At 40.8% G+C, this 141,984-nt stretch overlaps 16 protein-coding genes and 1 long non-coding RNA gene across 32 annotated transcripts in view; 8 read left to right on the top strand and 9 right to left on the bottom strand.

Annotated features, from left to right (window-relative positions):
* LOC112238212 (1-phosphatidylinositol 3-phosphate 5-kinase) overlaps positions 1-9,612 on the bottom strand; it is a 33,857-nt gene extending 24,245 nt beyond the window's left edge. For 5 of the 12 annotated variants that reach the window (XM_024406796.1, XM_024406821.1, XM_024406816.1 and 2 more), the window contains exons 1-8: positions 9,247-9,612; positions 7,535-7,719; positions 4,927-5,088; positions 4,419-4,445; positions 3,662-3,771; positions 3,153-3,324; positions 2,393-2,603; positions 1,922-2,068 (exon numbers count right to left, since the gene is read on the bottom strand). In XM_024406796.1, coding sequence (XP_024262564.1) covers positions 1,922-2,068; positions 2,393-2,603; positions 3,153-3,324; positions 3,662-3,771; positions 4,419-4,445; positions 4,927-5,088; positions 7,535-7,709 — 1,004 coding nt within the window. In that variant the 5' untranslated portion in view covers positions 7,710-7,719; positions 9,247-9,612. Of the gene's footprint in view, positions 1-1,921; positions 2,069-2,392; positions 2,604-3,152; positions 3,325-3,661; positions 3,772-4,418; positions 4,446-4,926; positions 5,089-7,534; positions 7,720-8,625; positions 8,649-9,246 lie in introns of those variants that run through there. The other 7 variants (XM_024406837.1, XM_024406831.1, XM_024406826.1 and 4 more) reach the window with 4 other exon arrangements.
* Positions 9,613-18,551: 8,939 nt separating this feature from the next.
* LOC112238298 lies at positions 18,552-21,934 on the bottom strand. The gene is made up of 2 exons (XR_002951598.2): positions 20,000-21,934; positions 18,552-19,776 (listed from the first exon to the last, which is right to left on the bottom strand). It is a non-coding gene; the product is annotated as an uncharacterized LOC112238298 (long non-coding RNA).
* A 7,753-nt stretch (positions 21,935-29,687) lies between these two features.
* On the top strand, positions 29,688-40,604 carry sgo2 (shugoshin 2). 3 transcript variants are annotated; one of them, XM_042319191.1, is made up of 11 exons: positions 29,688-30,100; positions 30,413-30,484; positions 30,635-30,732; positions 34,856-34,989; positions 35,145-35,320; positions 35,596-35,673; positions 36,501-36,574; positions 36,683-36,849; positions 36,969-39,296; positions 39,380-39,494; positions 40,358-40,604. In XM_042319191.1, exons 4-11 carry the CDS (start codon positions 34,863-34,865, stop codon positions 40,494-40,496), a joined length of 3,204 nt encoding a protein of 1,067 aa, XP_042175125.1. In that variant the 5' UTR covers positions 29,688-30,100; positions 30,413-30,484; positions 30,635-30,732; positions 34,856-34,862; the 3' UTR covers positions 40,497-40,604. The 3 variants fall into 3 exon arrangements, with proteins under 3 accessions (XP_042175125.1, XP_024262663.1, XP_024262648.1); XM_024406895.2 differs by lacking the exons at positions 30,413-30,484; positions 30,635-30,732; XM_024406880.2 differs by lacking the exons at positions 29,688-30,100; positions 30,413-30,484; positions 30,635-30,732 and adding an exon at positions 34,249-34,526.
* A 138-nt stretch (positions 40,605-40,742) lies between these two features.
* On the top strand, positions 40,743-46,454 carry LOC112238323 (uncharacterized protein C2orf80). Of its 2 annotated transcripts, XM_024406911.2 has the most exons (8): positions 40,743-42,075; positions 42,200-42,281; positions 42,429-42,511; positions 42,728-42,818; positions 43,404-43,481; positions 43,819-43,906; positions 44,123-44,232; positions 45,823-46,453. In XM_024406911.2, the coding sequence occupies exons 1-8, from the start codon at positions 42,035-42,037 to the stop codon at positions 45,874-45,876; spliced, it is 627 nt and encodes a 208-aa protein (XP_024262679.1). In that variant the 5' UTR covers positions 40,743-42,034; the 3' UTR covers positions 45,877-46,453. The 2 variants fall into 2 exon arrangements, with proteins under 2 accessions (XP_024262679.1, XP_024262673.1); XM_024406905.2 differs by having other exon boundaries at positions 40,743-42,281; positions 45,823-46,454.
* Positions 46,455-50,194: 3,740 nt separating this feature from the next.
* LOC112238342 (gamma-crystallin M2-like) lies at positions 50,195-52,643 on the top strand. Its single transcript, XM_024406921.2, has 3 exons — positions 50,195-50,301; positions 51,537-51,779; positions 52,176-52,643. Exons 1-3 carry the CDS (start codon positions 50,293-50,295, stop codon positions 52,449-52,451), a joined length of 528 nt encoding a protein of 175 aa, XP_024262689.1. The 5' UTR covers positions 50,195-50,292; the 3' UTR covers positions 52,452-52,643.
* A 1,189-nt stretch (positions 52,644-53,832) lies between these two features.
* LOC112238348 (gamma-crystallin S-1-like) lies at positions 53,833-55,081 on the top strand. The gene is made up of 3 exons (XM_024406934.2): positions 53,833-53,943; positions 54,160-54,402; positions 54,739-55,081. Exons 1-3 carry the CDS (start codon positions 53,932-53,934, stop codon positions 55,009-55,011), a joined length of 528 nt encoding a protein of 175 aa, XP_024262702.1. The 5' UTR covers positions 53,833-53,931; the 3' UTR covers positions 55,012-55,081.
* A 2,768-nt stretch (positions 55,082-57,849) lies between these two features.
* On the top strand, positions 57,850-59,782 carry LOC112238367 (gamma-crystallin M2-like). Its single transcript, XM_024406955.1, has 3 exons — positions 57,850-57,912; positions 58,167-58,409; positions 58,942-59,782. The coding sequence occupies exons 1-3, from the start codon at positions 57,904-57,906 to the stop codon at positions 59,212-59,214; spliced, it is 525 nt and encodes a 174-aa protein (XP_024262723.1). The 5' UTR covers positions 57,850-57,903; the 3' UTR covers positions 59,215-59,782.
* A 764-nt stretch (positions 59,783-60,546) lies between these two features.
* On the top strand, positions 60,547-62,024 carry LOC112238358 (gamma-crystallin M2-like). The gene is made up of 3 exons (XM_024406944.1): positions 60,547-60,656; positions 60,880-61,122; positions 61,680-62,024. Exons 1-3 carry the CDS (start codon positions 60,642-60,644, stop codon positions 61,953-61,955), a joined length of 534 nt encoding a protein of 177 aa, XP_024262712.1. The 5' UTR covers positions 60,547-60,641; the 3' UTR covers positions 61,956-62,024.
* A 2,189-nt stretch (positions 62,025-64,213) lies between these two features.
* LOC112245692 (gamma-crystallin M2-like) lies at positions 64,214-65,952 on the top strand. 2 transcript variants are annotated; one of them, XM_024413838.1, is made up of 4 exons: positions 64,224-64,319; positions 64,934-64,992; positions 65,135-65,377; positions 65,618-65,952. In XM_024413838.1, the coding sequence occupies exons 2-4, from the start codon at positions 64,984-64,986 to the stop codon at positions 65,888-65,890; spliced, it is 525 nt and encodes a 174-aa protein (XP_024269606.1). In that variant the 5' UTR covers positions 64,224-64,319; positions 64,934-64,983; the 3' UTR covers positions 65,891-65,952. The 2 variants fall into 2 exon arrangements, with proteins under 2 accessions (XP_024269608.1, XP_024269606.1); XM_024413840.1 differs by lacking the exon at positions 64,934-64,992 and having other exon boundaries at positions 64,214-64,319.
* A 7,979-nt stretch (positions 65,953-73,931) lies between these two features.
* On the top strand, positions 73,932-74,989 carry LOC112245708 (gamma-crystallin M1-like). The gene is made up of 3 exons (XM_024413850.1): positions 73,932-74,026; positions 74,273-74,524; positions 74,642-74,989. The coding sequence occupies exons 1-3, from the start codon at positions 74,018-74,020 to the stop codon at positions 74,939-74,941; spliced, it is 561 nt and encodes a 186-aa protein (XP_024269618.1). The 5' UTR covers positions 73,932-74,017; the 3' UTR covers positions 74,942-74,989.
* A 2,265-nt stretch (positions 74,990-77,254) lies between these two features.
* Positions 77,255-78,282, bottom strand: LOC112245719 (gamma-crystallin S-1-like). The gene is made up of 3 exons (XM_024413860.1): positions 78,179-78,282; positions 77,748-77,990; positions 77,255-77,602 (listed from the first exon to the last, which is right to left on the bottom strand). The coding sequence occupies exons 1-3, from the start codon at positions 78,185-78,187 to the stop codon at positions 77,324-77,326; spliced, it is 531 nt and encodes a 176-aa protein (XP_024269628.1). The 5' UTR covers positions 78,188-78,282; the 3' UTR covers positions 77,255-77,323.
* A 2,208-nt stretch (positions 78,283-80,490) lies between these two features.
* On the bottom strand, positions 80,491-81,431 carry LOC112245728 (gamma-crystallin M3-like). Its single transcript, XM_024413871.1, has 3 exons — positions 81,323-81,431; positions 80,953-81,192; positions 80,491-80,832 (listed from the first exon to the last, which is right to left on the bottom strand). The coding sequence occupies exons 1-3, from the start codon at positions 81,335-81,337 to the stop codon at positions 80,542-80,544; spliced, it is 546 nt and encodes a 181-aa protein (XP_024269639.1). The 5' UTR covers positions 81,338-81,431; the 3' UTR covers positions 80,491-80,541.
* Positions 81,432-89,900: 8,469 nt separating this feature from the next.
* LOC112245737 (gamma-crystallin M3-like) lies at positions 89,901-90,844 on the bottom strand. Its single transcript, XM_024413884.2, has 3 exons — positions 90,789-90,844; positions 90,325-90,567; positions 89,901-90,245 (listed from the first exon to the last, which is right to left on the bottom strand). The coding sequence occupies exons 1-3, from the start codon at positions 90,798-90,800 to the stop codon at positions 89,967-89,969; spliced, it is 534 nt and encodes a 177-aa protein (XP_024269652.1). The 5' UTR covers positions 90,801-90,844; the 3' UTR covers positions 89,901-89,966.
* Positions 90,845-96,080: 5,236 nt separating this feature from the next.
* Positions 96,081-97,011, bottom strand: LOC112245743 (gamma-crystallin M3-like). The gene is made up of 3 exons (XM_024413898.1): positions 96,947-97,011; positions 96,566-96,808; positions 96,081-96,415 (listed from the first exon to the last, which is right to left on the bottom strand). The coding sequence occupies exons 1-3, from the start codon at positions 96,974-96,976 to the stop codon at positions 96,122-96,124; spliced, it is 567 nt and encodes a 188-aa protein (XP_024269666.1). The 5' UTR covers positions 96,977-97,011; the 3' UTR covers positions 96,081-96,121.
* An 8,381-nt stretch (positions 97,012-105,392) lies between these two features.
* On the bottom strand, positions 105,393-106,395 carry LOC112245750 (gamma-crystallin M3-like). The gene is made up of 3 exons (XM_024413911.2): positions 106,334-106,395; positions 105,870-106,112; positions 105,393-105,747 (listed from the first exon to the last, which is right to left on the bottom strand). Exons 1-3 carry the CDS (start codon positions 106,361-106,363, stop codon positions 105,448-105,450), a joined length of 573 nt encoding a protein of 190 aa, XP_024269679.1. The 5' UTR covers positions 106,364-106,395; the 3' UTR covers positions 105,393-105,447.
* Positions 106,396-124,521: 18,126 nt separating this feature from the next.
* Positions 124,522-125,431, bottom strand: LOC112245758 (gamma-crystallin M3-like). The gene is made up of 3 exons (XM_024413924.1): positions 125,378-125,431; positions 124,998-125,240; positions 124,522-124,874 (listed from the first exon to the last, which is right to left on the bottom strand). Exons 1-3 carry the CDS (start codon positions 125,387-125,389, stop codon positions 124,575-124,577), a joined length of 555 nt encoding a protein of 184 aa, XP_024269692.1. The 5' UTR covers positions 125,390-125,431; the 3' UTR covers positions 124,522-124,574.
* Positions 125,432-131,301: 5,870 nt separating this feature from the next.
* Positions 131,302-132,629, bottom strand: LOC112238379 (gamma-crystallin M3-like). The gene is made up of 3 exons (XM_024406963.1): positions 132,524-132,629; positions 131,825-132,067; positions 131,302-131,697 (listed from the first exon to the last, which is right to left on the bottom strand). The coding sequence occupies exons 1-3, from the start codon at positions 132,533-132,535 to the stop codon at positions 131,395-131,397; spliced, it is 558 nt and encodes a 185-aa protein (XP_024262731.1). The 5' UTR covers positions 132,536-132,629; the 3' UTR covers positions 131,302-131,394.
* Positions 132,630-141,984: the final 9,355 nt, after the last annotated feature.

Consider the following 141,984-nt stretch of genomic DNA (forward strand, 5'->3'; position numbering starts at 1 on the left):
AGTATTCGGCCCCCTTGAACTTTGCGACCTTTTGCCACATTTCAGGCTTCAAACATAAAGATATAAAACTGTATTTTTTTGTGAAGAATCAACAACAAGTGGGACACAATCATGAAGTGGAACAACATTTATTGGATATTTCAAACTTTTTTAACAAATCAAAAACTGAAAAATTGGGCGTGCAAAATTATTCAGCCCCTTTACTTTCAGTGCAGCAAACTCTCTCCAGAAGTTCAGTGAGGATCTCTGAATGATCCAATGTTGACCTAAATGACTAATGATGATAAATACAATCCACCTGTGTGTAATCAAGTCTCCGTATAAATGCACCTGCACTGTGATAGTCTCAGAGGTCCGTTAAAAGCGCAGAGAGCATCATGAAGAACAAGGAACACACCAGGCAGGTCCGAGATACTGGTGTGAAGAAGTTTAAAGCCGGATTTGGATACAAAAAGATTTCCCAAGCTTTAAACATCCCAAGGAGCACTGTGCAAGCGATAATATTGAAATGGAAGGAGTATCAGACCACTGCAAATCTACCAAGACCTGGCCGTCCCTCTAAACTTTCAGCTCATACAAGGAGAAGACTGATCAGAGATGCAGCCAAGAGGCCCATGATCACTCTGGATGAACTGCAGAGATCTACAGCTGAGGTGGGAGACTCTGTCCATAGGACAACAATCAGTCGTATATTGCACAAATCTGGCCTTTATGGAAGAGTGGCAAGAAGAAAGCCATTTCTTAAAGATATCCATAAAAAGTGTTGTTTAAAGTTTGCCACAAGCCACCTGGGAGACACACCAAACATGTGGAAGAAGGTGCTCTGGTCAGATGAAACCAAAATTGAACTTTTTGGCAACAATGCAAAACCTTATGTTTGGCGTAAAAGCAACACAGGTTATCACCCTGAACACACCATCCCCACTGTCAAACATGGTGGTGGCAGCATCATGGTTTGGGCCTGCTTTTCTTCAGCAGGGACAGGGAAGATGGTTCAAATTGATGGGAAGATGGATGGAGCCAAATACAGGACCATTCTGGAAGAAAACCTGATGGAGTCTGCAAAAGACCTGAGACTGGGACGGAGATTTGTCTTCCAACAAGACAATGATCCAAAACATAAATCAAAATCTACAATGGAATGGTTCAAAAATAAACATATCCAGGTGTTAGAATGGCCAAGTCAAAGTCCAGACCTGAATCCAATCGAGAATCTGTGGAAAGAACTGAAAACTGCTGTTCACAAATGCTCTCCATCCAACCTCACTGAGCTCGAGCTGTTTTGCAAGGAGGAATGGGAAAAAATGTCAGTCTCTCGATGTGCAAAACTGATAGAGACATACCCCAAGCGACTTACAGCTGTAATCGCAGCAAAAGGTGGCGCTACAAAGTATTAACTTAAGGGGGCTGAATAATTTTGCACGCCCAATTTTTCAGTTTTTGATTTGTTAAAAAAGTTTGAAATATCCAATAAATGTCGTTCCACTTCATGATTGTGTCCCACTTGTTGTTGATTCTTCACCAAAAAATACAGTTTTATATCTTTATGTTTGAAGCCTGAAATGTGGAAAAAGGTCAAAGTTCAAGGGGGCCGAATACTTTCGCAAGGCACTGTAGTTCAAAGGGATGGCATTTTATTAGAGCTAAACAAAATATAAAAGCATGCTTCCCTGTCAAAATCAAACAAAGGGATGTATTTGAAAACTAATAGGAAAAGTATGTTCAATCGAATAATAATACCTCTTGGTATTCTTTGTTTTTAAAGTCAAACATTTATTTGAAATCCCTTTTGCTGAGAAATGTATGTTTTTCAAAGGCACCCCTCTCAAAGGTAATATGATTGATTGATTGGTTAAGAGGAAGTAGAGCGCCAATAAAACCATGCACGTGAACGTGGACCAAGCAGGGATAAGGAACCCACCCAGTATACAGGGGAAGAAAAGGAGGGTAGACAGAGGAGACAGGAGAAGGATGGAGTGGACAGGGAGGGAGAGGAGAGGACATGGAGGGGAGAGGATATAGGGGATGAAGAGTGCTGAATGTTTCTCTCTCCTCTGTCTCTTCAACTCTGCATTTGAAGGAAAAAAACAAAGATATGAGAGTAGGGATACACAGACAATCATGCAGGATATACACAGACAGAAATAAATACACTGTGGACAAGAGAGGTGAAGAGAAGACAACAAAAGACTAGAGGTCAATGAGAAGGAGAAGTGCATGCATTGTTCGTAGGACAGTTAGGGGACAAAATTACTAGAGTAAGGATGCAAAAGATTGGAGAGTGCATGCATGGTTCCTCCCACAGACTTAAACCTATGATTTATCTCTATGGTTCCTCCTCTCGGTCTGTGTTCTTAGGGTGGGGGCCATTTGGGATGCAGCCTTATTTTACCTCTGCCAGGCCAGGTCCTCCTCTAGGAAGATGTTGCGGCTGGCCTTCCGTCCACCGACCGGGGTGCGAGGCTCGCTGGGCTCCAGGACGCAGGTGGAGCAGGGGGAGGAGTCAGACAGAGCAGACAGGTCCTCCCCTATGGAGCCAGAGTCTGCAGAGTGGGAGTAGCTCAGAGCAATCTTACGGCAGTAGGTGCAGGCCCGCAGGTCTCCTAGACAGACAGACAGACAGACAGACAGACAATGGCGGGAGGGAGGGAGACAGCGAGACGGGTAGGAGTCAGTGAGAGGAAGAGCAGGTCCTGCTATGATCTATGATGGAGGCAGTATCATGGTTACTGTGGTGTTGTCACTGCATGGCATGGTTAGGTCACAGCACATCATCATCAAAGGACAAACATGCTATTGAATAGATCTCTTGGTCTCAGATTCTCACATCACAGCAATGTTAGCTCAAAGGTCACTGGTCAACTTACCCAAGTCCAACTTTAGTAACACACACAACCACAGCAGAAAAAACACCATGCTGAGCACCCATAGACCTCTGTACATACACATGATCTCAGCAGTGGCTCAACTAGATCTCTTCCATTGGACCTCTCTAACATATTGTGACCCTGCTTTGGGATCATTCTTTAGGGGCTGTCTTCCCTCTCCTCAGGTGGTCACTAGGGATAATGATGATGATGATGCAGGCAAGGGGTAGGCATGGTCTTGAGGTCATGCCCCCACCCCCTCCTGTGAGTCCCCAATGCACTCACCCGTGTAGCCCATGAACTTGCCAGGGATTTCCTGGTTGCAGCAGCGGCTACAGAAGATCTGGCCACAGAGCCGGCAGTGGTGGCGGCGGCGGAAGGTGGTGAACTTCTCATTGCAGTCGTAGCACTCCTTACATTGGCTGTCTGGCATCCAGTACTGCTTCAGGTCACTGTCCTGCAATATGCCTTCTTTATTTAGTGGACCAATTAACACTGAGGTATAAAGTAATGCTGAAGCAATCTTTTCAAAGTATATGAAAACTATATTTCACTGAAATCAAATGGCTAGATGAAACAATAACAGCCTACTTTAAAATAAATAAGAGGTGTCTTCACATGTTGTCCCATATTTGGAACAGTTGCCTGTGTGTGATTGTGATAGTTAGCGAAGTTATATTACTCCAAGTAAAAACAAGCAGCACTAGAGTAACAGTGTGTAAAACAACAGCAGTGTAATGTGAAGTACAATAAACAACAGCAGCAGTGTGATTGTGAACTGGTATGGTAGATACCTGGCTCTTTCCCTCCATGATCTCCTTGAGTCTCTTCAGAGCAGTGCGGAGCTGAACAGCCGTACGAGGATCGTGAGTGCCCAGGGGGGTTTCCGATTTCCTACGGCCCTCTAGGAGCGCACACACACAAAAAGAAACACACATGGTGCAGCCATTCAACACACACTTCATAGCAGATTTCGTCTAACCATTCACGTCATGCAAATGCTCCCTTTTCATGCAAATAAAATGCAGAAAGGTAAAGGAGGGAGACTGGGAGAGACATTTTTTTTTATACCTCTCTTAGGTAGGTTATAGCCCAAAACGGGCATGGAAATTGACAATCTCTACAAGGATTTGCTTTGATAATGGCAGGTTAAGTTAAAAAAGGATTACACAACAGAAGCTTACCAGTATATCAGTAGCCATAAACTAGGCTCTAGTGAACAATTATGGTTATGAATAAAATTATACAGATAATGCAAATTGGACAAATGCCATTGAGTGAGAAACAAAAAAAAAAGGTAGTATGATGTTAGTTCTTATATCATTATGCAAACACATACAACTGATCAAATATCAGTGTTGGCAACGAAATAACATCAGAAGGCACTTTATCCATACATGCCAAAAGTAGCTAGATCAACCACACTCACACCAAAACCACTCAGGTGCTTGGGTTAGCCGCCCACTCTATGAAACCAGGTTGTTAAAAGAAATCAAGCGCAAAAAAACATTTCAGAATTCTTAGCAAACACACAGTATAGAAGGCCCTCACCCTCACCAGGCCATAATGGCCAGTCCACTGCAAAAAGAAAAGACATACATCAGCTTTTTTGAATAGACGTCATGTTACTCACACTGTGCATCCATTCTCATCTGCACGTCGCTAACTTAAAACTATAAAATGTCAAAATGGATAGCCCTCACAAAAAGAGCAGCAGTTCAATACGTATTCTAGCCCATGGTAGAAACACAGCAGCTCTCCTTTAAGCTTGCCTAGCGGATATAACGCCTCCAGTGACTCGGATCTCTGACAGATGACTAATCCTATCAGCATGAAACGTTCATCACCATTATCAGGTCAAGCCAGAGAGACAGTTAATGCAATCACTCCAAATATAAATGAACGCACAAAGAATCACTCAAGTTCTTTTTGTCACATGCATAAGTACAGTGAAATGCTTAACTTGCAAGCCCTACCGAACAGTGCAGTATTCAACCCCCCACTGTATAAGTATACTGTACATCTGATGTATTAGAATAAATGTGTGTGTGTGTGGTACCTGAAGCAGTAGAAGTCCTGCGTAAAAGATCGTGGTGTTGTTTCCTATGCGCCCCAGAGCCGTGGATGGAGTGTGCTGGTATGGTCCAGTTCCTACGCTCCCCAGTGGGTGACGGCACAACCACATCCGGTTTCTCTGTCACTGAGGGTGGCCGCCCCTCCTCTGTACACATAGATCAATTAGAACAGGTCATTTAAAGTGGCACTCCAGTCTCTTTTTTACCTAATTTAACACCAGATTTACTTAACAAAAGTAACATCTTTAGATGGAAAAGGTATCCTCATGACATGGGGGGGTTATGTAATTTAAAAAAGCACATAAAGGCTACATAATTCAGAAAGGTCATGTTAACTGACTGATATCTCATAGAACAAAATGTTCTGAGCCTGTGTCAACCTCAGACCTTATTTTCGGTGTTTATCCCAAAACCCTATTCTTTCCCCATTAATTTTCCCCGTATGAATAGCTGAACAAACCAGAGGCAACTAATTTCTGTTTTTTAGGACAACACGCTCTATTGTTCCCACAAGCAGACAAGGAAGTCGATACCATCAAAGGGCACCATCAGACCAACTCCTTGAATGTCCTACTCCTTGAAGTTTGCCTTTGTGTCTAAAAAACCCACTACTTTATCCTTAAAGGTGCACTATGCAGAAATTCTAATATACACTACCGTTGAAAAGTTTAGACATTAACAATGTCTACACTGTATTTAAGATCAATTTGATGTTATTTTAATGGACAAAAACATGAGGTTTGCTTTAAAAAACAAGGACACTTCTAAGTGTCCACAAACTTTTACTTGGTAGTGGTATGCATGTATGTTATATATATATATTATTTTTTTTAATATATATATTTTTTTTTTTTTTAAGGGGTGACATAACAAGCAAGTATAATCCTTGTGCCATCTGAACCGCTGTGAATATCTTTTCCACACCCCAAAATATTGTATTTTCAGCTAGTGTACAAAACTGAAACTTAAGAACAGGAAGCATAGAAATAGTGCACAAAGTTAAGCTATACTGCAGATTTACAAATCAGATTTCTATGTGAATTTGGTTGGGTCGCCCAAAAAGTTACATATTGCAGCTTTAAGTGTGTGTACATTAATGTACTTATAAGTGTATGCATTGCTGGTGTCCATAAATGTTCCCTTGCTCTCTCTAGATCTAATCTTATCAGCGTAAAGTGATTCACCATCCCTCAAATAATTCCATTAAATAAAAAAATAAAAAAAGTAATAATAATAATTTAAAAAATGTGAAATAGAATGTTAACGCTCCATGCTACAGTATATGAGCAGAGTCCTGCTGCCTTGGTGAGGGGCCTGCCAGTAAGGACGGGGCCTGGAGAGAGGGAGACATGATGGACCATGTGGTTGGCCGGCCCCTTCCTTGCACCTAGCCAACAGGCAGTGTCACATCACATGACCTCACGGGACATGGGCTCTGCTCTGAGTTGCATTCTACTTCCTGTTAATCTTAAACTGACTGTAAACTCAGCTGGTGGTCAAGGTTACATTACCTTTCCCTGCATCCTAGGGTACAGTACAGTAGCTTAGACTGTACAGCACTGCATAGTATAGACTGCTATAGGGCAATGGACGAATCTGGGTTTGGTGAATGCCAGGACAACACTACTTGCCCGAATGCATAGTGCCAACTGTAAAGTTTGGTGGAGGAGGTATAATGGTCTGGGGCTGTTTTTTATGGTTCTTAATGCTATTGAATATAATGACATTCAAGACGATTCTGTGCTTTGTGGCAACAGTTTAGGGAAGGCCCTTTCCTGTTTCAGCATGACAATGCCCCCGTGCACAAAGCGAGGTGCATACAGAAATCGTTTGTTGAGATCGGTGTGGAAGAACTTGACTGGCCTGCACAGAGCCTCAACCCCATCGAACACCTTTGGGATGAAATGGAACGCCGACTGCGAGCCAGGCTTAATCGCCCAACATCACTAATGCTCTTGTGGCTGAATGGAAGCAAGTCCCCGCAGCAATGTTCCAATGGACAGCCTTGCCATAAGAGTGGAGGCTGTTATATCAGCAAATGGGGGACAAACTCCATATTAATGTTGACGATGATTTTGGAATGAGCTGTTCGACAAGCAGTTGTCCACATACTTTTGGTCATGTAGTATAGTTGCCACAAAGTTGGAAGCACAGAATCGTCTAGAATGTCATTGTATACTGCAGCGTTAATATTTCCCTTCAATGGAACTAAGGGACCTAGCCTGAACCATGAAAAACGGCCCCAGACCATTAAACTAACTGACTGTAAACCCGGCTGGTGGTCAAGGCTACAGTACCTTTCCCTGCATCCTAGGGTACAGTACAGTAGCCTAGACTGTACAGTACTGCATAGTATTGACTGCTATAGGGCACTCCACAGAATAAGAAATAACAGTGTGACAAAACAACGACTCAATTATTCCGCTTTTTTGTCTTGTCTCCTCATCTTAATGCACAGGTCTACTAGATGACTGTCAACCATCTCAAAACAATTACATAGTGTAATTTAAGTAAGTTTGTGTGAATGTCTGCAATCCCTGAAATCTTGTCTGCTTTCATCATGCGTATCATGTGTGTTATCTTAGTAATGACCTTTGTTAAAGCGGAACAGGTTGACAAAGGAGCTGTATGCTGATCGGAGCGGGGGCTCGTCCTGCTCTGGAGTCAGGGGTTTGAAGTGTGTCAGGTGAGATGGGCTGCCAGGGGAAATAGGAGGCGCCACACTCCAATCCAGTGTAGAGGAGGAGGATTTGTCGTCAGCAGCCATGTTACTGCTCCTGTTGGAAAGACAAACGATCACATGAGACCGGAACATTGTGGTGACATGGTGATTCTCTGCTTAACCGTGTGTAAACAGGCAGCCCTAAACAGAGGCATTGCCTCTAACATTTCAATGATCATGGTAAACAAGTTACACTTTCATTGCTATTCAAACTATTACTTTGGAACAGTTTACCTGTGATTTGTTCCTCTAGTCTGAAATAAGCAATTTCAATGATTCCTCAGTAGTCTGTCTAACTGAGCTGCAAGTGAGACATTTTAGCCTCTGACCTGAGTTTTTCTACTTCTCATTTCAGCCACTCACCTTTCCACAATACCCATTTAGTCGTTTATTGAGAACAAACACCAAAATAACCATTAGTACTGTTATTTCTACTAAAACTGAAAATATTTTTGGTGGCAGGTTTTTAAAAGTACACAAAATTGTGTGATTTTATTTGACAATGGAAACCAGCAATTCTGGTTTGATAAAATTGAGCCCATAGCTTAGGTAGGTCATAATTCTAAGAAACTCAATGACTGCAGAACAGCCCAGAGCTACTGCCGGTTGCAAACCATGCTTTACAGGCTTACCCTCAATGAAGACACAAGACTCACTCTCAGTGTATTTTATAATAGAGCAAAGAGGAACTCAGAGGTGTAAAGAAAACAGTGTCACTGTGAAACACATATCTGAAAAAAATAACAAGAAAGAAAATCCTGTCCCTTTTAAAGAGAATGTAGCCAATCTTGTTTTCCACCAACTACAGAGAGAGAGAAAGATGGAGAATTAGAAAGCGAGAGAGAGAATGAGAGAATACACTGCCACTGTACTAAGGAACGTTTAATGATGGAGCTAAGTTTATAAAATGTCAATAAGGCAAAACTTATGCTACTGTTTGATAAAAACAAATGGGACTGACTTTTGCTGTTTTTCTTCAAACGGAGATAAAACGTTGCTCTTGACAGCAGTAGATGCCACCGGTGAGGGATGGACCAGAGGAAAATGAAAACCTCACCAGCAATAATTTCCACCCCGTCATGTGACCATAGGCCTGATGATAGCAGCTGAGTTAACCAGCATCAACAGCCTTGAATGCCCACGGCCTCACATTCAGCTAAAGAGGCAACTAGGTGAATGTGTGTAAACTACATAGCCATACTGTTGGTGTATAATAATACAAACTGACTAATGTTAGCTTGCATCAAAGCAGCAGTAACACATATAGGGTTAATTATAACAAATATTTGGTAACACAGCTAACGTTCCCTTGCTATCACCGCCAAGCCGTGCAAGAATACAAACATAAATTAACCCAACTAACCACTGCAAAGCATTATCGTGCAGATAAAAATCATTGATCTGAATAGCTGTCACATACGAACTACAGTTGCAGACTCTGTGTCCGCTACTGTGCCCGGCGAGTCAGTGAGCTAACGTTAGCTAGCAGTTAACGTTAGCAGGCCCACTGTAGTTAGCTAAATGAAGGAAGAGTGAAGTGAACACTCATATAATCGAATTTCCACTAAATAACACAAATTACCTGTGTGTTGGTCTCCTTGGACATCCCTGTATGAATAAATTACATTAGGTAAATTCCTGTGAAGTCGAGTAGCCGCCCTATCTTGAGATATGTATTTCAAGCAGTCAGACTAGTCCTGAGCAAGACAGGACAAGTCGTGACCACAACAGTTCGATCAACTGTTGTGATCGCATTAGTGGAAACCAAGAGTGTTCTCAGGGCAGACCTGGTTGTAGCTAGATACAGTATGTTGTGTGTTTTTGCATTTTATCTAAACGTAACCATTTTCCTAAACTTGATCGAATTATCATAACCTGCCACGAAAAGTAACTTCTGATAGTCAAAACCGGCAGACCCGCCCCGAGAACAGTCTTGGTTTCCACTACAGCGTTGTGATTACGAAACAAGGCAGCGCCCATCTATTACCTATTTAATCGATTGACATGACACGTTCACTACACACACCATAGCATGTTTTACTTAGTTTCTTGTGAACAGACACTTTCAGAGAACAACAATTGCCATGTAATTTAGCTATAAGTGAAAACTTTAGTATACCTGAGTTGTGTTACTTGTGGACGTTTTTGTCCCCATTTATTGTAAAGATAAAAAATATAATTAATATATCTGTCCTTAGTGCCCTGTGCTCTAATATGTATCAATAAAGGACTGCTTATCTCCACAATTACTTTATTCAGAGTATTGCTTGAGGTATGCCAAATATAACCTACCTGAACCTGGTTATTCTGCTGTTTTGGGCCAGTAGCTATGAGCGCACAGAATCCATCCCTGCTTTACTTTGAAGAGATCATGAACTGTGAACAACCTATTTTCTGGTCAACCCATCTACTATTTCATCAGTCATTGCAGTTTTGCTTATGTGACTGTCATGTGATATCAGTTTATAGTTATCCATGAATGCCTCTAAAGGAAATCAGTTATTTAACCTTTAAAATGGTTCAAACTGCTTTCAGCTACTGACTGTTGCGTGGTTTGAACTTGTTTGTATTAAATCACATTTTATTTGTCACATGCTTCGTAAACAACAGGTGTAGACTGACAGTGAAATGCTTATTTACGGGTCCTTTTCCAACAATGCAGAGTTTAAGATAAAAAAATAAAATAAAACAGAAATAGTGACACAAGGAATAAATACACAGTGAAAAAACAAACAATAAAGGTAAAAATAACATGCCTATATACAGGGAGTAGCCATGGCCATAACTACATATGAGGACACCTGTAATTTTTTATAATTTGGTGAAGAAAAACCCCCCAAAACACTATATATATGAAAGTATGTGGACACCCCTTCAAATTAGTTGATTTGGCTATTTCAGCCACACCCGTTGCTGACAGGTGTATAAGATCGAACACAGCAATGCAATCTCCATAGACAAAGATTGGCAGTAGAATGGCCTTACTGAAGAGCTCAGTGACCTTCAACGTAGCACCATCATAGGATGCCACCATTCCAACAAGTCAGTTCGTCAAATTTCTGCCCTGCTAGAGCTGACCCAGTCAACTGTAAGCACTGTTATTGTGAAGTGGGATCTCCTAGGATCAACAACGGCTCAGCCACACATCAACAACGGAACAGCCGAGTGCTGAAGCGCATTACGCATAAAAAACGTCTGTCCTCAGTTGCAACACTCACTCCCAAGTTTCCTCTGGAAGCAACGTCAGCACAATAACTGTTCGTCGGGAGCTTAATGAAATGGGTTTCCATGGCCGAGCAGCTGCACACAAGCCTAAGATCACCATGCGCAATGCCAAGATTTGGTTCATTATTCCTCCTCCACCAGACTTTACAGTTGGCACTATGCATTCAAATCAAATCAAATGTATTTATATAGCCCTTCGTACATCAGCTGATATCTCAAAGTGCTGTACAGAAACCCAGCCTAAAACCCCAAACAGCAAGCAATGCAGGTGTAGAAGCACTGCAGGAGGTAGAGTTCTCCTGGCATCTGCCAAACCCAGATTCGTCCGTCGGACTGAGATGGTGAAGCGTGATTCATCACTCCAGAGAATGCGTTTCCACTGCTCCAGAGTCCAATAGTGGGGTGCTTTACACCACTCCAGCCAACACTTGGCATTGTGCATGGTGAACTTAGGCTTGTGTGCAGCTGCTCGGCCATGGAAACCCATTTCATGGAGTTCCCGACAAACAGTTCTTGTACTGACGTTGCTTCCAGAGGCCATTTGGAACTTGGTTGTGAGTGTTGCAACCGAAGACAGACAACTTTTATGTGCTGTGTGCTTCATCACTAGGCAGTCCTGTTCTATAAGCTTGTGTGGCCTACCACTTCACAGCTGAGCTGTTGTTTCTCCTAAATGTTCCCACTTCACAATAACAGCACTGACAGTTGAACATGCAGCTCTAGCAGGGAAGAAATTTGACAAACTGACTTGTTGGAAATGTGGCATCCTATCAAGGTGCTACGTTGAAAGTCACTGAGCACTTCAGTAAGGCAATTCTACTGGCAATGTTTGTCTATGGAGATAGCATGGCGGTTTGCTCGATTTTATAGACCTATCAGCAAAAGGGTGTGGCTGAAATAGCCAAATCCACCAATTTGAAGGGGTGTCCATATACATTTCTATATATAGTGTATATGTAGTACACAATAAAGACAATCAATTACGGGTCAATATCTGAATATTGCTCCCAGCATTGATCAAAGCTCAGAACGTTTATATGATTGACCTGACTGAGTTCTAATCGCGCCTGCCTCTTCGCGTTCGAGTGGAATTATGAACAGTGGTTTGTTCACTCTCAAACTGCTAACTCCGCCCTCTCACCACACAGGCAGAGGGCCTGAGACATGAAACCAGCTAGCAGTCGGCTCTAGTTGGCAACTAGAGATGCTGCTGACAGTGTGATTGCTCATCAACTTGTACCTCCACCAGTCTGTGAAGTTAATCATATTGGTTTCTAACAGGGTTTCCATCCAACCTTTTTATGCGAGTCAAGTACATGTTGGATAACAAATGTAATTACAGGCCTGATGGAAACAACACATTTGTTGATAAAACAAGTTTTGCTAGACAAGGTGTGATCGTTTTGTTATTGATAACATCAAGTATGGCATAAATGAAGGTGGAAACGCTTCAATGCGCAAATATTTATATAATAACCATCATATTGAAATAAACGTGGAGTTAAGCGACTACGTTATCCTCGCACTACTACGACTTTTCGAGAAATCGTGCAGTTTATTAGGCTAGAGATTAAACTATGATGAACTTCACAGGGTGGTGAAAGTGCAAGGTGATGAGCTTGATGTTCTTTTCCAATAAATATCGAGGGTCTTATTCTGGTTGATCGAGGCTAGGCTGCCATTTGACAAGCAAGGAATAATCAAAGAGGGGCTATGCTTTAAATAACTATGTGGAAGGTGTGCTCCACACCGCGCTAGCGGAGTTGATCTGATTTTCCACAGAGTTGCATTATATTCCAGAAAACACATAGAGCCCCTAGTTGATTATCCTTTTTATACCAAGGCTACAATTGAACACATTTGCCACTAGAAATGTGTTCATTTGCTGGAAGAAAAACACGTTTACCAGATCGCTACAGTAGTTGTCGTGTTAACCAAACAAACATACATGCTATATTTTTAGCTAACCAAACTTTAATTTTTTAAATTTATTTTTAACCAAACCATCCGAACTAGCTTGCTATTATGAGCATCGAATTCAACAATACCGATTCTGTTTCTGGTTAGCGAAACATATCTATCGCCTTGTGTAGCCCCGCCCACTTGACACAGTTCCATTCGAACGTGATTGTGTTTGTTTCCGTTTTACAATTTCCGTCAACGTTAGCGAATTACCTCAGAGCGGTGGCTAACACATCTTAACAAATAAACAAAAACAAAACATGGTTCACATTTGGGAAAACACAAATGGCTTCACCAGGAGGAGGGAAAGGGATTAGTATTTTTGAAGGCAGATGTTCAGCCCAGCCAATCAAGCATCAATCCATTTACCACTCTACTTGGGTACTTGTATCCTACAACGGATCAGTAGAGACGGCTGAGGGATTTTACAGGCATGCTGGGAAAATGAGCGAAGACAGAACTAGAGGTTTGGGTGGGTAATACCCAGGCGAAGGTGATGAGAATGTATGGAAGGGAGATTAGCCCAACGGTAGCTATTCCTGTAAATCCACCATGGCTACTCCCACCTCCAGTAGTAGATCTAGAAGTATTGGAGAGACTACAGAAAGATAGATAGGGAGGGTGTTGATCCATCTGATTTGTTTAAGAGAAGTCTTGATGCTGTGTATCAAGACGTTGTGGCCATATACACAGATGGTTCAACAGATCCAAGGACAGGACATACTGGGTCAGCATATGTAGTGCAGGAATGTGGGGTGAAAGTCAGATCGTATATACGGCAGAGATGGTGGCCATACTGTTGGCCTTGCTGTGGGTGGAGGAAGTTAAGCCAGAAAGAGTAGTTCTTTGCTCTGATTCATGTGCAGTGTTAAGGAGTCTCCAGTCCTTTTATATCATGGCAGGAGTACCCATGGCAGGAGTAAACAAATGGATATACAGCTAATATTTACATGGGTCCCAGCTTATGTGGGAGTGCAGTTGATATACTGGCTAAACAAGCACTAAGTAGTGGGGATGTTGATGTGGTAGTTTCAATGAGCAAGGCAGAAGCAAAAAGTGATGGTGGAGAAATGGCAAGAGCAGTGGAATAGAGATACTAAGGGCAGGCATTTATTTAAAGTACAGAGGAAAGTTGGGGAGGGGAGAACGGCAGGAAGAGACAGAAGAGAGGCTATATTTACAAGATTAATAGTGGGCCACAGCCAGTTGAATAAGACTTTACATGTGATAGGAAAGCATCCAACAGGAAAATGTGAGTATTGCCAGGAAACAGACAGTGGAGCATGTATTGCTACAGTGTGGACATTGGAGGGAAAGAGGGAGGATGAGATCTAGAAGGGGGGGATACAGGAATTAGTTAAAATAGTATATTGAGTAGAAAGTCATTAGATATAGTCTCAAATATTGTTATTTTTTTTAAGAGCAACGGGGCTGGCAGGTAGAATTGAGTTTCTCCCTGTCTCTGGCCCACACTCCAGTACAGTAGGTGTCGGTAATGCACCATAACGTTGGATGCCAACCGTCGATAAACCCCACCCTAGAAGAAGTAGAGCTGGTGGGATGATTTTCGTAAGCAAAGTCACTTGCATTTCTATGTCTAACATTACTTAACATAAGTTTACAAGCCGCCTACATGTGTTGTGGTGACAGGTACTACAATCCATAGGCTAACTTTATGATAGAGTTCTTAGATGATATGATCAATCTTCGCATTACTTGGTCATGTAATTGATGTTTATAGTCTATTTTCTTTGTTCCTTTAACAGATGAAAGTTTGCAATACTGCCATATATAGACAGACACAGAATGATAAAACAGTCAGGCTTAACATTTTTATTATTTATTTAACCTTTTTTTAACTAGGCAAGTCAGTTATTAAGAACACATTCTTATTTACAATGACGGCCTACCCCGGACAAACCCGGACAACGCTGTGCCAATTGTGCTCCGCTCTATGGGACTCCCAATCATGGCCGGATGTGATACAGCCTAGAATCGAACCAGGGACTGTAGTGACGCCCCTTGCACTGAGATGCACTGCCTTAGGCCACTGCGCCAGTGCCCAGTGACCAATATGCAGAAAAGTGTACCCTGCTTCCCACTCCTACATTCCACTCATAGGAGGAATTGAATAGGAGCCTGAGACACCTGAATCTGCCTGTGGGAAGTCTGCTCTATAAGTGTGTTAATGCTGAACCAACAGTAACATCACAGCCAGTAGCATCCCAGATAAAATTGGACTGAAAGGAATATTTATTTGTGACTGTACCATTTTAATGTATTTGAAGATAATGAGCTGATGGCCTCCCAGTGGCTGGAAGACTGTGGATACTCTGTGGACCACAGAGTTACTTTTGTAACTCGTGCGTGGGACCCTTACGTCACCTCACAACTTTGCTGTCACTTTGAGAAACATGTCGTCAGACGGCCTCTTCGACATGTTTCTCAAAGTGACAGCAAAGTTGTGAGGTGACGTAAGGGTCCCACGCACGACGACCCCCCTCCTCGCTCAAAACATCCCAATCGAAAACGGAATTATTTTCCTAGGCATAATCGTCTGTAATTTTATAATTATGAAATCATTTAGGTTACTACAACAATTAAGCCTACTTTTGATTTTTTTTAAATCAATTTCAGCCAATTTATGGAAAATTCTGCAATATTCCACATTTTACAGTTGATTCCATTTTTATTACCAAATTCTGCGATTCTGTTCGTTTTCCACATCGCGGAAATCATAGGGCCCTAGAAGCCTTCCCCATGACAGGACACTTGATCTCCAACAGCTCCTTGGAGTTCAGCACTCTGTCAGGACTTGCTGATAGCCATGGCTCTTTAACACTGACAAAAGTAACTCTGTTACATATTGGTCACATTCCTGCACTACAAATATGTCTCTTAAGTTGGATCACTTGTAAAAAAAATATCGACCCTAACCCCTAAATTCAGAGCAGAGCAATACCCATTGTACTATTGAGTCAGGCGATAAGCTGTTTTGCAAATTCTGTCAACATACTATTGATTGGACCCGTAAAAATACATGTGATGAGAACTTAAAGTCAAAGTCCATGTGAAGAACAAGGAAAAGCACAGTCTTAGTCAGAGCAGGCCTCTTGAAACGAACATTACTAGTGCAAACACATCAGCAGATTCAAGACTTGTGGCTGTGTGCACGGTGTCTGACATCCCCTTAGAAAAGATAAGAAAGCTACAGCTGTTTCTAGTGAAGCATTGCAGACAGGGAGGAGCGTTGCCAGAAAATGAGTGCAGCCTCTGTCAAACTCAACTGCCGGATGTGTTCGACCAACATATGACTGCCGTTCTACAGAAGATCCATGGGAAGAAGTTTGCGGTGGTTGTTGACGAGACAACAGATCCAAGGGATTGCAGCATTCTAAACATCGCATTGGTGAGTTAACTTAACAGCCTATTAATATACCGTTGCAATAGGGTTCATTTACATCCTGCAATGTGAATTGTCCGCATGCAAATTGTGATATTCCAAACGACAAGCTATCGTGGTGAAATATAGCAATGTATAATGTCAGCAGCTGTCTGCCTCTCCATCTAACAAACTATAGCTGTATCTACATTGTGTTTACACTTAATTTAAATAACACTTATTTTGGTTAAAACATAATTCAAGTTATTCCTTATCTTTCATTGCAGGTGTTGAAAACCAATACTTTCTGGTGGATGTCATTTTCATGGACAGATGCAACTACTGCACGTTTTCCCAAGCTATACTAGCCTCCCTCCACAGCAACGATCTGAACCTGAATGATGCCTGAGCAGTGGTCACAGATAATGCCTCCTACTGCCTGAAGGCATACAAGGAGGTTCTGAAAGGAGTGATGCCCAACAGTGTACATGTAACCTGTCTCTGCCATGTCATCAATCTGGTGAGAGAGACCTGGCAGCACTACAAATATGTCTCTTAAGTTGGATCACTTGTGACATGGATGACATCTGTCTTCCTCAAGAAGCCTGCCAGAAAGAGAAGATGGGTGATGACAGCTCTGTCACTCCTGGAAAGAACCCACCATCCCACAGAAGTGTCTGCATACAATGTCATGGAGGATCTGGGCTCTTACCTAGTGAATGGAACAGCAAAAACATGTGGGTATGGTGCCAAGACAGATGAGCTATTGAGAAAGATGGGGATTGGAGAGAGGTGTTTGACCGTCTCCATGATGCATTCCACTTGGCCTTCAAAGTTGTCAAAGCACTGGGACACACATCCAGCCAGGGAGGTCTACAGGCTGGCTAGGGTGTTCGTTCCTAGGCAGGCTCCAGCCATGGAAAAGTAGATTGAAAGCTTGTCACGAGAATTTTCAATCCCAATGATAATAACAATCAATAGCTTTGACCAATCCCCAAGGTTTGTAAGACCATGGGTTTAATAATAATTTGTCAAAGACTCAGTTTATGCAAAAGGTCAGTACAGTTTATTCACGAGAACGTTCTAAAGTCCACTATACAAAGACATACATATTATAGCGACGCACCTACATACACACGAACAGTAGGTATCCTACGCACATACTTTATCAATACCCAGCTGACAAAGATTAGGGACCGTGAGAAGTACTCCCTGTCCTCCCTCAAATCTCTGAGGCCCCTAGCAAGGTCGGCACTGAATTTTGCTCAGACAGTCTGTGTTTAAGATACTAAAGAGACATATTGTACATATATTGATTTACCCTAATTCTGACTAAAACTACACACATTTATTATAATTTTACTGACTAAGAATAGACACATCATTAATAATAATTGATGATTCTAATCAATTTCATTCAATTATATGGTTTCAGGGTGGAATATTCTAATCATTCATGTAAACATATAAATTACATTCACAAGGTTACACACACAACTGATGTGTGTAGCAAGCCCATCATCAGAGCTCATCATGGCAAGCCCATCATCAGAGCTCAGTGAAAAATGGGTCCAGGGAGCCCTCACCTGCTTTGGAGCTTGCTGATTACTGGAGGGGCCTGAGTGCGAGATTCCCAAGAGTTGCAGAAGTGGCAGTGCCCTACATTTACTTCCCACTCAGCTCAGTCGACTGTGAGAGGAGTTTCAGCAAATACAAGACTCTACGTTTTATTCATTCATATTCATATTATTAGACACGCTTTCTGATAAAATTTGCATAAATCGTAAAACACAGAATTCAGACAAATTTTTACGGAAAAAATGTAATTTCGGAAAATAAATAATGTAATTTTGAAAAAAATCTAGCGGATTTCATAGTGCCCTAGGAAGGGCTGTGATTCTCTGGATGATGTCTTCAATGGGAAAGCCTGTGATGTGAAGGTGGTGGAGGGCACACCCTAACTGCAACCACATAGGCCACGTGGCTACTACATGCAGGTGCAAATTGGTATGTTTTGCACAAGACTGAGAGAAAGTATGGTGCTCATCTGGACTCTGTCCCGGCAAGTTGTTATCCCTGTTCCCTTTGATGCACAGGTCTGTGCAGAGGCTGTCCTGAGGTTGAAGGCATTCTACTCAATACATGCTGCCATTTATTGTTAAGCATCAGGCAGCAGATTGTCACTGAGTGACAAATATATGCAGCTCTATAGACATATGTAGTCAGATGTCTCTCCTGTTTGCAGTTACTATTAACACATTGTTTTTCAAATAAAAAGCCTGACTTAATGCATCAACAGTCACAGTATTGTGGAAATTGTTTTTATGGGTTTGTTTTTTATTAATATTAATGAGTATATAAAACAAATAACTAAGTAAAGTTGTTATAGAATGAATTGAAATGTATTTAATGTAACTATTGACAACTTTAATTCATATTGGGAAATCAACCCTGTGAATGGCATTTGACTGATCAGTTCATTCAGCATCTTCATGAATGATATCACCACACAGGTCAGCGCAGGTTACACAGGTCAGCACAGATTCAAAGTATTTTGTCAGATGAGAGGTTGATTGGCACTGTTTGTGAGATGATTCTAAACGACTTGAGCCTTTGAATTACGCGTTCCACATGAACCCTCACGTTAGCTATTCGTCTTGTACAAGTTGGTGTCCTCTGACAGCTGTGTGCCTCTTTTTGTGAAGGCTGGAATTGTAAATTCGACCTTCCTCTATTGTAGCAGATCAGATTGTGAAGCTCCGGTCAGCCATGACCTCATCACCTGGACAGAAGTACTCCAGAAACCCAGAATCCTATGTTATATATTTGTCACTACATCTACCTCCATATGCTGAGGAGATGAACATCACTAGACCACAATGTGCAATGACCATCAGGTACTTGATAGTGTTCTGGGCATAGTCATGGCTGAATGACTCCCCCCTTGAATCCAGACTCTTGCACTTCTGTAAAGCAGTTTCTGAGCAGTCAATAATGCAGGTTGTTCCTGGGCAGTGGTCCTTAAAACATTGTCACATTGTAGCATGGATGGGGTCTCCCTTGGCAACCATGGAATGTACTACTTCCGATTCTCTTCCATCATGTCAATCCAATAACTAATCACTTGACTGACAATACTCTGGGAAACACCAAACCTTTCTGCTAGGTACTGCTGCAGCAAGTTGAGCTTCAGCTTCATCAATGTCATCAGGAGTTAGTCTGTCAGGTCTAACTGAAAGCTTCCTTTGTAGGAGGGATAGAAGATGTTCTGCCAGGGTAGAAAAGGCAGCAAGAAACAAGCCTGTATGCAATCAACAGAGTGCTTAGTTTCTCAGCAGGGTTTTGTAGAGAGGTGCTGCTGGGCACTGTGTCCCTGCCTCACAGGTAGTGGGCTTTACATGATCACCTGAGCTGTAGTTGTGATCACTTAGAGATGGGTCTTCCCATTGGGTTTGGGCATCCTTCTCTGAAGGCATATCCGTTCCTTCTGTGCTGGCCAATCCCCATTTTCAATTTGGTAAACACTTGAGTCTGTTGTGTCACCTGTTAAGAAATCAGTATGGCTTGTTAAACAAGTCAATTGACAAAAGCGTACAATAAAACACCATACTGCATGAATGCTCCTAATAATATTAAGTATATATAACATGGGAATTTTTAATTGAGCTGTAGAGGAAATAAATTGTGCGATTATGAGACTGAGGATAGATAAGAGCAAGAGGGAGACACATGGAGAGCAGGCAAACAGCTCAAGCGTTTGGCTTACCTGTCACTGCCGACTACCTGACCAACGCCCGACGCTTCTTCACGAGTGGAGCATTGTAGCCAAGCCATTTTTCTGGGTAAGGACGCTTCACTGTAGGCTTCTTGTCAAAGAAGTGGTAGGAGCACACAAATGGATGTTTTGGTGGTTTCTTTAGGTTCAACGCTTTGAGCAAGCGCCACAAAGACTTGTATTGGTCACTGAGGTAAAGACAGTTTCAAGTTGGATATTTGACAGATATTCGCGCTTTCAAACCACTTGAGCCACAGACTCCAAATAAGTGTCATTATGTTGGAAAAATTGCGCTTATTTTCACGTTTTGGACATTAATTCGCTTTCCAAAGCTAATAAATATGTGGAAATGTGAGCAGCATTTTTTTATTCCTAGTTGAATTAGTTAGGGAGTGTAAACAAACTTTTTTACATTTCAATAGCTCATTGGTCATGTGACCTACTTGACTCAAACAAGGTCCAGAATGTTCACTGACTACCCTTCTATATTGCACACACTTTAGTTTTTCCATTTTCATCTCACATGATTTTTACATGAATTCATCAAAATGTAAAATTTCAATAGCTTCTTGGTCATGTGACTTCAAACAAGGTTCAGAATGTCCACTCAGTAGGCCTACACATTGCACACCCTTTAGTTTGTCCATTTTCATCTCACAAGATTTTACATGAATTTATCAAAATTTAAAATGCTCCTTGGTCATGTGACTACTGACCTCAAACCAGGTTCAGAATGTCCACTGACTATACCTTCATATCGCTCACTCTGATGTTTGTCTACTTTCAAATCATGCTATTAGACTTAAATCTGTAAGCTTTGCAGGCCTTCGTTTCACATGGGTGTTAAAAAATGTTTTTTTGAAGTTAACAAATATTCCAGCCGCGCAATAACTACATTTTACATGGACACTGAAAAGATCCGCAAATGGCTGTATGTGGAATGGATCAAGGACAGGAGAGGTGTTCAAACAGAGGTGCTTAAAGGAAGGTGCACAGGTAGGCCTCGTGAAAAACAATGTTTCATATGCTCTTTTTAATCAGAGTGAAAGGCAGTGATTTGTCAGTCAGAGTGAGCTTGATAAGGTGTAAGAATAATTTTCATATACTGGACATTAAGACACATCCTTCTATGTTGAGTATTAGAACACAGTTTCCATAACCTGATAATGACTTGATATTTGAGTGCATTCACAACAAGCCACCTGCAGACAAATTACAAAATGCAATAGAGCATTTGAGAGTTGTTTTTTTCTGATGAAAATAATTATTTGATGCATGGCCTACTATTTCTAACTGGGAAAATAAATTCCTACGTCTTTTGTGTGTAAAATCTTTTTTCCAAAATTGATTTAGGTACATTTTTGTGAAGAGGTATGAGGGTTGTGATATAGGTCATTTAATAGTAAAATAATTTAAGGGATCAATGCATTTCTATATTTCTTCCCCAGTATTTGCATGAACCATCAGGCCAAGTGTTTTTGCTTGACCCTGCTGGACAGAAAGAATAGGAGGAATCGGAACACGGTGCATTCAAATTCAGGTCTTGGTTATTCCATTCCACTGGATCTAATACATATTAGCATTTTACATTCATAAGTGTAATAATTTTATATGACATACTGTGAAAAACTCTGGGTCTGTCACTTTCAGACATGCGCAGAGCTGACTGAAAGAGGAAGGGTAGCTCTTGACTTGGCCCACAGGGGTTCTAGTAGATTGTTGTAAGCGTGTATTACATCCTGTGCTGGCCCCATTGTCATATCCATTCTGGATTCTGAGTGCTAAAATCATAACTGAAAAATGCCTTTATGTATGTGTATACATTTTCCCCCCAAGACAGAACTGCCAAAGAGGATGGAGTTGCAATCTACTGCAGAGTTCTGTCATGCTATCCAGGTCTGTGCCCAAACAGAGCTTTTACTTTTAAAAATCCAACTTTCCAGAAATAAGTCTCTCACTGTTGCCACTTGTTACAGATCCCCCTCAGCCCCCAGCTGCGCCCTGGACACCATATGTGAATTAATTGCCCCCCATTTATCTTCAGAGTTTGTACTGTTAAGTGACCTAAACTGGGATATGCTTAACATCCCGGCTGTCCTACAATCTAAGCTAGATGCCCTCAATCTCACCAAAATTATCATGGAACCTACCAGGTACAACCCCAAATCCGTAAACTCGGGCACCCTCATAGAAATCATCCTGACCAACCTGTCCTCTAAATACACCTCTGCTGTCTTCAACTAAGATCTCAGCGATCACTGCCTCATTGCCTGCATCCGTAATGGGTCTGCGGTCAAACGACAACCCCTCATCATAGTCAAACGCTGCCTAAAACACTTCAGTGAGCAGGCCTTTCTAATCGGCCTGGCCCGGGTATCCTGGAAAGATATTGACCTCATTCCGTCAGTAGAGGATGCCTGGTTATTCTTTAAAAGTGCTTTCCTCACCATCTTAAATAAGCATGCCCCATTCAAAAAATGTGGAACCAGGAACAGATATAGCCCTTGGTTCACTTGTCGTGGAAATTCAGTACTGAGAGAGACTTGGTCTTGGTAATTTCTTCAAACAATCATCTTTATTTAATATTGATAAATTATTGCAATAATGAGACCGTCAGCCCACCACTCTTAACTGACTGCTAGGCTGAGAGTCTAGCCTTTACAGACGATGCACAGTTTTTATATAGCTGAAACCAATATTGCTTAGTCAGTCACTTCTAACCTTCCCATAAGTCACCTTGGTTATCTAAACAGGATGGTATTTCACTTAGTTTCACAGATGCCAGGAAGATGAGACAATGAGGCATTGTTATTAACTCTTCCAGGCTCTCTCTATCTCAAGTCACACACACCACATCTTCTCTATAGAATGCTAGCTTTTAGGTTTTTATCACCAACACAAGTCAATTGTCAGCTTCAAGCTACAGTGGGGCAAAAAAGTATTTAGTCAGCCACCAATTGTGAAAGTTCTCCCACTTAAAAAGATGAGAGGCCTGTAATTTTCATCATAGGTACACTTCAACTATGACAGACAAAATTAGAAAAAAAAATCCAGAAAATCACACTGTAGAATTTTTTATTAATTAATTTGCAAATTATGGTGGAAAATAAGTATTTGGTCACCTACAAACAAGCAAGATTTCTGGCTCTCACAGACCTGTAACTTCTTCTTTAAGAGGCTCCTCCACTCGTTACCTGTATTAATGGCACCTGTTTGAACTTGTTATCAGTATAAAAGACACCTGTCCACAACCTCAAACAGTCACACTCCAAACTCCACTATGGCCAAGACCAAAGAGCTGTCAAATGACACCAGAAACAAAATTGTAGACCTGCACCAGGCTGGGAAGACTGAATCTGCAATAGGTAAGCAGCTTGGTTTGAAGAAATCAACTGTGGGAGCAATTATTAGGAAATGGAAGACATACAAGACCACTGATAATCTCCCTCGATCTGGGGCTCCACGCAAGATCTCACCCCGTGGGGTCAAAATGATCACAAGAACATTGAGCAAAAATCCCAGAACCACACGGGGGGACCTAGTGAATGACCTGCAGAGAGCTGGGACCAAAGTAACAAAGCCTACCATCAGTAATACACTTCGCCGCCAGGGACTCAAATCCTGCAGTGCCAGACGTGTCCCCCTGCTTAAGCCAGTACATGTCCAGACCCATCTGAAGTTTGCTAGAGAGCATTTGGATGACCCAGAAGAAGATTGGGAGAATGTCATATGGTCAGATGAAACCAAAATATAACTTTTTGGTAAAAACTCAACTCGTCGTGTTTGGAGGACAAAAGAATGCTGAGTTGCATCCAAAGAACACCATACCTACTGTGAAGCATGGGGGTGGAAACATCATGCTTTGGGGCTGTTTTTATGCAAAGGGACCAGGAAGACTGATCCGTGTAAAGGAAAGAATAAATGGGGCCATGTATCGTGAGATTTTGAGTGAAAACCTCCTTCCATCAGCAAGGGCATTGAAGATGAAACGTGGCTGGGTCTTTCAGCATGACAATGATCCCAAACACACCGCCCGGGCAATGAAGGAGTGGCTTCGTAAGAAGCATTTCAAGGTCCTGGAGTGGCCTAGCCAGTCTCCAGATCTCAACCCCATAGAAAATCTTTGGAGGGAGTTGAAAGTCCGTGTTGCCCAGCAACAGCCCCAAAACATCACTGCTCTAGAGGAGATCTGCATGGAGGAATGGGCCAAAATTCCAGCAACAGTGTGTGAAAACTTTGTGAAGACTTACAGAAAACGTTTGACCTCTGTCATTACCAACAAAGGGTATATAACAAAGTATTGAGATAAACTTTTGTTATTGACCAAATACTTATTTTCCACCATAATTTGCAAATAAATTAATTTAAAAAATGACAGGCCTCTCATCTTTTTAAGTGGGAGAACTTGCACAATTGGTGGCTGACTAAATACTTTTTTGCCCCACTGTATCTCTAGTAGAACCCATGTCCTCAACACCCAGACAGGTATATTTCACTGGTCACCCCCAAAGCCAATTCCTCCTTTGGCTGCCTTTCCTTCCAGTTCTCTGCTGCCAATGACTGGATCAAATTGCAAAAATCACTGAAGCTGGAGACTCATATCTCCCTCACTATCTTTACGCATCAGCTATCAGAGCAGCTTACAGATCATTGCACCTGTACATAGCCCATCTGTAAATAGCCCATCCAACTACCTCATCCCCATATTATTTATTTTATTTGTATTGCTCCTTTGCACCCCAGTATCTCTACTTGCACATTCATCTTCTGCACATGTATCACTCCAGTGTTTATTTGCGAAATTGTAATTATTTCTCCACTACGGCCTATTTATTGCCTAACCTCCTTAATCTTACTTCATTTGCACACACTGTATATAGACTTTTCTATTGTGTTATTGACTGTACATTTGTTTATTCCATGTGTAACTCTGTGTTGTTGTTTGTGTCACACTGCTTTGCTTTATCTTGGCCAGGTCGCAGTTGTAAATGAGAACTTGTTCTCAACTGGCTTACCTGGTTGAATAAAGGTGAAATCCAAAAAATCACACAAAAAAAAAAATCAAATACTGTATGTGGGAATGTCTTATGTCCGTCCTACATGTAGTGTTGGTACATGTTATATTCCTCAACTGCATATATCATAAATTGCTATTGTAAATAGAAGTACTATGTTCAACAACTGACATTTTCAGATATTATTTTGACTAACACACTTTGGTGCTTACAATTCATTCTCTATTGTCATAGATTTGGTGGGCACTGTCATCTGTGAGCTTTGTGATATGACTTTCTTTAAGCACGTACTGATGAAACTGTTACATACTATTTTTTTCTTAAAGTCTATAAACGCTCTACATTTATTCACTCTGAGATAGGGTTGGGTCCTATATGCTACTTTTATTGTCCTGTAAATGGTTCAGTGCCTATAATTAGGCTGTGTGTGTAGAACGGGGCATAAAGGAAATTACCTCTACTACTAAATTACTACTACATTATAGTGATAAGGAAAACATCATACAAATTTGGCTTGTGTATTAATTTGCCTATAACTAATCAGAATTCCATTATGTTTACATAAAAAAGAGAATATTTCAAAATGAGAAGATCCTGCCATGACTGCAAAGGACATGTTTATTTATTTATTTTACTAGGCAAGTCAGTTAAGAACAAATTCTTATTTTCAATGACGGCCTAGGAACAGTGGGTTAACTGCCTGTTCAGGGGCAGAACAACAGATTTGTACCTTGTCAGCTCGTGGGTTTGAACTTGCAACTTTCTGGTTACTAGTCCAACACTCTAACCACTAGGCTACTCTGCCACCCCATAAAGTGGAAAGGAGGGGAAATAACTCACACCATGCAGCAGGACACCTTCAGCTGTGGGGTCTTTGTAATGCAGGTTTGATAGTTATATTTTCAATAATGAATGGTTAGCTGTAATGTGACAATTAGGTCAAAAACTCTATTTTATTTTTTGGTGTAGATGGCCAAGGAAGTTGCACAGAACTTCCCCAACATCCCCTCCCAAATTCATATGGAACCTTCAAAAACATATGGAGCAACTGCGAAAAGAAATGGCTGAGGATATTCAAAAAATGTCTGGTATGTAATGACTTTAAATTCAAAATAAATGTAAATTCTTTATTTTTATGTAGTTGTGTCGGACAGCCATATGTTCAGTTCATGCGTATGATTTCAGAGTTCAACAAAGCCAACAACTGCTTGATGTGTGCCACATGATAAAGAACCTGGATATGGCCCAAAGACTGACTGGGTTAATCTTTTGACAACAGTGACGGCATGTAAGACAATTTATGATATAACACAATGGATGGCTAATTCATCATTCGTCATACTACATTGATATTTGATATTATTTATAACGTGTTACGCTTTGTTTTGTTTTAGATTGAATGTTTGCATGCCAACGGTGGTTCCACGTGCTGTAACTAGGAATGAAGACAAAACAGTTCAACAGAGTAAAGAACACAAACTGGAAGTGCAGTCTTTGTTGTTGAAAATGTATGCTATACCCCATCCACACTGAAGAGGCTCTGAAATGTACGTCAACCAGGGTTAATGTATGCTACACCCCATCCACACTGAAGAGGCTCTGACATGTACATCAACCAGGGTTAATGTATGCTATACCCCATCCACACTGAAGAGGCTCTGAAATGTACATCAACCAGGGTTAATGTATGCTATACCCCATCCACACTGAAGAGGCTCTGACATGTATATCAACCAGGGTTAATGTATGCTATACCCCATCCACACTGAGGAGGCTCTGAAATGTACATCAACCAGGGTTAATGTATGCTATACCCCATCCACACTGAAGAGGCTCTGAAATGTACGTCAACCAGGGTTAATGTATGCTATACCCCATCCACACTGAAGAGGCTCTGACATGTACATCAACCAGGGTTAATGTATGCTATACCCCATCCACACTGAAGAGGCTCTGAAATGTACGTCAACCAGGGTTAATGTATGCTATACCCCATCCACACTGAAGAGGCTCTGACATGTACATCAACCAGGGTTAATGTATGCTATACCCCATCCACACTGAAGAGGCTCTGAAATGTACATCAACCAGGGATAAAGAGAAAGTTAACACTGACATGTACATCAACCAGGGATAAAGAGAAAGTTAACACTGTGAAATGTTTCATACTTATTTGAAGTTAAGTGTCTGTTGACTTGTTGGAAAGATTAAAGGTCTACAATTTCTGTTTAATTTGTCAATATTCAATTTGTATTCATTGTTTTACTGGCCACCATTACTGTGGTTACATGTTCAGTATATGTATTGACCAGCCTACCTCACTAGCTCACTCTCCATCCCTGCTTTGGACAATTAATAGCATGACTCTCGTACTTTGCTCTTTTCCTTTATAGTTGATATTAATGATGAAAGGAGATATTATCTGTCTCTCTCCTATTGTTGTTAGCTGTTAAATACTGTGGGGGAAAAAAAAACGGGGAAAATAAGTACTTAACTACCAATTTGTATAGATAAATATTAAAGAAAAGGGTAAACAACACTGGACTGAGCTCCCTAATTATCAAACTAATATTAATGTACAACAATATAGAAGAGACATATGAGGTTATGCAATATGGGTGTATATCCACTGCAAGCTTCTTAGGTGTGAAATTGACATGACCAAGGAGCTATTGATATTTAAAACTGAAAAATGTACATTAAACCGCATTATTGTACAGTACACAAACAAGTGTGCAATACAGAAGGGTACATTCTGCACCATGTTTGAAGTCAGTAGGTCACATGACCAAGGAGCTATTTAAATTTGGAAAAATTCATGTAAAATCTTGAGATGAAAATGGACTAAATGAAGGGTGTGCAATATAGAAGGGTCGTCAGTGGACATACTGAACCTTGTTTGAAGTCATTAGGTCACATGACCAAGGAGCTATTGAAATTTTACATTTTGAAAAATTAATTTAGAAACGTGTGAGATGAAAATCGATAAACAAAATATCAAATCAAATCAAATCAAATCTAGAATCTAGAATATAGAAGGTTAGTCAGTGGACATTCTGGACCTTGTTTGAGTCCAGTAGGTCATGACCAATGAGCTATTGAAATTCAAAAATGTAAACAAATAATTGAAAATAGTGCGAGATGCAGATCGACAAAAAATAAATGTGTGCAAATGTGTGTCTATGCAATTGGGTTAGCTAGAACTAATTTAATGGTAATGGTTAAATAGCTATTGAAATTGCGAAATTTTGATTTGTCACTATGTTGACGGTTCCTAACTGCTGTTGGTGAACGTAAGGAAAACTACAGGCGAATATCCAACCTGAAACTTTACCTCGGTGTATTGGGCTCCACAGGTACATTGGGATCGACGTAGTGGTGGTTGGTGTTCAAAACAATGTAAAAACTGCCTCTTCATCCAATTATTGTGACAGCCTCGTACTGAACATATAATGCTTGTCAGGTTGATCGATTTTAGGATTTTGTGCGGTTCTGTCAGTGGAAAACTATCAAGCTCTCAACGAAAGTTCCACTCTTGCGTGCGCTAGCGTCACGCGAATGTTGCCGGAAATAAAAACACATTCAAAAAAAAAAAACCACAATTGCAACGAACTCGCTTCGACCACTGACGTTCCAGAATAAGGCAAACAGCGAGTCTGTTTGTTTGGTTACCACGGTAACTACTGTAGCTACCTAGCACACTTGCTAGCTACTTCAGTGAATGTTGAACACATTTCTACCGGCAAATGAACACATTTCTAGTGGAAAACGTGTTCATTTATAGCCATGGTATAAAAGGGATACTCAACTTGGGGCTCTATGCGTTCTCTGGAAAATGCAACTCGGTGGAAGGTCAAACACCTACCAAGTCATTCATTATTTTCCGTAGAATTTACAGCCCTTGGACCAAGGCTTGGTTGAGTATCCCTTACATAGGTTGTGTTCGTAAATTCACTCTGGCTATCTACTCCGATTTCAGAGCACTCTTGTTTGAGTGTGCCAGAATAATTTAATAACTGATGAATTAACGAATGCGCAATACTCAGTTGAATATGACCGAAGTTGTTTGTAAACGTAGGCAAAACACACGTAATTCAATTGTTGCAAGACGCAGTTAGTCACCAACCAACGCTATAGATAAGATGAAAACAACCTCATCCGCTCTGCTATGGCGCTCTGAATTTGCGAACATCAAGAGCGCACTCTGGCACTCCAAAGTGAATTCATGAACGCACCAACTCATGAAGCCTGTAGGCAACTACCTGTAGGCTACTCTAGCCATCTACTACCAGGTGATGGCTAGAGAGCACATGTCAATACCAGAGGGTATGTTCGATATATAATGCAACAAAAATGTGACAAAAACATCAAGAGTTTAAAATGCGATAGTAATTTAACCACAACAATTATTTGTATTTGCACTAGGTCATCATCACACGTACCAACACACGGGTGGATCCGTTCTGAACGCTTATTTAGAACCTCCAGTTTCGGTATGACGCAACAATCAGTATTTGAGCTGGGCACACTTTTTTCAGAAACATTTTGCACAAACACAGTCCTTACAAAGTCCAGAATGTGAGCAGTTTATTTTTTTGGATGCAATGTTCAGACATTCACAGAAGTAGCTACAGCATAATACAATCATCCAAACCGGAAAAATGTAGGCTACATTTGTCCTAGCACTAACAAGAGGAAAGATTGACATAACACAAGCGTCATATTTTTTTAACTCTCGGCTGACAGAAACTACAGTATGAATTTGCTAATAGCAATTACTATCTATAATTAATCACATCACGGGAAAGCTCATCATTGATCGAAATAACTGACACTCTCTAGAAATCGAAAGTAATCCGACGATGGATAGTTTCCGGGCGCCGCCATGCTTGTTATTGTCGCATGAACCAAAGATAATAAGAGGAGACTCCACTCAGTAAACAATGGACCTGATCGGACAGCTCAGAGCTTCTGCTCGTTAAGAAACAAATGGATTGGTGGAAGAGGCAGTGCAGGCCAGGAGCAAGGAAGGAGGGTGTGGTCAAGCAAGGCATCCCCCGAGGCTAGATGCCCTAAGGTTTTTATCAGAACAGGCATAGATTAGTTTCACATTTTTCTTTTCCCGAGTTTGTGGAATTTAAAATAAAAAAATCAATTCAAATTATAGCTCACAACTGTGCGGGGGGAGAGGGGTGGGGGCGCTAAGGATTGCCGTCACATATATCTACACACTTTCATACACACACATTTTTTTGTATTTTTGTATTTATTTTGTATTTGTATTTTTTATTAATTTAATTATTTATTTTCTTCTATTCCCCCCCCACACACACACACACACACTTTTCTTTCCTTTTCCCCCTTTTTCCTTTCCTCTCTTCTACATCAGTTTCAGCATTATGGACATGGGTGTATCTGTGGTGCATTTGGCCTGTCCCAGGGCTTCCGTCAGTGATGGGTTGTGAGTGGCTCTGTTGGTGAACTTCTGGCCAATGATTGACTGTCTATTGTTGATTGATGTCAGTCCAGATATGCTGTTAACGTAGTGATTGCTGATGTATCTTGGTAGTCTGTAAGCCATTTTTATTGCCATGTTTTGGACTATCTGTAGCTGATTCATCTGCTGTGGTGAAGCTGTTATCCAGGCTGGCAGGGCATATTCAAAGAGGGATCGGATGTAGCTGATGTAGACTTTCAGCACTGTCTGAGGTGAGGCTCCATATTTTCTTCCGCACAGCGTTTTTAGGTGGTTTATCTTTTTCGTCCCTCTCTCTCTCTATGTTCGCTATATGGATTGTCCAGTGCGTGTTCTTCTGGAAGGTGACTCCAAGGAATTTTGCTTCTTTTTCTACTTTTATTGTTTCACCATAGAGTTTGAGATCTATGGGTTTCCTTTTTTTTTTTTTTTGCTGGTGCATCTTGTGAAGAGGACACATTGGGTCTTTTGTGGGTTCAATTTTACTCGCCACCTGTTAGACCATGTCTTGATCCTTTCAATAGACTTCTGGAGTTTTTTTGCAGCAAGTTGAGGACATTTGGAGCTGGACCAGTAGCAAACTGTGAGACTTAACCTATGGTGGGTGGAGGGTAGTAAATATCTGATATGTAGAGTAGAAAAAGTAGTGGGCTTAGAACTGCCCCCTGTGGGACAACTGCTTCAGGGGTGAAAGGTGAGGATATTGCTGTAAGACGAGACAGGATGAGTTTTGCCTATTTATAATATACATATTGAAGTGGGTGTGTCGTCCACGATCATCCACTTCCCTTCATTCACTTCCGGAAGTTTACCCGAAAGATGAGTGAACCATTCCTTCACCTCATTATAACATCTTTGGTCTGACAGATTGCGTGACACCCAGAATGCATTGTATAATGTCAACAAACATGGCGCCACACATACAGTGGGGCAAAAAAGTATTTAGTCAGCCACCAATTGTGCAAGTTCTCCCACTTTGCCCCACTGTACATACATACAGTGGGGAGAACAAGTATTTGATACACTGCCGATTTTGCAGGTTTTCCTACTTACAAAGCATGTAGAGGTCTGTCATTTTTATCATAGGTACACTTCAACTGTGAGAGAAAATCCAGAAAATCACATTGTATGATTTTTAAGTAATTTTATTTTAAGAATGTGTAATGTCAGAATAATAGTAGAGAGAATTATTTATTTCAGCTTTTATCACATTCCCAGTGGGCCAGAAGTTTACATACACTCAATTAGTATTTGGTAGCATTGCCTTTAAATTGTTTAACTTGGGTCAAGCGTTTTGGGTTGCCTTCCACAATAAGTTGGATGAATTTTTGCCTATTCCTCCTGACAGAGCTGGTGTAACTGAGTCAGGTTTGTAGGCCTCCTTGCTCACCCACGCTTTTTCAGCTCTTCAGGTTTCAGGTCCTTTGCTGATGTACTGGGATCGATTTGCACTTTTCGCACCAAAGTACGTCCATCTCTAGGAGTCAGAGCGCGTCTCCTTCCTGAGCGGTATGACGGCTGCGTGGTCCCTTGGTGTTTATACTTGCGTACTATTGTTTTGTACAGGTGAACGTGGAACCTCCAGGCATTTGGAAATTGCCTGAGGCACTGTGTTTGAAGGTAGGCCTTGAAATACATCCACAGGTACACCTCAATTGGACTCAAATGATGTCAATTAGCCTATTAGAAGCTTCTAAAGCCATGACATAATTTTCTGGAATTTTCCAAGCTGTTTAAAGGCACTAAACTTCTGGTCCACTGGAATTGTGATACAGTGAATTATAAGTGAAATAATTTGTCTGTCAACAATTGTTGGAAAAATTACTTGATTCATGGACAAAGTAGATGTCCTAACTGACTTGCCAAAACTAAGTTTGTTAATAAGAAATTTGTGGAGTGATTGAAAAACGAGTTTTAATGACTCCAACCTAAGTGTATGTAAACTTCCGACTTCAATTGTAGCTAGTTAATGTTATATGTTGTTGCTATACTGTATCCAAAAGATTAGCCAGCTGGCTAGGCTATGGTTAGTTCTGGAGCTGGATTTGACATAAGTATTTAGGGGAAACTTTGCCACAGATGGATAGGGAAAACCAATATCCTTGCCATATATTGTTACGTCCAAAGTTTTGGCACGTTTCATAAATTGCTGCCGCGAATCCGCCATAGAAATATTAAATAACCTCTGGTTATATGGATAGCCTAACTATTTAACGGTTCAGACTAGATTTGACTTTGTAATGGACACGGTGCAACGGTTGGCAGGCTTCTAACAGGCTGCGCTACAGCAATGCCAAGTCAGCCTGTGCTCATGCCATGGCTAGGGAAAGTGAAATGATAGGCTACAATGACTTTGCTCATGATGCTGGCGCAAATGATACTGTATGGAACAACACCCTGAGCGCATAGGACACGAAACGAAACACTAACACAAATGTAACAACAGCACAACATAGATAAAGAAGTCTGTGGAATTTTCTTTCGCGGGTGGCTTTTCATTACTCGCGAAAAGGAAGAACTTTGCAGGTGTTTCTGAATAATAAACAATGCCATGCGGGTGGGTGATAACATTCAGATAAAAGCCCTGCCCTGAAACGAAACATAGATTACAAAGTATTAGCACGTCATATCACAGGGGAAACAGATGGAATTGGCATGGAAAATATCCAAAGTTACCACTTCGTATTTCCCCTTTCAACCCCAAATATGTCTTACTTCGACTAATTATTTCCTTCTCATTATATTTCCTTTGTTTGCTGAAGCGCGAAGGCGTACCTGAACGATTACGTATTGACTTAAATTGTTTCGCAACATCATGGATAAGATATAGGCATTGTCTTTAAGTTTTTGTGGGTGTTTAAAACTGCGAAAATATTTTTCCACACCATTGCAAAATTGGTAGAATTGCAGGAAATAAGCTTCAAAACTTTTCTCTCTGCCCCATGGAAAAATGAGTAGTTTTGCATTACATTTGTTAGAAAATCGCTAAATGTTTCTCTCGCCCCTACCTAAATCCGCTATTGATTTAATAAATCTCTTTGCCAAAATTCGTCCTCTCTCCCATGTCTTACTCGACTAGTATTTTTGAAAGTGTAAGGATTATTATTATTTTTTTCCCCCCACCTTTATTTAACTGGATAAACTAGTTGAGAACAAGTTCTCATTTACAACTGCAACCTGGCCAAGATAAAGCAAAGCAGTGCGACACAAACAACAACACAGAGTTACACATGGAATTAACAAGCATAGTCTATAACACAATAGCAAAAATAAAGTCTATATACAGTGTGTGCAAATGGCGTGAGGAGGTAGAAAATAAATAAACCATAGTAGCGAAATCATTACAATTTAGCAGATTAACACTGGAGTGATAAATGAGCAGATGATGATGTGCAAGTAGAGATACTGGTGTGCAAAAGAGCAGAAAAGTAAATAAGAACAATATGGGGATGAGGTAGGTAGATTGGGTGGGCTATTTACAGATGGACTATGTACAGCTGCAGCGATTTGTATGTTTAGCTCACATAATATAATTTAAATGTGTGCATTAGAGTGTCTGTAATATAATAAACGTGTAAAAACGAATGTAGACATGAATAATTGCATTTCTATAGCTTCCAAAACATTTTTACTTGAGGAGATGGCTGCCCTGTGGCTTCAATACAGCGCCCTCTTAGTCATCCAGGGTTTATAGACATGATTGGTCTGTTTACCCAGGGTTTATAGACATGATTGGTCTGTTTATCCAGATCTTATAGACATGATTGGTCTATACCCAGACAGGTCTAGAATTTAGAATGAGCGATCTGAGCTGTGATTAGCTCGTTGCAGTCCAAAGAGCACGCCTATTTTTTACTTGAAACAGCGGCGCCGGTTGGTTGCTAGAATGTTTATGTTTAAGCTGAGCCACCAGTAATCTAGCTAGCATGTAAATACAATTTGGTAACCTTTTCACCGGCTATATTAACGTTTCAATTACATAGCTATAGCAAATTCGTCCACTTTAAATAAGAAGACATAACGCCCGGTAAGTAACGTTAGCAAGTTAACGTAATCTAGCTATGCTAACTGTCTAACGTTAACTTCTTCATTTTGGCTAGCAAGTTAGCTAGCTAACGTAAACTAGGTATATTGTAGTTAACGATTATGATAACAGATGAAATGTCAATAAGTATCATTGCTATAGCTATCTAGATTACGTTAGTTCTGACAGCAGGCTATAGCTATTTTTAGTAGCGAAACTGCAGTTGTGATTTTGCATATTCATTTTGGTAGTTTGGAGGCGCATGCACATTCTTTACTGGTAGATTGATTGTCGACTAAAGGCTGATCAACTGTCCTTTTTTATGCTTCCAGGATCAGGATGAACATGTCAGCTGAGGGAAGGACCCTCCTCTCAACTATGTTACCAGGGAAGAAACCTATGCCCTCGAAGGCTGCTAAAAATAACTCCCTAACAGTGGCATCGAAGATAAAGACCAAGATTCTCAGTAAGTATCATACAGCTGCCATCACTAAATTGATGTAAGAGGTGGATTACCTTTTAATTTGTAATAGCCTATTGTTGGTTAATGACAGGTAACTTGGTAAATCATACTGCATTATCATATGTTTATTTAGAATTTCTGTTTCATGTATTTTCCAGACACATCCTCGTTCTTCAAGGTCTCCCTGAAGACTAACAACAAGGCTCTGGCTCTGGCCTTGGTGGCTCAGAGGGAGAGAAGCAGACAGCTTGAAGTGGAAACTGTGCACCTACGGAAACAAGTGGAGTCTCTGAATTTTGACCTGGCTATTCACAGATTCAAGCACAACCAACTGGTGGGTTAGAGAGGGACTCTGAGTCCATCTCTTTGAATAAGACATAGTGGGATCTAAATTTGGCTCCTTACCAGGTCACTTATTTAGAGGTGCTCTTCATAACAATATTGATCTATTTTCTCACAGACTTCAGTGTTAGTTTGACATAAAAGCATGGTAGTTGTTGACAGGTAATAATGAGAAAAATTGTTTATTCAACTTCTATAGCGCTATTCATTACATAAAGAAATCTCATGCTGTAAAGCAACAACTAAAAACAACATATCCTTTTACAGATTATAATCTTGAAAGACCTTCAACGCAACACTTTGGATAACTTGGAAAGGGCTGTGGACCTCTTCTCTGATGAAAATGTAAGTCCTCTTCCAGTATGTCCTCTATGCTAAACAGGGCTCTATACATTGCAACCATTTTACTCGCATATGCACCTAAAAGTAGATGTGTGCGAACTGAAAAAGTAGAGTATGAGCACATGTGCAAGTTGTGATTTATAGCTAAATAAATTGCTACCGTAGCTATTTTCAAAACTATTTATGCCATTTTGTTTCATAACTGGTAGCTAATCACACAGGACTCTACATAGTTATTTATCTCACCTTGTGCAACAGTATCTGCTCATACAGTAATATCTACCTCGGTGGTCTGGGGAGCAGCAACAGTGCCTGGGACCCTGTGCGCACTGAGTGTAGTGCTGAAGGATTCATTTTTAGAAGTGCACAGGCATAAAGTTGGTTGAGTTTACCCAAAAGTCTATTAAAGTGTGACTTTCTTCTTGTGTTTCTTTGCTATTTACATCGTTTTGTTCACATACTAGCTTGAACTTTCTCGACTGTTAGGGAAGGGACGTTGGAGAATCTCATTTTGAATGGGAGTCCCACCATTACCACGGTAACGGCTCCCGTCCCTTAAAGGGGCAGCTGAAGGTTTTTGTCTCACAAGTGAGTCAAATATTTGAGGGTGCATTGTACTTGATTGAGCATGGAACGCCCCCGAAACCTTTTATTCGTGAACTTTTAGTTATTTCTTATGAGTACACATTTCTTATTATTCAAATACATTCACCGTGCTCCTAATTAAAATAAAAAAAAATATATATTTTTTTTTTTACTTAAGAGCACATGCTCCTTGTAAAAAAATGTCAGTGTAGAGCCCTGCTAAATTGTTTTTCTTTCTGTCAAAGGATTCCCCTGAAATATCTGAAGACCGCAGTAAGCCACCCCCTGATAAAAAAGAGGAAAATGGTCAGATGGAGAGGTAATAATGAGACTCCTATTCATGTTTGCTGTTACAGCAATACAGTTACTGTCTTATTGTTAATTATTTCTGTTCACACATTTCCCCCCATATTTATTTTCATTCTAGGGTAGCGGTTCAGATACCTCTTATCATAGCAGAGCAGTCCAGGGATTTGGTGTCCCCTTCAAAACAGACCAGCATGAGCCAAGAGGTTGTAGTAAATGACAGAGGAAACACGTCCACAAATCCTTTTGGGACCCAAAGTAGGTCATCAGAGTCCAATGCCAGTAAAGGTAAGGGGGCTGGAGCATGGAGAATTCAGAACTACCCCACATTTTGAAATGCATGACCTTTCAGCATTAGGTTGGTTATTGAAGGTTTTCAGTAACTCACATGTATTCTTAACCTACAGAGAGCATTAATAAGATGGAGCAACAAGTGGACAATACTTTGAAATCGACCCAAAAGAGAACATCCCGACAATCCAGTAGCCTAAAAGATGAGGTGGAAAAGTGGTCAAAGATTTATTCTGACACTGGTCTTGACCCTATCCCAGCAGTCTTGCCTTCTGTTGTCTCCACAACTAATATTCTACAGCCCTCTGGTACTGATAAAGTTGTGCACCATCCAAACAGCTTAAAGATGGAGACCACATTGGCACTTGCAATAAAGACCACTGTCGGGGAAGCAGAGAAGACCACCATCAATGATACAGAGATGGAGATAACTATTGGGGACAGCGCTGCTGAAATCGTTACAGTGGAGACCAAGCCCAAGAAAGCTGGTGGACCGAAGAAACTGAAGGTGCCAAAGACAAAAATCCCTTGTCTATTAGTGAAGGTTGGAAATAAGAACTGTGGGCCAATACATGTTGTTGAGAATCTAGAGGTGAAGAGCTCTGCTGTAAACGTGGAGCTGCCGACAGCGATACAAAAGGTGTTTTCCCCAACACCACTACATACAGACAACCCTACAGCGGAGAGTGTGGATGTAGAACACCGAGAAGAGGACTTCATAGAGAACTCAGCCAGTGAGATAGAATCCCTTGTTGCCCGCAGAAAGACTTATGTCACCTCTCGCATCACCAAACACAAAAAACCTACCCGAGAATCCCATAAAACAACACAAGATTTTCCAAAAATGTTTGACCCAAGAAAAACTTTTGAAGTGCCTCTCCAATCCAAATCCCATCGAGGTGTCTCACCTGACCCGTTTGAAGATGACTTTTTCGATGACCCTGAAGCTCAGAAGTCTGTATTTAAACTAGCCGGGGCAAACCCATTGGTCATAGATGCCACGGAGAACAAAGTCACTAAAACTAAAGGTCACAAGACTTTTGTGATTTCTAATGAGCCTACATCTAGAAAGGGCCAGAAGAAATCCAAAGAACGCAGGAAGACTAAAGCACAGCCTGTCATGGTGGACCATGAATTACACATTGAAACAGAAAAGGATCCATTCCTTCTGCCTCAATCTCTCATTCAAGAGGAGTCTCATTCTCCTGAAGGGTGCCCAGCCTATGTAGACATGGATACCACCCTGCACAAATACAGGGAATCACACAGTGCTTCCAGACCTGGGTCCACTACACGGAGCAGTAAGAGACCCACCAGAGTGAAAGGCAGAGGGACGTTTGTGGTCTCTGTGAACAGGGACAGCTCCTCGGTGAACAGTACATTATTAGATGATGCTTGGGCTGAAAAGCTGGCTTGCACTCCGACTACAGGGTATGACTCTGTTGCAGAAGAAGGGAAAGAAACAGTCAGGGAAGAAAGCATAGATGAGCATCTGACTGGACCTCACCCAGATCACTGTCTAGCTGCTGGGCGCAAGACTACAGACTCTGGGGTTGAAGAAACTCCTGCCTCCTCTAAACGTCCATGGCTTGCTACCCAGGAACCTGCAAGGAATTCAGAGGGCCAAGAAAGCTTATGTGTTGAGGAAGAAATGCCCCCATGGGAGATCGGTGACTCCATTTCAGTTGCTGCAGAGCAAAAGCCCAAGAAAGCCAGGAGAGTGGAGACGGCAAAATCAAGGATGAAGACTGATTCACAGAAGGGTTACTGTCTTGCCCCTGTGAAAGAAAGGAAAAAAAAGACTAAAAGTAGCATCACTAAAGGATTGGCGCCTGGGGGTGCAGGTAATATTCTGTCTAGTAAGACTCTGGATAGCCAGAGTAGTATAGGTGTACGCACTGCAGCACAAAATGCAGAAGTACAGCCTGTGGCGGATCCCAAAGTTTTGCACGTCTTCACACACTCTGCCACCACTGAGGAGAGCTGTGAAACTCATGACCGTTTGTCTTCACTTGAGGTCCTGAGTCCAGACTTCAAAGTCAGCAGCTTCAAGCCCCGGTCCAACCATGGCCCTAAACCAAGATGTAGAGACACTTTTGTCATACACAATAGTTTTAGCGATTCCACCAGAAACAGGAAGAACCACATTGTTCCTGACTCCTTGTCCCAGGATGATGGTGACACAAACAGCAGGACATCTAATGTGTCATTATCAACTGTTGAGACCAACACAGAATTGCCTGACAGTGGTGAGGGAGTACGTCAGAGCCTGAGGGAGCTGCTCATGGACGATAGGCCTCTGTGGGAGTCCTCTGTGGATGTCAGCTGTTCAAATGAGACTGGATTTGACACTCCAGCCTCAAGCCCTAAAAGGGTTGCTTCTTCTGCTCACAAGGTTGCTGTATATAAAGAGTCGGCTGAGGTTATGGTTGAAAGATCTCCAGGTACGAAGGATTTTACTGTTGACTGTATTTTTATTTGTGTGAGATGTAGGTATTCTAATGGTTGTTTTATGTTTTACCAACAGTAGCAGAAAGAGCCCTAAAGCCACTAACCAACACCAACTGGACAGATGATGAAGACACAGGACGGGCCAGGCGACGGGGAGCTGCCATTAGCTACAAGTTGCCACCCATTAACTGGTGAGGAATGCTCTGGAAATGAAACTAAAGCTTAGCTTTAGTAGTATGTTATCAGTAGCTTGCACAGTGATCAGGTTGGTTTTGCTAGTGATCAGGTTGGTTTTGCTAGTGGTCAGGTTGGTTTTTGCTAGTGATCAGGTTGGTTTTTGCTAGTGATCAGGTTGGTTTTTGCTAGTGATCAGGTTGGTTTTTGCTAGTGATCAGGTTGGTTTTTGCTAGTGATCAGGTTGGTTTTGCTAATGATCAGGTTGGTTTTGCTAGTGGTCAGGTTGGTTTTGCTAGTGGTCAGGTTGGTTTTGCAGATTGGTTTTGCTAGTGGTCAGGTTGGTTTTGCTAGTGGTCAGGTTGGTTTTGGTCAGGTTGGTTATGCTGTGGTCAGGTTGGTTTTGCTAGTGGTCAGGTTGGTTTTGCTAGTGGTCAGATTGGTTTTGCTAGTGGTCAGGTTGGTTATGCTAGTGGTCAGGTTGGTTTGCTAGTGGTCAGGTTGGTTATGCTAGTGGTCAGATTGGTTTTGCTAGTGGTCAGGTTGGTTTTGCTAGTGGTCAGGTTGGTTATGCTAGTGGTCAGGTTGGTTATGCTAGTGGTCAGGTTGGTTATGCTAGTGGTCAGGTTGGTTATGCTAGTGGTCAGGTTGGTTATGCTAGTGGTCAGGTTGGTTATGCTAGTGGTCAGGTTGGTTATGCTAGTGGTCAGGTTGGTTATGCTAGTGGTCAGGTTGGTTATGCTAGTGGTCAGGTTGGTTATGCTAGTGGTCAGATTGGTTTTGCTAGTGGTCAGGTTGGTTTTGCTAGTGGTCAGGTTGGTTCTATCAGGCTATGATACCAGCCTTTGATTATTCAACTGTTGTTTCTTTCTTTTAACAGCAAAATGAGACGTGGAGATAAGTTCTCAGACACCAAGTACCTGAGTTCCCCCATTTTTAAAGTGAAGAAGAAGAAAAGACGACAACAGAAGGACACATATAAACCTGGCAGTTTGGAGAACATGCATTCAGTTAATTGACTTTATTCTGTGACATCTAATTGAATTCTTACACGTATTGCCAATGCTTTTATTGTTTTTCCCTTTTGTTTTAATATAAGTTTACAAATAAAATGTCAATACATTTTAGGTTGAAAATCTTTTTGTTAATATAGCACCCACTTTATTAGTCATGAAGGAATAAATAATTGAATAAGCCTGTAAGAAATACCACATTTTTTGTTTTGTGACAGTAACAGATATGTGATACAGCCATACATTATCTGGATGGTCCAGTCAGTCACCTAAGGGTAAGTCGAACACTCTTATGCAATAGCTAGTTGCCTCTAATGGTATATTTAAAGTTGTTGCAATATGATTCGACGGAGCATGTTACAAAACAACTTTAATTATACCCTTTGGGGCAGCTAGCTATTGCTTAAGGTTGTTCAACTCATCCTTAGGTGACTGACTGCACCATCTAGCTAATCTATGGCTGGATCATATCATGGTTAAGTGCCGACCAACGAACCTCCTTATGTTTCTAAAATAATCTGGACCTGTATTGTGTGAGTGATTGACTGGAGGCCCTGTGTGAATTATTCAGAGTAGGCTGTTCACTTAGGAGGCTGTGGTTGTCTTTCTGCTCCCCTCGGTCTCTACTGTACACAGCCTTTCCACAAGCAGGTGTCCCCTGAAGCGGCTACCGTTTGCAGTGTGTATTTTGGTTGGTTTATTTACATGAAACACATTTGTGATTTTGTGCTACTCTGACATTTGGAGTAGTACTGCAGTTTTTGGGTGTAACCATTGCTGATAATTCTGCATTGTGTGGTAAGTACAGATTGCTTTACAACATGAATGTGTGTCTGTATTAAAAATATGACCAACTGTAATGTTATATGGATTTAGATTGCCAATTTGATCATGTAACTCAGATTTGAATAAGCACCCATTTTACCATGCACATGCTACATAAAATGTTATGTAAATCAACAGTGACCTATTTAGGTCAACATCTCATTTTGGAGACTAGTTGTGGGAAAAGGTTGTGAGGCCAAATCTTTGTCAGGCAAAGTCTAGACCTACTTCTATTCACCTTGCTTTTGCCTTGCTTAAGCACTTCAGGCTGCACAATAATCGTCAGTGATTAAAGGTTTAGTAAAAACATATTTGTGTTCTGCTGGATGTGAGTTTAATGGCTTGTATCACATTTCCTGGACCCTGTGTAGGGCCAGAGAGGTGCCAGGTTCAAGACTACCCTGCAGTCTGCACTATGTCTTATGTCTCATATACTATGTCTTGTATATGAGCCCCAGCTGAGGTCAGTGTGGAAAACAGACATGCAGTATCATACTATATCATCACCTGTTGATTTCTTTCCATCTCCATCCTTTATCTACAATGTAACTTCCCTTCCTCCAATTTCTTACCCTGTTCCAAGATCGGTTTGTGCTGCCATGCCAACTCCTAGGGTCATTGTCAAGTACTTTGACGTTATATTTGCAAACCTAGTTTTGTGTAGGCTACAGGACCCCCAAGGAGTTATCCCTCTGCATGAGTAGCGCTATCTCAGAGAAATGGAGACAAAGCGACTGAGAAGAGACATTGAAGCCCTTCTGTGAGTTGCTTTCTGTGGATGATAAAATGATAGATTTAGAGGAATGGTGTGTGGGAAGAGGAAATTTAGATGAATTGCCATTCTATTTCTTCAGGCGCTTGAAAGAGTTTTGTATTTTGAACAGGGGAGATTACATTGGTCAGAAACTGAGGGAGAATGGCTTTGACCCCAAGGGGAAAGGATCCACTAGCATGCTGGATGACCTGGTAGGAATCTCAACACATGTTCTGGAGTGCACCATCCTCCACCAGGGGTTAATGTGGGATGTTATATACAGTTAAACCGTTGACTTTTTATGATTATTTCAACATTTATTCAAACCCTGTACTTAATGTGTCTGTACTTCCATCCAGGCCCATTATGACTTGGCCATAAGTGTTGCCCTTTGGTGGCTAGAGAAAGAGGAGCGACATGATGTGATGGACAGAGACATTGTGTAAGTACATTGAAACATTGACTTCCAAACACAATACCACTTGATTGTGGCGTCCTGAGTAACCTTATCTGAGACATGAAGACTTCTGCTAACTTCCTTATCAACTGCATTGGCTTTAGCTCTAAGCCAGGTTACTGTAAATCCCTTTATGACAACTGATTATATGAAAATTATTTTTCTAAATCAAATTGCATTGATTGACTTTGTTCCCTGTAGTGGAGTGGGCAGCCCAGGTTATAATGACCAGTACCCCAACCACCTGGAGAGAGAAGCCATGATCCTTTCTTCCTTCGCTGGGATGATCCTGGTGAGTAGACTGAGTACTTGGGCATACAGTTTGCCAGGGGTTGTGAGTCTAGCACGGCTCAGTCTGCAGTCTTACTGACCCTTAGTAACCCTTGTAATCTAGAAGCGTTTGGCAGAGTTGGGAGTCTACTACCACGGCTCAGTCCAAAGTGTCAATGACCCTTAAGCTAACCTCCCTTGTTACTACACAATGAATCACCAGTCTCCAAAGCCATGCTCCTCTGTTGCTAAACTTTGACTGAAGATACGTTATAAAGGTTTTGTATAATTTCCACCAGTCGTTTTGAAAGTAGTGCTCACCAGCCAAAACGGGTCTCAAGTACACAATTGTGTACTACGTCATCTATTTCGTATGATCCAGTATGTTACGCTTGCAATTCGTACAATGTTACAAATTTGTTGAGCTTAAGTTCCCATTTAATCTCTAAATCAGCTGCAACAGTATATTTCAAACTGGGCAGCATTGCCTAGTTCATGATCTTTCCCTGGGTTGACCATGTGGTCCTTTTATGATTATTGCGAATTGTGTTACTAACTATATTTCCCCTCTGCTCTAACCTCCGTTCTGTTGTCCTCTCTGCTCCAGAATAGCTTGCCTGTAAAAGACATTCTTGCCCTCTACACCACCAAACCGTCTGCCGCTTATCCCCACCAGCACTCCAAGGTAGACTGAGTTTTTGAATACTGCACATTTCTATATCCCCAATGTTAGTATAGCCTAATCCTACAGCCTAGACTTGTCTGTGTGGGAAGAAGGTATTATGGGGTATCATATATAACACACTAAGTGTATAAAACATTAAAAACACCTCAGTGTATAGTAAGTAAGTAGGCCTTCAGCCTCAGTGTAGTGTTATCTGGTCTATAATGATCATTTGCTGTGGTATAATGCTGTGTTGCTCTGTATACATATTCAGTAGGCCTAAATGTACCACAACATTATAAGACATTAATTAGAAGGTCTTAAAATAGAAAAATGTATCTGATGACTGTCTCTACAGAGCGCCATTGTTCATCCCTTCACCTTGTCCTATCACCCGTTTGCCATGCTGGGCTCATTCAAGGCCGTGGACCACTCCAGAAAGCACAGTATGTCAGTGTGTGTGTATGAGAGATGTGTGCATGTGTGTTCATCCTACACTACCATTTGTTAAATGCATCAACTATGCCAGTCTCCCTCTACCTTGCTCACATGTGACTTGCCTTTCCTCACTTGTGTTTACGGTGGTTTCTAGAACTTATGTAAGTTATGTAAGCACCCTGACCAGTATTGACTCGACCTTCTCTCGGATTATTTTCCTTCAGCCCAGAATTTGAAGCGATGGCTGTCTGTGCAGGGTAAACGAGGTGCTGCCCCTGATGGACGGAGGGCCTTGGTGCAGTCCTCCTCATCCACATCTAACTCCTTTCTCTGTGTGAGTGGCAATCATAGACATACACTCCCCTATGTATTTGGACAGTGAAGCTACATTTTTTTTATTTGGTTCTTCATACATATCTGTTTTACTGTTTAGAAATGAATGCACTTTATGTATCTAGTCCCCACATTTGAAGGTGTCATAAGTATTTGGACAAATTAACTTATAGTGTATTACATTCAGGAAAAAGTTTCATTTTTTGGTCCCATATTCTGAGCAGGGTCGTTCCACGAGAGTACCTTTTATCCCCCTTTGATATTTTAAGTAGAAATTGTGCACCAATATTGAATTTGAAAAGCCTGTTATATTAAATGCAGTGGCCTTTAATATAGACTACATGGAAAATCCAATAAATCTTGCTAACCTCTCACCATTACCAATCACAGGGACGTTTGTTCTTGGGGTATGATATTTATGCATCTGTAATTTTCTCACTCATCATTATTCATGATTAATTCATGATTATTCGTAATCATGGTAGCATCCACGTTAATGTAGAAGTGTCCAGAAACATATTATATTGTTATTTATAAACTGAGTGGTTTGAGACCTAAATGCTCATTGGCTGACAGCCCTGGTATATTTAAGCAATAAGGCACGAGGGGGTGTGGTATATGGCCAATACACTACGGCTAAGGGCTGTACTTAGGCATGACGCATCGCAGAGTGCCTGGACACAGCCCGTAGCCATGGTATATTGGCCATATACCAAAACCCCCCGAGGTGCCTTATTGCTATTATAAACTGGTTACCAATGTAATTAGAGCAGTAAAAATAAATGTTTTGTCATACCCATGGTATACGGTCTGATATACCACGTCTGTCAGCCAATCAGCATTCAGGGCTCTAACCACCCAGTTTTAACGGACCAAATACCACGGATATGACAAAAGCTTCATTTTTACTCCTCTAATTACATTGGTAACCAGTTTATAATAGCAATAAGGCACCCCGGGGGTTTGTTGCATTGTGCCTAAGAACAGCCCTTAGACGCAGTATATTGGCCATATACTACACCCCCTCGTGCCTTATTGCTTAATTATAATAAAAGTGACTCCAAAATGACACAATACATCATTTACCATTAGTTTCTATTGAGCACAACAAAATCCGAAACACAACCAAAACAAACTGCAAATGCATCCAACAAGTTTGTAGTCACAAGCTTGATGTAGTCATTGGAATATGGGACCAAATACTAAACTTTTGACTAAATGTAATACACTATAAGTGAATTTGTCCAAATAATTATGACACCTTCAAATGTGGGGACTAGATACATAAAGTGCTTTCATTTCTAAACAGTAAAACAGTATGAATCTACTGTCGCTTCATATGAAATATTTGATCTCAAATCCAAAATGCTGGAGTATAGAGCCAAATTAAAAGTTTTAGCTTCACTTTCCAAATAAGTATGTAGGGGAGTGTAGACTTGACATTTAAAGCAGTTGTGAATTTGATCATTATTTCAACAAACATCCCAACCTTGTTATAAAGTTGAAAAATACTGCTGGAATGGACTCTACTGCTTTCTTGTTTTGAACTAGAACTCCTCTTTACTGTCCATGTTTTCTGTCCCTTACACAGGACAGTGGTGAGTCCTTGAAAGAACAAGCAGAGCATTATGAAGGACCACACTAATCACTACGGGATTAAAGAAAGTCCTTTCCTCTTCTGTGTTACTACACCATTATTATATTGTTATTACAGGGTTATTCCTGTGTTATTACACTGGGTGAAATTTGTGATGTCCATGTTATGAGCCTGCTACTACTGGGCCTTCACATTCAAGGAACCCTGGCCAATAGTAAGTATCAATCCTCCAGTGTGTTATCATGTCACTAGGGGTTTCGTCTATATTTGGTTGTAGCTCAGACCATGTCCATCTATAAGCAATACAAATGTTTGACTACATCATAGACATTACTGTACACACTTTACTGTACAATAAACCATTCACTGTTTGTAACAAAGTTGCCTAGTTAAATAAAGGTTCAATTAAAAAATACATATGTATATATCAGTTATGTGACAATCAGGCATGTAGTGTTTAAGTGCTAATTATGGGGGAATTCTGACCTGAGTTAAGTGCTCCTAAATGCAACGTAATTTTTAATGCATTTTTTTTCTCTATGCATATTCTGACCTTGAGAATAACATGCCAATCACCCGCTATTCATTTGGGGTAGAGATCAAAGAGAGGAAGTTGTGTCAACATACAGTGGGGCAAAAAAGTATTTAGTCAGCCACCAATTGTGCAAGTTCTCCCACTTAAAAAGATGAGAGAGGCCTGTAATTTTCATCATAGGTACACTTCAACTATGACAGACAAAATTAGATTTTTTTTCTCTCCAGAAAATCACATTGTAGGATTTTTAATGAATTTATTTGCAAATGATGGCGGAAAATAAGTATTTGGTCAATAACAAAAGTTTATCTCAATACTTTGTCATTGCCAACAAAGGGTATATAACAGAGGTCAAACATTTTCTGTAAGTCTTCACAAGGTTTTCACACACTGTTGCTGGTATTTTGGCCCATTCCTCCATGCAGATCTTCTCTAGAGCAGTGATGTTTTGGGGCTGTTGCTGGGCAACACAGACTTTCAACTCCCTCCAAAGATTTTCTATGGGGTTGAGATCTGGAGACTGGCTAGGCCACTCCAGAACCTTGAAATGCTTCTTATGAAGCCACTCCTTCGTTGCCCGGGCGGTGTGTTTGGGATCATTGTCATGCTAAAAGACCCAGCCACGTTTCATCTTCAATGTCCTTGCTGATGGAAGGATGTTTTCACTCAAAATCTCACGATACATGGCCACATTCATTCTTTCCTTTACACAGATCAGTCGTCCTGGTCCCTTTGCAGAAAAACAGCCCCAAAGCATGATGTTTCCACCCCCATGCTTCACAGTAGGTATGGTATTCTTTGGATGCAACTCAGCATTCTTTGTCCTCCAAACATGACGAGTTGAATTTTTACCAAAAAGTTATATTTTGGTTTCATCTGACCATATGACATTCTCCCAATCTTCTTCTGGTTCATCCAAATGCTCTCTAGCAAACTTCAGACGGGCCTGGACATGTACTGGTTTAAGCAGGGGGACATGTCTGGCACTGCAGGATTTGAGTCCCTGGCGGCGTAGTGTGTTACTGATGGTAGGCTTTGTTACTTTGGTCCCAGCTCTCTGCAGGTCATTCACTCGGTCCCCCCGTGTGGTTCTGGGATTTTTGCTCATCGTTCTTGTGATCATTTTGACCCCACGGGGTGAGATCTTGCGTGGAGCCCCAGATCGAGGGAGATTATCAGTGGTCTTGTATGTCTTCCATTTCCTAATAATTGCTCCCACAGTTGATTTCTTCAAACCAAGCTGCTTACCTATTGCAGATTCAGTCTTCCCAGCCTGGTGCAGGTCTACAATTGTGTTTCTGGTGTCCTTTGACAGCTCCTTGGTCTTGGCCATAGTGGAGTTTGGAGTGTGACTGTTTGAGGTTGTGGACAGGGGTCTTTTATACTGATAACAAGTTCAAACAGGTGCCATTAATACAGGTAACGAGTGGAGGACAGAAAGAAGAAGTTACAGGTCTGTGAGAGCCAGAAATCTTGCTTGTTTGTAGGTGATCAAATACTTATTTTCCACCATAATTTGCAAATAAATTCATTAAAAATCCTACAATGTGATTTTCTGGATTTTTTTGTCTCATTTTGTCTATCATAGTTGAAGTGTACCTATGATGAAATTACAGGCCTCTCTCATCTTTTTAAGTGGGAGAACTTGCACAATTGGTGGCTGACTAAATACTTTTTTGCCCCACTGTATACACTGTATTCTGCCTTTGACTTAATTCCCTCCTAATTCCAATTCCTTTACACGTGAGCAATCTGTCGGTTCCAAGTGGAAAAAAATCAGCTTTTTTCTGATAACATAATTATCCATGCACGGTAATTTACACTTTGATGAGAGCTAAAAAAGCTAGGTAAATTAGTAAACCGTTTGGGTAAGAGGATTGTAAATGTAAATAACAATTGTTTTAGATCTACTATATTTTACTTTGTGATCGCTGGAGACATGTGAAACCAGTCATATGGCCTTATAGTTTGCAGGGAGGACATTTGGAGACCCAATCAAATGACAGTATAGCGGAAAATTTCCCGAGTTGATTTATGATTTGTAGAATGTTTTAATTATATGCCCGGACTTTACACGGTATTTCTTTTACAATTTATATCGTGTAAAATATTAGCCACTATCTGGTAGCCACCGTCAGTAATACCCACATACATTTATAACTGTCACCTTAGTGTTGTTTTCCTTACATTTTGCATCATTCCATTACATCCTTGGTTTACCTTTCCTTCTTCTGTCATGTTTATGTGGTTGTTCCTGTGGATTGCTAGGAATAGTGGATCATATTAGGCTAACGTATTACAAGTTGTGCAATAATTCGGGACATGTAGCCTTATGGAACGCAGATCATAAGTAGCAGTTTAAACCTTGTGCCTGGAGCACGGTTCACGACGACTGGACCGTTGTCATCACAGTTCCATGTTTAGTGAGGATCATTAGGGTAGATTTTTAGACCACGATACAGACTACTGTTCAACACCTATTGTACACTTTTCTCACATTTCAATATTTAATGGCTTGAACAATTGAATATGGTAACTTTCAGGATGAATCAAACCACTATACATTTAGTGCGTGAAGGCTCTCCAAACCAAACCAGTTTTTATTATTATTCATAAATACTTTCCTACCCTAAATACTATGCAAGATCAGAATATTTTTTAATCTACCGGTTGGTGATGAAAAGGAGACTAATATTTACATGGCTTTCTTTAATTGATCCCTAATATTCAGATATTCTAGTGAGTCTGTCGAGAGAATTCTAATTAAAGGTACACCAAATAACATTTAAATGGATGACTTTAGATAAATCTACTGAAAACCCTATTGAATGAAATCGCCACGAGAACAATCTGTTGGCCAGCAGGTGGGATGGTTTTCAGCAGTTTAATAAAATTAATGCTGCATTCACATCATGTCGGAAACTGAAATTTCTGACTTGCTAACCTAGGTGGAAGAGTTGGATCTCGAGTTTCCCACTTGGGAGGTACCAGAATCAACCAATTGGAAGCTCTACGCAAATAACTATTGTTCATTTTAACTGTGATGTCCCGAGTTTCTGACATGACGTGAACAAGGCATTCAGTGCGTGCTTGTGAATCACGCCATTTAAGCACCTGCATAAGGTAAGTCTGAATACCATCTACTAAGAAGTGCCTAGGAAAGGCGTACATTTTCCTAATTCTGAATCGGGCCCTATTTGAATATGGAAGTATGGGATGGTGGAACAGGAGCCGGGATGTGGACATTAAATTAGGGTTAGGATTGCAATTATGGCTAGGGTTAGAGTTAAACTGAGGTGTGGTCATTATGCTTGTGTTAGGCATTATGCTAGTGTTAGGATTGAGTTTATGGCATTGGCTAGAATTAAGGTTGAGATGTGGTGTGGCCTTGAAGCTAGGGTAAGGGATGAGGTTAGGATTGAGCCGGTGTGTGGAAATGAAGTTAGGCTTGAGCCGGAGGGTTAGGTTGAGAACCCCGCTCCCCAAATAGGGCTCCCCCACTTTATCTCCTGACTACATGAACCCATATCTCACCCTCTCTCTCACCAGATGGTTAGACAGACACTTGGTTGCTTTGCCTTTGTGATGACTTCGAACATTCTGTGTGGTAAACATTAATCCTGTTTTGGCGGATCAGTGGATAAAATGTGTACAGTCTGATTGGACATAGAAAAAAGTGAGGGTCAGATCTGGTCTGTAAAATGCCCGCTAGGACTTTTAGCACTGATGAATCAGGGCTTTTAACTCTACTGTATGCCCAGGATCAAGACTTTTGGCAGCGCAGCCAGGCCACCAAATCCCTGTTCATTAAAATAACAAATAAAGTGGGATCAGCCTATCTGTCGATTGAGGTTTATATAGTGGTCCCTGGGCCTGGTGAGCCAGATCATCACTCCTGTAGAGGACGGGCTCCAGGGAGATTTACCAGGATGAGTAAGGTAAGACCTTGGGAGGAGGGGACACTTTCACTATCTGTCTCTATATTGCACTGTAAGATAGTGGGCCGAACCAGTGTAGACTTCCTCCCAGCCCTCTGCTAACCCATTGCAACTTAACTCACAGCCTAAACATGCATCATAGCAGAACTATATTAGGTCAAAGTAAGGCGTCATGCCCATAGGGGTCACGTGCACCCTCAGATTTGTCCTAAAAGAATTAGGGCTGCACTTTTATTTTTTTGTTCGTTTTTTCTCTGTAATAGGTTACTATTAGCCACATAGCAATTATATGAAGTTGGCTTAAGCTTGCCCAGATAGGTTCCCAAACTCACAACCTCATAACTAGCTACCCCTGAAATCATTTCAGGCTGTCAATCAAGTTAGAGTAGGTAGGTTGTTTAATGCAGACAGCTTAAGAGGTATGCTTAGATATGCATAAAAATAGACGTGTGAGTGTATGTATGTATGTATGTATGTATGTATATATATATATATATATATATATATATATATATATATATACACACACACACATACACACATATTAATATAATGTATCGTTATAATCAAAATTCTCAGGATTTACGGCATGGCGCCCCTGGGTCTAACTGTCTCTGAACAGTACAGTAAGGCCACACATTTATTGTCCTTACCTAGACTTTGACACATTGGCATTGTGTTGAAATTGGTGATGTTGATTAGACTGAGGAAATGACTCAAATCATATGCATGCATTTAACAACATATGACGGTTGAGTCCATTGTGGGTTTCAGGACCATGAAGTATATAAACCCTGTATTGCTGATTCTATATATTGGCCAATGAGAGGGTTTGAAGCCACCTGTTGGCCATATTGGCACTCACCAGGAGAGCAGTCCTCCATAGGAATTAATGGAATTCCACAGTATTTCAATTAAATGTTTCAAGGACAAAATTACATGTATTTAAGTATTTTTTGTTGTTGTTGTGTGGACAGTAAACATTAGTAATCTAAAAAATATATACTTTTATTTTTATGTTTGGCTCGCATAATATAATTTCAAAGTATGCATTAAGGTGTCTGTAATGGAATAAATGTGGAAAAAAACAAATGTAGAGTGGAGTGCCAAAATGGAGGCACTGTGGCTTCAACCAGCGCCCCCTATCAGTGATCTAGTGAATATATAAACAATTGGTGCAGGTGTATACTACGGTCTTAAGTTGTGTGCTCTCCTACCTCCCATTTCGACTACAGATAACTTTCTACGAGGACAGCAACTTCCAGGGGCGCTCTTATGAGTGCGATGCAGACTGCGCTGACATGCACCCCCATTTCAGCCGCTGTAACTCCATCAAGGTAGATAGTGGCTGCTGGGTGCTGTACGAGCGTCCCAACTACACAGGCTATCAGTACGTGCTGACCAGAGGGGAGTACCCAGAGTACCAGCACTGGATGGGATACAATGACAGCATCCGCTCCTGCCGTACCTTCTCCTATGTGAGCAACCTAATTGTCTTTGAGGTGTTGCCGTGTTACCCTGCCAGGCTGATACTCCATTCAGTAATACTTCAGACATCAATCAAACGATGACAAAGTTTTGAATGTAGAATATTTTACCTATGGAGTGAATGGGGTTACCTTCTGATTGATGTGTGGTTATGAATGTTCAAATCCATTCTGAGGGCAGGTTGATAATGCAAGACATTTGGGTTTCTTCTTTACAAAAAAACAGCAAATTCCTAGGTTCTGTGATGAGAACCTGATTGAGTGGGTGAATCTCCTTGGTAGGACATGACGGTTATTATATTGAATGACATGGAGCAACACAATATCACAATACAGCAAGAATCTAGAATGTCCTGAACACCCTGATTCCTATCTCCCTTCCTGCAGACTAGCGGAGGCCCATACCGCATGCGCATCTATGAACGCCCCAACTTCCAGGGCCAGACGATGGAGTTCGCCGAGGACTGTGAGTCTGTCCAGGAACGCTTCCGCAGCCGTGACGTCTACTCCTGTAACGTTCTGGAGGGCTACTGGACCCTCTACGAACACCCCAACTACCGCGGCCGCCAGTACTTCATGAGGCCTGGAGAGTACAGGAAGTTTAGTGACTGGGGCGCCACATGTGCCACCACTGGCTCCTTCCGTAGGATCACTGAGTTTTAGATAAGAACACCTTCTCTGCCTCCCTAAACGCAGCTCGTCTCTAGTTGGCACTGGCTTGTCAATAGAAGAGTATGCCTATTCTAACACACAGGACTGTGTCAATATATTTTATGAATTTGAAATAGATATTTGGTCATTATTAAGTTACAAAGGTAACTCTGAATGAGTCTGAATAAATTAATCTATTGTGAATGTTTCTTGTGATATTTTTTTTAATAGGCTAGCTAAACAGTTTGAGTGAAGTTGAAACCAATTCACTGCAACACATACTGTAAATGCAGTTTGGTGATAGGCCAGTAGTAAGGGAACCAGTTTGATATGGACCCAGTTCATATTCAAATCGTGTACTTACAGCGTTGGGGGAGTGCCAAGATGGAGGCACTGTGGTTTCAACACAGCGCCCCTATTTGTGATCTAGTGTATATTTAAATCATTGGTTTTGGAGTATAATATAGCCTGAAGTTGTGTGCTCTCTCTCAGATCAAAGTAAGAGGAAAACAATTGATTTGCTAATGGCATATATGCAAATCTGACATGGACAATAGAATACAGCCCATTCTGATATCAAGTCTGCATGGTCCTCTGAAGACAGTGACACAGCACTCTTCCGCACAGCTTTAGAGAGAAGGGTGGATGGATGGATGGTGGGCGGGGTCTGGCTGCTATTGGCTGCCTCTCCTATAGATGTGTTCACCCAGGGTTCTATGCCATAAATAGTGCAACACAGGATTACACTGTTGAAAACATACCATGTTGGCAAAGCTCCCAATCGGAAAAACGGGCCACACACAAAAGCATGGAATTTCATGTGTGAGTTTTTATTGTTTTGAAAGGATCCCCCAATGAATATGTAACACATATCATAGCAACACGTGTTTGGTATCTTCCTGTAAAGAGAACTGTATACTCATCATATACAGTAAATGGCTATCAGATCTATCAATCAACATACCACCCAGCTAAACATGCACAATCACAGATCAAATTGTTTTGTAAGATCATTATGAAGTATTTTGACTATACCAAAAAAGTATAGCTATAATACATGTCAACACTTAGTCCATCAACCTCAAGTGATTGAAATGCATACATTTGTGATGATTTGAGTACACAATATCAAATTAAATATGCCGGCAAATTACTTAATTTGATTAAATTGCTTGTTAACCTGGGTCTGGTTTAGCAATTGTGATACTTTCTCTGACTGGCATCAGCTCATTGATCTTTCCAGTGCCTGCCTGTCAATGATGGGTGCGGCTTTTTCTGGACGCTAGGATGTGAACACAACCATCACCATGGTTGGACAAGAGTAGCAAAACTCCTGTATGTTGTGTTTGTGCTGACATGCTGGCATGACTGATTTGAATAACAACACATGCAATGGTACCTTTCCCCCTAGGGGAATGTATATAAAGATAAGCCACCTCATTGGCCACCAGCACAGCAAGCAGAACGAACAGCTCACCAACCAAACGCAAATATGATGGGAAAGGTTTGTATTTTAGGCCATTTTACATTTACCTAAACTAAATATGCAAGCACACATACAAACACATTGTATATTTAATCAAACACATATGTTGTTATTTAGACTAATTTCATCATACAGTATATCTGTAGGCTGCCTATATCACATCTTTACTTTGTTGTTTTTCCATTGATTTCCTTATTAATGCTACTTCAAACATAATCCTTGTTCTTCCATCAGATCATCTTCTACGAGGATAAGAACTTCGGTGGCCGTCACCATGAGTGCATGAGTGACTGCGCTGATCTTCACTCCATGTTCAACCGCTGCCAATCCATCAGGGTGGTGAGCGGTATGTTCATGATCTACGAGCGCCCCAACTTCATGGGACACCAGCATTTCCTGAGGAAGGGAGAGTACTCCGACTACATGCGCATGATGGGAATGAACGAGTGTGTCAAGTCCTGCCGCATGATCCCCATGGTAAGGGAACTGTCCCATACCATTATTTCTTAAACACATATGATCTACTTACTGTATCACTGTGTATTTGAGAGTACTTACACATAATCTAGGTTTTTGATCATAGTATATCACCAAACCATCTATGGGGGGTGTATCATGTTATCTTTAGTGGTTAATCATCAAACATTTACATAATCAATCTTCAATTCCTTAAATCAGTTAGATTGCTAGCCTTTCTGTGAGCATCTAAATAGTCATTTTGTATTGACGTGTTAATTAACAATAAAGAAAAGTTATATTTAGAACACAGATGATCATGGAATATAACCCTGTTTTCTTTTCTGTCCCCTCCAGCACCGTGGTAACTTCAAGATGAGGTTGTATGACCGCTCTGACATGGGAGGCCAGATGATGGAGCTGGATGACGACTGCCCCAACTGTATGGACCGTTTCCGTATGTCCGACTTCAACTCCTGCAACGTGATGGATGGCCACTGGCTGATGTACGATCAGGCCAACTATAGAGGACGCCACTACTACCTGAGGCCCGGCCAGTACCGTAGATACAACGACTGGGGAGGCATGAGCTCCAAGATCGGCTCAATCAGGCGCATTATGGACCTCTAAAGAAGGAAGGGTCCTTGTAAAATGTCTACTTTATGCCTTGTTTCACACACTGAATAAAATGGTGTCAGTGCTCAAGTGTTTTCAGTTTTGTTCTTGCTCTCTGAGCATTGCAGGCCTGCTCTCCAGTGTGGATGTTAGCAGCAGGGGTGGCACCACGACACCCGACATCCTCGCTCTGCTTAGAGGGATCAATAAAGCTATTGCAGTATTGATCAGACAGGAGTCAAAGTGTGATCTCTATTATACTGTACTGGATCATTCATGCTCTACCCTCATTACTGTTCAGTGTTAACCAAACAAACCAGTTTCAGTGCTCAAAGCGGTCTAAAGGCCAGTGATTTATGAGAAAATTATACTCTGAGATGTCTTAAAAACACAAAGGTCATTCAACTGAAAAGTGTATCCTCCTTAATGGAGTTAACATACTATACTCGATATTGTGCATTTGTGGCTGCTGTGCAGAGTTACACATCCACAGATAAATGCATTCATGTGGCTATCTCTACTAGGCCTCATAGACGTCAGGACCTCCCTGCTTCCACTGGAGGCCAAGGGTGCAGATATGTGAAGCCTATAGAGCTAAATATTTGAAGGGCCAGAACTATCTTGTCTATGCATAAACTATCATAGTTAGTCAATTTTGTATGCTCATATGTCTGATTACATACTACCTAGTAGAGAGTTGTGTTGTCATGCTATTGGAGAACATATTATGTTGGAGAATAGTACATATAAGAACAATTTCTTACAAATAACTGAATCGAACAAAGAAATCAGAGGTATGTATAGATAGTAAGGATAGGATGAAGGATTTGATTGGACACATACTATCCTATATAACTGAAACAATAAATCAAATACTTTTCAAATAACATACGAATGTGACTCACACCAAGTTTATATTTTGAGACATGCATTTGTAAACATACATCACTTGTATTTCAATTTCAACATCAATCTTTAGTCTTCATATTTAATATTTAATGTATAAAATATTTCATAATTACATTTAATTTAAGAAAATACAACATTAAATAATATATTTTAAGTGCCAAGCTACATATACAGACAATTTGGGATTTTTGTAACTGCATTTAAAATAGGATCTCCCACTGTAGTCCTATTTCTATACTGAGGGTGGCAAAATAATACCAAGTACAGATAATAACATACATACAAATACATTTGTTTTATAGATTACCTATACTGAAAAAACCTTTACTGTCATATACTATATACTGAAAAAACCTATACGGTCATATACTATATACTGAAAAAACCTATACTGTCATATACTATATACTGAAAAAAACCTATACTGTCATATACTATATACTGAAAAAACCTATACTGTCATATACTATATACTGAACAAAATCTATACTATCATATACTATATACTGGAAAAACCTATACTGTCATATACTATATACTGAAAAAATTCTATACTGTCATATACTATATACTTGTCACGCCCTGGCCTTAGTTATCTTTGTTTTCTTTATTCTTTTGGTTAGGTCAGGGTGTGACATGGGGGATTTATGTGCCTGGTCTTGTCTAGGGGTTTTTGCATGTTTATGGGGCTGTTTCCTTTCTAGGTAGTTTTGTATGTTTATGGAGCTGTCACCTTTCTAGGTAGTTTTGTATGTTTATGGAGCTGTCACCTTTCTAGGTAGTTTTGTATGTTTATGGAGCTGTCACCTGTCTAGGTAAATTGTGTGTCTATGGTTGCCTAGATTGGTTCTCAATTAGAGACAGCTGTCTATCGTTGTCTCTGATTGGGAACCATATTTAGGCAGCCATATTCTTTGGGTATTTTGTGGGTGATTGTTTCCTGTCTTTGTGTTTACTGCACCAGATAGGGCTGTTTTGGTTTTCACGGTTTTGTAGTTGTGTTCATGTTTGAGTTTTCCTATTAAAACCATGGACACTTACCACGCCGCATATTGGTCCTCCGATCCTTCTCGCCTCTCTTCTTCGGACGAAGAGGAGGAAAACTGTGACAATACTGAAAAAAATCGATACTGTCAAATACTATATACTGAAAGAAATATACTCATATACTATATCCTGAAAAAAACCTATACTGTCATGTACTATATACTGAAAAAAATATGTGTGATAGATTCCACCCATCCCAAATAGTTCAGTTCAACCCATTCATGAAAGTATAGTTATGTAGAGTGGAGACATTGGAAAGCACATCACATTTCAATTGGAAGAAAAGCAGAAACATACAAAAAGGTGAAAAAGACCAGACAAATCTTTCCTTGTGTGAATCCCACTTATTGTATTATTGTCTCGTTATATAATGGTAGGATGTATGGGATATTCACTATAGGATTAACCTCTCTAGTCTATCATTAAAACATTTTGACAAAGAGGTGTCCATACCCTGGGTTTACTTAGTGTAATGGTTGTGATTACAAAATGTGTAACTCATGAAATATTCACAAAAATGCATTGAATAACATAATATATTTAATAGAGAAATGTATATTTCATAAAGAGTGAATAACTTCAAATAATTATAACTAATGGCTGGCACGAAATCTAAAAGAAAGAAACACTGCAGGAGCTACGATTACCAAATCAACCAATGGATACCTTGCCATGTTTGAGTACATACAAAATAAAGCTACATGATCTCTTGCTCATAGCCAAATGCTACCATAACCTGTCCATTTGGGAAAAAAGGTGTACCCAACCTTTTCTCCTCCCCTTTGACCTCTTCAGGATGATACAATGGCACTATGTGCAAAAGACCACTGGGTATTACAATATGAATGGCACATGCAGAGTCTGCAATTCATGTTCACTATATATGTGACAGGTGGAGTCTTCAAAGGGCTGGGCAGACCACACCGACAAGGCACAACAAGCCCAGCTACCATGGGGAAGGTAAACCTTCGAAACAGCTATGAGGGATCATAGAGTAGAATAGTAAAAAGGGTGTTCATGGCAATATCAATTTCAGGCATTCCCATTGAATTCATGTGAGTGTTTTTGTGTTCTGCTATTCTTGTACCACCATTGATTAGAATTGAAAGGATTAAGCTTATCCTTGATCAATTAATCTTTGTATTAATCCTTGATCAATCTTCAATGTTCTGTCTTTATGAATATTAACAACATGATGTAAACTTTATGCCTAGATCATCTTCTACGAAGACAAGGACTATGGTGGCCGTCACTTTGAATGCAATGGTGACTGCACAGACATGCTCGGCCTTCTCAGCCGGTGTAACTCCATCAAGGTGACATGTGGATGCTTCATGATCTATGAGAAGCCCAACTACACTGGCCAACAGTACTACCTGTGTCGAGGAGAGTATCCTGACTACAATCGTTGGATGGGCACAAATGACAACATCAACTCATGCCACATCATCTCCTCGGTGAGCTCTCTGTTTGTATGACTGCCATTACAAAAATTAAGTCAATAAATGTGTATTCATGAACAGTTTATCAAAAGTTCATGAATATATTGCTCCAGTTAACCTTTTCCTGAAATAAAAGCAAAACATTTACTTGTATTCTATGTTTATTTCACTTTCCCATAGTACAAATAGTACATTCGCTATAAAAGTATGTTCAGATGTATATATAGTGGAATCTATATATATTTCACTCTCAAAAGGTAAACTTGGAGCATTCTAATTTGGGGCATAAATTATGCAAATGATAAAGTGTGGAATTCTGCATAAACATGCTCCTGAGAGATCATTCCTAAATTCTTGAAGGGTTTTAATCTTGTGATTAAATGTCACTTATTACATTTGTAACAAGTTGGTGCAGGTGTGTGTGTGTGTAGGGCTGGGGGTGTGTAACCATAATGATTTGTAATGCTCCTCTGATTATCAGATAAAGATAGAAGTTCTAAGATGGCACAATTCTAATGTTTTTTTCACCTTCTCAAATCAATATCAGGTGCCTGGATCCTACAACATGCGTCTCTTTGAGAGACTAGAGTATGGTGGGCAGATAATGGATCTGGTGGATGACTGTCCCAGCGTCATGGATCGTTTCAACATCAATGACATTTTCTCTTGCAATGTGAAAGGAGGAAACTGGCTGTTCTACGAGCACCCAAACTACAGGGGGAGGATGTACCTTATAAAGCCTGGGTATTACAGGAGATTCAGCGAATGGGGCGGCAGGAGTGCCAGAGTGGGTTCTATTCGACGAATCATGGACTACTAAACATACCATCCTATCAATTCATTGGACGTTGTGGCTGGCATCTCTGTGGATAGCTAGGACTCATGGTGGGACAATAGCTCAATCACTCAAGTCAAGAGATTGTATACCCCACCCTCACTGCACGTTAATGGATAATCTAATGTCCTGTTATTGGTATAAAACACAAACATAAAAGTATAGAGAAGGTGAAAATTAAATCGGAGAAGATGTCAAACAAACCACAACGACATGATGGGATATAAGAAGTTCCAAGGAGAGACAACTGATTACAAAGCCTATGGGCAAAAATTATACTTTTAAATTGGAATATCTTCAGACAAAAACAAAGAGGACCAATGCAATACACACTTCACAATTTTAAAATACCTGTGTTGTTATGGCATGTTCAGCTGATCAGGTTCTTAATTTTTGATGTAATATTGACATTTGTATATGATGGACCGATACTTATCAATGATGATCTCTGACAATATAATTTGATCACATTCAGTCTGCAAATGGTAGCAAGTCTCTGGCTCTGTTCTTGACCAATGACTCAGTGCTACAATAAACAAATGGAAACATGGAACTCTGATATTCTAGTAATTAACTATTCAATAATCCCACCACAATTACCAGATGGCATATCACACAATTCAAATATCGGCCAGACATTGGTTTATTATAGAGATGCATATTCTGATCGCTCTATTGATTGGCTATTTATCTTCCTGATATATTTGTCAGGGACCATGCAAAACAATTGTTTCACAGAATTTTAGCTACCTAGCTTATTTTCATTTGCAGCCCCTATGCGTTGTAACCGTGACTTCATGAAACAGTGAATTATAAAGCAAAGGTGTCCATGCTTCTCAATATCGAGGACAGGTAAGACCATGTTGGTAAAGGTAGATCTATGTCTTATGTGGGCCATGTGCATCGCTCTGATTAGATGCAGTATACAAAACATATGCTACTGTAAATTGATAATTACCATGTATTATTTTACAAAGATTGAATTATATGAATAAACTAGGCTAAGTGGATTCTTAAAAAGTTCAAAGAAATACTACTATTTTTTCATTTCATGGCCGTGTATGGGCACTCTAACATCTAGCTGGCTACCACTGTATAATGAATATGGCGTTGATAGGTTTTGCTGATGCTGTGCAGTGTACTGTATCAGTCTGGTATACAGTAGTGTTTTCTGAGAATTGTGATGAACATGGGGGAGAGAACAATAACTGGTTACGCGCGGCCATCTATACAGAAACAGATTTTTTTCACCCACCTCCACCATTGACTATGACTGAGGGATATATTTGAATGACAATACTTTGTGCTGTGCAATCACACAGCTGCCCTGTGTGTGTGATTTTTTAAAATAAAAGACAGTGCTGGATTGAGGGACATTGAGCATTGAGCCGTCACCCCCATCCACCACCAACATGACTATGGGAAAGGTAAGGAAGAAGGCCATGGTTTTACAACTTTCCAGATTTGTATGCACTAAAACGGAACAGTTTCACCGTAATATTTTATAGTATTTATTAAATGTTACATGCACAGTTTCTACAAATACATAAAATAATGCTACTAGTTTAGCAGACAGATCTCATGCAGTTCAGCAACAGTAGTCCTGTAGATCTTAGGGATAATGATGTTCTGTGATGTGGTTGGTTGCAGATCATCTTTTACGAAGACAGGAACTTCCAGGGTCACTCTCATGAGTGCAGCAGCGACTGTGCTGACCTGCACTCCTACTTCAACCGCTGCAACTCCATCAAAGTTGAGAGCGGATGCTTCATGGTCTACGAGCGCCCCAACTACATGGGAAACCAGTACTTTGTGAGGAGGGGAGAGTACTCAGATAACCAGCAAATGATTGGCATCAATGACTGCATCAGGTCCTGCCGTATGATCCCCATGGTGAGTGAGGTTTGAAATACAAGTAATGCAAATACAAGTAAAACAAATACAAGTAAAACAAATACAAGTAACAGAAATAAAAGTAAAACAAATACAAGTAACACAAATACAAATACAAGTAATACATCTAGGGCCAACACATTGTACAGTGGGTTGAAGGAAAGTAACAGTTTATCAATGAATTATGCAAATATATGCATATATTTAGTTTTATAGCAGAGCCAAAGTCATAACCAGATACATTTGAACTCTGTAATTGTATTACATGTATTTTATTAATTAATTATGAAAGTGTGGTTGTGCATAAATAAGCTACCTACATATAACATGAAGCGGCCATCAGATGAATCAGTCACACACATAGATGTAACATACATCTAAATCCCAACTAAAGCCTGTAGCAACGTTTATCTCTGAAATCACCATTATATTTAAGTCAATGTAAGAAATATACAAATTACACTGCATTTGAGCATACAGTTACCATGTAATAACTATGCAGTAACTATGCAGTTACTGTCTAATAACTATGTAACACCTGTTTGATCCCGTTACAGCACCGTGGCCAGTACAGAATGAGAATGTACGATCGTCCTGACATGGGCGGCCAGATGAATGAGCTGAGCGACGACTGCCCCAACGTCCAGGACCGTTTCCGTATGTCCGACATCAACTCCTGCAACGTGATGGATGGCCACTGGCTGATGTACGACCAGCCCAACTACAAGGGCAGGCAGTACTATGTGAGGCCCGGCGAGTACAGGAGGTTCAACGACTGGGGAGGATTGAGCCCCAAGATCGGCTCCCTCAGAAGGATCACCGACTTTAACTGAACGAGAGCTCCAATTTGAACTATCAACTGTCACTCTTGTCCACAATAAACTGATTCATAATCAAAAAAACTCTGTTTTATGTCTTCCACTTCTCTTTGAGAAGGTTATTGGTATCTTCTCAGAACTCAATCCCATTGCTAGAAACCCTCACTGATAATTCATGCAAAGTTTGTTGATTTCAATAAACCTCTTCATGCAGTCCAAATACGCTTCTTGATACAGCATTTGAGATAGATTATTTATCTTGTTCTACAGTAGGCTGTAGATATCTAAACCCTACACATATCAGTACAGCACCACAACCATGAATGTTCCTTGTTACATATCAAAACACCTAATCATTACTAGAACATATTTTTTTCATGTCAAAAAATTGAGATGAATCACCAAACCCCACATTATACGTGAGAAAATACATTTCGTTACAGCTATCGCTCTTCCTTTGGCCTAGTGTGTTTTGGCCTGTTAATCAGACAAAGCATGAATCCGCTCTCTCCCTGTTTGGTGCCCCATAAGGGATTAGCCAGCTGTACATGTATTGTGCCTGAATTTATCCTTACCATGATCCTAACTGTATACAATAGTGCTGACTGGGGAACGTAGTGAATTTGAGGCATCCCATCAATAATGATGAGTGCCCCTGTAAATCCTACATTCATATAGTTGCAGTGATATTGAAACTTTAACTGTGCCTAAATCACATACAATTATTATTACGGATCATACAAATGTATTGATGAACATCATGCAAATATGTTTCCCAGATGTACAAACCATAATTCAAATACCTGTTAATCACTTCCTTTTCTTTCTCTGTACCTGCTACAGTTAAACGAGAAGAATCAGATTTTTACAAGGTTGTTTTGGTCTTACTTATTCCTTTGATCTTATTTATATGTCATATTTCATTCTATATGAATGCAGCTTGTTTACAAGAACGCACCTATCAAATAATAGAAAGATACAAATATTTAACAAAATGTAGGAAACCAAGGAAAGGAAAACAATAAGGATACTGGATCATTCTCTGGTTAGATGCTGAGTTTAATGAGCTATGTACTATAACCAACAATATTTGTCAAATACAATTATTTCAATATTTCTAAGGGCAATATTTGTTAAGCTGCATTTTGTCTTGGTCAGTGTGTGTTAAACGTCTTGAGAATTCCTTAACGTGCCAATAAACCTAACTGACTCTCTGCTCCACTTACCACAGTCTTCGTAGTGGTATCACATCGTGTCACAACTTGACACACTTTACTTTACCCCTCTCAACATAAAGTCATCTTGTGTTTAACAGCCAAGTAATAAAGCAATACGATGTGGTGTAAGACAAGACAGATTCTGATAACAGAGAACATTCACAATGTTCATGTAAAAGTTCCAAGAGTCAAGTCATAGATAAGACATTTACAGGTCACATGTTCATCTATGTCCTGGGATGCTTCATGAAGTGAGATGGAAAAGTTACTACTTCGTTGTTCAGTGCATGAACCCAGTCTCTGAATGATACAGCAGCTCTGCATGGGCACATGAACTAACTATAGACAACAACAAAGCATGGCCAATAACTAGACACTCTTCTAGTCTCTGGGGGTTGTGAGGTACAACTGGACCCTTCGTAGTGGGCAAAACAGGTTGAAATGACAGTACAACTAGTCCAATGGCTGCATTTCAACCAACTTTGGACACTGGGTTTACACTAAAGCCAGGCATTTGTTATACCCTATTTCACATCCCCATTCACATTACAAGACAGTTCTTATATAAAGTTGTGAAGTACAAGGCTCTAACATTCACCAGTTTCACCGTAGAACCTTCAGGCCTTCTATGGAACAACAATGAGCATTTATGGACGATGCAATGTTTTTGACTATTAAATGTGTTTTGACGTTTTGATCTGGATGTCACAAGTACTTTGTGATTAAGGTGTTTCTTAAACGTATTGTGGGGCAAATGTGGCTTTTCAGTAAGTTTTCCATCAGCCTGCCAAAATAATAAGTCGTCTTAAACATCGCCTGTCATAAAAAACAAACTACATTATATCAACCTTTGCTTCCCGGCTTCATTACTTGGCTGTTATTGACATAAGCCTACAGCATAGCCAACTACCGTTGACTAGAGACCTATGTAATGTTCATGAAATTACATTTTGCTTTCCAGCACAGTGTCATTGTTTACTTTTATGCTTAAATTGAAACACAGAGGTGATTGGTATTTCTGGGGATAAAGGAATGACACAAACAAATGGCTTGTTTACTGCATAAAAGCAAGCTGCAATTAGCCAAGGATGGTCATGGGAAGAGCGCAGATAAGCAGGGCCAGTAAGAAATAGGTTTTGGACTGTCCTTGGCAGTGGATATGGTAAGTTATGTTATGGTATGGTATGAAAACAATTGCTAGAATGTGGAAAAAATGGGTTAAAACTCACTTTTGAATTGTTTTAACTACAGGGAGGAGAGGTGTACTAGTGTACTAGTGATGGTAAAAGTGGTGGAAGTGTTTGGTAATAATGTAGTTATAGTAATATTCTGTTCCTAATCGTTTTGGGGTTGTGATTAATGTACAGTAACTAGCCCATGCCACATTGAATATTCACACATGATGTACTGTAAATAGTCTGTGTGTTGCCCGCAGGATGGAATCTTTCTAAATGTACTCATTTGCATAAAATGGGTTGCAAATGCAGATGAGAAGAGAGAGTGAATGGCTACCTCTCTGGGCAACATATTTAATGCTAAAGGGCTGTTCCATATTGTTCTGTACCTATTGTCCATTGGATGTGTGGATACCATACTAGTCTTTTCTTTTGTCTATGCATGTCAAAGCACCAAACCAGTAATTATTTATCCTTTTTTCCCCAAATACAAATCCATATTTCTCACCCAATGTTGTGCTACAACAAAAAGGTACACATGTGCCAGTACCCTGAGTTATAACTATGTGAGCATTTGAATAACAATACTTTGTTTGTCAAGAGGTAGTATAAAAAGCTCTGAAAACATGTGGAATCTCTCCAACGGAGACCATGGGCAAGGTAGGGCTTTTTCCCTGTGCTAATGAACTGTAAACTCTGACAGTTTTACTCTCTTCTCTGCTCTATAATGTGTTCAGTATATTTTCCCACCCCCCATGGCAGCCCAAAGTGAAACTTATCATTGGATTTTCTTGATTTGCAGATTACTTTTTACGAGGACAGGAACTTCCAAGGTCGTAGTTATGAGTGCAGCAATGACTGCACAGACCTGCACTCCTACTTCAGCCGCTGTAACTCCATCAGGGTGGAGAGTGGCTGTTTTATGATCTATGAGCGCCCCAACTACATGGGCCACCAGTATTACATGAGAAGGGGAGAATATCCTGATTATCAGCGTTGGATGGGCTTCAGTAGCTGTATCCGATCATGCCGTATGATTCCAATGGTAAGTTCTGACCGGATATGTGAAAGCTTTACTGAAGCAATGAAAGGAACCTGAAGATGACTTTTAAAACAAGAGTTGGAGCAAGGATAAGAACATCATTTATCACTCTCAAATTATCTCTGTTTATGCTTTAGATTTATGTACTTCCTGGAATTATCCAGGAAATGTTTTTTCATATCTCGGTATCCTGTTCGGTATCCACTGGTTGCCATTTTGATTGTCCTTCTTGTTGTTCCACAGTACCGGGGTTCATATAGGATGCGAATCTACGAGAAGGCCGACTTCAGCGGTCACATGATGGAGTTCATGGATGACTGTCCCTGTGTGTCTGATCGTTTCCACCACCGCCACGTCTACTCCTGTAATATCATGAACGGCTTCTGGATCTTCTACGAGTATCCCAACTACCGGGGTCGACAGTACTTCCTAAGAGCAGGAGAGTACAGAAGATACCGTGAATGGTGCGCCACCTGCGCCATTGTAGGCTCCTTTAGACGCGTCACTGACTTTTAGCCATCCTGCTCAAGCACTTGCTGTAAATACATGCTTAGTTATTAAAATGGTTCAATTTTTAACCCCTTTGTGTATGAATGATCTTTGACTTGTTTAAATATTAATTATTTAAATAACTAATATTCATTTAAATGTTCACTGTGCTTGTGTGGTTTCTCATAAGTTAGTATAAAATGACACTACCATATTCAATAATTGTTCAATCAAAGTCAGGTTATTACTTGTGCAAACAATGATCAAATACCACTTAATTCCCTCTAACGACTTGACCAATTAGAGTGTTTTCAGAATACTAGACTTTTGGACACTAAAATCAAATGGCCTTAGCTACCATAAGTGGCTATCTAAGGAGGTAGGCAGGACAACATCATGTTTAGAATGAAACACCACTAAGAAGAAATAAGCATAACTCAGAACATATTGAATCTAAAGTTGAACACCACAGCATTAAGAAAATATTAAGAAATCAATATTTCATTACTCATTACAAGTAGTACAATTCCTAAGCATATATAATCATTTGTAAAGCATTCAAACATATTTAGAAACATTTATAATGGCCTCTTCATGTAAGTTAATATACATTCAAATACAGACTTCCAGTACAGTATAAAATGAATAATGCATTTCACGTACAAATGAGCCCACTCTTCTGTGAAAATATAGAAAATAATCTTAAAAACAGTAAAGATCTGATGTCTTGCAAAAGACTTTGTGACACAGTTATTTATGACAAAAAATAAAAACCATCATTATCATTAACATGAGTTGAGTTATTACTTGATATCAGTTGAGTAATCGCTTCCATCAGAACTAAATAATATCATATGAATCCTCAACCATTATTGATCCTGCCACTGGTGGACTAAAATGTTTGATTCACCGTAAAAGTGTTTGCCAAATGTTAGAACATTTAAATGAGGCAATTGTAAGATAAATAACTTTTATTCTGGTCTCAACAAAATGAGAAATCAGTAGTATATAACTTTAGTAATCAGTATTGAATGAATTATTGCATTAAATACAAATATACATGTGCATAGCCACATACTGTATAAAGGTGATTCTCCAGAAGTGGTGCAAATTTTTGCTCATCGTTCTTGTGATCATTTTGACCCCACGGGGTGAGATCTTGCGTGGAGCCCCAGATCAAGGGAGATTATCAGTGGTCTTGTATGTCTTCCATTTCCTAATAATTGCTCCCACAGTTGATTTCTTCAAACCAAGCTGCTTACCTATTGCAGATTCAGTCTTCCCAGCCTGGTGCAGGTCTACAATTTTGTTTCTGGTGTCCTTTGACAGCTCTTTGGTCTTGGCCATAGTGGAGTTTGGAGTGTGACTGTTTGAGGTTGTGGACAGGTGTCTTTTATACTGATAACAAGTTCAAACAGGTGCCATTAATACAGGTAATGAGTGGAGGACAGAGGAGCCTCTTAAAGAAGAAGTTACAGGTCTGTGAGAGCCAGAAATCTTGCTTGTTTGTAGGTGACCAAATACTTATTTTCCACCATAATTAGCAAATAAATTCATTAAAAATCCTACAATGTGATTTTCTGGATTTTTTTTTTCTCATTTTGTCTGTCATAGTTGAAGTGTACCTATGATGAAAATTACAGGCCTCTCTCATCTTTTTAAGTGGGAGAACTTGCACAATTGGTGGCTGACTAAATACTTTTTTGCCCCACTGTATATATATTCATAGTATGTCAATATTATTTTTGTTGTCTCTTGGTGTCTTTCCTATATATATGACTCTTATTCTATTTTGTATTTATTTAATGTAATGTTATGTTCAAATCAAATCAAATCAAATCAAATTTTATTTGTCACATACACATGGTTAGCAGATGTTAATGCGAGTGTAGCGAAATGCTTGTGCTTCTAGTTCCGACAATGCAGTAATAACGAGCAAGTAATCTAACTAACAATTCCAAAAAAAACTACTGTCATACACAGTGTAAGGGGATAAAGAATATGTACATAAGGATATATGAATGAGTGATGGTACAGAGCAGCATAGGCAAGATACAGTAGATGATATCGAGTACAGTATATACATATGAGATAAGTATGTAAACCAAGTGGCATAGTTAAAGTGGCTAGTGATACATGTATTACATAAGGATGCAGTCGATGATATAGAGTACAGTATCAACGTATGCATATGAGATGAACAATGTAGGGTAAGTAACATTATATAAGGTAGCATTGTTTAAAGTGGCTAGTGATATATTTATATCATTTCCCATCGATTCCCATGATTAAAGTGGCTGGAGTAGAGTCAGTGTCATTGACAGTGTGTTGGCAGTAGCCACTCAATGTTAGTGGTGGCTGTTTAACAGTCTGATGGCCTTGAGATAGAAGCTGTTTTTCAGTCTCTCGGTCCCAGCTTTGATGCACCTGTACTGACCTCGCCTTCTGGATGGCAGCGGGGTCTAGTATAGATAGTATATGTTCATGTCTATTATAGTTCAGTACTTTTGTCATGTATTTGTATGTTTTATGTGGACCCCAGAAAGAGTGCTGCATGTGCAGTAGCTAGTGGGGATCCTAATAAATGAATAAACCAATAAACTACTGTACTCTACTGTACTGTGCTCTACTGTACTCTATTATACTGTACCCTACTCTACTCTATTGTACTCTACTTTTGTGTACTCTACTGTACTGTGCTCTACTATACTGCACTGTACCCTACTCTACTGAACTCTACTGTGCTGTGCTCTACTATACAAATCTGTACTGTACCTGAGTTTATTCTACTTGAGTTTCTTACAATTGAGGACCGGGCCCATGAACTCTTGATCTAGAACACTCACGACTACATAAATTCAGTCTTTAAATTGTCATGGTCTCAACTCACCGGGTCTTGCTCATAGGGACCAATGTCCGTGTATAAATCTTGGTCTTGGCTAGATATTACCATTTTCTTTGGTTGACAAACAATAGGCAACCCAATTTGAAGAAGACAATCTTTGGTCATTGGCTGGTAGCATAGCGGTTAAGAGAGTTGGGCCAGAAACGGAAACGTCGTTGGTTCAAATCCCCAAGCCGATTAGGTGAAAAATCTGTCGATGTGCCCTTGAGCAAGGCACTTTACCCTAACTGCTTCTGTAAATTGCTCTGGATAAGAGTGTATGCTAAATTACTAAAATGTAAATATTTAATCACTCCCAACCCATAGGAATTCTCACCCAGTTGATTACTTTTAAATAGTGGAAGCCCTCCATGGTAATGTTTATACTAAGACTATCTATCTAGAGTCCTTCATTTATCTCTGACTGACATGACACAGAAACACATGCTATTTTGCCAAATAAAGACAGGTAAAGTGATAATTTAATCATTTAACAACATAATTGATAAGTTGCATAAGTAATACAATCAATCAACAAGTTTCAGATTCATATAGTCAACACTGAACATTTTACAGAGAACAATATAGATGATATTTCTCTATATTCAATTTAAAGGTTTTGAAAATCTAAATGATCATCCTGTGCACGGTTCTCCCTTTATTGCGACTTTTTGCCACTGTTTCGGTAGTAAACATGTGAGTGGGGTGGATTAGGAATTCAGGAAAATATTTCAAATTTGCAAAACAAACAAAGTGTGTGAATAGTATATACACGGACTATACAAAACTTCAAGAACATCTGCTCTTTCCATGACATAGACTAATCAGGTGGTCCAGGTAAAAGCTATGATCCCTTATTGATGTCACTTGTTAAATCCACTTCAATCAGTGTATGGATTGAGACATGGATTGTGTGTGTACCATTCACAGGGTAAATTGGCAAGACAAAAGATTTAGGTGCCTTTGAACAGGGTATGGTAGTAGATGCCAGGCGCATCGGTTTCTGGTAAAAACTGCAACTCTGCTTGGTTTTTCAGGTTCAACAGTTTCACATTTCTTTTAATCAAGAATGGTCCACCACCCAAAGAACATCCAACCAACTTGACACAAATGTGGGAAGCATTGGAGTCAACATGGGCCAGCATCCCTGTGAGGGTGGTGTGTAACTCAATATTTGGAAGGTGTGGAGTACGATTGAGATTGCGTCCTCTGTGGATCTGTTGGGGCGGTATGCAAATTGGAATGGGTCTAGGGTTTCCGGCATGATTGTGTTGATGTGAGCCATGACCAGCCTTTCAAAGCATTTCATGGCTAGCGATGTGAGTGCAACAGGGTGGTAATCATTTAGGCAGGTTACCTTCGCTTTCTTGGGCACAAGGACTATGATATCTGTTTGAAACATTTAGGTATTACAGACTCGGTCAGGGAGAGGTTGAAAATATCAGTGAAGACATTTGCCAGTTTTTCCGCACATGTTTTGAGTACACGACCTGGTAATCTGTCTGGCCCTGCAGTTTTGTGAATGTTGACCTGTTTAAAGATATTGCTCACATCAGCTAAGGAGAGCAGAATCACACAGTCGTCCGGAAAAGCTGGTGCTCTCATGCATGCTTCAGTGTTGCGTGCCTTTAAGTGAGCATAAAAGGCATTTAGCTCATTTGGGAGGCTCGCGTCACTTGGCAGCTTGCGTCTGGGTTTCCCTTTGTAGTTTGTAATATTTTTCAAGCCCTGCCACTTCCAACGAGCGTCAGAGCCGGTGTAATAGCATTCAATCTTAGTTCTGTATTGACGCTTTGCCTGTTTGATGGTTTGTCTGAGGGCATAGCAGGATTTCTTATAAGCGTCAGGATAAGTGTCCCGCTCCTTGAAAGCGGCAACTCTAGCCTTTAGCTCGGTGCGGATGTTGCCTGTAATCCATGGCTTCTGGTTGGGAAATGTACATACTGTCACTGTGGGGACAACGTTGTCGATGCACTTATTGATTAAGCCGGTGACTGAGGTGGAATACTCCTCAATGCCATTGGATGAATCTCGGAACATATTCCAGTCTGTGCTCGCAAAACAGTCCTGTAGCGTAGCATCCGCGTCATCTGACCACTTCCGTATTGAGCGAGTCACTGGTACCAAATGCTTTTGTTTTTGCTTGTAAGCAGGAATCAGGAGGATATAATTATGGTCTGATTTGCCAAATGGAGGGCGAGGGAGAGCTTTGTATGCGTCCCTGTGTGTGGAGTAAAGGTGGTCTAGAGGTTTTTCCTCTGGTTGCAGATGTGACATGCTGGTAGAAATGTGGTAAAATGGATTTAAGTTTCCCTGCATTAAAGGCCACTTCTGGATGAGCATTTTCTTGTTTCCTTATGGCCTTATACAACTCGTTGAGTGCATTCTTTGTACAAGCATTGGTTTGTGGTGGTAAATAGACGACTACGAATAATATAGATGAGAACTCTCTCCGTAGATTGTGGTCTACAGCTTATCGTGACCACAAACAGATTGTGGTCTACAGCTGTGGTCTACAGCTTATCATGAGGTATTCTACCTCAGGCGAGCAATACCTTGAGACTTCTTTAATATTAGACATCGCGCTCCAGCAGTTATTGACAAATAGACACACACTCCGGCCCCTCGTCTTACCAGATGCTGTTGCTCTGTCCTGCCTATGCACAGAGATGCCAGCCAGCTCTATATTATCCGTGTCTTTGTTCAGCCATGTCTCAGTGAAACATAAGATATTACAGCTTTTTTTTATTTTTATGTCCTGTTGGTAGGATAGTCTTAATTGTAGATCGTCCAGTTTATTTTCAAATGATTGCACGTGATTGCACGTTGGGAAGTGGTGGTTTACCTACTCGTCTGGCAAGTCACCCTGCCCTCCCCTTTTCCTCCATCTTTTCTTCATGCTGATTATGGGGGATTTAGGCCTTGTCTTGACAATGCAGTACATCCTTCACATCGGACTCATTAAAGAAAACATCTTCGTCCAGTTCGAGGTGAGTAATCGCTGTTCTGATGTCCAGAAGCTCTTTTTGGTCATAAGAGACGGTAGTAGCAACATTATGTACACATGTTTTCATCAAATTGACTGTTGTAAGTCTGTGCATGATGACGTAGTGAGCCAACAATTGTGCAAGTTCTCCCACTCATTTTGTGGTTAAATTCCTATGAGCTGAATGGGTTAAATGGGTTAAATGGGATTCCATCACAGGAGGTTGGTGACACCTTAATTGGGGAGGACAGGCTCTTGGTAATGGCTGGTGCGGTATAAGTGAAATGGTATCAACATGGTTTCCATGTGTTCGATGCCATTCCATTCACTCCGTTCCAGCCATTTTTATGAGCCGTCCTCACCTCAGCAGTATCCACTGGTTTCCATCGCATTTTCAACTCTACTGATGATTTTGTCAGAAGAAATGTTGTGTTGTATAGCGAATGTGCCCACTGTAGTCTTGGCATGTGCACTTTAGCCAACAGCTATATCCTTCCTGTTTGGCCCTGTCCGGGGGTGTCCTCGGGTGGGGCCACAGTGTCTCCTGACCCCTCCTGTCTCAGCCTCCAGTATTTATGCTGCAGTAGTTTATGTGTCGGGGGGCTAGGGTCAGTTTGTTATATCTGGAGTACTTCTCCTGTCCTATCCGGTGTCCTGTGTGAATTTAAGTATGCCCTCTCTAATTCTCTCTTTCTCTCTTTCTTTCTCTCTCTCGGAGGACCTGAGCCCTAGGACCATGCCTCAGGACTACCTGACATCTTGGCCATGTTCTGTTATAATCTCCACCCGGCAAAGCCAGAAGAGGACTGGCCACCCCACATAGCCTGGTTCCTCTCTAGGTTTCTTCCTAGGTTTTGGCCTTTCTAGGGAGTTTTTCCTAGCCACCGTGCTTCTACACCTGCATTGCTTGTTGTTTGGGGTTTTAGGCTGGGTTTCTGTACAGCACTTTGAGATATCAGCTGATGTACGAAGGGCTATATAAATACATTTGATTTGATTTGATTTGAACAGCTGGCAGATACAGTGAGGGTATAGCCTACATGATGCGAGCGAGATAATTTGTATTTGTCAAATGGCACCAGAATAAGAACCTTGATATTTATTGGAAAGAAGTATCAAGCTCATCACTATGCACTTTCACCACCCTGTGAAGTTCGTCATCACTTATTTAATCTGTAGCCTAATAAACTGCATGCTTTCCTGAATCATAGCAGGAGGACCACACAACATGTCACTGCGTGACACCAAGTTTACTTCAATACGATGGTTATTATATCAATATTTCCTCACGAAGGCCTTTCCACCGCTATTTCTTGCATCATTCATTTTACCAACACAAAAATATCCCACCTAGTCTAGCTTATTTTGTTTTGTCGACATTTGGAAAGTTTACCAGAAAATGTGCTGTTTACATCAGGCCTGTCGTGACAGTTTTTTATCCAACATGTACTTTACTGGCATAAAAAGGCTGGATGGAAACCTGGTTAGTGAACAATCATATATTCACATGCAAGCCTCACATAAACGCCAGCCCCTTTCAGACCCAATTCCATTTTTGGACTGAAGGAAATACATGCACTTGTGACTGGAAGTTGTAACTGTTGTCATTATAAATCAATCACCCATCAAAACCAATTCATATCTTAATTTCATTAAACTAACATTCTTCAATTTATTTATCTGTACACCATCCAGTGGATAAACTCAAATGATGAATGACAAATGCAATTTACAGACAGGTTAAACAACCCTTTCCTTTACTAATGGAGAGAACAGCTTTGAATAAGATTCTATAGTTGTATATTAAAATATTATTATTTCAAGTACAAAAAATCATAATAAAAGTGCTGTTCAAACATGACCAGTATGCTCTACTAGATTAAGGACATCATAAACACACTTCTTCTTTCACTATAACTGTAATATTGGTCTCTGTGTGTTCAACAGAGATGTGTTCTGAAAATCGACCTCATCTCAGTTCTCTACTGTACATCCTCGATTACTGGACCATACTGTATGCAAAGAACATTCTTACTGATAAGCGTACACAAAAGTGATGCTTATAATGAAACAGACAACACAGGTCATCACTGCCAGAAATGTATGGATGAAAACCATTGTTACACTTCATAGGCCCTGATCAGCGAAAGTGTCATACTGCTCAATCATCAGCTTTGGACAATTTGAATAACAACACATCATGGCCCCCTGGTTTTTGTATAAAATGACTGCACAATGATGGTAGAAGCACAAGCTGATCCACTGTCAACCACCAACCACCAACATGGGCAAGGTAATCTGATCCGACTCACAGTAGCTACATGTAGGCTACAGTTTTACAAAAGTGAAATGTACATCCTATATTCTGTGAATATAATAGTACAGTAACATTATTTAGTTATCTGTTATAAGAATCAGTTCTTATGGGAATTCAGTAATTCAACATTACCCAGAGTCTAAAAATGCAATTAGCCTATAGGCTTGATGATTTTTTGCCTTTTCAGGAATTGTTATACAGTATGTCTCTCTTTTCCTATAGATTATCTTCTACGAGGAGAGGAACTTCCAGGGCCGCAACTATGAGTGCATGAGCGACTGCCCTGACATGTCCCCCTACATGTCCCGCTGCCAGTCCTGCAGGGTTGAGAGCGGCTGCTTCATGGTGTATGAGCGCAACAACTTCATGGGCCAACAGTTCTTCATGAGGAGGGGAGAGTACCCTGACATGCAGCGCATGATGAGCATGGGCATGATGTTCGACAACATCAGGTCCTGCAGAATGATCCCCATGGTAAGGCACCTTATCTCATAGATGATACATTATAGTGTAATTTCCTATTTGAAGATATACAACATTCAAAGTACACAAGTGTCCTAAAATAATGTTGTTCTTTTTATTGCATTTCAGCACAGAGGATCCTTCAAGATGAGGATCTACGAAAGGGAGAACTTCGGAGGTCAGATGCACGAGATGATGGACGACTGTGACTCCATCCAGGAGCGTTTCCGCATGTCCGACTGCCAGTCCTGCAACGTGATGGACGGCCACTGGCTGATGTACGAGCAGCCCCACTTCAGAGGAAGGATGATGTACATGAGGCCTGGAGAGTACAGGAACTTCAGGGAGATGAGCATGGGAATGGGAGGCATGAGCCAGGGATCCATGAGATTCATGAGCATGAAGCGTATCAATGATATGTGCAATTAAATGTCTTTAATTGTTCATGGTAATAAAATAATTGAAGATCTTTCATAACTTAATTGTCTTTCTGATTTTCATACCAGTATTCATCTTAAGGCAAAATAAATTGCACACAATATTTAAAATATCACTGAAGCTTTGTAAATATTCCCACAATGATTACATGGGCATGGACATGTACATGTACAGTATAAGTATCTAGTAGTATACACATGGTACAACGTATTCAAGCAAACCTTTTAAATTGTGCAAGCTGCCTCCAAGTTTCAGGTCATACCTGAATGCTTTTGTAAAGTTTATTAGTTATTGACTGTAGTTCATAGATCGTTTTTCAAATCAGTAAGAAATAGTTATAATAGAAGGGTTGAAATGATGTGTTTGTCATTTAACTGGTTGCCTGAGCTTACATGGCTGCACTAGTATTCATTTCAGTAGTAATCAATAACATTACAATCATATATAAACTCACTATTTTGCAAGCACCAAGATAACAATCACGTCATTTCAAACATTTGGTTATAACTATTTAGCTATTTTTCTGATCTATAAACTAATAATTAACATGAACATAAATCCCTTTACCTTAATATACATTTTATTGGAACAACTGGAAAAGTATTTAATTAACTACATTCCATATAATTATATATTTAAATATATATAAATACATTTTGAATATGTTAAAGCCTCATGTTATTATGGAAAGGGAATGTAGAGGAGGAGACATATACAGTGAGTAAGAGAGAGGGGAATGACCAAGATGGGGTTCGTAACCCCGTTTCCAGTGGGCATTGTGGTCCTGAGTCGGCCGCTCTACCACTAGACCAGACTCTAGGCTGATCCCTACAATTCTAAAGTTAGGAAAATATTCCTATGAGGATGACCTAATTTGCATATTTCCCAGATTGCTTATTTCACACATCAGATGGGAAGATGATGTTATAATGTCTCAACAGGAGGCCCACAACTGTGGATGTAGATGGTCTTCATATCAAACAAATAGCATAACATATTTATGGAATATGTTACCAAGGGATAGCCTACATAAAGGTCCAAATCAATTTTGGAAACCACAGGTCCATGTGCTAAACTCAAACTTTTTGTAAATCATGCTTTGAGGTCAAATTAACATTATGCAACTCAATTACTAAAGCACCGTGGGCCCATATTAAATACGGAATATTTTGATGTATGTAAGCTGTCAGTCAGACTCTGCAAAAGTGAAACCGAAACTCAACTCTATGGTTAAATGAAGGTATTAATTAGGAATGGTTAAGGTAAGGTTTGGGATAGGGTTAAAACAGAAAATAACTGGGATAAAAATGAGTGCCTAGCACTGGGACATAACCTGTGATCCTTGAAGACGTAGCTCACAGTTTAAGCTCTTCTTCTAACTCCATCCACAACACACTAGCAAGCAAAGAACCTACTAGATTTACTAGATCGTGATATGCGCACATGTTTCCCCTAGTGGACTGTTTGAAATTGCAATGGAAATAATCGTAATCTGGAGACTGCAGTTATGAACCCGGGATTGATATTCCATATGAGAATGGCCTGAGGTTCTGTTATTATTTCAGCCAAAGAAAATAGCAGGGGTCCAAGCACTGAACCTTGAAGAACACCAAATTCAACTTTGATTTGTTATCTATCTGCACAAATACATATCTGTTTGATTAGTAAACTATACAGTAAACCAGTTGAGAACATATCCTCAAATGCCAAACACGTTTTCAAGTCTGTTTAGGATAATAAAAAGTGTTGGGCTGCTGATTGGCAAAAAAAAAAAAAAGTGAGATTAAGGTGTATTTATATTTAATTTCAAAATGGGCATAGAGGGAGGTTGAAGACAAATAAGGGAAGAGCAACATTCTAAAAAAAGAGATAATATTCTGTAGAGCAAGGTATAAAGTGTGGTATCTACATTTTTTATTCAGTATACAGAAACTACAGTAATTCAGTTTAGTTAATTGTTTTAACTGTTATGCTGTGCAGAATTGTGCTTGATTTTCATTGAATGAGTAGGTATTCTCTCTGTCACTCACAGTGAGGTAATGTGAGTGTTGTGATTTTATGGTTTTACTTTAGTAGTAAAGTATTTTTGGTGTGTGAAGTAAGCATTCTTACGTCTTCAGATAATGGCTTGAAAAACATTTAAAAAATAATTGGATGATGACTATGACCAGTTGTTTTCTCTCTACAGTATGAAACATAACTATTAGATGTCTCAATTCAACAAATTTGCTGAAACTTTGCAAGGTGTAAAGAGTACAGTATGGTTTCATACTTATTGAGTGAACACTAGAGAAGACAATAAGATGGCGGGTGGACCTAACTTTTATTAATTTCAATGTTAGGCTCAGTTTCATGTTGACAATGTATAGCCTCTCAGTTTGGGTGAGCAACAACACGTCTGATGGAGCCAATCTTGGAATTGATGGCTCCCCAGTCACTGTATCTCCTGTACTCGCCAGGCCTCAGGAGATACTGCCTGCCTCTGTAGTTGGGATGCTCATAGAAAAGCCAATACCCCTCCATAACATTGCAAGAGTTGATATCATTGTAATGGAATTGATCGTAGAGGGAAGGGCAGTCATCGGCAAACTCCAGCATCTGACCGCCAAAGTCAGAGCGCTCGTAGATTCTCATCTTGTGAGCTCCCTGATTCTGAGAACAAGGAGGAGAAGATGGGTACGTTCATTCAGCCACTTTACTATTAAGTTTCAAGTTTCATGTTTATTTGCCATGTGTATTACTACCTACATCAATGATAGGTTAACTTCTATACCAGGAAAGAGGAATATAGGCTCACTTGAGGGATCATCCGGCAGGATTTCACGCAATCATTAAAGCCCATCCAGCGCTGGTAGTCGGGATACTCGCCTCTTCTCAGGAAGTACTGGTAGCCCATGTAGTTTGGCCGCTCATAGACCATCCAGCTACCACTCTCCACTTGGATGGAGTTACAGTGGCTGAAATGGGTGTGCAGGTCGGCACAGTCGGTGTTGCACTCATAGGAGCGACCCTGGAAGTTCTTGTCCTCGTAGAAGATTATCTAAAAATACGAATGGAAGTAAACATGCATACAATGGAATGAACATTGAGTTTTGTGCCATGCAAAGGATCGAACAACTGAGTGTCTATCTCGCAGCCAGGTGTTCATTGTTCTTTGTTCTGTCAGACAAACAATGAGCAAGAAGGTGTGACAGGACAAAAGATGTGCAGCGAAACAACATGCCTTACCATTCCCATTGTGTTAGGTAAATGTGATCACACTGCAACACTGACTAAGCGAGCCATGGTCCTTTTATATCCTATAGGAATAGAGACATTGTTATGTTAATCAATTGACTTTAGATGTCAGCCTTTTTGAAAATACAGCATGGCTGCCAAATTACAAAAGATAGTTGTTTTTCTTTGTCAGCAGGGTGAATTGCCTTTTTGTTACGTACACAAAGGCTTCAATGGTGCTAATTAACTTATAATGTACTCTACACATGTTTATCAGTGGAAAACCAAAATCTGATAACTAAAAGAACAGATGACAGAATATTCCACCCAAAACTGATGACAGAATACTAAAATTCAAAATGTATTTATCAAGCATTTATTTGATCTTTAAAAGTAAGCTCTCATACATATACATTCATTGATTGTTATGAATCACCTTCACTGTGGTGAATATTAAATATGATCGGATGCGCACAAATATTACCATTATTGTTTGACATATACTACTTTCTGCATCGCTACCCTACTTATAAATATAATTCATGAACATTTCAAACACACAGCAAACTATAGTAAAAGTATGATGGATAGTAAGAAAATGTGGGATTTGACTCCCCTTGCCTGGTGGTTTCAGTACTGTTTCAGTGGTCAGGTTTTGGAATACTTCCAGCCAAACTTGTGCTCGTGCCACCTGTGGTCTCAGTTGACCCACAGCCAAGTGAGTGGCTGCTGGTGTGGACAACAACTCAGGTCATGTGATTGACTGTATTGAGTTTTACAATATACCACCCAGTGGCCAACAGGAGAGTGACCTTGAATATTTACAGTGGGACTCATTTTGACTGTAATGAATGGCTGCTTCCCGGTTGTGCCTAATGCTACCTGAATGGCATGACTGTGAATTGGAACAGGCCAAACTGTTAAAAGGTACTGTGCACCAACATGCTCACCAGTAATGTATTCAAATAGCAAACTGCTTCCACAAAACCTTGCTCTTCCTCTCTGTAACACCTCTGCTAGTTGATAGACAATCACAACTTGGTATGAACCTACTTTAAGGTTAAACATACAGTACAATTTGAGAGATTGCAGTTCCATTCTTTTTGTTAATCAAACATTAATGTATATTACTACATAAACAAACCAATTGAGGCTTTTGTTTTCGAGGTAAGGAAACATAGTGACGACTACAGCTGCAGATCCTAGGCCAAATACCCCAGGTTATTTGTTAATGTTAATGTCAAGAGTTGACAGCCTTATTCTAGCTAGATAACCAAGTTTATTGGTATTTTTAGGAAACATGTTTCTATACAGGTTGCTATATGAGCTTCACAATGAACAATATTAAAATGCTTCATGACATAGTATATATAAAGAATCTGTTTGTTATTCATTAAATCTAATTAGTATATTTAGTGTTATTTAGTATTCGTCAACACTGTTTAATTAATAGAAATGTATACACATCTACATTATGAATATATAGATATACATTATGATATATACATTGTATTTGTATAAATAAATATGATATACATTTATACTATAAAATAATATATTAGTATAAAATGTAAATACAAAATATTATCGAAATCATAATTATCGAAATCATAATGTGGGCCTGCAAGTCTTTGGATGAGTCTGACATCTGTAAGGAATGTTTCTAATGGTTAAACTACTAAACCTCCCACTGTACAGGATTGAGATACAGTTATTTGACTGAATCACTTTTCTTGAGCCTTCATCTGTACACATAATCCAGAACGCTGCTATTATACTGTGGAGATGCTGCCCTCTCCTGGGTTTGCTGTGACTTGTGGATGGCAGTATTTCTGGAGCATACATTGTACAGCCTTGGAGGTGTATTACAGTAAGTTGCCACTTCAAAAAAAAAGTACTGTTTGTTAGCTGTTTAAACATTCCAAAGAGGAATGCCCAACAAATATCCACAATTCCAGTTTTTTTTTTACAGTATGAATAATAAGAGCTGATGCAGCTGAAGCATGAGCTGTATACGGATGCTGATACAAAGTATTTTCTACAAATTGTTGACTTACTACTAGAATAGACAGTACTTACTAACATTTCATTCAACATTAACCTTATGTAATGATCAGTGCTTTTAACAGATTTGAATTCCATTAACTCCACATCAAGTTTTGAAATGGTATGCATCGTAACAACCTCATCACCTGGGGAGGACATGTCCTGGTGTACTGCTCCCGTTGCACTGGGAAAACTAACCATATGAAAATGCAGAATTATGTTCTGATTGCACCTTTACCTCAAACCAAGGACTCAAATGAAAATGAAAGAGACTTCAATTTAAAAGGTAATTGATTTTATTTATACTCAAATTTTAGACATTGGTGCGTTTAATAACAAGAATCCATGATACGCCTCATGCTGTTGACCCTCATGGGGTTGGAGCCCATGTGCATGCTCAACTCTCTCATGTTCCTGTACTCTCCAGGCCTCATGTACATCTGCCTGCCTCTGTAGCTGGGCTGCTCATACATCAGCCAGTGGCCGTCCATCACATTGCAGGACTGCATGTCGTTCATGCGGAAACGATCGGTCATGGACTCACAGTCATCGCTCAGCTCGTGCATCTGACCTCCGAAGTTCTCCTTCTCGTACATCCTCATCCTAAAGTTTCCTCTGTGCTGTAAACGGATATGGGAAAGGTGTTTTACCAAATTGTGCGAACTATACGTTCACATTGCTTTTGCTGGAATTGTCTGTATGGCCTATGGGAGTCAATGAACAGATTCCTTTCAATTTACCATGGGGATGTTACGGCAAGACCTGATGCAATCGTTCATGCCCATACGCTGGTAGTCACCATACTCTCCCCTTCTCACAAAGTACTGGTTTCCCTGGAAGTTGGAATGATCATAGACCATGAAGCAGCCGCTTTCAACCCTGCAGGAGTTGCACCTGCTCAGGTAGGAGGTCAGCTCAGGGCAGTCGCTGGAGGTCTCATAGGAACGACCCTGGAAGTTCCTGTCCTCGTAGAAGATGATCTAAATACACACAACAAAACCATAATTTACAAAAACAAATTGTAGTTCTAACAGTACAGTACAATTGATTGATTGTTATAAACAAATTAGAAAAAGCTTAAAAGTCCAATTCTGTCAAAGCTCCCCACACCTTTCCCATAGACATGGTTGCGGTTACTGTATTGGTCTCAGGATTGTACAATTTTCTGTATGTTCCCCTATCGCTTTTATACTTGAGCCGACAGCCAAAGAATATGTGGCTCCATTGTTCAAACCCCTGACAGAGCAATATGACACAGAGGCCCACCCTGTACAGTTCAATTCAAAGTGGCCTTTAAAGGGTCATTATTTGCGGCTGTGTGCATTTGTGAGGAAAGCCTATCTCTTTATTGTTTCTGTTGAATAACAGTATGAAGTATTAACAAACCCAACGGACATTTGTTCATGGTTATTACGATTTAAATCTTTATATTTAAAAAAGCACAAAAAAATAGTAGCATAATGATTCAAACATTAGTCTATTAGAAAAATACAACACATTACTGAATTTTTTAATTCATATTAACTGGTCTTGCCCAGTGTTAATACATGTGGATGAATTTATTTTTTATCCAAATGTTATAAAATGGTTGTTGATATTTTCTATCCTCCAACAAAACTGCTGCATAAAATGTATCAATTGACAAATTGTATAAGTGGAATCCAAAACATTATAGTTACGGTTTGTATCGTGGTTAATACCCTCTAAGGAAAAAAGGTTTCCAAAAGTGTTTGGCTGTCCCCATAAAAGCTCAGTTTTTGGTTCCAGGTAGAACCCATGTTTTTCTGTGGAAAGGGTTCTACATGGAACCCATAAGGGTTCTACCTAGAACCAAAATAGTTTTACATGGAACCAAAAAGAGTTCTTCAAAGGCTTTTCCTATGGGGATAGCTGAAGAACCATTTTAGGTTCTTGATAGGACCTTTTTTCTAAGAGTGTACGTTTCCACTGATAATTACCTGGTATTTATTTGGAAATAATTCAGTACCAATGGAGACATTATTCTACTTACCTCAAATAACTCAATAGTTGGTAACTGTCTAGCACCTAATAATGCCATGCTCGTATTAATAGGCCTTGGCCTGTTCCGACAATATTAACAGACCTAGGAACAGTCATGCCGCTTGGGTTGCATTATGCACTGGATTTGGTCCGTTCCCAATTCACAGCCATGCCATTTGGGTTGCATTATCCACTGGATTTGGTCTGTTCCCAATTCACAGTCATGCCATTTGGGTTGCATTATGCACTGGATTTGGTCCGCTCCCAATTCACAGTCATGTCATTTGGGTTGCATTATGCACTGGATTTGGTCTGTTCCGATTCACAGTCGTATTAATAGGCCTTGGCCTGTTCCGACAATATTAACAGACCTAGGAACAGTCATGCCGCTTGGGTTGCATTATGCACTGGATTTGGTCCGTTCCCAATTCACAGTCATGCCATTTGGGTTGCGTTATGCACTGGATTTGGTCCGTTCCCAATTCACAGTCATGCCATTGGGTTGCATTATGCACTGGATTTGGTCCGTTCCCAATTCACAGTCATGCCATTGGGTTGCGTTATGCACTGGATTTGGTCCGTTCCCAATTCACAGTCATGCCATTTGGGTTGCATTATGCACTGGATTTGGTCTGTTCCCACTCATGCCATTTGGGTTGCATTATGCACTGTTTGGTCCGTTCCCAATTCACAGTCATGCCATTTGGGTTGCATTATGCACTGCATTTGGTCCGTTCCCAATTCACAGTCATGCCATTTGGGTTGCATTATGCACTGGATTTGGTCCGTTCCCAATTCACAGTCATGCCATTTGGGTTGCATTGTGCACTGGATTTGGTCCGTTCCCAATTCACAGTCATGCCATTTGGTTTGCATTATGCACTGGATTTGGTCCGTTCCCAATTCACAGTCATGCCATTTGGGTTGCATTATGCACTGCATTTGGTCTGTTCCCAATTCACAGTCATGCCATTTGGGTTGCATTATGCACTGGATTTGGTCTGTTCCCAATTCACAGTCATGCCATTTGGGTTGCATTATGCACTGGATTTGGTCAGTTCCGATTCACAGTCATGCCATTTGGGTTGCATTATGCACTGGATTTGGTCTGTTCCCATTCACAGTCATGCCATTTGGGTTGCATTATGCACTGGATTTGGTCTGTTCCCAATTCACAGTCATGCCATTTGGGTTGCATTATGCACTGGATTTGGTCTGTTCCGATTCACAGTCATGCCATTTGGGTTGCATTATGCCTTGGCTGTTCCGACAATATTAACAGACCTGGAGGAACTGTCATGCACAGTCATGCCATTTGGGTTGCATTATGCACTGGATTTGGTCTGTTCCGATTCACAGTCGTATTAATAGGCCTTGGCCTGTTCCGACAATATTAACAGACATAGGAACAATTTGGGTTGCATTATGCACTGGATTTGGTCCGTTCCCAATTCACAGTCATGCCATTTGGTTGCATTATGCACTGGATTTGGTCCGTTCCCAATTCACAGTCATGCCATTTGGGTTGCATTATAAACCGGATTTGGTCCGTTCCCAATTCACAGTCATGCCATTTGGGTTGCATTATCCTCCAGCGATGGCTTGTTTCAAGGTTCCCTTTCCAATAGGACAACCACCTGAAGCACACAGCCAAGACAACGCAGGAGTGGCTTCGGGACAAGTCTCTGAATGTCCTTGAGTGGCCCAGCCAGAGCCCGGACTTGAACCCGATCGAACACCTCTGGAGAGACCTGAAAATAGCTGTGCAGCAACACTCCCCATCCAACCTGACAGAGTTTGAGAGGATCTGCAGAGAAGAATGAGAGAAAATCTCCAAATACAGATGTGCCAAGCTTGTAGCATCATACCCAAGTAGACTGTAATCGCTGCCGAACGTGCTTCAACAAAGTACTGAGTAAAGGGTCTGAATACTTACATACATTTTATATGTAAAAAATATTGTCAATATGGGGTATTGTGTGTAGATTGATGAGGGAAAAAAACAATTTAATCAATTTTAGAATAAGGCTGTAACATAACAAAGTGTGGAAAAAAAGTAAAGGGGTCTGAATACTTTCTGAAGGCACTTGTCACGTTCGTCGTATAGAGGAGATCAAAGAGCAGCGTGATATGAATACATTCTTCTTTAATGAAAACGAAGAACACTTAAACATACTATACAAACGAACGTGAAGCTATATATAACGAGTGCTGACATGCAACTAACCATAGACAATAACCCACAAACTATCCAAAGCATATGGCTACCTAAATATGGTCCCCAATCAGAGACAACGATAAACAGCTGCCTCTGATTGAGAACCAATCTAGGCAACCATAGACATAAAAACACCTAGACTAGAAAAACCCATAAACATACAAAAACCCTAGACAGGTAAAACACATATATCACCCTCATCACACCCTGACCTAACCAAAATAATAAAGAAAACAAAGATAACTAAGGTCAGGGCGTGACAACACTGTATCTTAGAAAATTATACAATATACATTATACAAAATTATACAATAATTATACAATTATATAGTTACTCTGTTATTTAATCAGTGCAATAAATGTGCAATTTCTCAGAAACATTAAGATACATTGATGTCATATGTCAAATTGTGTTCAGTGTGTTCTGTCCCTACAGGGTCATGTTTTGGGTCAGACTCTGCGTCATGGTTCACTCCAGACCTGACTGCCCTCGACCAGCACAAAAACTTCCTGTGGCGAACTGCACTTGCATTGAATAGTCCCCGCGATATGCAACTTTTCAGGGAAGTCAGGAACCAATACACGCAGCCAGTTAGGAAAGAAAAGGCTAGCTTTTTCAAACAGAAATTTGCATCCTGTAGCTCTAACTCCAAAACGTTTTGGGACACTGTAAAGTCCATGGAGAATAAGAGAACTTCCTCCCAGCTGCCCACTGCACTGAGGCTAGGAAACACTGTCACCACCGATAAATCCACGATAATCTAAAATTGCAATAAGCATTTCTCTACGGCTGGCCATGCTTTCCTCCTGGCTACCCCAACCCTGACCAACAGCTCCGCACCCCCCACAGCCACTTGTCGAAGTCTCCCCAGCTTCTAATTTACCCAAATCCAGATAGCAGATGTTGTGAAAGAGCTGCAAACCTGGACCCGTACAAATCAGCTGGGCTAGACAATCTGGACCCTCTCTTTCTAAAATTATCCACCATCATTGTTGCACCCCCTATTACCAGTCTGTTCAACCTCTCTTTGTATTATCTGAGATCCCTAAAGATTGGAAATCTGCCGCAGTCATCCCCCTCTTCAGAAGGGGTGACACTCTAGAGCCAAACTGTTACAGACCTATATCCATTCTGCCCTGCCTTTCTAAAGTCTTCAAAAGCCAAGTTAATAAGCAGATCACTGACCATTTTGAATCCCACCTTACCTTCTCTGCTGTGCAATCCGGTTTCCGAGCTGGTCACGGGTGTACTTCAGCCACACTCAAGGTACTAAACGATATCATAACCACCATCGATAAAATACAGTACTGAGCAGCCGTCTTCATTGACCTGGCCAAGGCTTTCAACTCTGTCAATCACCCTATGCTTATCGGCAGACTCAACAGCCTTAGTTTCTCAAATGACTACCTCGCCTGGTTAACCGACTACTTCTCAGATGGAGTTCAGTGTGTCAAATTAGAAGGCCTGTTGTCCGGACCTCTGGCAGTCTCTATGTGGGTACCACAGGGTTAAATTCTCAGGCCGACTCTTTTCTCTGTATACAGGTGAAGTCGGAAGTTTACATACAGTTAGGTTGAAGTCATTAAAACAAATTTTTCAACCACTCCACAAATTTCTTGTTAACAAACTATAGTTCTGGCAAGTCGGTTAGGACATCTACTTTGTGCATGACACAAGTCAGTTTACATACATTAAGTTGACTGTGCCTTTAAACAGCTTGGAAAATTCCAGAAAACGATGTTGTCAAATGTGAATGTGCAGCACGTAGGACGGAGTCAGGCGCAGGACACAAAACTGAGTAAAAAACGTACTTTACTCGAATAAACAACAAAATAAATTCCACGCAGGGAAAGTACTACAGCTCACAGAAAATAGCGAACACTTAACAATGAACAAACACGCACAAAACCATGTGGGAACCAGAGGGTTAAATAGGGAATAAATAATAATGTAATGGAAACCAGGTGTGTACAATAAAGACAAAACAAATGGACAATGAAACGTAGATCGGTGGCGGATAGAAAACCAGTGACTTCGACCGCCGAACGCCGCCCGAACAAGAAGAGGCACCAACTTCGGTGTAAGTCGTGACAGATGTCATGGCTTTAAAAGCTTCTGATAGGCTATTTGACATTATATGAGTGAATTGGAGTTGAACCTGTGGATGTATTTCAAGGTCTACTAACTCTTTGCATCTTTGCTTGAAATCACGGGAAAAACTAAAGAAATCAGCCAAGACCTCAGAAAAAACATTGTAGTCCTCCACCAGTCTGGTTCATCCCGCGGAGCATTTCACAAATGTTCATCTGTACAAACAATAGTACGGAAGTATTAAAACAAGGGGACCTCTCAGCCGTCATACTGTTCAGGAAGAGACGCATTCTGTCTCCTAGAGATTAACGTACTTTGGTGCGAAAAGTGCAAATCAATCCCAGAACAACAGCAAAGGACATTGTGAAGATGCTGGAGGAAACAGGTACAAAAGTATCTATATCCAGAGTAAAACGAGTCCTATATCGACATAACCTGAAAGGCCGCTCAGCAAGGACGAAGCCACTGCTCCAAAACCGCCATAAAAAAGCCAGACTACGGTTTGCAACTGCACATGGGGACAAAGATCATACTTTTGGAGAAATGTCCTCTGGTCTGATGAAACAAAAATATAACTGTTTGGCCATAATGTTTGGAGGAGGGGGAGGCTTGCAAGCTGAAGAACACCATCCCAACCGTGAAGCACGGGGGTGGCAGCATCATACTGTGGGGGTGCTTTTCTGCAGGAGGGACTTGTCCACTTCACAAAATAGATGGCATCATGAGGATGGAAAATTATGTGGATATATTGAAGCAACATCTCAAGACATCAGTCAGGAAGTTAAAGCTTGGTCGCAAATGGGTCTTCCTAATTGACAATGACCCCAAGCATACTTCCAAAGTTGTAGCAAAATGGCTTAAGGACAACAAAGTCAAGGTATTGGAGTGGCCATCACAAAGCCCTGACCTCAATCCTATAGAACATTTGTGGGCAGAACTGAAAAAGCGTGTATGCACAAGGAGGCCTACAAACCTGACTCAGTTACACCAGCTAAAATTCACCCAACTTATTGTGGGAAGCTTGTGGAAGGCTACCCAAAACGTTTGACCCAAGTTAAGCAATTTCAAGGCAATGCTACCAAATACTAATTGAGTGTACCTGTATGTAAACTTCTGACCCACCGGGAAAGTGATGAACGAAAGAAATGCTGAAATAAATCATTCTCTCTATTATTAATCTGACATTTCACATTCTTAAAATAAAGTGGTGATCCTAACTGGCCTAAACAGGGGCTTTTTACTTGGATTAAATGTCAGGAATTGTGAAGAACTGAGTTTAAATGTATTTGGCTAAGGTGTATGTAGAACTTCCGACTTCAACTGTATATCAACGATGTCGCTCTTGCTGCAGGTGATTCCCTGATCCACCTCTACGCAGACGACACCATTCTGCATACATCTGGCCCTTCTTTGGACACTGTGTTAACAAACCTCGAAACGAGCTTCAATGTCATAGAACACTCCTTCTGTGGCCTCCAACTGCTCTTAAACGCTAGTAAAACTAAATGCATGCTTTTCAACCGATCGCTGCCTGCACCCGCCCGCACGACTAGCATCACTACTCTGGACGGTTCTGACTTAGAATATGTGGACAACTACAAATACCTAGGTGTCTGGCTAGACTGTAAACTCTCCTTCCAGACTCATATTAAACATCTCCAATCCAAAATTAAATCTAGAATCAGCTTCCTATTTCGCAACAAAGCCTCCTTCACTCACGCTGTCAAACATACCCTCGTAAAACTGACTATCCTACGGTTCCTCGACTTCGGCAACGTCACTTACAAAATAGCCTCCAACACTACTCAGCAAACTGGATGCAGTCGATCACAGTGCCATCCGTTTTGTCACCAAAGCCCCATATACCACCCACCACTGCGACCTGCATGCTCTATTCGGCTGGCCCTCGCTACATATTCGTCACCAGAACCACTGGCTCCAGATCATCTATGAGTCTTTCCTTGGTAAAGCTCTGCCTTATCTCAGCTCACTGGACACGATAACAACACCCACCCATAGCACGTGCTCCAGAAGGTATATCTCACAGTTCATCCCCAAAGCCAACACCACATTTGGCCGCCATTCCTTCCAGTTCTCTGCTGCCAATGACTGGAACGAATTGCAAAAATCGCTGAAGTTGGAGACTCATATCTCCCTCACTAACTTTAAACATCAGCTATCTGAGCAGCTTACCGATCGCTGCAGCTGTACACAGCCCATCTGTAAATTGCCCATCCAATCTACCTACCTCATCCCCATATTGTTTTTATTTACTTTTTTGCTCTATTGCACGCAAGTATTTCTACTTGCACATCATCATTTGCACATCTATCACTCCTGTGTTAATTTGCTAAATTGTAATTACTCCGCTACTATGGCCTATTTATTGCCTTATCTCCTCACACCATTTGCACACACTGTATATATACATTTAAAAAAATGTTTTTATTGTGTTATTTACTGTACTTTTGTTTATTCCATGTGTAACTCTGTGTTGTTGTTGGTGTCGCACTGCTTTGCTTTATCTTGGCCAGGTTGCAGTTGTAAATGAGAACTTGTTCTCAACTAGTCTACCTGGTTAAATAAAGGTGAAATAAATAAATAATGTTCTGTCCCTGCAGGGTCATGTTTTGGGTCAGACACTGCGTCATGTTCTGTCCCTACAATGCCATGTTTTGGGTCAGACACTGCGTCATGTTCTGTCCCTACAGGGTCATGTTTTGGGTCAGACATCGCGTCATGTTCTGTCCGTACAGGGTCATGTTTTGTTCTGACACTGTACTTGGTCATTTCACCTTTTTAAATAGGAATAAGGAAGGAAATGCAACCAAAAATACAACAAAAAGTTTAAAAAAGATATAAAATAACATTTAGCTACATTCATTAGATTTCACTGTATATAGACTTTTCTATTGTGTTATTGACTGTACATTTGTTTATTCCATGTGTAACTCTGTTGTTTGTGTCACACTGCTTTGCTTCTCCTTGGCCAGATCACAGTTGTAAATGAGAACTTATTCTCAACTGGCCTACCTGGTTAAATAAAGGTGAAATAAAATAAAATTAGGTAAAAGCTATGCATTGATAGTTATATTACCATTTCCAACACTTTCACCTACTCTTTGTTTTTTAAATCTAATCATGGGACTCTAGTTCTACTAAATTGGGCTCCAGTAGTAGAGTGATACAATGGTGTAGCCTGCCTAATTTGGTGATTTTGTTCAAAAGTAAAAAGAGAATAGGATCAATGGAGTTTCAACAACTCATGGAAAATTACACTTAAATATTTGAATCATGACAGAGCAGGACTGGACTGGTGAAAATGTGTTGTGTTGGGTAACATTAGATTTTTGCAGAACAAGACAAAATACTTGATATTAAATAAGAAAAACACATTTTTATTTAAAAATCAACTGTTTCATTGAACAAGTGGTCCTGTGAATCTAACAGGAGTCGGTGATCCTTCTGATGGAACTGAACTTCATTCCGTTGTGTCCCTGCATCTCCCTGAGATTTCTGTGCTCTCCGGGCCTCATGTACATCTGTCTGCCTTTGTAATGGGGCTGCTCATACATCAGCCAGTGGCCGTCCATCACGTTGCAGGACTGGCAGTCAGACATACGGTAACGATCCATGATGGAGTCACAGTCGTCCATCATCTCGTGCATCTGACCTCCGAAGTTCTCCTTCTCGTAGATCCTCATCTTGTAGTTTCCTCTGTGCTGTTAACATACATTTTGAACATGGGATTAGTTTATTAAAAACAAACTGTTGTGAGAGATGTGTCGTAGTGGTTCATACCATGGGGACGTTAAGGCTGGACCTGATGCAGTCGTTCATTCCCATCATACGCTGGTAGTCAGGGTACTCGCCCCTCCTCATGAAGTACTGGTTTCCCATGAAGTTGGGGCGATCGTAGACCATGAAGCAGCCACTCTCAACCTTGCAGGAGTGGCACCTGTTCAGATGGGAGGACATGTCAGGGCAGTCCTGACTGGTCTCATAGGAACGACCCTGGAAGTTCTTGTCCTCGAAGAAGATGATCTGCAACAAATACTCTTGCAATTAGCCAGAACAATACGTGACCAGAATGTGTTCAGAACTTTCCCTTTTTTGTTGGTTACAATATAATGGCACACTGTACTGCATTATTACACTTTGTATAGTGTTATTACTGTAAATACTGTACATATTGCTAATAAACTTACTGTATATACAGCATCAGATAATTTGACCTCTGAACTGAAAATAACTGGTGAACTCACCTTTCCGTGCATGTTTACGGTTATTTTGAGCAATGCTACAGCTGTGCTAGTCTGCAGCTTGTTTTATACCTGATGTGACATCCAAAGAATCTCTGGTTCCATTGTATTAATCACATGAGTCAGCTGCATGCTTTGCTATGGTTGCTCCAACTCTTTGTCACCACAGACGGGAAAGGGTTATTATGTTCAGTCAAATGGGGGGCAAAATTTGAATTTTCTGCCTTAAAAGCAATGTTGAAGGTCATTTAGATTAAAGTGTCCCTGGAAGTATTACTGAACAAAAATATAAACCCAACATTAAGTTTTGGTCCCATGTTTCATGAGTTAAAATAAAATATCCCAGAAATGTTCCATATGCACAAGAAACGCATTTCTCTCAAATTTTGCGCACAAATTTATTTACATCCTGTCACGCCCTGACCTTAGTTCTTTTTTTATGTCTCTATTTTGGTTTGGTCAGGGCGTGAGTTGGGGTGGGCATTCTGTTGTTTTCTTTTCTATGTGTTTGGCCTGGTATGGTTCCCAATCAGAGGAGGCTGTCTATCGTTGTCTCTGATTGAGAACCATACTTAGGTAGCCTTTTCCCACCTGGTGTTTGTGGGTAGTTGTTTCTTGTTTTGTGTTTTCACCTTTCAGGACTGTTTCGATTTTCCATTTCTTATGTTCACTTTATTTGGTATTTTAGTGTTCGGTTTTATTAAATAATCATGGACACTTACCAAGCTGCGTTTTGGTCCGATCCTTCCTACTCCTCATCCGATGAAGACGAAGATCGTTACACATCCCTGTTGGTTAGCATTTCTCCTTTGCCAAGACAATTCATCCACCTGACAGGTGTTGCATATCAAGACACTGATTAAACAGCATGAGCATTACACAGGTTCATCTTGTGCTGGGGACAATAAAAGGCCACTCTAAAATGTGCAGTGTTGTCACTCAACACAATGCCACAGATGTCTCGTGTTTTGAGGAGCATGCAATTGCGATGCTGACTGCAGGAATGTCCAACAGAGCTGTTGCCAGAGATGCAATGAAAAGCCACCTCCAACGTAGTTTGAGAATTTGGTGGGGGTGGCTGAGGAGTATTTCTGTCTGTAATAAAGCCCTTTTGTTGGGAATTGGTTGGTTGAACATGGCTCCCAAGTGGGTGAGCCTATGCCCTCCCAGGCCCACCCATGGCTGCGTCCCTGGCCAATGCACAGTATATACAGTACCAGTCAAAAGTTGTACTATTTTCTACATTGTAGTGTCAGAGTTGTGTGTATAGGTGGCAGGGAAGTCAGGCGCAGGAGAGTCAAACGGAGTGTGAAATGGAGTCTTTTATCGAATGTCCACGTAACATGCTCCATAAAGCTAATAAGAATAGAATATAAACAAACATGGGTACGAGGACCTGTCGCGCACCTATACAATAAACACAACACTGACAATAAACAATCTCTGACAAAGACATGAGGGGAAACAGAGGGTTAAATACACAACAGGTAATGAATGGGATTGAAAACAGGTGTGTGGGAAGACGAGACAAAACCAATGGAAAATTAAAAATGGATCAATGATGGCTAGAAGACCGCCGAGCACCGCCCGAACAAGGAGAGGCAACGACTTTGGTAGAAGTCGTGACATGTAGAATAATAGTGAAGACATTAAAACTATGAAATAACACATATGAAATCATGTAGTAACCAAAAAAGTGTTAAACAAATCAAAATGTATTTTATATTTTGTGATTCTTCTAGGTAGCCACTCTTTGCCTTGATGACAGCTTTGCACACTCTTGTCATGTGCCTTTTACTGAGGAGGGACTTCTGTCTGGCCACCATAAAGGCCTGATTGGTGGAGTGCTGCAAAGATGGTCGTCTTTCTGGAAGGTTCTCCCATCTCCACATAGGAACTCTGGAGCTCTGTCACAGTAACTTCTTGGTCATCTCCCAGACCAAGGCCCTTCTCCACCGATTGCTCAGTCTAGGAATAATCTTGGTTGTTCCAAACTTCTTCCATTTAAGAAAAAATGTATTTAGTCCATTTTAGAATAATGCTGTAACATAACAAAATGTGGAAATTGCGGACACAAATAGAAGCACAACAAGGATTATATTTGAAAACACTTTTTTATTGAAAATGTTACAGAAGGGGAAGTTTTCCATAAACAATTATTATCCTACCACTTGCAACATGAGCCTCAATATAAATCACGCCAATATTGCAAATATTACATATTTTCATAATAATAATAATCCAAATAATAATAATAATAATGAACCTAGCGCGTACTCTTACCAACTGAGCCACACAATGCCAATAATATGGCTGTGGAGGGTAATTTTATTTTATATATATTTTTTCAACAGAAAATAAAATATATTATTTTGTCTTGATTTGACTATTTTTCTCTGCTGGTTATTTGGAAAAATGCTGTATATGCAATTACCATTTACACTATCTTACTCTGTTTATTGACAATTACCATGGCACCTTTGTAATTGAAGTAGTGTAATGATGTAAAGTAAAGATGAAGTAAACTGTAGAAATATGTTTTAGTGTTTATTGGAGACTGGCTCATGTTGGAGACAAAGGCTGATTGGATGTTTGTGCAGTAGCGCAATGTGTATGGTTAGCTAAGTTTGTTCGCTCTACAAGTTGACTAATGCATTCGTGTTAATGATACGAGAGAGCTTCTTGGTATGTCCTGTGTTGGTTGTCGAGAGAGAGAGAGAGCGAGAGAGAGAGCTTCTTGGTATATCCTGTGTTGGTTGTTGAGAGAGAGAGAGGGCGAGAGAGAGAGCTTCTTGGTATGTCCTGTGTTGGTTGTCGAGAGAGAGTGAGCGAGAGAGAGAGATTTTCGGTATATCCTGTGTTGGTTGTAGAGAGAGAGAGTGAGAGAGAGAGATTCTCGGTATGTTTTGTTGTTGGTTTGTATGAATATTTATGAAGTATTTTGTAGCTGGTCCTGCTGATGTTTGTGTATGCCATAGGACTGTGTTTTTGATTAGTGAAATTGTTCACTTTAAGTTTGTATTATTGTGTTTCATTTGTTCCCAGGGGGGAAGGGGAAGGCACCTTGGGAGTGCTTAGGCAAGAGGCCTGCGGGTATACATATAGTAGTAGTATGTACTATGTCTATGCACACTAGGTAAGACCTGGGCGGACCATCCAATGTATTTTGGTTAGTGCACCAGTTGGTGGTAGTTAGGTCAATTGTGAGTAGGTAGGAGAGGGGGCTCTTTAACTTTCTTTGCTTTGGTTCCGTCCAGCCCCTTTCCCCAAATTACCGAGTATAGGAATAAATAAATTCCCTGTTAATGGTAATATATTCTGCCTCTGTCATCCTTACCCGCACCTGCAGTCACATACCTCTTCACTCCACGGAGAGTTGAGTGTAGCAGGGTGTTGCTACGCTCCAAGAGGCATGTGTAACAGTTAACATCAAAATCCTTCTTTATCGCCTAATTGAAATACCCATAACAGCATTTAGTTGGCATTATGGTATAGGGTACAAGTTCTGACTTCAACTGTAAGTTTACATACACTTAGGTTGGAGTCATTAAAACTTGTTTTTCAACCACTCCACACATTTCTTGTTAACAAACTATAGTTTTGGTAAGTCAGTTAGGACATCTACTTTGTGCATGACACAAGTCATTTTTCCAACAGTTGTTTACAGACAGATTATTTCACTTATAATTCACTGGGTCAGAAGTTTACATACACTGAGTTGACTGTGCCTTTAAACAGCTTGGAAAATTCCAGAAAATTATGTCATGGCTTTAGAAGCTTCTGATAGGCTAATTGACATAATTTGAGTCAATTGGAGGTGTACCTGTGGATGTATTTCAAGGCCAACCTTTAAACTCGGTGCCTCTTTGCTTGACATGTGAAAATCAAAAGAAATCAGCCAAGACCTCAGGAAAAAAACATGTAGACCTCCACCATTCTGGTTCATCCTTGGGAGCAATTTCCAAATGCCGGAAGGTACCACATTCACCTGTAAAAACAATAGTACGGAAATATAAAAACCATGGGACCTTTCAGCCGTCATACCGCTCAGGAAGTAAACGAGTTCTGTCTCCTAGAGATTAATGTACTTTGGTGTGAAAAGTGCAAATCAATCCCAGAACAACAGCAAAGGACCTTGCTGGAGGATGCAGGAGGATACAGGTACAAAAGTATCTATATCCAGAGTAAAAAGAGCTCGATATCGATAACCTGAAAGGCAGCTCAGTAAGGAAGTAGCCACTGCTCCAAAACCGCCATAAGAAAGCCAGACTACGGTTTGCAACTGTACATGGGGACAAATATTGTACTTTTTTGGAGAAATGTCCTCTGGTCTGATGAAACAAAAATAGAACTGTTTGGGCATAATGACCATCGTTATGTTTGGAGGAGAAAGGGGAGGCTTGCAAGTCGAAGAACACCACCCCAACCATGAAGCATGGGGTGGCAGCATCATGTTGTGGGGGTGCTTTGCTGCAGAAGGGTCTGGTGCACTTCACAAAGAAGATGGCATCATGAGGAATAAAAATTATGTGGATATATTGAAGCAACATCTCAAGACATCAGTCAGGAAGTTAAAGCTTGGTCGCAAATGGGTCTTCAAAATGGACAATGACCACAAGCATACTTCCAAAGTTGTGGCAAAATGGCTTAAGGACAACAAAGTCAAGGTATTGGAGTGGCCATCACAAAGCCCTGACCTCAATCCTATAGAACATTTGTGGGCAGAACTGAAAAAGCGTGTGCGATGCAAGGAGGCCTACAAACCTGACTCAGTTACACCAGATCTGTCAGGAGGAATGGGACAAAATTCCCCCAATTTATTTTGGGAAGCTTGTGGAAAGCTACCCGAAACATTTGACCCAAGTTAAAAAATTTAAAGGCAATGCTACCAAATACTAATTGAGTGTATGTAAACTTCTGACCCACTGGGAATGTGATGAATGAAAAAAAAGCTGAAATAAATCATTCTCTCTACTATTATTGTGACATTTCACATTCTTAAAATAAAGTGGTGATCCTAACTGACCTAAGACAGGGAATTTTTTACTAGGATTAAATGTCAGGAATTGTGAAAAACAGAGTTTAAATGTATTTTGCTAATGTGTATGTGAACTTCCGACTTCAACTGTAAATGTTATTCAAATATTTCTAGTAACAATTTCAGGAAAACTACTATTTGAAATAGATATGTCTGAATGATGATGATGAATGTGCCTTTAACGTCAGTGGGTATGCCATATCTAGATGTAATTACAAAACACCAAATTATTGAAATGATGCAGCACACTCAATTGCTACGGATTACCAACCACTTTTATTTGGTCAACACAAAATATCTAGCACATATCAGTGATACGCCTCATGCTCATGAACCTCATGCCACCACTCATGCCTCCCATTCCCATGCCCATATCCCTGAAGCTCCTGTACTCTCCAGGCCTCATGTACATCATCCTTCCTCTGTAGTGGGGCTGCTCGTACATCAGCCAGTGGCCGTCCATCACGTTGCAGGACTGGCAGTCAGACATGCGGAAACGATCCATGATGGAGTCACAGTCGTCCATCATCTCGTGCATCTGACCTCCGAAGTTCTCCCTCTCGTAGATCCTCATCCTGAAGTTTCCACGGTGCTGTTATTTGGTAAATAAAAATATTTGAAATAATTACTGATTCCACCAGACTGTTGATAAGCTCACATGGCCAATCTGATATATGTGATTATTATCACACAACTACTTCCAGTGGGACTGTCACAGCAGCCTGAATATCATACGGCTTACCATGGGGATCATGCGACAGGACCTGATACCATCACTCATTCCCATCATACTCTGGTAGTCTGAGTACTCTCCCCTCCTCATGAAGTACTGGTTTCCCATATAGTTGGGGCGCTCGTACACCATGAAGCAGCCGCTCTGAACCCTGCAGGATTGGCACCTGCTCATGTAGGAGGACATGTCAGGGCAGTCGGAGCTGCACTCATAAGAGCGGCCCTGGAAGTTCCTGTCCTCGTAGAAGGTGGCCTGAAAACACAAGATATTTATTTATTATTTCTCAATATATTTTTCAATAAATGCAACAAATATAAGAAGCTTTTAGTTTTGAATGTAAAGAAGATAATATAGAGATTAATGTATTTGAAATAATTTTCTAATGCTTACTCTTCCCATGTTCATGTCGGTGGTGGTCATTGTTGTTCACTGAGTTACTGTGCTGTTGCTAAACTGATGTCCTGTCTGTGTTAACCCTTACTTTTATACCTGACCAAACCCAAAGAATCTGTGTGCCCCATTGTGTAAACCCCTGACCCAGCAACATAGTATAGAGGCCTATAGAGTGCTGAGGTACCATAGTCATGTTTCCACGTGACTTGGTCCCTAGAAGACTTGAAAAGCCTTTTTTCATTGTGGAACAGGTCCCACAAAACCTTTAATAGAAACAATAGACTGTGGCAGTGACACCCATTGCAAACATACAGTGTATTCTAAAAGTTTTTAGACCCCTTGACTTTTCCACATTTTGTTACGTTACAGCCTTATTCTAAAATGGGTTGAATAGTTTTTACCCTCACCAGTCTACACACAATACCCCATAATGACAAAGCAAAAACAGTTTTTTGTATGTACATTTTTATATAAATTTAATCAGACTAGAGAATCTTGTTTCTCATGGTCTGAGAGTCCTTTAGGTGCCTTTTTGGCCAACTCCAAGCGGGCTGTCTTGTGCATTTTACTGAGGAGTGGCTTCCTTCTCGCCACTCTACCACAAAGGCCTGAATAGTGGAGTGCTGCAGGGATGGTTGTTTTTCTGGAAGATTCTCCCATCTCCACAGAGGAACTCTTGAGCTCTGGCAGAGTGATCATTGGGTTCTTGGTCACCTCCCTGACCAAGGCCCTTCTCCCCTGATTGCTTAGTTTGGCTGGGCAGCCAGCTCTAGGAAGAGTTTTGGTGGTTCCAAACTTATTCCATTTTAGAATGATGGAGGCCACTGTGTTCTTGGGGACCTTCAATGCTGCAGACATTTTTCGGTACCCTTCCCCAGATCTGTGCTTTGACACAATCTTGTCTCGGAGCTCTACGGACAATTCCTTATATAGACAGGTGTGTGCCTTTCCAAATCATGTCCAATCAATTGAATTTACCACAGGTGGACTCCAATCAAGTTGTAGAAACATCTGAAGGACGATCAATGGAAACAAGATGCACCTCAAATCAAATCAAATGTTATTTGTCACCTGTGCCGAATACACCTTACATGCAGTTTTAAGACAAATTTGAGTTAAGTAAAACATAGATATGAAAAAAATTGAAAATAAAACGAACAAATAATTAAACAGCAGCAGTAAAATAACAAAAGCGAGGCTATACACAGGGGGCACCGGTACAGAGTCAATGTGTGGGGGCACCGGTTAGGTAATTGAGGTAATATGTACATGTAGGTAGAGTTAAAGTGACTATGCATAGATAATAAACTGGGAGTAACAGCAGTGTAAAAGGGGGGGGGGGGGTCAATGCAAATAGTCTGGGTAGCCATTTGATTAGCTGTTCAGGAGACTTATGGCTTTGGGGTAGAAGCTGTTAAGAAGTCTTTTGGACATGGCACTCCGGTACCACTTGCCGTGCGGTAGCAGAGAGAACAGTCTATGACTAGGGTGGCTGGAGTCTTTGACAATTTTTAGGGCCTTCCTCTGACACCGCCTGGTATAGAGGACCTGGATGGCAGGAAGCCTGGCCCCAGTGATGTACTGGGCCGTACGCCCTACCCTCTGTAGTGCCTTGCGGTCGGAGGTCGAGCAGTTGCCATACCAAGCAGTGATGCAAACCAGTCAGGATGCTCTCGATCAGTGGTTCCCAAACTTTTTATAGTCCTGTACCCCTTCAAACATTCAACCTCCAGCTGCGTACCATCTCTAGCATCAGGGTCAGCGCACTCTCAAATGTTGTTTTTTGCCATCATTGTAAGCCTGCCACACACACACTATATGATACATTTTTTAAACATAAGAATGAGTGTAAGTTTTTGTCACAACCCGGCTTGTGGGAAGTGACATTGAGCTCTTATAGGACCAGGGCACAAATAATAATATAATAATAATCAATAACTTTGCTCTTTATTTAACCATCTTACATTAAAAACCTTACTTGTTAATCGAAAATTGTAAATAACTCACCACAGGTTAATGAGAAGGGTGTGCTTGAAAGGATGCACATAACTCTGCAATGTTGGGTTGTATTGGAGAGAGTCTCAGTCTTAAATCATTTTCCACACACAGTCTGTGCCTGTATTTAGTTTTCATGCTACTGAGGTCCGAGAATATATTCTCACATAGATACGTGGTTAAAAAGGGCATCAGTGTTTTAACAGCGCGATTTGCCAAGCCAGGATACTCTGAGCACAGCCCAATCCAGAAATATGGCAGTGGCTTCTGATTAAATTACATTGTCATAGAACCGCTTGTTACAATTTCGACAAGGCTCTCTTGTTCAGATATTGGTAAGTGGACTGGAGGCAGGGCATGAAAGGGATAATGAATCCAGTTGTTTGTGTCATTTTTTTTCGGGAAAGTACCTGCGTAATTGCGCACCCAACTCACCCAGGTGCTTCGCTATATCACATTTGACATTGTCCGTAAGCTTGAGTTCCTTTGCACACAAAAAATCATTCAATGATGGAAAGACCTGTGTGTTGTTCTTGTTAATGCAGACAGAGAAGAGCTCCAACTTCTTAATCATACACTCAATTTTGTCCCGCACATTGAATATAGCTGTGGAGAGTCCCAGTAATCCTAGATTCAGATCATTCAGGTGAGAAAAAACATCACCCAGATAGGCCAATCATGTGAGAAACTCATCATCATGCAAGCGGTCAGACAAGTGAAAATGATGGTCAGTAAAGAAAACTTTAAGCTCGTCTCTCAATTAAAAAAAAACGTGTCAAAACGGGCCCCTCGTTAACCAGCGTACTTCTGTATGTTGTAAAAGCATTACATGGTCGCTGCCCATATCATTGCATAGTGCAGAAAATACACGAGAGTTCAGGGGCCTTGCTTTAACTAAGTTAACCATTTTCACTGTAGTGGCGAAAACGTCTTTCAAGCTGTCAGGCATTCCATTGGCAGCAAGAGCCTCTCGGTGGATGCTGCTGGATAACTCATATAATTCACTGGCTTGCAAAGCAGTAATTGTTTCAAAACATGTCCTGCCATGCCACTGATATTTTGTGAAACAGTGTTGTCGGTTGAAGACATTGTCTATATACTTTTTTGGGCCTTTTCCCCCAGCATTGTCCCAGCCATATCCTCGCCAACAGGGAGAATTAAGTCCTCCACAATAGTATGGGGCTTGTTTGTTCAAGTCACTCGGTAGCTCACCATATAAGACGCTTCTAGACCCTTCTTATTAATGGTATCTGATCCTTTCATACATGTTTCAGTGTTACTTGCCTCAAAGCGAGAATAGAGTAATTTAGCTCATCTGATAGGCTCGTGTCACTGGGCAGCTCGTGGCTGTGCTTCCCTTTGTAGTCTGTAATAGTTTGCAAGCTCTGCCACATCCAACGTGCGTCGGAGCCGGTGTAGTACGATTCAATCTTAGTCCTATTTTGATGCTTGCCTATTAGATGGTTTGTCAGAGGACATGGCGGGATTTGTCCTGCTCCTTGAAAGTGGCAGCTCAGTGTGAATGTTGCCTGTAATCCATTGCTTCTGGTGCTTCCTGCTTTAGTTTTTGCTTTTAAGCAGGAATCAGGAGGATAGAATTATGGTCAGATTTGCCAAATGGAAGGCGAGGGAGAGCTTTGTACGTGTCTCTGTGTGTGGAGTAAAGGTGGTTTAGAGTTTTTTCCCCTCTGGTTGCACATTTAACATGCTGATAGAAATTAGGTAATACGGATTTAAGTTTCCCTGCATTGAAGTCCCCGGCCACTAGGAGCGCCATCTCTGGATGAGCGTTTTCCTGTTTGCTTATGGCGGTATACAGTTCACTGAGTGCAGTCTTAGTGCCAGTATCGGTTTGTGGTGGTAAATAAACAGCTACGAAGAATATAGATGAAAACTCTTTTGGTAAATAGTGTGGTCTATAGCTTATCATCGAGACTTATCGAGACTTCCTTAGATTTCGTGCACCAGCGGTTGTTTACAAATATACATAGACCGCCACCCCTTGTCTTACCACAGACCGCTGTTCTATCCTGCAGAAAAAGCGTAAAACGCGCCAGCTGTATGTTATTCATGTTGTCGTTCAGCCACTACTCGGTGAAACATAAGATATCACAGTTTTTAATGTCCCGTTAGTAGGATATACGTGATCGTAGTTCATCTATTTTATTATCCATTGATTGTACATTGGCTAATAGGTAAAGGGAAAGGGAAATGTATCACTCGCCGTCGGATCCTTACAAGGCACCCAGACCTTCGTCCCCAATATCTCTGTCTCTTTTTCCTGCGAATGACGGGGATGAGGGCCTTGTCGGAGTCTGAAGTAAGTTTTTCCCGTCCATCTCGTTAATGTTTTGGTACTACTATTGGAGAGCCCTTGGAGAGCCTTCCCTAACCCTAACCCTAACCCTAACCCATTCAGCATTGTTCACACCCTCTTAAGCCTTTGCCCCACAAATCTCAAAGGGTTGATTCAACCGTTCTGTACTAACTTGCCAGCTACTTCAGACATCTAAGAGAGAGAGAGAACAGCTCACTGAGCAATACCCTCCCTATCGTGTATCTGGGGTTTCGCGTTCAGAGCGCACACTGGATGCTCTGGCCAATAAGTAGGGTTGTTCCGAAAGCTCTGCCTTACGACTACAGTCAAGCACCCCAGCTAACTGGCTAACACTGGCTAGCTACTTCCAGACACATAATAAGAGAACAACCCACTCTGACCATTTTACTCACCCTAGCAGAGCTAGTTATGCTTTTTTCATGTTATCCAGAGCGTTGGTGACTGTAACTGTGCTCCTGGCAACAATTTAATTCTGATTTGTTGGCAGCTAGCTAGCTAACAGTACACTTGAACTTGAAATGAAAATACTTTGTCATAATTAGAGTGGAGTCTTTTGTTAAGAAATGTAGCTAGCTAGCTAGCTAAACAATGGACCATAATCACAACTCATGACATTACTAACCTGCATGAGTTAGCAGGTAGCGAACCAACCAGGTTCTATGGCTATAACTAGTCAAGCAAATGTGACTGAGATACGAAGAATAAGATCATCAGCTAACGCTAGCTAGTTAACAGCACACTTGAACTGAAACCACAGTCTGTCAAAATTAGAAACGTGTATTATCTGAAAATCTTACCAGTATACATCCTGGTTGGACACATCTCTTGTCTGATGCCATGCATGGGTGCTTTAGTCTGATGATGTAATCCAAACGGGTGTTTTTTCCATCTCCTTAGCTATCATACTCAAATTCCACTGATTTCAAAATTCGGTCCTCCAGAAAGTGGAGAGCATACACATAACGTTAGCTAGCGAACCAGCCAGCTAACTAACAGTACACTTTAACTTGATAAGTTCATGCAGTTTTACTAGGCAATACATTTTTTTTGAAGCCTCGTTCGACACAATTACCTAAACATACTGACCAGGTCCAATAGACAGACGGGTGCTATATGGTAGACCAATCTAAACTCGTCTCTCAGCATTTCCAGCCCACTCATTATCTCAGCCAATTATGGCTAGCGGGAAGGTTGCTCCCTTTTTCTGTGGCTAAACCAACTAGGCTTGTAATTTAAGAATTGTATTAATATTTACAGATGGCATACAAGGTTGATATTACGGCACATGAAAGTTCACATGTTCGAGAAGGCATTTCTGCCCAAAAAAACTTGAAAACAGTATATTGGGTAAAAGTATAATTTGCTAAGTACATCACAACCACAATTTATTTACATTCTCTGAGTCTATGGTAGCCCTAATTCTCCATGCTTTTACAGGTTAAGAGTTATAGTTCACTTATTGAGGAGATACAATGTACATTATAAATTGCCTGATTAGAATGAGGACTACAACACACATAACTAGCTAGCGACATGAATTAGACAAATAAATCTTTTTTTTGCAGAGTCGTGCCATCAAGTTATGTGTCATTTGACAACTTTGGACTGAGAATGTGCCATACTGTATGCTGGCGAGTTGGATGTCAAAGACCACTGTTTTTATAATGTCAAAAACCCTTAATAAAACCCTAATGTGATGGTAGTTACATAATCACTAAATGAGCAGTTGTTAGCAACACCTGCCACTGGCTGTTTTAGCTAACCATTGGGCTTGTTTGACATAGCAGCCAACAGTGCAGGTGACTGCCAACTGACTGATCTACAAAGAACCCTGCATCATAAATGATTACTCATTATTATTTGTAGATCAGTCAGTCAGTCAGTCACAATTTACCAATGATACATTAAGGTTTTGATCCTCTCTAACACGGCCAATGTCTTCACTCTAAAACTAGCTAGATAACATTATAAGGCTGGTTTTGACACCTGATTTATCAGATGTAATTCAAAATACATAGAGGAGAATGTGGAAATGGTGTTATTTACTTAGCAAGAACTAATACAAGGACAATTGGAAAATCAGAAACAGTTCATAGTTTTTTAAATTCTTCATTAAAAAAATCAACAATAATATTATGGAGCTGTGCATGTTCAAATATTTGTGGGTGAACACAGGGGACAAGAGGGGAAAGGTGGCTGGGATGATAGTGTGATCTGTGCCATGACCGGACTTTCAAAGCATTTCATGGTTGCAAATGAAAGATGTTGGGATTACAGACTGGGACAAGGAGATGTTGAAAATGTCTGTGAAGAAACTTGCCAGCTGGTCTGCGTATACTCTGAGAACATGCCCTGGTATTCAGTCTGGCCCTGCGGCCTTGCGAGTGTTAACCTGTTCTAAAGTCTTACTCACATCGGCCACAGAGAGATCACACAGTCATCAGGGACAGCAGGGGCTCTCATTCCTGCCTCAGTGTTGTTTGCCTTGAAGCAAGCATAGAAGGCATTCAGCTCGTCTGAGAGGTTTGCGTCACTGGGCAACTCATGGCTCGGTTTCCCTTTGTAATCCATATAGTAGTCTGCAAACCCTGCCACAAAATCTATCACTCCAGTGTTAATTTCTAAATTGTAATTACTTCACCACTGAGGCCTATTTACTGCCTTACCTCCTTACTTAATTTGCACACACTGTATACAGATTTTCTACTGTGTTATTGACTGCACGTTTGTTTATCCCATGTGTAACTCTGTTTTGTTGGTTTTTGTAATGGGGTGATTGACTGGTTACCGGGATGTCAGGCACAGGAGAGCAGAGATGGGTGATAACAGGAGAACTTTAATATACACCTTGGCCCAAAGGCACAGGCAAGGCAGCACAAAGCACAACCACGGTAACATGAACAAAACAAACAAACCTAGGTTTGAAACAAACCTAGCGCAAGCCAGCCGGTAGTGTAACACCCTACACAAAGAACAATTCCACACACAGACATGGGGGAAACAGAGGGTAATATACATTTAGTCTGATGAGGGAATGTGAACCAGGTGTGCGGGAAAACAAGACAAAACAAATGGAAAATGAAAGGTGGAGTGGCGATGGCTAGAAGACCGATGATGTCTACCGCCGAACGCCGCCCGAACAAGGAGAGGGACCGACTTCGGCGGGAGTCGTGCCAGTTTTGTTGCACTGCTTTGCTTTATCTTGGCCAGGTCGCAGTTGTAAATGAGAACTTGTTCTCAACTGGCCTACCTGGTTAAATAAATGAAATGCACATTTTTATATTTGGTAACACTTGCTTATTTTCCATCGACACCAACCCCATTTGATACATTGAACATATGTGGGTAAAGTAGTGTCTACATAGGGTTACAGGTTGTGAACACACACAAAAGCTCTGACGAAGGCCTTGAGGCCGATACTTAATAAATAGCTTAATAAAGAGCAGTGATACTAGCAAGAACAGTGTGCGGGTTTCTTATTTTTTTCTCATCTTATTCAACTGTTACCATGCACCTGCAACAAAGACAGCTCAGATGTGCAAGTGCCTTTTTGAATTTAGATTATTATAACATACAATAGTAAATAAATTAGTTGTAAAAATTATTTGCTTAACAATGTACACTTGCATTGGCATTCTTCCAATACAAGTGCACATTAATACATATGCATTTAGGTAATTATTCAGGTACACATTGTTACCTAGTACAACTTTTATACTTGTTTGCTGCATGTCTAATTACTCCTTGACCGTGGTTTTATAGATATGAGATTTGTAACAAATGCAAATTAATTGTTGCTAACCTTCCTCTAACCCTATAATTATTATTTTAGATAACTCTGTTATCTTTTTACATTTTTTAAGTGAGTGTATTTGAAAATCATTAAAATTGTGCATTGCAAAATAATATGGCAGGATCAAGTAATATTTTCTAAATTAAAGATTTTATATATCACTGGATATTATTTTACATCAGCATACATCTATTGTTAACTAACAGATATCTACACAGAAATTTGAAATGTTAAATATGTAGGAGAGTGAAATAATGAAATGTTTAAACATGGAGAGCTCGGAGTAAAACAATCACAAAAATAAGAAAATGTAGCAGTTTTAAAATGTTGAAATAAATTTAATCAACCATTTCCGTACAACCTTTGAGAAAATTACATAGTCATGTTATCCATGATACGCCTCATGCTCATGAACCTCATGCCACCGCTCATGCCTCCCATTCCCATGCCCATATCCCTGAAGCTCCTGTACTCTCCAGGCCTCATGTACATCTGCCTGCCTCTGAAGTGGGGCTGCTCGTACATCAGCCAGTGGCCGTCCATCACGTTGCAGGACTGGCAGTCGGACATGCGGTAACGCTCCTGGATGGAGTCACAGTCGTCCATCATCTCGTGCATCTGACCTCCGAAGTTCTCCCTCTCGTAGATCCTCATCCTGAAGTTTCCACGGTGCTGTTAGCGGGAAAGAACAGGTTTCATTGATCAGATACATTACATATAAACATTTGTAATATGAGAATTGTCTTTTCAATGACAAGATCAGTCTATTTTAAGATGACATATTTTCAACCTACCATGGGGATCATGCGGCAGGACCTGATACCATCGCTCATTCCCATCATACTCTGGTAGTCTGAGTACTCTCCCCTCCTCATGAAGTACTGGTTTCCCATATAGTTGGGGCGCTCGTACGCCATGAAGCAGCCACTCTGAACCCTGCAGGATTGGCACCTGCTCATGTAGGAGGACATGTCAGGGCAGTCGGAGCTGCACTCATAAGAGCGGCCCTGGAAGTTCCTGTCCTCATAGAAGGTGGCCTGAAAATAAAAGGGAATCACTTCTATGAATTAAACAATTGTATGAAACAAACATTTTAGAGGAATTTGCAGCGCTATTTAGTCCCACTGGTAACCAGGTTATTGGGATAAGTAAAATGATCATGCTGTAGTTTGGGGTGCTAGAGCACAAGAGCCCTTTTGTATAACAATCTATGAAAATTAAAGTAAGAATTATTCTAAGAAATCTTGCCAGTGCTTACCCTGCCCATGTTCATGCTGGTGTTGGACATATTTGCTCACTGTGCTGCTGGTTGCTGCTCCTGAACTGACTTTCTACCTGGTTTAACCCTTTCTTTTATACCTGACCAAACCTAAAGAATCCCTAGCTCCATTGTTCAAACCGCTGAATCAGCATCATGCTCTAGAGGCCTGCTGAGGCTACTGAGTTTACGTCCACATTTTCAGGGACTGGATCCTTCAGTCTTTAGAAAGGCTATTTCTAAATCGACTGTTTCTCAAACAAAAGTAACAAAGCGGTTTGAGAGTTTACAACAGTTAGTAACAGCCTTGAAATGGAAGGTTCTCCATATATTGTGCAATACTTTTTTGAAAAGGTTTGAAAGATGTATTTTTTAAATGCTGGTATAATGACTCAATGTTATAGTAGAGGAAATCACACATATGGATTAAAGAGTGAAAATCTTTTAGGTTAAACTATGTATTATTACTCATCTTTTGTTCAGAGTGCTGACTTATCATAGACAGACATTCCTAACCAGTGAATACATAATCAATTGTGAGTAGTTACTTGACTAACCTTTGATACTAGAGAAATGGTTACAAAACTTTAAATAGCATTGTGTATTTTAAAAAATATACTTCAAATAAATAAATAATCTTTACATTTTTTAATTCCTCTTTTAAGGAGATTGAATGGGATCTTAAGCACTTACAAATTTGTAACATATTTTACAATTTTGTAATTGTTAACATATACATATTGCATCACCCAAAAATTCAAGTAATGGATGATGATGTTCCCTATTTTCAGGGATACGTTTTGACTCGTGTGTGCCACTGGCTGAAATTATACTGTACCTTTCTGGCATCACTTTAAGTAACACCAAAAAATAACAAGTAATTTAGGTAACACTTAGGTAAGGGTCTGTAAAGGGTTTACACCCCCTAATGTCGAAATCTAATTACCTCAATAAAGAAATCCCAATACAAGCCTGTCAGTTTAAGCTACAGATATCTGTTTTTTTGCATTGGATGTGTCTGAAATAACCACATCCCCTACGTATGTCACTCTTCCGCATCTGTAGTGAAAGGTGACAGAGCTCGAGTGGTGTTTGTCAGACCATGAGACATTCCGAAAATCTGTCTTCTCACAAAATTGTCTGTAGCGTCCGAACGGTTCGGCCTAAAAACTATTATGACCCCTCTATGGAAAGATGAGACTATGACCCCCACAGGCCTCACAAGACTCGTCTGAAGGTCCCCAGGTACCAGTTGAAAAAATGAATGGAAGTGTATATGGAGTCTGTTTAGTGCCAAAAATAAGGTGTTAAATAAGGTTTCCTTATCTTTCTTATATCTCTCAGATATAGGACAGAGACTTCAGAACAAACTTCCTTTAGATATTTTGGGGGGACTGTCTGTTGTTCCATGTAGTGAATCTGTTATTCAATGAGTTTGTATGGGCTAATAGCAGTAAGGCCACATGTTTGTTTTCATCAAATATTTTTTACATATTTTTGTTGATACTTAAAGGGGTCTTAAAATTCCAAATCAAATAGCTAAATTATCCTTGCTATGACAATCTTTAAAAAATCCATATAACTCAGTAGAACCCCTCCCCCCCAAACACACACATTTCAGTTCAGATTAATCAATCTGAACACACACACACAGACATGATTTAGCTCACCATTTTGTTATTCGATTCAAATACAGTTTGATTTGTCACATTCTCCAAATACAATAGGTATAGACTTTACCTTGAAATGCTTACTTGCGAGCCCTTTCCCTACAATGCAATGTTTAAGATGAGGGAGGACAATATATTTTTTTCATGAGCATGGCCTTATTTCTATTACAGCATACTGGATGACTGTCATTCATTCCATTCCCCCAGCTCAATGTGACATCGATAGGTTAAGGCTACTACACGATACTCTGATTTTCCCTGTACACAGCATAAGGTTACTACAACCTAGCCTATGAATTAAAGTTTACAAAGTAGGTGCACACAGGTCGTGAGTAATCAAGGTGACAGACAGTGACACATTCAATACTGCCTTGCACACTCTTGCCTATAGTACATCTAGCTGATCTAGGGTGTAATCATTTGTCCAACAGTTGCAAACAAGAGTTTCTATTGGACAAATTCAGGTATGTTTATCCCCGTTTGGTTCCGTTTAAGAAACGTTTTTCAACAGAATCGGCGGAATGAATACACCCCTAATCACACGCAAACACAGCACACTTTCATAGCAGCCACATACAAACAGCACATGATTTTTGCATGACATATTCCTTCTCGCATCTATGCGCTCTCCTCCTCTCACCTTTTCCTTACGCTTGTGGACTTCAGTGCACAACACATCAGCTGTCTGTTACCAGGCTAAAAAACCTTTCCAAGCCAAACCTTCATATCATAACCGCTAACCGCTACACACAGCCTACACTGTCACTGTATTAGCTAACGTTGGTCAACATAGCTAATAGAACTAACGTGTTAGTAAACTCGCTACAATCCTGTAGTACAGTGTGCAGTCAGCCAGCAAGCAGTTTAGCAGTTACAATGTGAGGTCAATGTACCCAGAGGAGGACAGGAACTAGCTGGTGCTACCATGGTGTTGCCCTACAGAGTGCTGTTGAGGCTACTGTAGACAGTGTGTTTTAATCAATAATTTTTTATTTTAATGTTTCACTGTTTGTTTTTTTCTGAAATTCACTGAGGAGGATGGTCCTCCCCTTCCTCCCCTGAGGAGCTTCCACTGATGTACAAGTAGGTAGGGGTACAAGTGACTAGGCAATCAGGATCAATACTGTGCCTTCAGAAAGCTTTCATTCCCATTGACTGTTACAGCCTGAATTCAAAATGGATTGAATATACTTTTTCTCTCACTCATCTGCACACAATACCCCATAAATGACAAAGTGAAAACATGTTTTTAGAAATGTCTCATTTACATAATTATTCACACCCTGAGTCAATACTTTATAGAATCGCGGCGATTACAGCTGTGAGTACTTCTGGGAACTGTAAGTCTCTAAGAGCTTTTCACACCTGGATTGTACAATATTTGCCTATTATCTTTTTTAAATTCTTCAAGCTCTGTGAAGTTGATTGTTGATCATTGCTAGACAGACATTTTCAAGTCTTGCCATAGCGTTTCAAGCCGATTTAACTCAAAACTGTAACTCGAACACTCAGGAACATTCAATGTTGTCTTGGTAAGCAACTCCAGTGTAGATTTGTCCTGGTGCCTTAGGTTATTGTCCTGCTGAAAGGTGAATTTGTCTCCCAGTGTCAGATGGAAGACAGATTGAACCATGTTTTCCTCTAAGATTTTGCCTGTGCTTACAGCTGTATTTAATTTATTTTTAACCCAGAAAACTTCCTAATCCTTGCCAATGACAAGTACACCCATAACATTATGCAGCCACCACCACGCTTGAAAATGTTAAGAGTGGTACTCAGTGATGTGTTGTATTTGCCCCAAAATTAATGCTTTGTATTCAGGACAAAAAATGTAATTCCTTTTCCATATATTTTTTATTCTGTACAGGCTTTCTTATTTTCACTCTGTCATTGGGTTAGTATTGTGGAGTAACTGCAATGTTGTTTAACCATCCTCAGTTCTCATACAAAAACCATTAAATACTGTATGTAACGGCAGATTTCCTCCTCTTCGTCTGAAGAGGAGTAAGGATCGGACCAAGATGCGGCGTGGTAAGTGTTCATGACGATTTTAATAACAAAAAAACACAGACACGGAAACAAACACCCACAAACCAACAGTGAAACCCAGACTACCTAAGTATGATTCTCAATCAGAGACAACGAACGACACCTGCCTCTGATTGAGAACCATACTAGGCCAAACACAGAAATAGAAAAACATAGAAACACAAAACATAGACTGCCCACCCCAACTCATGCCCTGACCATACTAAATAAAGACAAAAGAAAGGAAAATAAAGGTCAGAACGTGACACTGTAATCCCTGAGCAGTTTCCTTCCTCTCCGGCAACTGAGTTAGGAAGAACGCCTGTATCTTTGTAGTGACTGGGTGTATTGATACACCACCAGATAACTTCACCATGCTCATAGGGATATTCAGGGTCTGCTTTTTTATTTTTACACATCTACCCATCGGTGTCCTTCTTTGGGAAGCATTGAAAATGTTAATGTCTTTGTGGTTGAAAATGTGCTTGATTCACTAATTCACTATTACAATGAGGGACCTTACAGATAATTGTACATGTGGGGTACATAAATGGGGTAGTTATTCCAAAATCATGTTAACCACTATTATTGAACACGGAATGAGTCCATCCAACTTATTATGCGATTCGTTAAGCACATTTATGCTCCTTATTTAGGCTTGCCATAACAAAGGGGTTGTGTGCGTGTGTGTGTGCGTGTGTGTGTGCGTGTGTGTATGTGTGTGTGTGTATATGTGTGTGTGTGTGTGTAAGTGGGTGAGTGTGTAAGAGTGTGTTTGAGTGTGAGGGGAATATGTCTGAGTGTGTGTTTGTATAGTCCTGTGAGTTTACATAGTCAGTGTAAGAGAGTCATTGCAAAAGGGGTCAATGCAATAGTCCGGGTAGCCATTTGATTAACTGTTCAGCAGTCTTATGGCTTTGGGGTAGAAGCTGTTCAGGTGGCTTATGGTCCCAGACTTGGTGCTTCAGTAATGCTTGCCGTGCGGTAGCACCTTGAACTTCTAATTTTGCTCTTTTGTAGCTTTGGCAACTACGAGTGTGTTTTCTATACTTGTTTGCTCCTCTCCCTGTAGGCATTACAGACGGTCCCCACCCCTTGGCTGCAACCCTTCTAATTTTGTGTACTCTGTGCGCCAAACCATGTGGAAATCCGGGTCTCTGGAAGTGTTTGGAACTGCCGATCTGCGGTCAAGAACGCCAAATTCATTTCAGCCTATGCTGCTCTTCAGTCCCTTGACTTTTTGGCCCTGACAGAGACATGGATCACCCCAGAGATCACTGCTGCTCTCTTCATCTGATGATTGTCGAGGTGGTACAGGTCTACTAATTTCTCTTAACTGGAGATGATCTCTTTTCTCCCCCTTTCACCTGTCCATCTGCTCATTTGAATTCCATGTCACTTGAACACTCAAGCTTAACATTGTCATTTATCGCCCACCAGGTGCCCTTGGAGAGTTTCTCAATGAGCTTGACACCTTGAGAAGATAATTTCCTGACGGTTCACTGCTTTTCGTACTGGGCGACTTTAACCTCCTGACCTCTGCCTTCGCTTAAATTCTGTCCAACTCTCTCTTACCCCTCCTTGCCTCTTGACCTCACTCTTTCCCAATCCCCTACAACTCACAAGGCAGGCAATACCCTTGACGTAATCTTTTCTAGACGCTGTTTGCCTACTAATCTCAGTGCAACCACCCTTCCATGTCTTTGATCACTTCTTTGTTTCCTTTTCTGTCTCCCTTTCCTCCAACCCTAGCCACTCAGCCCCTACCCAGATGGTCATGCACCGTCACAATCTTCACTCTCTATCTCCCACTACTCTTCTATCCTATCATCTCTCCTTTCTCCTGATTTTGCCTCTTCGATCCTACTCCTCCCTTTCTGCATCCTATGACTCGCACTCTCCCCTTTCCACCCGGCTGGCTCTGCCCTTCTCTGTGGCTGAGTGACTCATTGCGAGCTTACAGAACAGGGCTGCTGGCAGCTGAGCAAAAATTGAGGAAAACTAAACTTCCAGAGGACCAATCATCCTTTCACTTTCTCTTCCTCTGTATCCATTGCTAAAGCCACATCACTCTAAATTTCAAGTTTCTGCCTCTAAACCTAGGAAACTCTATTCTCCACCCCCCTCCTTTCTCTCTGCAGACAACTTTGTCAACCACTGAAAAGAAGGTTGACATCCTGTTGTGGAAATGTCCTTAATTACCAACTGATGAGAGAGCAAATCACACACGAGTCAGAGTTATGCTTAATCTTCACCTTTAATAATAATTAAGCTTTTGCAATAGCATTTTGACTTTCAACAGTTCAGTATCTCTAATGAAAAGTTGAGAGTGCTCTACATAATGGCAAATGGGATCCTTTATAGCAAAGATCCACCCCCTTCTAGACGACATGACAAAACACAGGTCTTAGGAACTTACACAAAGAAAAGACTTTACTTCAGAGAGAATATCCCCTAGTCAGACAGTGGGCTATAAATTATCGTTCAGTTTGGTCTCCTAAACAAAGCTCTTATCTCGTCCTTGGTACAAAATGGTACCAAGACATTACCCCCACCCTATGATATATATCAAATTGTCATTTAGATAGAACCAATTCTAAATACAACCAATCCTGGACAAACTCACGCAGAGGAGAGTGACCCTATAGGTCAACAAAGAGGGAGCATAGAATGATTCCAGACACTGCCACCCTCCTTTCCCCGATGAGAAAAGTAGGGAGTCACTGGCACACAGAAAATATATGTTTACACATGATGACCCCTTGACCTCTCCCCTCTCTGCGGCCCATGCAACTTAGTCTTGACATAGAACAGATAACTGCCAATGGCCACCACTATAGTACAACAAAATACATTCTTATGAGAAATAACTCATAAGCATATCATGAAAATAAAACATCTTATCTATGTTACCCAACTAATTCTGATCATTCCATAACAATCGGCTCCTCATTCACTCAGTCTATTGAGTCCACTGGTCCCACTCACACAGAACTACCCTATGCCTTGACCTCTTTCTCCCCGCCAGATTAAATCCTGTGACTAATGAGGTCTGGCTGCCCAGCAACCTGTCCGCTCAACCCCCCTCCCAGAAATGGCGTATTTCTGGAGACCTTCTCCCATTCCTCACTAAACTCATCCCTGACCACTGGTTGCGTCCCCTCTGACTTAAACTACAGACCTGTATCCCCTTTCTTTCCTAAGCACTTGAGCGTGTTGTCTCTGATCAATTCTCTGGTTATCTCTCTAATAACGATCTTATTGACCCTAACGAGTCAGGCTTTAAGGCAGGTTACTCAAACGAGACTGCTCTTTTCTGTGTTACGGAGGCTCTCCGCACTGCCAAAGCTGACTCTCTCTCCTCTGTTCTCATCCTCCTAGATCTATCCACTGCCTTCGACACCGGGAACCATCAGATCCTCCTCTCCACCCTCTCAGGGCTGGGTGTCTCAGGTTCTGCACTTTCTTGGCTCGCATCCTACTTGGCAGGCTGCTCCTACCAGGTGACATGGAGAGAATCTGTGTTTGCACCACAGACACCACTACTGCTGTCCCCCAGGGCTTGGTTTTAGGTGCTCTCCTCTTCTCTCTATACACCAAGTGACTTGACTCTGTCATATCCTCACATGGTCTCGCCTATCATTGCTATGCGGATGACACAACTATTTTTCTCTTACTCCCCCTCCCCCTCTGACACCCAGATGGCGACACGCATCTCTGCGTGCGTGGCAGATATCTCAGCTTGATGTCGGCCACCATACCCTTACCGTGACACTGGACAACACCCTGTTCTCTGCAAACATCAATGCAGTGACTCGCTCCTGCAGACTTATGCTCTACAACATCTGCAGAGTATGACCCTAGCTCACAAGTCCTAATCCAGGCTGTCAAGACTCACCAAGAGAATCCAAATAGGTCAGATCAGGTTTGCAATGACTGACTTCAATCAGACCGCATTTCACCCATAGAGGGGGGTAGGATAGAACTAGTGGGGTTTGACACTCACATCCTGTTGTGAATCAAGGGAGAAGATCCAGACCTGTGCTCTCAAAATTCACCAAAGGATTGTGTTTTGTCTCAACAGACGTTTTTCCAGCTGAAATTCTAACACATTCAAAATGGAATATTGGAACAATATTTAGAATGTCGGAAATGGTCAGAGGTGATCTATAGAACATTCATTTTGTTTTATTTTGTGATGTCATTAAAGGTATGGTCACATCTACTCCCGCTCCACGGCACTCGACGTTGCCGGTTTACTAATCACTGGCTCTGACAACCATTATGAGACTCACCTGGACTCCATCACTTCACTAATTACCTCCCCATATATATGTCACTCCCCAGGCAGTATTGACTGTGTTTTGTCTAGATACTACTCTTGTCTTGTATCGTTACACGTTCATTAATATTATTAAACTCACCACATGCACCTGCTTCTCAACTCCCAGCATCTGTTAGTTATAAAGCAAATACTGTAACGTGCAAAGTACACACTACATAGCTGAAGTTTCTACACTATGGGTTGTGCGTGTAATATGAAAAATGTAGTGTTTTTGTGAAGAGGTATGTGATTTGAGAAGCTATAAGAGATTGTTTTCCATAACTTTGCACAGTGAGTAATCACCGGTCAGGAGGTGTGCCAGCCGGCCGGGGTTCTTTCAAGCAAAAGGTATAAATGATGGGTTAAGAAATTAACACATTGAACCATAAAAAGCGTGAAGCGGCATCTACACATTTAAAATGGTTGGAACTTTGAATCTCAATACGAGGTGGAGACGATAAACTCACCTCCTGGACAATCACTGGTACGTCTGATTAGCTGTCCTAAGTAAAGTATCTTAAATTCGCTATCGAAGAAGGACCATCCTGTTACTCTGCTCAAACCATATTACGCTACTCTCATCAACCCATTGGGGAACCATCGATACGGCTGGCTAGCCTATCTTCAAAGAAGCATCTTCGAGCGAATGGAGGGAAAATCAACTCTGTAGTTCTGTTCAAATCAAATTTGATTTGTCACATACACATGGTTAGCAGATGTTAATGCGAGTGTAGCGAAATGCTTGTGCTTCTAGTTCCGACAATGCAGTAATAACCAACAGGTAATCTAACCTAACAATTCCACAACTACTACCTTATACACAAAAGTGTAAAGGGATAAAAAATATGTACAGAACGGCATAGGCAAGATGCAGTAGATGGTACTGTGTACAGTATATACATATGAGATGAGTAATGTAGGGTATGTAAACAAAAGTGGCATAGTTTAAAGTGGCTAGTGATACATGTATTACATAAAGATGACAAGATGCAGTAGATGATATAGAGTACAGTATATACATATGAGATGAGTAATGTAGGGTATGTAAACATTAAGTGGCATTGTTTAAAGTGGCTAGTGATCAATTTTTTTACATCAATTTCCATTATTAAAGTGGCTGGAGGCCTACACAAGTCACAGGATACCAGACAACTATGAAGAAGGACAACAGAAGAGTTGTTGGAACCATTTCGGGCAATCAGATCCTTACAAGCGTGCCACCTTTCCAAGGCTGCCCCGTTCACTATGAGATCCCAGGCGAACCAAGGCATTTCAGGTAAATACATTCATGATTTCTTGCTCAAAGCGGGTGGAGATTCGTGTGTAAAGTATATGGTTATTGTAGGTGAGAGTAGTTTCTGAATGAGACAATGTTAAGTGTCTCTGTCCTTCTCTCCATCAACAAGTATTCATGTCATTCCGCTAGGGCAGTGGTTCTCAATCCTGGGGACCCCCAGGGGTGCACATTTGTTTTTGCCCTAGCACTACACACCTGATTCAAATCAAATCCTTTTGATGAGTTGATCATTTGAATCAGCTGTGTAGTGCTAGGGCAAAATCAAAAATGTGCACCACTTTTTTGGTCCCCAGGACCAGTGCGCTTAGGACCTGTTTTCAGCGTATTGCGTTTCCAGTCAATCAGTACAAAGTGTGTATGTGTGTGTTTATCCTGTGTTCCCATTTAATTAGCTAGTAAAATTCTTAAACAGATTTGTGTAGATCTGAATCGTAAGTAAGGCTTGGCGTTTTTGCAGATGCAAGGTATTAAGCGGAGCGACTCGGGAACCCAAGAGCAGACTCAGATGAGGAAACAGAGATGAATGAACCAAAATATTTGTTACACAGGGAGATATGGAGTGCAGATCCGGGGAGCTCGGATGAGTTGCAGGAAAAACAGATGTGGAGACTAAGGTTGGAGTTAGCTGAGTAGAACAGGGTGAACAGATCCTGAGGGGAATCCAAGGTAGTGGTTGTGAGTAAAATCCAGAGCAAGGTAGTTGGGTGGTGAGATGTAGAACTGGAGCCAGAGAGAGCAGTAAACTGTAATGAGAGGATAAACAGTGTCAGACAGGGAAGAGCGTAACAGGTGATTGAATAATCATAAATGGCTAGAATCATGAACTGACTGAGCAGAGATTACAATCTGGCAGAGCAGGACTGAGTATTTGTAGAGGTCTTGATTATGGAATGAGTTGCAGCTGATAGGGATCTGCTCTTACTCGAGCACACCTGTCTCCAACCACACAATCACACAGAGAGGGAGAGGGAGAGTGTGTTCAGGGGGAGTAACTGCAGGTCAAGATGATACCGGATGAAAAACAGAGGGCGTAGCAGGAGCAGTTGTGACACAAGGAGGTTACGACTGTTCAGAATGGTGATATGATACAAGGTAATGATTAATAAGTTGACTGTTTATTTCATGTGACAGGCAAGATGGTTACTCTTTAAAGAACCGATCTCTTGCTGCCCCAGATCCTAATGAGTTAAGTGTTACATGATTAATTTAATCGGGTAACAAATATACAGGTAGTTAATTAGATAAATAACAGTCTTCAGATAATGTTAAAGTCAAGTCACGACAAGGTCATCTCCCGTCTGGATTACTGCAACTTGCTGTTGGCTGGGCTCTCCGATTGTGCAATCAAGTAAATGAGTTGTGAAAAGGTAATATTTGTTAAGAAATGCAATTTAATTGTTGCTAGCCTTCATTTCACCATATAAGTATTGTTTTAGATGACACTTATCTTACTTTGTAAAGTAAGTTTATTTGAAAATACTTAATTGTGCATTGCAAAATAACATTGCAGGATCGAGTAATCTTTTCTAAATTAAAGATCTGAGATATCATTGGATATCACTTTATATCCAGCATGCATCTGTTGTACACAATCATATCAATACAGAACCATTTAAATGTTAAATGTAGGGAGTGAAATAGTGAAATGCTTAAAGCTAAAGTGCCCTGAGTAAAAGAAAGAGAAAAAAAGACGAGCAATTGTTAACATTTTAAAATTAATTTAATCAACAATATTTGTTCAACATTTGAGGAAATTACATAGACATGTTGTCCATGATATGCCTCATGCTCATGAAGCTCATGCTTCCCATTCCCATGCCTATAACTCTGAAGCTGCTGTGCTCTCCGGGCCTCATGTACTTCTGCCTGCCTCTATAGTGGGGCTGCTCGTACATCAGCCAGTGGCCGTCAATCACGTTGCAGGACTGGCAGTTGAATATGCGGTAACGCTCCTGGATGGATTCACAGTATTCCATCATTTCGTGCATCTGACCTCCAAAGTTATCCCTCTAATAGATCCTCATCCTGAAGTTTCCTATGTGCTGTTGGCGAGAAAGAGAAATGATATATAAACCTTTGTAATATGAGTTTTATTTCCAATTGCAAATATTATGCATCAGCTATGAGGTGGACTCCAATTACATACTTGTCATATGTCATCTTCATCAACACATACTTGGCCAGAGACGCGGCATGGTATTGACGAAGAAGCCACAATGCTGAGATCCTGTGTCTCCATCACACAAGACCGTGAACCTCATGTTCTGCCATCTGTAATACATATTCTCCAAACTGTTCCCTTTCAATTGCCACCATGGTTATGCATGCACTACCTTTCAAAAGTTTGGGGTCACTTAGATATGTCCTTGTTTTTGAAAGAAAAGCATTTTTTTTGTCCATTAAAATAACAGAAAATTGATCAGAGATACAGTGTTGACATTGTTAATGTTGTAAATGACTATTGTAGCTGGAAACGGATGATTTTTTAATGGAATATCTACATAGGTGTACGGAGACCCATTATCAGCAACCATCACTCCTGTTTTCCAATGACACGTTGTGTTAGCTAATCCAAGTTTATCATTTTAAAAGGCTAATTGATCATTAGAAAACCCTTTTGCAATTATGTTAGCACAGCTGAAAGCTGTTGTTCTGATTAAAGAAGCAATTAAATTGGCCTTTAGACTAGTTGAGTACCTGGAGCATCAGCATTTGTGGGTTTAATTACAGGCTCAAAATGGCCAGAAACAAAGACCTTTCTTCTGAAACTTGTCAGTCTATTCCATGCGAGAAATTGCCAAGAAACTGAAGACCTTGTACCACCTTGCAGTGCCTCCATGTGTGACTACCTTGAGCAGCAGTTTGAGCGACTTGGCAGGGACAATGCCGTACAGTAAAGCGTAGGGGATTGTCCGCAGCAGGACAACCCCCAGGGGATGGGCGCCGAGGGGTGTGGTGCTCCTCCAGCAGCTCTCTCATGAGGTTCTCTCTGTACTTTTGGTAGGTCATTACTTCACCTATGAGGGAGGGGTGAGTACGATAGAAGGGAGAGGATGATGAGGCAGTGGGTAGGTGGGTGAGATATTGTCACTGTAATTACATAATGGAACTGTATGTGATTTGTATGTGAACTGTACGTCCAAAAATACGTTGTTCAGTAGTCATCTCAGCTCTTAGTTAGCGGTGAACTATGTGGCCATTTAAAAAATATATATATATTTCATCTTTATTTAACCAGGTAGGCCAGTTGAGGACATGTTCTCATTTACAAATGCGACCTGGCCAAGATAAAGCAAAGCAGTGCGACAAAAACAACAACACAGAGTTACACATGGGATAAACAAACAGACAGTTAATAACACAATAGAAAAATCTGTATACAGTGTGTGCAAATGAAGTAAGAAGGTAAGGCAATAAATAGGCCAATAGTGGCAAAGTAATTACAATTTACACTGGAGTGATATATGTGCAGATGAGGATGTGCAAGTAGAAATACTGGTGTGCAAAAGAGCAGAAAAACAAAAACAATTATCGGGATGAGGTAGGTAGTTGGTTGGATGGGCTGTGTGCAGCTGCAGCGATCGGTAAGCTGCTCTGAAAGGGGACGCTTAAAGTTAGGGAGGGAGATATAAGTCTCCATCTTCAGGGATATTTGCAATTTGTTCCAGTCATTGGCAGCAGAGAACTGGAAGGATAGGCAACCAAAGAGGTGTTGGCTTTGCGGATGACCAGTGAGATATACCTGTTGGAGCGCTTGCTACTGGTGGGTGTTGCTATGGTGACCAGTGAGCTGAGATAAGGTGGAGCTTTACCTAGCAAAAACGTATAGATGACCTAGAGCCAGTGGGTTTGGCGACAAATATGTAGCGAGGACCAGCCAACGAGAGCATACAGGTCGCAGCTGTGGGTAGTATATGGGGCTTTGGTGACGGATGGCACTGTGATAGACTACATCCAATTTGCTGAGTAGAGTGTTGGAGGCTATTTTGTAAATGACATCGCCGAAGTCGAGGATCGGTAGGATAGTCCGTTTTTTACGAGGGTATGTTTGGCAGCATGAGTGAATGAGGCTTTGTTGTGAAATCGGAAGCTGATTCTAGATTTAAACTTGGATTGGAGATGCTTAATGTGAGTCTGGAAGGAGAGTTTACAGTCTAGCCAGATACCTAGGTATTTATAGTTGTCAACATATTCTAAGTCAGAACTATCCAGAGTAGTGATGCTAGTCGGGCGAGTGGGTGCTGGCAGCGATCGGTTGAAGAGCATGCATTTTAGTTTTACTAGCATTTAAGAGCAGTTGGAGGCCACGGAAGGAGTGTTGTATGACATTGAAGCTCGTTTGGTTTGTTAACACAGTGTCCAAAGAAGGGCGAGATGTATACAGAATGGTGTCATCTGCGTAGAGGTGGATCAAAGAATCACCCACAGCAAGAGCGACATCATTGATATACACAGAGAATATTGTCGGCCTGAGAACTGTGGCACCCCCATAGAGACTGCCATAGGTCCGTACAACAGGCCCTCCGATTTGATACACTGAACTCTATCAGAGAAGTAGTTGGTAAACCAGATGAGACAATCATTTGAGAAACCAAGGCTGTTGAGTCTGCTGATAAGAATACGGTGATTGACAAAGTCGAATGCCTTGGCCAGGTTGATGAATACGACTGAACAGTAATGTCTCTTATTGATGGTGGTTATGATGTCGTTTAGGACCTTGAGTGTGGCTGAGGTGCACCCATGACCAGCACTGAAACCAGATTGCATACCGGAGAAGGTACGGTGGGATTCGAAATGGTCGGTAATCTGTTTGTTAACTTGGCTTTTGAAGACCTTAGAAAGACAGGGTAGGATAGATATAGGTCTGTAGCAGTTTGGGTCAAGAGTGTCACCCCCTTTGAAGAGGGGGATGACTGCGGCAGCTTTCCAATCTTTGGGAATCTCAGACGTTATGAAAGAGAGGTTGAACAGGCTAGTAATAGGGGTTGCAACAATTTCGGCAGATAATTTTAGAAATAGAGTCCAGATTGTCTAGCCCGGCTGATTTGTACGGGTCCAGATTTTGCAGCTCTTTCAGAACATCAGTTATCTGGATTTGGGTAAAGGAGAAATGGTGTGGGCTTTGGCGGGTTGCTGTGGAGGGTGCCTTGGCAGTTGACCGGGGTTGGGGTAGCCAGGTGGAAAGCATGGCCAGCCATAGAGAAATGCTTATTGAAATTCTCAATTATAGTGGATTTATCAGCGGTGACAGTGTTTCCTAGCCTCAGAGCAGTGGGCAGCTGGGGGGAGGTGCTCTTATTCTCCATGGACTTTACAGTGTCCCGAACTTTTTTGAGTTAGTACTACAGGAAGCACATTTCTGTTTGAAAAAGCTAGCCTTAGCTTTCCTAACTGCCTGTGTATATTTGTTCCTAACTTCTCTGAAAAGTTGCATTTAAGAAGGGCTTTATAAATACATTTGATTTGTTTGAGTTAACCCATTGTTCCTAGGCAGTCATTGTAAATCAGATTTTATTCTTAACTGACTTGCCTAGTTCAATCAAGGTAAAAAAAATGTGATTAATTATAAATAGTAATTGTTATTAGCTAATTCATATTGTAGTTTATGTCAGCCAAGAGTTATAAAAATATGACGCTTGTGTTAAGGACTGTGTTTGTGCAAAATGTTTCTGAAAAAACAGTGTGGCCAGCTCAAATGCTGATAGTTGAATCATACGATACTGGCCGTTCTAAATAAGTGTTCTAAATAAGCGTTCTAATCACACCAGTTTGATCGTACGCTACAGGGACCACTGTAGAATGATCACACCCATGTGTTGGTACGCATAAAAAGGTTAAAATGAGGAACTTGGATTAGCTAACACAACGTGCCATTGGAACACAGGAGTGATGGTTGCTGATAATGGGCCTCTGTACGCCTATGTAGATATTCCATTAAAAATCTGCTGTTTCCAGCTGCAATAGTCATTTACAGCATTAACAATGTCAACACTGTATTTCTGATCAATTTGATGTCATTTGAATGGCCAAAAATGTGCCCTTCTTTCAAAAACAAGGACATTTCTAAGTGACCCCAAACTTTAGAACGGTAATGTATGCTTTTCATATTTCTTCCATAAGAAACATTCACATTTAGCTCTATTCATATAGGCCCATTCCCACAAGTGTAAAGGGTTCATTTACCACAACCACAATTTCCCATGTGTTTTGGAATTGAAGTATGGCGAGGGTTGATGCACCTCAGCAAGTCTAGACCCTGTGACCAGATGCTTTTGCGGGAGCCCTTTGAATCATACACTCTGATCTACTTTTACGCACCATTGAAGACCTGTCGAAAATATTAAATGCATGCATATCTCATGAGACCTCATGCATCAGCCATTTCCAATGACTTGTGCAAATTAGTCTTCAATGTGTCACATATAACATTAAGTGGACACACACCCAAAGGAAGAAGGACCTTGCTGTTTGTCTGAACATCCTGTTTGGGTTTTGAGTTTATAAGGATTTAAATATCTTTGCAAATAAATGACTAAATATGAATCAGGTGTACGAGGACTATGTATATCATTTGCAAACTCCACTTCCCAGTCAGTGATGATGTTGTCCACAAGCCCAAAATCAAGAAGTTTGTTGGTGACTATTGAAGCGATCTCTGCTCACAATTTGCCCTCCAAGAGTTCAGCAATCGCCCATTTGCTGAAGAAGTCAGTCATGGTTAGTGCATACTGGTTACCAGCCACAGTTCTCTTCTCAAAAAGGGCATAGGAGATCAATGCCCAGGACAGACCATGCCTGTCTAACTTCGATTGGATGCATTACAGAGGCCTGCATTTTCATGTTATTGTAGAGTTGACACTGGGAACTCCTCAACCTTATGGAATGAGAAAACATAGTACATTAGATATAACAAAGGCAAACACTCAGCAATATGCACAGTTATAAAACGGGTTGTTTTGGATCCTGGATGCTGATTGGTTGATAGCAGGGAGTTAAAGCACCCCAATCCCTGCATTCCGCAGGTAATGCCTGTTAACAGTTCCATTTAGATTTATCAATGTGCTTCCACTGTCCCACAGCCTAGCCAGTCAATTTGCAAACTTCTTCTCTCCTGGAAAAAAATGCATCTAGACAATATTTATTCTCCATGCTACTAGCCTAGCATTTGGCTTGGTACGGCGGGGGTTAATATAAGCCTACCCGACCTATGCAACATGTTGCAGTTTATCATCTCCATCGTGCCATGTATATGAACATGCCGAGACTGACAGTTTCTCTTAACCAGGCAAATTAAATAAAACCAGGATCATTATTATAATGGATATATCTAAAGAATTGGCAATTGAAACTAAGGTAAAACAAATGAAAATGCACATAGTTTGCTGTCATTTCAACTGCTTGATGTGATTGTGTTACGCTGTAACACTGAATTTCCGTGATACAGATTCAATTGGCTAGCTAGCAATGGAGAAGTAATGTTAGCTTGTGATTAGTTGTGAATAAGAAAGATAGAAAGTTAGCACTTAACTAGTAGATAGTCTCCATCAGCAGATGTTCCCAGGTATTGTCTTGAGATAGACGTCTTGAACATATATATGCATGGTCAATTAAAAAAGTAGAGCCAATTCTTTGCAATCGCAAAGAATCTCCACACATCAAACCCTCAGCACTTTGACACACGAGTCCGGAATGACAGATCTAGCAAATGCACGTGCCCACAGAACAGTTTTTCAAGGTCAAGGGAGGGTGTGAGAGAGAGGCATCCGCACGAGCTCAGCCATCCACACGAGCTCAGCCATCCACACAAAGACAGGCATGTGCTGTGAGAAATGTACAATGTGATGTTCAAATCAGAACACATTCGGAATGATTGGAACTATTTCACGATGGGAAGATTTTTACATGGCAGATAGCAGTGAGGTTTACAGATGAAAACTCTGTTTGTAGATAAAAAGGTCTGCAATTTACCATGAGGTATTCTAGTTCAGGTGAGCAAAAGCTCTAGACTTACCTCACACATAAAGAAGCACACCAGTTATTGTTTACAAAGAGGCACACCCTTCCCCTTTGGTTTAGCCTTAGTCTGCTGTCCGGTCGCGATGAAGCATGGAGTTTTATGTCCTTATCGCCCATCAGTCAAGTTTCTGAAAAGCATATAATATTATTGCTTTTCACGTGCCGTTAGAAGGAAACTATCGAACGGAGCACCTTGTCCTCAAGTGACTGGACATTTGTCTAACATGGAGAGGAGTGCCGGACGATTTTCTCTGCTTCTGAGTCTAACAAAGACTCCAGCCCTCCTCCTTCATCTCATCTTGCAGCGCTGAAATAGCCCGAACAATGGAGTAGGGTCCGGTGTAAACAAGGGAACAGCTGAGTTGACGTAGGAGCCGAAATCGAGGTCGAAGTCAAGGTCGAGTTGTAGTTCAAAATTATAAATGTTTGAGCTATCTGTACAAAAAAATACGGAGAAGCAAAAAAAGTCACAAAATAGCAAAGTCAATTTGGAGCAAGTAAGACGTTGACCATTTCTATCCGCGCCATCTTATAATTCTTCACCTCTTACATCTATAGATACAAATATATCGTGGATTGTTCCCTATATGGCTGATTATGATAACATACAACAGTAAATAAATGAGTTGTGAAAATAATTTGCTTAACAATGTACACTTGTATTCGCATTCTTCCAATACAAGTGCACAGTAATACATATGTATTTAGATCTGAGATATCACTGGATATTATCGTACATCGAGCATACAGTACATCTATTGTATGCTTTGAAATGTTAAAGATGCAGGGATTGAAATAGTGAAATGCTTAAACATGGAGTGCTCTCAGTAAGATAATCACAAAAATAAGTCAATTTAGCAGTGTAAATACGTTTAATCAACAATTTTCACACAGCAATTGAGGAAATTACATAGTCATGTTGTCCATGATACGTCTCATGCTCATGAACCTCATGCCACCGCTCATGCCTCCCATTCCCATGCCCATATCCCTGAAGCTCCTGTACTCTCCGGGCCTCATGTACATCTGCCTGCCTTTGTAATGGGGCTGCTCGTACATCAGCCAGTGGCCGTCCATCACGTTGCAGGACTGGCAGTCGGACATGCGGTAACGCTCCTGGATGGAGTCACAGTCGTCCATCATCTCGTGCATCTGACCTCCAAAGTTCTCCCTCTCGTAGATCCTCATCCTGAAGTTTCCACGGTGCTGTACGGAGGAAATAATAGGTTTCATTGATCAGATAAATCATATGTAAACTTGTGTTATATGAGAGTTATATTTTCAGGAGCAAGATTATTCTATTTTAAAGATTAAATATTTTCAACCTACCATGGGGATCATGCGGCTGGACCTGATGCAGTCGTTCATTCCCATCATACGCTGGTAGTCTGAGTACTCTCCCCTCCTCATGAAGTACTGGTTTCCCATGAAGTTGGGGCGGTCGTAGACCATGAAGCAGCCACTCTCAACCCTGCAGGAGTGACACCTGCTCAGGTGGGAGGACATGTCAGGGCAGTCCTGGCTGGTCTCATAGGAACGACCCTGGAAGTTCTTGTCCTCGTAGAAGATGATCTGAAAATGCAAAAATAAATCATTGGCAAAAATTATTACCAAAGAAAGAAATTGAAAGATATTGTGATTGTAATTGACTAAACCAGCCATTATTCAAGCAATAAACTTAAAACTGTAGGCTAAAACGCTGTGCCTACCTTGCCCATCATGGTTGCGATTGTTTCTTTGAGCTGTGCTGTTGCTAAACTGATGCCCTGTCTGTGTTAACCTTTACTTTTATACCTGACCAAACCCAAAGAATCTGTGGCCCCATTGTGTAAACCCCTGACCCAGCAACACTGTATAGAGGCCTATAAAGTGCTGAAGTGCTTTCCCTACATTTCCATGTGACTGGATCTAATGAAGACTTTAGAATGGGGGTTTGCATTGAGAAGTAAATACAACTGAGCTTTTGGAAATAGTATACAATGGTCTGTTGTACATATTTCAGAACACACTAGGTATTTTAGTGAAACATGTTCAATAAAAGTGTTATTTTGCTTGAGTTTGTTTTTATGCTATAGCCATGACATAATCCATAAATCTTTCCAAACAGCTTGAATTTTGGTTTCATGGGTTGGTTGGTGACTGTGAATAGCTTTAAGTCATTTGGTACATTCAATAAATGCAAAGAAAATATATTATCTTAATAGTTAAGAAAATATTTTACAATCACATAGATTAATGTATATATACACTCTCGGTCAAAAGTTTTAGAACACCTACTCATTCAACGGTTTTTCTTTATTTTGACTATTTTCTACATTGTAGAATAATAGTGAAGACATCAAAACTATGAAATAACACAAGGAATCATGTAGTAACCAAAAAAGTGTTAAACAAATCAAAATATATTTTATATTTGAGATTCTTCAAATAGCCACCCTTTGCCTTGATGACAGCTTTGCACACTCTTGGCATTCTCTCAACTAGCTTCATGAGGCATTCACCTCGAATCCATTTCAACAGGTGTGCCTTGTTAAAAGTTAATTTGTGGAATTTATTTCCTTCTAACTGGGTTTGAGCCAATCAGTTGTGTTGTGATAAGTTTTACAGAAGATAGCCCTATTTGGTAAAATGCCACGTCCATATTATGCGAAGAACAGCTCAAATAAGCAAAGAGAAACGACAGTCCATCATTACTTTAAGACATGAAGGTCAGTCAATGCAGAACATTTCAAGAATTTCGAAAGTTTCTTCACGTGCAGTCGCAAAATCCATCAAGCGCTATGATGAAACTAGCTCTCATGAGGACCGCCACAGGAATGGAAGACCCAGAGTTACCTCTGCTGCAGAGGATAAGTTCATTAGAGTTACCAGCCTCAGAAATTGCAGCCCAAATAAATGCTTCACAGATCATGTGTCTGTTCAAGTAACAGACACATCTCAATATAAACTGTTCAGAGGAGACTGTGTCAATAAGGCTTTCATGGTCGAATTGCTGCAAAGAAACCATTACTAAAGGACACCAATAATGAGAAGAGACTTGCTTGGGCCAATAAACATGAGAAATGGACTTATGGAAATTTGGACCGGTGGAAATTTGTCCTTTGGTGTGCTGTCCAAATTGGAGATTTTTGGTTCCAACCGCCGTGTCTTTGTGAGCGGATGATCTCCGCATGTATATTTCCCTCAGTAAAGCATGGAAGAGGAGGTGTTATGGTGTGGGGGTGCTTTGCTGGTTACACTGTCTGTGATTTATTTAGAATTCAAGGCACACTTAACCAGCATGGCTACCACAGCCTTCTGCAGCAATACACTATCCCATCTGGTTTGGGTTTAGTGGGACTATCATTTGTTTTTCAACAAGACAATGACCCAACACACCTCCAGACTGTGTAAGGGCTATTTTACCAAGAAGCAGAGTGATGGAGTGCTGCATCAGATGACCTGGCCTCCACAATCCCCTGACCTCAACCAAATTGAGATGGGATGAGTCGGACCGCAGAGAAGAAAAATCAGCCAGCAATTGCTTAGCATATGTGGGAACTCCTTCAAGACTGTTGGAAAAGCATTCCAGGTGAAGCTGGTTGAGAGAATGCCAAGAGTGTGCAAAGCTGTCATCAAGGCAAAGGATGGCTATTTGACGAATCTCAAATGTAAAAATATAGTTTGATTTGTTGAACATTATTTTGGTTATTACATACATGATTCAATGTGTGTTATTTCATACTTTTTATGTCTTCACTATTCTTTTACAATGTAGAAAATAGTCAAATTAAAGAAAAACCCTTGAATGAGTTGGTTGTTCTCAAACTTTTAACCGGTAGTGTATATGTACACTGTAGATACAAGACAACAAAGGAGGGGCTTCGGGACGAGTCTCTGAATGTCATTGAGTGGCCCATCCAGAGCCCGGATTTGAACCCGATTAAACATCTCTGGAGAGAATCTGGAAATCCAAATGAGATTTTTTTTGGTTCCAACCGCCGCGTCTTTGTGAGAGACGCAGAGTAGGTGAACGGATTGTCTCCGTATTTGTGGTTCCCACCGTGAAACATGGCGGAGGTGTGATGGTGTGGGGCTGCTATGCTGGTGACACTGTCGATGAGTTATTTAGAATTCAAGGCACACTTAACCAGCATGGCTACCACAGCACTCTGCAATGATACGCCATCCCATCTGGTTTGTGCTTAGTGGGACTATTATTTGTTTTTCAACAGGACAATGACCCAACACACCTCCAGGCTGTGTAAGGGATATTTTACCAAGAAGAAGAGTACTGCATCAGATGAGTGCTGCATCAGATGACCCGACGAGAAACCCTTTAATGAGTTGGTGTGTCCAAACTTTTGACTGGTACTGTGTGTACATACAGTTGAAGTCAGACATTTGCATACACCTTAGCCAAATACATTCAAACTCAGTTTTTCACAATTCCTAACATTTATTCCTAGTAAACATTCCCTGTCTTAGGTCAGTTAGGATCACCACTTTATTTTAAGAATGTGAAATGTCAGAATAGTAGAAGAGATTTATTTCAGCTTTAATTTCTTTCATCACATTCCCAGTGGGTCAGAAGTTTACATACACTGAATTCATATTTGGTAGCATTGCCTTTAAATGGTTTAACTTGGGTCAAACATTTTGGGTAGCCTTCCACAAGTTTCCCACAATAAGTTGGGTGAATTTTGTGTAACGCTCATTGTGGGTGTAAGAAGAGGAGGACCAATGGGCAGCATGGTAAGTGTCCATATTGTTTTAATAAGAATACTGAACAAAAACAATAAAACGACAAAACGAACAGTCCTGAACGGTGAAGCAAAACACAGAACAGAAAATAATCACCCACAAAACACAGGTGGGAAAAGGCTACCTAAGTATGATTCTCAATCAGAGACAACGAACGACACCTGCCTCTGATTGAGAACCATACCAGGCCAAACACAAAACCCCAACATAGAAAAAAGAACATAGACTACCCACCCAACTCACACCCTGACCATACTAAAACAAAGACATAACAAAAGAACTAAGGTCAGAACATGACATTTTGGCCCATTCCTCCTGACAGAGGTGTAACTGAGTCAGGTTTGTAGGCCTCCTTGCTCGCACACGCTTTTTCAGTTCTGCCCCCAAATGTTCTATGGGATTGAGGTCAGGGCTTGTGATGGCCACTCCAGCACCTTCACTTTGTTGTCCTTAAGCCATTTTGCCACAATTTTGGAAGTATGCTTGGGGTCATTGTCCATTTGGGAGACCCATTTGCGACCAAGCTTTAACTGAAGTTAATCTCCACTCTGTTATAATCTCCACTCGGCACAGCCAGAAGAGGACTGGCCACCCCTCATAGCCTGGTTCCTCTCTTGGTTTCTTCCTAGGTTCTGGCCTTTTTAGTTAGTTTTTCCTAGCCACCGTGCTTCTACACCTGCATTGCTTGCTGTTTTGGGGTTTTAGGCTATGTTTCTGGACAGCACTTTAAGATATCAGTTGATGTAAGAAGGGCTTTATAAAAACATTTGATTTGCACAGGATCTGTACATCCGAACATCACACCTGCGGGACAGGTACAGGATGGCAACAACAACTGCCCGAGTTACACCAGGAACGCACAATCCCTCCATTGGTGCTCAGACTGTCCGCAATAGGCTAGAGAGAGGCTGGACTGAGGGCTTGTTAGCCTGTTGTAAGTAAGTCCTCACCAGACATCACCGGCAACAACGTGCTCTTCATTGACGAGTCACGGTTTTGTCTCACCAGGGGTGATGGTAGGATTCGCGTTTATCGTTGAAGGAATGAGCGTTACACCGACGCCTGTACTCTGGAGCGGGTACGTCATTGTCTGGGGCGGTGTGTCACAGTATCATCGGATTGAGCTTGTGTCATTGGAGGTCATCTCAACGCTGTGCGTTACAGGGAAGACATCCTCCTCCCTCATGTGGTACCCTCCTGCAGGCTCATCCTGACAAGACCCTCCATTATTACAATGCCACCACGAGCCATACTGCTCGTTCTGTGCGTGATTTCCTGCAAGACAGGCATGTCAGTGTTTTGCCATGTCCAGCGAAGCGCCCGGATCTCAATCCCATTGAGCACGTCTGGGACCTGTTGAATCGGAGGGTGAGGGCTAGGGCCATTCCCCCTAGAAATGCCCGGGAACTTGCAGGTGCCTTGGTGGAAGAGTGGGGTAACATCTCACAGCAAAAACTGGCAAATCTGGTGCAGTTCATGAGGAGGAGATGCACTGCAGTAATTAATGCAGCTGGTGGCCACACCAGATACTGACTGTTACTTTTGTTTTTGACCCCCGTTTGTTCAAGGACACATTTTTCCATTTCTGTTAGTGACATGTCTGTGGAACTTGTTCAGTTTATGTCTCAGTTGTTGAATCTTGTTATGTTCATACAAATATTTACACATGTTAAGTTTGCTGACAGTGAGAGGACATTTCTTTTTTTGCTGAGTTTATAAAATACTCTGCTTTCTTAAAAGGTTGTCAAAAGTTATCAAATCATTAAATCAAGTTGAGTTGGAAAAAAAGGTAACAAAAGATTTGTAACATTATAATATACAAGTTCATACAACCCAACATTTTATGTAAATATGGAAACACATCTTTTAAAGTTGAAAAGGCTTATATTTTACAGTGAGATTGTTTGACAGCTTCTCATCACCCACTTTTCGGAACTCCCACTCCCATGTGTCCCCTTCCCAATTCCACCCCTGCTAGTCTAACCGCTTGTTCTTTTAACTGACATTAAAAAGAACATGCAAATGGGTATGACTAAAAATAACAAGATTATGTAGTGTACCTGCTCAACAGTTCTGATGTCATCATCCCTTCTAGAATCAACACATCATCACTTCTAGAATGGCCATCATGCCACGATTTAATTGTTGTTGGTTATTTCAGTAAAACAGTACATATTTTTATTTTTTATCTAAGAACATGTCACGTATATCAAACGACTGCAGTTTCAGTAAAGTACAATGTTCCGTTACATAGTTTCTCAGAGCTGTCTAATCCATGTATTTGAGTGGTGGGGATACGTGACGATCAAAATAAGGAAACATGATTAACTGTGTTAAACTTTTTAGGATATTTTAAACTTCTAATTATTTGCATTCATTAGCACATGAACTTTGACAGCCCTGCTTTCTGAATAGAGCCTACTTCAAGTATGTATGCATACTTTCTGTTTATGTTAAGATAGTCTTTGTGCCTTCCTATAGTACTTGACCATCCAACTATTTTGGTAAAAGCAACATAGGCAACTATCGTATGGTGATGAATCTAGCTAGTTTTAAATATGAATTTGTTGAATTTATGTAAAAAAATTGAGAAACAATTGTTTTACTATAGGTGTAACTCTGTCGATGTGAATACAATTTACCGACATTTTTGCTGTAAAAGCAACCATATTGCAGATACTTGAATAAGTAATTTAAGAAAAATGTATGCCTTTAAAAAAAATCACAAAAATGCTCCCTTTTCATTCTATTTTCTCATTATTTTTATGTATTATATAGTTTTTTTTATGTATAACAATATATTTTGTAGTATTTTGTAGTAGATTACTCTGATGTTTAAACATTGTGCGGTGGCATTTAAATTAAAATAAATATACTGTCACTCATAACAATCACTGAAACTCAGAGTTTTATTGTTTTCGCTTCCATGAATTGTCCCACAGAGACTAATCAAAAATACATTTTTCATACAACATTGGAGCATTTACATCATGGACATGTTGTCCATGATACGCCTCATGCTCATGAACCTCATGCCACCACTCATGCCTCCCATTCCCATGCCCATATCCCTGAAGCTCCTGTACTCTCCAGGCCTCATGTACATCTGCCTGCCTCTGAAGTGGGGCTGCTCGTACATCAGCCAGTGGCCGTCCATCACGTTGCAGGACTGGCAGTCGGACATGCGGAAACGCTCCTGGATGGAATCACAGTCGTCCATCATCTCGTGCATCTGACCTCCGAAGTTCTCCCTCTCGTAGATCCTCATCCTAAAGTTTCCACAGTGCTGTACGGAGGAAAGTACAGTATAGGGTTACTTAATTGATTAGTGAAATAATCAACAAACTCATGTTGTAGGAGAACACTACCATTAAAGAATTATTTTCAAAGACTAGATATATAAATCAACCTACCACGGGGATCATGCGGCAGGACCTGATGCACTCACTCATTCCCATCATGCTCATGTAGTCGGAGTACTCTCCCCTTCTCATGAAGTACTGGTTTCCCATGAAGTTGGGGCGATCGTACACCATGAAGTTGCCGCTCTCCACCCTGCAGGAGTGGCACCTGCTCAGGTAGGAGGTCAGCTCAGGGCAATCGGAGCTGGTCTCATAGGAACCACCCTGGAAGTTCTTGTCCTCGTAGAAGATGATCTGGGGATTTAAATGTTTAAAAAAAAGTTTTTTAATTTAACTAGGCAAGTCAGTTAAGAACAAATTCTTATTTACAATGACTGCCTAGGAACAATGGGTTAACTGCCTTGTTCAGGGGCAGAACAACATATTTGTACCTCGTCAGCTCAGAGATTCAATACACCGACCTTTTGGTTACTGGCCCAAAGCTCTGACCACTAGGCTACCTGCCGCCCCAAATAGTCAACAACTTTGAATGACAAACATTTTGTCAGTAATACTGTCCTAAAGAGCAGAGGAGCTACAATTGACAATGCACAACTGAGCTATGATAATGAACTACATCTGCATTGAACTACATTTTACCTGATACTCTTTCTGACATTATGAAATTGTTGTAGATGTCAAATAGTCTATCACATAAGGTATGCAATGTAGATAAAAGAAACCGAGGGCAAAATATTTTAATTTGCCTACCTTGCCCATCATGATGATGTTTGTTCTTCAGGACTGCACTGTGACTGCACTGAATTCCTGTCTGTTTTAACACTTACCTTTATACCTGACCAAAACCAAAAGAATTTGTGGCCTCTCATTGTGTAAAGTCCTGACACAGCAACACAGCATAGGGGCCTACTGCTCGATGTGGACTTTAAATGGTTAATTTCTGTCTCTGTATGCTTTCTGTCACAGATGCATGTTGTGGCCATATTGTGTTCTACACATAAAGAGTAAAACAGAAGCTTCTGAACATCCTGCATGTACAGTGGGGGAAAAAGTATTTAGTCAGCCACCAATTGTGCAAGTTCTCCCACTTAAAAAGACGAGAGTGGCCTGTAATTTTCATCATAGGTACACTTCAACTATGACAGAAAAAATGAGGGAAAAAAAATCCAGAAAATCACATTGTAGGATTTTTAATGAATTAGTTGCAAATCATGGTGGAAAATAAACTTTTGTTTTTGAAACCAAATACTTATCTCAATACTTTGTTATATACCCTTTGTTGGCAATGACAGAGGTCAAACGTTTTCTGTAAGTCTTCACAAGGTTTTCACACACTGTTGCTGGTATTTTGGCCCATTCCTCCATGCAGATCTCCTCTAGAGCAGTGATGTTTTGGGGCAGTTGCTGGGCAACATGGACTTTCAACTCCCTCCAAAGATTTTCTATGGGGTTGAGATCTGGAGACTGGCTAGGCCACTCCAGGACCTTGAAATGCTTCTTACGATGCCACTCCTTCGTTGCCCGGGCGGTGTGTTTGGGATCATTGTCATGCTGAAAGACCCAGCCACGTTTCATCTTCAATGCCCTTGCTGATGGAATGAGGTTTTCACTCAAAATCTCACGATACATGGCCCCATTCATTCTTTCCTTTGCACGGATCAGTCGTCCTGGTCCCTTTGCAGAAAAACAGCCCCAAAGCATGATGTTTCCACCCCCATGCTTCACAGTAGCTATGGTGTTCTTTGGATGCAACTCAGCATTCTTTGTCCTCCAAACATGACGAGTTGAGTTTTTACCAAAAGGTTCTATTTTGGTTTCATCTGACCATATGACATTCTCCCAATCTTCTTCTGGATCATCCAAATGCTCTCTAGCAAACTTCAGATGGGCCTGGACATGTACTGGCTTAAGCAGGGGGACACGTCTGGCACTGCAGGATTTGAGTCCCTGGCGGCGTGGTGTGTTACTGATGGTAGGCTTTGTTACTTTGGTCCCAGCTCTCTGCAGGTCATTTACTAGGTCCCCCCGTGTGGTTCTGAGATTTTTGCTCACCGTTCTTGTGATAATTTTGACCCCACGGGGAGATCTTGCGTGGAGCCCCAGATCGAGGGAGATTATCAGTGGACTTGTATGTCTTCCATTTCCTAATAATTGTTCCCACAGTTGATTTCTTCAAACCAAGCTGCTTACCTATTGCAGATTCAGTCTTTCCAGCCTGGTGCAGGTCTACAATTTTGTTTCTGTTATCCTTTGACAGCTCTTTGGTCTTGGCCATAGTGGAGTTTGTAGTGTGACTGTTTGAGGTTGTGGACAGGTGTCTTTTATACTGATAACAAGTTCAAACAGGTGCCATTAATACAGGTAACGAGTGGAGGACAGAGGAGCCTCTTAAAGAAGAAGTTACAGGTCTGTGAGAGCCATAAATCTTGCTTGTTTGTAGGTGACCAAATACTTATTTTCCACCATCATTTTCAAATAAATTGATAAAAAATCCTACAATGTGATTTTCTGGATTTGTTTTTCTTCATTTTGTCTGTCATAGTTGAAGTGTACCTATGATGAAAATTACAGGCCTCTCTCATCTTTTTAAGTGGGAGAACTTGCACAATTGGTGGCTGACTAAATACTTTTTTGCCCCACTGTATATGTAAAACACATTGTCATACATTCAGGTCTAAAATTATTGTCACCCTTGATATGAATGAGCAAAAAAGACTGTATGAAATAAATAATTAAAATACTGAGCTATATTGTATGCTCCCAAAAATGGAAAAATACTATTATTTTATACTAATAAAATTGCTCAGAGAAGGAGATTTAGTTTAAGAGGTAACACTTTATTTTCTCAAAAAGATAGCTGGCAAAAGGATTGGCTCTCCTAAAGATTATTAAACACTGGACAAAAATACAAAAATACAAACGCAGAAATACAAATACAACTTCAAAGATTTTACTGAGTTACAGTTCATGTAAGAAAATCAGTCAATTGAAATCAATAAATTAGGCCCTAATCTATAGATTTCACATGACTGGGAATACAGATATGCATCTGTTGGTCACATCACAGATACCTTTAAAAAAAAGTAGGTGCGTGGATTAAAAAAACAATCAGTATCTGGTGTGACCACCATTTGCCTCATGCAGCGCAATACATCTCCTTCTCATAGAGTTGATCAGGCTGTCCAACCCCTCCTCAATGGCTGTGCGAAGTTGCTGGATATTGTCAGGAACTCGAACACGCTGTGGTACATGTTGATCCAGAGCATCCCAAACATGCTCAATGGGTGACATGTCTGGAGGATATGCAGGCCATGGAAGAACTGGGCCATTTTCAGCTTCCAGGAATTGTGTACAGATACTTACAACATAGGTTCTTGCAGTATCATGCTGAAACACGAGGAGATGGCGGCAAATGAATGGCACAACAATGGGCCTCAGGACCTCATCTCGGTATCTCTGTGCATTCAAATTGCCATCGATAAAATACAATTGTTTTCATTGTCCATAGCTTATGCCTGCCCATACCATAACCTCACCACCACCATGGGGCACTCTGTTCACAACGGTGACATCAGCAAACCACTTGCCCACATGGCATTATTCACATTGTCTGCCATCTGCCCGGGAATGTTGAATGCGGGATTCATCCGTGAAGAGCACACTTCTCCAGCGTGCCAGTGGCCATCGAAGGTGAGCATTTGCCCACTGAAGTAGGTTACGATGCTGAGCTGTAGTCAGGTCAAGACCCTTGGCAGGATGTCAAGCGCACAGATGAGCTTCCCTGTGATGGTTTCTCACAGTTTGTGCAGAAACTCTTCAGTTGAGCAATTCCACAGTTTCATCAGCTGTCCGGGTGGCTGGTCTCAGATGATCGCACAGGTGAAGAAGCTAGATGTGGAGGTCCTGGGCTGGCTTGATTACACGTGGTCTGCAGTCGTGAGACCAGTCGGACGTACTGCCAAATTCTCTACCATCCGGCTTATGGTAGAGAAATGAACATTAAATTCTCTGGCAACAGTTCTGGTGGACATTCCTGCAGTTAGGATGCCAATTGCATGCTCCCTAAAAAATGGAGACATCTGTGGCGTTGTGTTGTGTGCCAAAACTGCACATTTTAGAGTGACGTTTTATTGTCCCCAGCACAAGGTGCACCTTGGTAATGATCATGCTGTATAACCCCCTAAGGATGATGTTCGCGCCCCAGAGGAAATCTAATTATCATAATAAAACAATCCCGATACAAATCTGTTCGTTTAAGCTAGAGATCTGTTCTTACATCGGATGTGTCTCAAATCCACCACATCCACTGATGTCGCACTTCCTCTGCAGTGAAAGTTAAGAGAGTTAGAGTGGGGTTTGTCAGACCATGAGACATCCCGAAATTGGTCTTCTGACAAAATTGTCTCTGGGGTCCGAAACGGTTTGGCCTCCGAAACTATTATGGTTTAACTGCAGTGTAGGTACATTATGTACTTAATAAAAGTACATATTATGTATCTAATGTCCACTGCAATTATACCAATAAGCATTTTTCTACAGCTGGCCATGCTTTCCACTTGGCTACCCCTACCCCGGTCAACAGCCCTGCACTCCCCACAGCAACTCGCCCATACCTTCCCCATTTCTCCTTCTCCCAAATCCAGTCAGCTGATGTTCTGAAAGAGCTGCAAAATCTGGACCCCTACAAATCAGCCGGGCTAGACAATCTGGACCCTTTCTTTCTAAAATTATCTGCCGAAATTGTTGCCACCGCTATTACTAGCCTGTTTAACCTCTCTTTCGTGTCGTCTAAGATTCCCAAAGATTGGAAAGCAGCTGCGGTCATCCCCCTGTTCAAAGGGGGACACACTCTTGACTCAAACTGCTACAGACCCATATCTATCCTACCCTGCCTTTCTAAGGCCTTCAAAAGCCAAATCAACAAACAGATTACCGACCATTTCGAATCCCACCATACCTTCTCCGCTATGCAATCTGGTTTCAGAGCTGGTCATGGGTGCACCTCAGCCACGAATCAAGGTCCTAAACGATATCTAAACCGCCATCGATAAGAAACAATACTGTGCATAAACAAAGAGATCTTCTGACAATTCATCTTAATGGTTGTACAGTCGTCTCAAATAAAACTGTGAAGGACCTCGGCGTTACTCTGGACCCTGATCTCTCTTTTGACGAACATATCAAGACTGTTTCAAGGACAGCTTTTTTCCATCTACGTAACATTGCAAAAATCCAAAACTTTCTGTCCAAAAATGAAGCATAAAAATGAATCCATGCTTTTGTTACTTCTAAGTTAGACTACTGCAATGCTCTACTTTCCGGCTACCCGGATAAAGCACTAAATAAACCAGTTAGTGCTAAATACGGCTGCTAGAATCCTGACTAGAACCAAAATATTTGATCATATTACTCCAGTGCTAGCCTCCCTACACTGGCTTCCTGTTAAGGCAAGGGCTTTACTACTAACCTACAAAGCATTACATGGGCTTGCTCCTACCTATCTCTCTGATTTGGTCCTGCCGTACATACCTACACGTACGCTACGGTCACAAGACGCAGGCCTCCTAATTGTCCCTAGAATTTCAAAGCAAACAGCTGGAGGCAGGGCTTTCTCCTATAGAGCTCCATTTTTATGGAATGGTCTGCCTACCCATGTGAGAGACGCAGACTCGGTCTCAACCTTTAAGTCTTTACTGAAGACTCATCTCTTCAGTGGGTCATATGATTGAGTGTAGTCTGGCCCAGGAGTGTGATGGTGAACGGAAAGGCTCTGGAGCAAGGAACCGCCCTTGCTGTCACTGCCTGGCCGGTTCCCCTCTTTCCATTGGGATTCTCTGCCTCTAACCCTATTACAGGGGCTAAGTCACTGGCTTACCGGTGCTCTTTCATGCTGTTCCTAGGAGGGGTAGGAAGTGATCTTCCTGTCTGGGTTGGAGCCCCCCCTTGGGTTGTGCCGTGGCGGAGATCTTTGTGGGCTATACTCGGCCTTGTCTCTGGTTGAAGATATCCCTCTAGTGGTGTGGGGGCTGTGCTTTGGCAAGGTGGGTGGGGTTATATCCTTCCTGTTTGTCCCTGTCCGGGGGTATCATCGGATGGGGCCACAGTGTCTCCTGACCCCTCCTGTCTCAGCCTCCAGTATTTATGCTGCAGTAGTTTATGTGTCGGGGGGCTAGGGTCAGTTTGTTTTATCTGGGGTACTTCTCCTATCTTATCTGGTGTCCTGTGTGAATTTAAGCATGCTCTCTCTAATTCTCTCTTTGTCTCTTTCTTTCTCTATCTCAGAGGACCTGAGCCCTAGGACTATGCCTCAGGACTACCTGGCATGATGACTCCTTGCTGTCCCCAGTCCACCTGGCCGTGCTGCTGCTCCAGTTTCAACTGTTCTGCCTGCGGCTATGGAATCCTGACCTATTCACCGGACGTGCAACCTGTCCCAGACCTGCTGTTTTCAACTCTCTAGTGACAACAGGAGTGGTAAAGATACTCTTAATGATCGGCTATGAAAAGCCAACTGACTTGCTGCACCCTCGACAACTACTGTGATTATTATTATTTGACCATGCTGGTCATTTATGAACATTTGAACATCTTGGCCATGTTCTTTTATAATTTCCACCCGGCACAGCCAGAAGAGGACTGGCCACCCCTCATAGCCTGGTTCTTCTCTAGGTTTCTTCCTAGGGAGTTTTTCCTAGCCATCGTGCTTCTACACCTGCATTGCTTGCTGTTTGGGGTTTTAGGCTAAGTTTCTGTACAGCACTTTGAGATATATATTGTTTTTTAACCTTTATTTAACTAGGCAAGTCAGTTAAGAACAAATTCTTATTTTCAATGACAGCCTAGGAACAGTGGGTTTAACTGCCTGTTCAGGGGTAGAACGACAGATTTGTACCTTGTCAGCTCGGCGATTTGAACTTGCAATAACAGCTGATGTACGAAGGGCTATATAAATAAATTTGATTTGATTTTGATTTGTGCAGCCGTATTCATTGACCTGGCCAAGGCTTTCGACTCTGTCAATCACCATATCCTCATCGGCAGACTTGATAGCCTTGGTTTCTCAAATGATTGCCTTGCCTGGTTCACCAACTACTTCTCTGATAGAGATCAGTCTGTCAAATCGGAGGGTCTGTTTTCCGGGCCTCTGGCAGTCTCTATGGGGGTGCCACAGGGTTCAATTCTTGGACCGACTCTCTTTGTATACATCAATGATGTCGCTCTTGCTGCTGGTGAGTCTCTGATCCACCTCTACGCAGACGACACCATTCTGTATACTTCTGGCCCTTCTTTGGACACTGTGTTGACAACCCTCCAGGCGAGCTTCAATGCCATACAACTCTCCTTCCGTGGCCTCCAATTGCTATTGAATACAAGTAAAACTAAATGTATGCTCTTCAACCGATCGTTGCCTGCACCTGCCCCCCTGTCCAACATCACTACTCCAACATTACTACAGCTCTGAATTAGAATATGTGGACAACTTAAAATACCTAGGTGTCTGGATAGACTGTAAACTCTCCTTCCAGACTCACATCAAACATCTCCAATCCAAAGTTAAATCTAGAATTGGCTTCCTATTTCGCATCAAAGCATCCTTCACTCATGCTGCCAAACATACCCTTGTAAAACTGACCATCCTACCAATCCTCGACTTCGGCGAGGTAATTTACAAAATAGCCTCCAATACCCTACTCAATAAATTGGATGCAGTCTATCACAGTGCCATCCGTTTTCTCGCCAAAGCCACATATACAACCCACTACTGCGACCTGTACGCTCTCGTTGGCTGGCCCTCGCTTCATACTCGTCGCCAAACCCACTGGCTCCAGCTCATCAACAAGACCCTGCTAGGTAAAGTCCCCCCTTATCTCAGCTCGCTGGTCACCATAGCAGCACCCACCTGTAGCACGCGCTCCAGCAGGTATATCTCTCTGGTCACCCTCAAAACCAATTCTTCCTTTGGCTGCCTCTCCTTCCAGTTCTCTGCTGCCAATGACTGGAACAAACTACAAAAATCTCTGAAACTGGAAACACTTATCTCCCTCACTAGCTTTAAGCACCAGCTGTCAGAGCAGCTCACAGATTACTGCACCTGTACATAGCCCATCTATAATTTAGCCCAAACAACTACCCCTTTCCCTACTGTATTTATTTATTTATTTAGCTCCTTTGCACCCCATTATTTCTATCTCTACTTTGCACATTATTCCACTGCAAATCAACCATTCCAGTGTTTTACTTGCTATATTGTATTTACTTCGCCACCATGACCTTTTTTTGACTTTACCTCCCTTATCTCACCTCACTTGCTCACATTGTATATAGACTTATTTTTCTACTGTATTATTGACTGTATGTTTGTTTTACTCCATGTGTAACTCTGTGTTGTTGTATGTGTCAAACTTCTTTGCTTTATCTTGGCCAGGTCGCAATTGTAAATGAGAACTTGTTCTCAACTTGCCTACCTGGGTAAAAAAGGGGGAAAAAAAATAAATAAAAAAATACTCTCTGTGAAAGTAGTGTAGGAGTGAAGTGGGATGTAGCAAAGGGTTTGAACAATGGCACACAAATGTGTCTGACCTCAACTGTCCTAGTCGGCAACACATGACAAATATAAATAGTTTGTTGAACATTCATCTAAGTAAACAGCGTACATGTATAAACTGTTTTTCATGATTTATACATGATTACACAGTGCCTTCAGACAGTATTCATGTGGAATTCCCTTGACTTATTCCACATTTTGTTGTGTTACAGCCTGAATTCAAAATGGATTAAATGTATTATTATTATTATTATTTTTATAATACTGAAATACAGAAATATTTCATTAACATAAGTATTGACACCTTAGAATGACCTTTGGCAGCGATTACAGCTGTGAGTCTTTCTGGGTAACTCGCGAAGCGCTTTACACACCTCGATTGTACAATATTTGCACATTATTATTATATTTAAAATTCTTTAAGCTCTGTCAAGTCAGTTGTTGATCAGCCATTTTCAAGTCTTGCCACAGATTTTCAAGTCAATTTAAGTTAAAACTGTAACTAGGCCACTTAGGAACATTCAATGTCGTTTTGGTAAGCATCTCCAGTGTATATTTCGCCTTCTGTTTTAGGTTATTGTCCTGCTGAAAGGTGAATTAATCTCCCAATGTCTGGTGGAATGCAAACTTAACCAGGTTTTCCTCTAGGATTTTGCCTGTGCTAAGTGCCATTCCATTTATTTTTTACGTTGAAAAACTCCTCAGTCCTTAACAATTACAAGCATACCCATAACATGATGCAGCCATCATTATACTTGAAAATAAGGCAAGTGGTACTCAGTAATGTGTTTTATTGGATTTACCCCAAACACAACACTTTGTATTCAGGACAAAAAGTTAATTGCTTTGCCAATTTGTTAACAGTATTACTTTCGTGCCTTCTTGCAAACAGGATGCATGTTTTGGAATATTTTTATTCTGTACAGGCTTCCTTCTTTTATGTCAATTAGGTAAGAATTGTGGAGTAAAATGTTGTTGATCCATCCTCAGTTTTCTCCTATTATAGCTATCAAACTCTGTAACTGTTTTAAAGTCACATTCGTCTCATGGTGAAATCCTTGTGCAGTTTCCATCCTCTCCGGCAACTGAGTTAGGTAGGACGCCTGTACCTTTGTAGAGACGGGGTTATTGATACACCATCCAAAGTGTTATTATTAAGTTCACCAAGCTCACAAGGATATTCAATGCCGTTATTTTTTCACTGCTCGACTGAGGGACCTTCCAAATCATGTCAAATCAATCTAATTTACCACAGGTGGACTCCAATCAAGTTGTACAAAACATCTCAAGGATGATCAATAGAAACAGGATGCACCTGAGTTCAATTTCGAGTCTCATAGCAAAGGGTCAGAATACTTATGTAAATATGATATTTCTGTTTTTTATTTTTAATAAATCAGCAACCATGTGTAAAAATCTGTTTTTGCTTTGTCCTTATTGGGTATTGTGTGTAGATTGCTAAAGATGTGTATTTATTTGATACATTTTAGAATAAGGCTTTAACGTAATAACATTTTGAAAAAGAAAGTTGTAAAGAGGCCACGACAAAACCCATTCCCCCTCAGGAAACTGAAAAGATTTGGCATGGGTCCACAGATCCTCAAAAGGTGTTACAGCTGCACCATCGAGAGCATTCTGACGGGTTGCATCACTGCTTGCTATGGCA

The sequence above is a fragment of the Oncorhynchus tshawytscha genome, linkage group LG03 (assembly GCF_018296145.1).
Source record: "Oncorhynchus tshawytscha isolate Ot180627B linkage group LG03, Otsh_v2.0, whole genome shotgun sequence".
NCBI classification, from domain to species: domain Eukaryota; kingdom Metazoa; phylum Chordata; class Actinopteri; order Salmoniformes; family Salmonidae; genus Oncorhynchus; species Oncorhynchus tshawytscha.

Coding starts and splice junctions, on each gene's coding strand:
- LOC112245758 (XM_024413924.1), bottom strand. Junction 124,875..124,997: donor CCAGCCGCATGATCCCCATG/GTAGGTTGAAAA, acceptor TCCTCCGTACAG/CACCGTGGAAACTTCAGGAT.
- LOC112245750 (XM_024413911.2), bottom strand. CDS start 106,363: ATGTCCAACACCAGCATGAACATGGGCAGG. Junction 106,113..106,333: donor CCAGCATGAACATGGGCAGG/GTAAGCACTGGC, acceptor TTTTATTTTCAG/GCCACCTTCTATGAGGACAG. Junction 105,748..105,869: donor CCTGCCGCATGATCCCCATG/GTAGGTTGAAAA, acceptor TCCCGCTAACAG/CACCGTGGAAACTTCAGGAT.
- sgo2 (XM_042319191.1), top strand. CDS start 34,863: ATGAACATGTCAGCTGAGGGAAGGACCCTCCTCTCAACTATGTTACCA. Junction 35,321..35,595: donor GATTCAAGCACAACCAACTG/GTGGGTTAGAGA, acceptor ATCCTTTTACAG/ATTATAATCTTGAAAGACCT. Junction 36,850..36,968: donor AGAGTCCAATGCCAGTAAAG/GTAAGGGGGCTG, acceptor CTTAACCTACAG/AGAGCATTAATAAGATGGAG.
- LOC112238358 (XM_024406944.1), top strand. Junction 61,123..61,679: donor CCTGCCGTATGATCCCCATG/GTGAGTGAGGTT, acceptor ATCCCGTTACAG/CACCGTGGCCAGTACAGAAT.
- LOC112238323 (XM_024406905.2), top strand. CDS start 42,102: ATGATAGATTTAGAGGAATGGTGTGTGGGAAGAGGAAATTTAGATGAA. Junction 42,512..42,727: donor GTGATGGACAGAGACATTGT/GTAAGTACATTG, acceptor TGTTCCCTGTAG/TGGAGTGGGCAGCCCAGGTT. Junction 43,482..43,818: donor ATCCCCACCAGCACTCCAAG/GTAGACTGAGTT, acceptor CTGTCTCTACAG/AGCGCCATTGTTCATCCCTT.
- LOC112245743 (XM_024413898.1), bottom strand. CDS start 96,976: ATGACCACCACCGACATGAACATGGGAAGA. Junction 96,809..96,946: donor CCGACATGAACATGGGAAGA/GTAAGCATTAGA, acceptor TTGTGTTTTCAG/GCCACCTTCTACGAGGACAG. Junction 96,416..96,565: donor CCTGTCGCATGATCCCCATG/GTAAGCCGTATG, acceptor ACCAAATAACAG/CACCGTGGAAACTTCAGGAT.
- LOC112245737 (XM_024413884.2), bottom strand. Junction 90,246..90,324: donor CCAGCCTTAACGTCCCCATG/GTATGAACCACT, acceptor GTATGTTAACAG/CACAGAGGAAACTACAAGAT.
- LOC112238348 (XM_024406934.2), top strand. Junction 54,403..54,738: donor CCTGCCGCATGATCCCCATG/GTAAGGGAACTG, acceptor TGTCCCCTCCAG/CACCGTGGTAACTTCAAGAT.
- LOC112245728 (XM_024413871.1), bottom strand. Junction 80,833..80,952: donor CTTGCCGTAACATCCCCATG/GTAAATTGAAAG, acceptor ATCCGTTTACAG/CACAGAGGAAACTTTAGGAT.
- LOC112245692 (XM_024413838.1), top strand. Junction 65,378..65,617: donor CATGCCGTATGATTCCAATG/GTAAGTTCTGAC, acceptor GTTGTTCCACAG/TACCGGGGTTCATATAGGAT.
- LOC112245708 (XM_024413850.1), top strand. Junction 74,525..74,641: donor CCTGCAGAATGATCCCCATG/GTAAGGCACCTT, acceptor ATTGCATTTCAG/CACAGAGGATCCTTCAAGAT.
- LOC112238379 (XM_024406963.1), bottom strand. Junction 131,698..131,824: donor CCTGCCGCATGATCCCCGTG/GTAGGTTGATTT, acceptor TCCTCCGTACAG/CACTGTGGAAACTTTAGGAT.
- LOC112238342 (XM_024406921.2), top strand. Junction 51,780..52,175: donor CCTGCCGTACCTTCTCCTAT/GTGAGCAACCTA, acceptor CCCTTCCTGCAG/ACTAGCGGAGGCCCATACCG.
- LOC112245719 (XM_024413860.1), bottom strand. Junction 77,603..77,747: donor CCTGCCGGATGATCCCTCAA/GTGAGCCTATAT, acceptor CCTTGTTCTCAG/AATCAGGGAGCTCACAAGAT.
- LOC112238367 (XM_024406955.1), top strand. Junction 58,410..58,941: donor CATGCCACATCATCTCCTCG/GTGAGCTCTCTG, acceptor AATCAATATCAG/GTGCCTGGATCCTACAACAT.